Genomic DNA, 144,179 nt, shown 5'->3' on the forward strand with positions numbered 1-144,179 from the left:
TTTCAACCAGGGATTCGCTTCACAGGTTATAGAGATATCTGCATCTGTAGTAACCCACAACCACTGCTAAACCTGGAGGAACCGTGGGAGGAAGTCCAGAAACTAGGGCCATCAGGCAGGGAATGCTTAGCAGGAGCTGGGACAATGGAAGGCGGACACAGAGCCAAAGAGGAAACAAAACCACTGCCAGTGATGCCACAGGAAGCAGGCAGGAAGCTGAGACATGACCTCCAGTCTCCCTTTCTTCCACCCCCAGTATTCCACCAGTGCCTCTTCTGGCATAAATTGCCTGAATGCTGGAGGGCAAGGGAGCCTGGGAAGAGTGGGTGTAGATTAGAGAGCACACTGGCAGCTGGGCAGCCCATCTAGCACATGGCCTCCTCAAGTCCCATTTCTCAATCCTACTCAGACTACATCCTCCTCCTCACGCCTGTCGACCCTCAGCACTTTCCTGCTTCGGAGCCCTCACTACCTTCGAGCTGGTCATCAGGCATCTCTGTGATGCCCTCCTGACCTTGACTTCTGTTGCACCGGCCCTGACCTTGCTACCCTGGTCCTCTCTGCACTGCCTCCTGAGCTGCTGAGCCCTGATGGAAGACAGAGCAGCTGAGCTCACTAAAGCCACCGGGCACAGACTGTCGGACCTCCCCATGGTCACCGCTGCAGGATGGTCCTTTGAATACCCTTTGCTGATTTTCGGCATCTCTCCTCTCGGCACTCCCAAATCTCTCCTCAAGCCCCCAACCAAACCTTCCTCCTTCAGGCTTACCTTCCTCTTGCCTGGGACACCTGAAGCCATTAGGCTGGACCTTTCCTGCCTAATGTCTCTCCTGTCAACTTGCATTCATCCTCCTGTCTCTGAGGAATGAACACTTGTCTTTCTCGTCTTGCGCTCTTGATCCTGTTCCGCCGTCTTCTCCGTGACATTGCTCCAGTCACAGTGCCTTCTTTTTTTCTGTTTTAGAGTTTCCCTCTCTGCTGACTTCGTTCTCTCTGCCTATAAGGGAGTACAGGTGCTTCATTTCTTACAAAACAGTGACAATCTCGAAAAGTCCTTTGACCCCTTTTTATCCCATCAAGCAGGTTTTCTATCTTTCTCTTTACCTTCAAATTTGTTGAAAGAGCAAGGTTAACCCATAATCTGTTTCTCATAACCCAGCCCATTCTAGTGGTGTTCGTCCATCTTTCTTTTCTGTGCCTGCCGCAGCATTGGACTCCATTGACAATATCCCCTCCTCCCCACCTCTTTTTGGAATCTCTTCCCCTTGATCTCTCTGAAGTTACCCACACTTTCCTTTCTTTCTTTCACTCTCTCTGACACTTCTTCCTTCATGGATTCTTTCTGGTTCCTCTTTCTCCATCTATACAAACATGCAGGTGTTTCCCTGATCTCCACCCTCAGTTTTCCTCAGTCTCCCCATTCTCTGTCCTTCTGTCATCTCTTTCTTCCAGTCCCATTGCTCCATGTAGGTCACTCTAGTGCAACAAGCTTATCCCGAATATTCTACCACCTCTGGAAATCTGAATATCTTCTGCTGCCACAAATTCACTATGTCCCAAACTAGACCTTGCTACTAGACCTAGCTCATGGTAGCAATGTCATGGACTTGACACTCTGCCTAACATTTGCCTCAACATTCTAATGAGGTCTTTGACTTCTTGAACTTTCCCACATCTAGTCAGTCACCAAGCCAAGGAAATCCTATACCCCTGTTATGTCTCCATCAGCCTCAGCATTGAACACACCCTTATTGTATCTATCTATCTTCTCTCTATTTAGGTCATGAAACATTTAATACACATGAACATATATGATGGTGTGTTGTGGTTCACAGCCTGTGTGTGAGGCTTCCAGGAGATCACAGTGAAATCATAGGAGCACCAGAGGATATTTCAAATTTTCAAAGAACACCGCACAATCTACTACTTTGAAGTTACTACTACTTAAAAACAAAACTATTAGGTATTTGGGTTTTTTCTCAGGATACTTTAAACAGAGAGAATTTGTGAAACTCTGCTATGTAGGGTTTTAAAGAAGAATATAATGACCACCCAGGTGCCTACAAGACAGCACAAGAAATAGAGCATTTATTACTATTTGAATGGACCAAGATGGTGACTATAGGAGGCTCTTGAACTTCCCTCTACCCACGGATGCACCAAATGTACAGCTACACACAGAACAACTCCCTCTGAGAGAAATTCAGAAACTAACTGAATGACTCCTACACATTAGGCAACTAAGAAAACAGTCACGTTGAAACGGGTAGGAAAGGCTGAGACACACTCTCTCCATAAACCCCAACCCTGGTACAGTGCCATCCAATCTGGAGGGAACGCTTAACTCCCAGCTTCTCTCTGAGGAGAGAGGGGTTTGGGCCCCACAACCAGTACCACAACTTTTAAGGCTCCCACCTGACAGATGGGTCCCCAAAACACCTATCTCTGAAAGCCACTGGGGCTTATGTTCATGAGACCCATAGGACTATAGAAAACAAAGAAGCAATTCTTAACCAGCAAATGAGCGCTCGCTAAGAATATCCACCCAGGGCTTGGCACAGAGGGAGCAGGTAAAAATGCCATCTCTCAGATTGAGTGCATGCTTTACATCCTGCTACCTGAGGGTCCAGCTTCTAATTTTCACACATCTAATGGTTAGCTACAGTTCTCCATGGAACCCAGAGAAAGAGTGGGTACTTACACCACCTCAACCCTCTGGCTCACTCCAACTATAAAGCCAGTCACCAACATTTCTCTGGAAGGAATTTGTACACAGGACTGGTTCTCTATCCTTTGTGGCTGCTGTTCAAGGGATACTGTATTGTATAATTAAAATTTGCTAACAGAGTAGAACTTATATCCTTGCCAAAAAAGTAATTTAAGACAAAGGAAATATGTGAGGTGGTGGATGTGTTAATTAACTTGATGGTGGCAATCCTTTCACACTGTACATACATATCGAACCATCAGATTGTAGTTTAAATATATTGCAACTTTATTTTTAGTTATACCTCAATAAAGGTGAAAAATAAAGTAAAAAATAAATATTGTTTAAGCCCACTGAGACTTTATCCCTAATTGCATCCTCTCCTCCTTTCTATCCACCTTTCCCAGAAGTAATTATTGGCCTGAATTTCCTTGCTTTTCTTTATAGTTTTTATTGCAGATGATTGTGTTCTTAAAACACATATCCATATATGAATACTGTCTAGATTTGCATGTCAACCTTCATCACATTTTCCACCAAATGCCAGTTGATCTCCTGGCTGATATTCCTACCTCTCTATTTATTCTATCTCCATCCCATATACTTCTTTAGTCTCTGATCAAGTCATGTCACTGCTCAACAATCTTCAGGACTGCCCCCCTTCACCACTGAATCAATTTCCTTCACATCCTTACTATTCAGAGCTTCTCCAAATCCCTTAATTTTTCTGAGCCTCAGTTTCTTAATCTGTAAAATGGGAATGAAAATACTCACCTTGCAGGATTGATTTGAGAATCAAATGAGACAATTATGTAAAGTGCATGCCACGGGGCCTGACACACAGTGGGGGCGCAATACATTGGAGTTGAACTTCTTTCCTCGCTGAGCTGTCCTTTTTTTAATGATTATGATTATTCCTCTCTGAACTTTTCCCCAAGCCAACAGGGTCCTGCACATAGTGAGAACTCCGGAAATGTTGGCTGAATGTGAAATAAACCAGTCTCAGTCAACTCACACACAAGTTGATAATGCCCAGGGTGGAGACACCTATTAATTGGTCTTTGAAGAACCCCCAAAGGGAGGTCAATATTTGCCTACTCTGAAAGGAGGGAGGAGGACATTGACAGTTTCTCTTGCTAAGGAGAGTAAATAACTGTTACAGGATCTTGAAAACATTTTCAGTAGCAACGTGTGGGTATGGGCTTGCGCTGGGCTGTTCCTCCAGCTGGCTTTTGTCAAGCCTTCGTTGGCTGCCCTGAAAGCAGAGCTGGCTGCTTAGAAAGACCGCAGGATTAGCCAGGGCCCCAGCTGGAGGGAGGGAACCTATTCCTCTGGTGTGCACAGTTGCCTCTGGGCCTGGAATCCATTCCTTGCTCAGTTGCCAAAGGACTATTTTAGATCCTGGGGAGTTGGCAGGAGTTCCCAGTACGCCCATGTCTCTGTGCATGAACTGCTTGTCACTTGCCTCTTTCTCTGGGCTTTTTCAAAGAGGATGGAAGAAATTAATGGCTGTGAATGACTGAGGCCTTCTTGTTATGGTTTTATTTATGCATAATTTTGACAGGTTGTCTTCTTATTGAGAGATGGCAAGTTTCTTATCTTTTGAGAAAGATTGTTCTCATTAATCCGAGAAGTGGTACTGCGTACTTTGCTAGAGTAAGGCAACGTGTAATCAGTCTTAGCAAAAATACAACCAAAGAGGCCTGTGGTCCCTACAGAACCACTTCATCTTTAATTTGGTTTGTTTCACCAGTAGGTCCTCATCCCGGTCTCTCCATGACCACTGCCTGGTCTTCAGACTTTCAAAAAAAGTCACTATTCATTCTCAGGAGTGCCATGTTTTAGAAAACTATGCACATACTGAAAAACAGAAAAATATACATTCATGTACAACTATTTGAACTTAACTACATGCGTATAGGAATATATTTCTATACATCATCACAAAATAGGATAATGTTCTATGATAAGCAATGCATCTTAACTACTCAAAAAATGATTAAAATTTATCTATCTTCTATCTTGGGCAGCACAGAGTGACTTACCAAATGTCAATGGTTATGCTAACATTTACTTTAGCAGAGTGATAATTACAAGGGTTGAAAAGCCTATCAAACCCATCTGATTGTCCACACATCAGCTGGTTTTCATCCAAAACAGTTTATGACCTAAAACAAGAAACTCCTTACTTTGTATGCAACCAAGGTCATAACCTTTTGTTTCTCTTAAAAAGGTTCCATGGCCTGAGTGACCCCCACCAAGTTTCACGTTTTCTTTGAACTTCTGAATGTGGCTCTGCTGCTAAGAGAAGTGCTGCCCTGCATCAAGCGGCTCGGCTCTCGTAGAGACGCTGCTACCGCCATCCCTGGGCCTATGAACTTTGGGACCTAGATATTAGTTCCCCATTGCTGCTCTAACAGATGGCCACTAATTTAGGAGTTTAAGGCAACCCAAATTTATTCTCGTATAGTTCTGAAAGTCAGAAGTCCAAAATGGGTCTCACTGGGCTGAAATCAAGGTGTCAGCCAGGCTGCATTCCTTTCTAGGAGCTCTTGGAGAGTTGTTTTCTTGGCCTTGTCCAGCTACTAGAGACTGCCTGCATGCCTTGGCTCATGGCCCCTTCCTCTATCTTCAAAGCCAGCAGGGTGACATCTGCAAGTCTCTCTTTCTCTCTGACCGCTGCTTTTGTCATCACATCACCTTCTCTGACTCTGACATTCCTGCCTCCCTCTTATAAAGATTCAACAGATTACATCAGGCCCATCTAGATAATCCAGGATAATCTCCCCAGCTCAAGATCCTGAGCTTGATGACATCTGCCACGTGAGGTCACATATTCTATACAGGTTCTCAAGATTTTGACATGGACATGTGTGGAAGGCCACTTTTCTGCTGACCATAGTAGCTTATCCCACAAATTCTGGGCTTAGGCTCTCCCCAAAGGAGCTCACCACCCTTGCCTATGTAATGCTGGATTCCACCGCATCCACCCTTACCAGAATGGCTTCAGCACAGGTCTTCTTCGTGTCCACAGCTTCCAAATCACAGTTTCACATGGATATATGTAATCAAGGGACTCTGGATCACATGTCCAAAGTCCAGCTTCCAGGGGTCCTTGGAAAGCAAGTTCTGACTTCTTCCTTAGGGACAAGCAGTCTCCCAAGAGGGAATGTTCAAAAGTTGGCGGTGCTCAAAAATACTAAAATATCTGCGAAACCTGGTCAGTCCTCAGGCTGTGGCATGGGCTTTGTTTCCAACACCCAACTGAAGAGGAGTATTTGCAAATTGGAACCAGGACAGCAGGGATGGTGAGGGAGCCTGACACCATGACTCAGGAGTGTTCCTAGATTTGGGGACGTGAGGCCAGTCTTAAAGGCACAGGGCTGAGGTGAAGGAAGGGCTTGCACGTGGAAGAGACTTGGTCGTGTATGTCTCCAAAAGGCAATGAATGCCAGGACTACAGGGAGATACAGTGGCAGCATGCTGTGCCTCTCAATCAGCACGCTCCAAAGACAGATGGCTTGCCCTAACAGGCAATGGCTTTGCTGCCCCTTAAAGTTTTGAGGCAGAAGCAGGGTGACAAGACGTTGGGGCACAGAGAGGGGATTCAAATATCAAATGTGAATTGTACTAGCTGGCTTCTCAGCATTCCTCATTTTGTTCTTACCTAGTAACTCAGTTATCGTGGGAAACACTAAAGGTCAAGTTATAATTGTATATGAAAGTAGTATTTTTAAGGAGAAAATGCTTGAGTTTTTAAATGTTGCCCTTATATTTTATTTTCTGAATCCTGACTCTCTACTTTTTTTTTTTTAACAGTAGTTAAGTAAGTAATACTTTAAGACAGTATAGCTGGTTTCCACTCCGATCTCAAAGTCTAGATTTTATCTCCACCTGCTGCCGTGATGGAGGACTTGACATGCCTTTTGTGTTCTGTAATGTCATCATTTGAACAGCAGGCCTGGAAAGGATGATAGCCCAATGTCAATGCCAAATGTTGACTGGATAGGAGTTGATGAATTTATATAGGAATTAAGTGATTCCAATCTGTTTTCCTTTTCTATGTACGCAATTCCCTGTCTGCATTCCGACCTTGGCAGGGAAGCACTGGTCAGCTGCCCTAGTTGGTCACCTCCAGGCAGCGATGGTGGTGGCAGGCATTGGGGCTGAGAGTGGCGGCCCTGTTGACCTGCTTCTTTCCAAACCACTCAAAGGGTTACACATGTACACACACCCACAAAATGTGTTTGGGAAAGTTGCTTTGCAAAACTGAATCCAGTGCGGGCAATGACACACGTTCCTAAGAGGGAAGTCAAGATGTTTTTGCTTGGGTTTAATCTAACCTTCTTTTGTTCAGATCCAAAGGCCACATGGCTTGATATACGACACAGCTTTCCTGAGTGACCCAGGCACCATCAGTAATAGGCACTTTGGCCTTGGTGTCCTTTTTTTTTGTAAAATGGGAAAAATAACTTCTATTTATCTGCAAAGCACCATATGGATGGATTTGCAGATTAGATGCCATAGTTTCTGAAACTGTCATGGATTCAGAGGGGTGTGTGTGTGTGTGTGTGTGTGGTGATGATGATAGTGAGGATAGGCAATGGGTGTATAAGAAGGAAGCTGCAAAGAAAGCATATTCTTCATGCTTTGTTGACCCTTTTCTACTAACATTCACCCCAAATAACAAAAAGTAATTATGTGGCATATTTATAGGCATTTACCTTTTTTCTTTTATTCTTAGAATGCATTCCTTCTGGGCTGTTTTGTTTTAGTCCTGAGCAGGCCTCTCTGCTGCATGAAAATAGAGGAAATCTTCACTAGCAGGTGTTGCAATCAAATATAATTTACAACAAAAGAAACTCTGACAGATATTCATGATATGGGTGATACTTGCAGTGATTAGCTAGAAACGCTAAGTAGTGATTCCCAGAAATGACTGTAATTAGTCATCTTTTAACACAGCTAAACCAACTCACGGCATCTTTTCCTAGAAGTTCGCTAGAATCTATAAATAGAATAATATGGTAAGCATCCCCCCACATTATGTTCAGTCTAATTCTCCCACAAAAAGTCCACTTCGTTGCTTCTCTTTCTCCAAATTCCGCACTCCCTTTCTCTCTCCTTCTTCCACCTGTCCCTTTCCTGCAAGCAATCCAGCCTAGCGATTACTTTTCACACTCATTTTTTTCTCTTTTTCATTAAAAAAAAAATTGCATCTGACCCTCCCCCCACCACCAAGTGGTCACAATTCTATGTGCCCATAAGCTCTTTTTTAAAAATTTCCTAAAGGGCACTCCAGCTGTCCCTACTCCCCAGCCCTGCAGGGACCAACAGAGCTCAGGAGTCCAGTGGCCAACTGGACACCAGATGTTTCTTTACCATGATGCCTATACTCTAGTGGGGGAAGGGTGACTCAAGAAGGAAGGAGGCTGGGCAGGGCCTGGAGAATAGATCGAGGGCACCAGCTGGCCAGGATGCCTATGTCCCACAGAAGCATTAACCCCATGGCCCTGAGCCCTGCTTAGCACAGTAGTGCTATGTCTGAGGCAAGTGACTCTGCACTCTTTATAAGGCACCTGCTCAACCCATAGCTCATCCAGAGCTGCAGCAGGAGAACCAAGCCAGACATTCCCACCCTTCCAGAGGATGCCTAGCTCCAGCAGGTGAAGGGACTGCGGCTCAGAGAGCTTGGCCATGCCATTTCAGGGCTCCATCCATGCCTCTTCTGGGGGAAGGCCCAGGACTCCAGAAGGTGCTTCACTCCACACAGGGCCGACAGCAGGTGGCCATGCACATGCCCACCCCCTTCCTCTCTGCAAAGAGCCCTTTGTAACTTCTTTAAGGAGACACCGCCATCAAGGGAGGAACTTTATTTGCTCCCTGTCAGAACAGAATTTTATTTAGGATCAAGCGCCATGCCAGCCCCATGCCCACAAGGAGCAGTGAAGGAAAGAGGAAGAAGGGGTACCCTAGATGTGCTTGTGGGAGCTGGTTTAGAAGACAGGCTCTGGAGAGCTTAGAGCACGAGGCAGCTGCATGCCCACAAACCCAGCCTCTCCCAGCTAGAGACTCTCCTCTCTCCTCCACAAGTCTGTCATCTGGAAGGGCCTGAGAAGGGGCAGAAAGGCAGTCAGTCTGGGTGCTTAGTGGGTGGGTTGGCTTAACCCTTAGATGCCTGCCAGCCCTTTCCAGGGAAGATTAAAGCCAATCATTCTTTTGATCTTTGACAGCTCTTTGCTGAGCACCTGCCAGAAATAAATGACCTGTTTCCATGATCCACTATGCTCTGTGCTAGGCTCTGTGCCGGCATAGGGACACAGCAGACTTGTTTCACATCGCCCCTGAGCTTAGAGTCTAGTGGGAGAAATTAAACAACCACACAAACACCTCTATCATCACAAATGGGATGAGGGGATGTTCCCAGGGCCATATGATGATGGCCCTGACAGAGGGAGACTTGGCAGGGATTCCTGCTCGCTGAAGTGATAGAATCTGTAAAAGCAAGAGGGAGGTGGCAGGGGGCAGAAATCTGGCCCCTGTACTTTTAGAAGCCGGCCAGTCACAGTTATGTGATAGTGATGCTTTAGGTGCCCAAAGCCCAGTTCAAATAGTGGATCATGGAAACAGGTCATTTATTTCTGGCAGGAATCTACAAGTGAAATCTGGCACCCTAGGCTGGTGTGAAGGGTGTGTTCTCTGGTGTGGGGGCTCAGCAACCATTGCCATGAGATGCCCAGGGTTCCTGAAGCAGAAATGATAATACCTACCATCTTCAGCAAATATTTGCGAATCTTTTGTTAAAAGAAGAGCAGAGGATCCTACGGTAGTCCTCTTTTTAATTTTTGGAGAAGTCTCCGTACTGTTTTCCGTAGTGGCTACACGAATTTACATTCCCACCAGCAGTGCACCAAGGGTTTTCTTTTCTCCACATTCTCGCCAACACTTGTTATCTTGTCTTTCTGATAATAGCCATCCTGACAGGTGTAAGGCGCTATCTCCTTCTGGTTTTTATTTGCACTTCCCTGGTCATGAGAGATGCTGAGTACCTGATAGCCATTCGAATTTCTCCTTTTGAGAAGTGTCTACTTTTTTATATGTCGGAGATATTTCAATAAAGCTGTTTTTAAAAAGAGTAGAGGGAATGTCTATGCCTCTTGTAAAAGCCAAGGGAGATTCCAGGTAGGCTTCTTTAGCATTATGACCATCCCTGGAGCTCAAGTCTACTTAGCTAGTCTGCTTAGTCTATACCCCACAGACACCCACGGCCCGCTGTCTCCACACCTGGGCACATACACGCCTGCAGAGGAAAGTGGAAACAGTTAAGGGAGTAAAGTATAGGCTACCTCAATTAACTTACATACTTCGGATTCAAATGTTCTTTTATTTAACTTTCTGGGTCACTGAATAATAAGCTAACCATGCCTTTTATGGTGAAAAATATCTTAGTCCCTTTTCTTACACAAATCTAATGCATGGGGGCTCATCAAATTGTTCATAGACAAATGAGGAAATTAAACACTCAAGCCTTTTATTTTGAATTTCAGTTTTCATTGTGTTATGGTTGTATCTATAGGAAGTTGGGTTGAATGTATAGAAAAGATAAATAAAAGCTTATTTGGACCTAAGACATTGTAATTCCCAAGGTATTTATACTACATTATTGTATTTGATCCGGGCAATTGTCCTGGGAATTAGGCAAGAAATATTTCAGTTTTAGAGATGAGGAAACTTATGTCCTGAGACGTTTAAGTAACTTACCTAAAGATCATATAATTAATTTGTTTGTTTTTTTTATCTTGATCATATATATATATATATATATATATATATATATATATATATATATTTCATAGTTGTCTTAATATTCATCTCTTCCTAAAATTGTGGTGCAGAAAATCAAAAGCTGTCTAACAGAGAACTCTAAATTTATTGTTTGTCTGGATAATTAAATTTTACTATATTTTGTTTTAATCCTGTTAATAAAAACTTGCAAATAGCTCAGGAGATATTTTCCCCAGAGTGCCAAATAAAACACACATGGATCATACCACGTTCCAGCTCAATTACATGGCAGTTCCAAAATTTTTAATTTTACCCTTTCTTTGGAATAAAAATCTTTACTCTCTTGTCACCGGTTTTTTGTTTTTGTTTTTGTTTTTGTTTATTTAACAGCTAAGGAGAAGAGTGGGAGGTGGGGTGTGTATTGTCATCTTTGTCTCATTTGGTAATCACCATCGCCATCTACTGTCAAGAAATAAAATCACGAAGGATTGCAACAACTCGTCAATGAAAATTAGGGTTTAATGAGGGAAACACAATTTTATAACCCCAGGACTTAACTGATACAGATTCATATTCATACATTTTTACTTTAGATTATGAATTCCTTAAGCAACTTACAGAAAGCCAGATAAAATGAAAATGTAATTATTTATGTAATGCTTAAGAGGACTAACTTTGGAAGAGGATAAAAACGGGGTGAGTCTCAGCTAAATCACGTTGTAGATATGCGACTTCTCTTACCCTCGGTCTTTTCACCCCTAAATATGAATAATTATACATATAAGGTTATTTTGTTGATTAAACGATATATATAAAATCTACCCCAAAGCTAGCAGAACAAGTGGCTATTGTAGGATATTTACTGAGTACATGCTAAGTACAGACTGTCTAGGAGCTTTCTTCACAGTGATCCTGTGAGACGGGGAGCCTCTGAGACAGCAGGCACTGTGCCCAAGTTTGCACAGCTAAGTGAGAGCCAGATTTAAATCCAACTTTTCTTCATTTTTCAAAGTTGTTACCATTCCTGTTAACTCACAAAACATGGCTCTGAATCCCCTTCTGATAGACTTCTGTGGATGTTCACTTTGGGGCCATCAGTGAGAATCTGCTTTTCATGTATTGATATGTGCCCTGTCCTTTGTGGTCTGATGCATGTATCTCATTGTATGGATGAGCCACATTTGCCTAACCATGCTATACAAATATATTTAAGAAAGTAATTTCAGGAAGACTCGTAGAGAGTATGATATATAGCCTTGACCATAATCAAGAACAAAAATAATTATAAACCTCCAGGTGTATGAGTCAGACAATTAAGTTCGCGAACTTGGTGCAACGATGTTGCTAACCTTTTTTGATATCAGAGGGATTATTCATTATGAACTTGTACCAACTGGACAAACAGTTAACCAAGTTTACTACTTGGAAGTGCTGAAAAGGCTACATGGAAAAGTTAGACTAAAACAACTTTAATGTTTTGCCAACAATTCATGGCTCTTGCATCACAAAAATGCACCAGCTCATACGGCACTGTCTGTGAGGGAGTTTTTAGCCAGTAAACAAATAACTGTATTGGAACACCCTCCCTACTCACCTGATCTGGCCCTCAATGACTTCTTTCTTTACTCAAAGATAAGTTGAAAGAAAGACATTTTGATGACATTCAGGACATCAAGTGTAATACGATGACAGCTCTGATGGCCATCCCAGAAAAGGAGTTCCATAATTGCTTTGAAGGGTGGACTAGGTGCTGGCATTAGTGCGTAGCTTCCCAAGGGGAGCACTTCGAAGGTGACTGTAGTGATATTCAGCAATGAGGTATGTAGCACTTTTTCTAGGATGAATTTGCGAACTTAATTGTCTGACCTCATAGGTACACAGCGCTAGGGACCATCTCATTGACAAAGACCTGGTCCTTGCAGTGTGAAGAGATATAAAGAAAAGTAGCCAAGGTGAAGTTCTCTGTGGTGAGCCCATTCCAGCTTTATGACTACTTGATTTACCATGTTGTAAAGGGTGACTGGGTTTCCAGGCTAGACCACAGGACCCACTTAACGTCTAACATAGATGGAATGTGGGGCATTGGTAATAGAATCCAGTGGAAAACAACTCTTACTCATGTATGGCAAGATGCTCTAAATTCCATCTCAGCTCTGACATTCTATAATTCTATGATATATAAAAGGAGCAAAGGGAAAATTCATTACCTGTACTAGGGGTTGAATGGGCCTTTGTGGGTTGACCTGGAGACCCAAAAACACTCATAACATTCTCTCTACAGAAAAATATGAGTTCTGGGTTTCAAACGCTATGCTTACAGACATTCCGAACACAGACCATTCATGAATTGGAGACTTCCTGTGGTGGGTGAGAGCGTCCCTGGTGGCAATGGGCAGGAAGAGATTAAAGAGCAAAGCCCAGAACTACTGTAACTGGAGCATTATGGGGGAAATGCTAATCATGACAGAGAACCCAGACATAGTGTCCTTAGAGAGCTGCAAGCTGCAGCATTGCACGGCTAGCTGGCCCTGCTAAAACATAAGGCCAGCAAACCACGGTACACTGCAAAGCCTTCTGCAGAAGTCAACTGATGGAGCGCTCTGTAAAGGAAGAGTCTAAAAATGTTAATGTGCTCTTCTCTTTACATTTTGGGTGTACATGCCCTTCTCTGTAGGCAGCCTAAGGCATCGTCTGTCGCAGAAATTAAGATTGTTGCAGCAGGAATCCAAAAATGGGGGGAAAAATATTTTTTAACAATAGCTGTAGTTATTCAAAATAGGATTTTGTAGTAAAACACTAAGCTTAAAAACCAGGCTTCATTCAAAGAATGAGAAATTCTTTTATTTCCTTCTTTGACATATGAAAATCCGCATAGGGCCATAGAAGTCCATACAGGAAATAAAAAAGAGGTGAGAGGAATGTCTTTCTCTTTAGATCCAGGGATGTATAGCAAAGAGAAAGAAGAAGCTGACTAAGTAGGTTAGACAAGCTTCTCATACTCCCTTTGGTATTAAGAAGCTTGTGCCATGAATGTGAATCAACTCACTGCTTTATTCATCAAGAAAAACTTATTTAAAATCTTTAGAAAGTTGGCTGAACTACACACAGGGTGCTTAGTGATACAGTAAAAATGGAATGACTTCAAGGCCAACATGTTCAATTCAAATCATTCTCTTTATTAGGTATGAATCACGATGCTGATCCATAACAATAGCAATTGTTTCTTGATGAGTCATAATGGCTTTTGAGGTGAAAAGTTACGCCAAGTCAAGAATGTTTGTACTATGAAATGAGCTCACAGTGTTTCCGCAAGGTAAGAAAGCAGTTTCGTTCCAGCGCTTGTAGATGTGAACTGGACAGTCAGATTGCTTCTTTGTTTGATGTCTTCAATACTTTTAATGATCATAATACTTCATGCAAGGAAGGAAGGCATACTTCTTCTCCATGGTAGATAAGATCAAAGGGCAAACACAGAGCTTGGAAGCACTGTTGTTATACATTGTGATGACAATAGTTAGCAGTGAGGTAAATGATAACACTGGAGAAAAGTTACCACCAAACACCTTATGCATTTGGTAGAATGTCTTGAATTTTTCCATCAAAAGAAGATTCACACATAGGAAATCCATGGATACGACATTCATTTCTTTCATAAAAGATTATTTAAATATTCCACTACGTATCATGAGGAAAGAAAATACTAAAAATGCTACTCTCATTTTTAGTTAAGTTTCATTAATATTTAATATTCAAGGTAGCAGTAGTTCATAAGTAAATATACATATGCTGGGAATGTGGACTCCAATAGTTTTTGCTGATTGGTGTATACAATCAATAAAGTTTGGAGTCCCCTGGATGAGAAGATAGAACTATAAAGATATTTTAGCTTGGTGCAATTAAAGATCTGATTTCTTTAATTCTCCCTAGTACTGATTCCTTTTAGTTATGTCCTGCCATGTATGTATGTTTATATGGAAAAAGAGTGTTGAGGATACAGACTTTGAATATTTCTAGACCTGTGACCATGATTTCTTATGCTAAAGTAATAACATGGTTTCTGGTGATGATTCAGTTTGCCACGTAGCATAGCTACATGGCAAATCTGTAAATAGCCCATTTTTCTCACTGAGAACCAACTAGTTGACATTTTGCTGTTTACTTCGGTCTTCCTGCAGTTCATCTCTAACCTGAGTTAACCTCTCAGGGTCTGAGGGGTCTGAGACCTTCCCCGTGGGGATCCTGGGATGAGGTGACTAGTGCAGAAGACATCCAGCAGATCTGCCAGCCCCAAAAGCCTTCTTTTCAACCAGGAGTTTCCAAACTGCGCTCCTGGAGCCTTGCATTTCCATGGTGTTCTCCATCCTACCCTACCCCCACTTCACAGGTCGGCTTTAATCCATTTTATATTTTCAGCGTTGGCATAAGAAATATTGGAAAACTATAGCTTTACCTGACTGTCATTTGTATCTGCTCTCAATACTGAGTTCTCTGGGTTCCTCTTATTTTACCTGTAAATCTACAGACATATCTTTTATGGGATGAGCACGTCCTCTTCTTTACCAGGCTGCACCTGTCCGCCTCCATATCAGTCTGGGGACTTCCTGTTGTGTGTGCTCTTGACGGAATACTCCTCCCTCTCTCAGCTCAGCTGTTCAGGAATTACTGGACTCCTTCAGGCAACACCTTTGTCCACTTCTGCCTGTGGCCTCCTTAACGCCAGAGGTTCTCTGGTCCTCTGTACCTCCTGTGGAATCTAACCCCTTCTACACAGTAGCTGCTAAATAAAGTTTTGTTGACATGAATTCCTCATGAAAGAACAGGAAAAAGTGTTAGGAAATCAAATTCAAGGAACCAGTAACAAGACTTTAATTGATGAAATAAAGGCTTGTCCCAGCCTAGCATCTGTTTTATGGTTGTCATAGAAATCAGACTGCTCTTCAGGCCTCATGGTTTAAAGCCCAGATAATTGAGGACAATTGTCTGGAGAGAATGCTGCAAAGAGGCCATTCCTAGTAAAGCGTGACCTTGGCCCAATTACTCAATTTCCTCATTTATGAAGTCAGGAGACAGACTAGTTGGCGTCTCAATGCCTGGGCTGGTATTCAGCATGTGTGTCCCCATAAGTGCTTCCAGGTATTAATATATCGAAATCCTTTCTTACTAATTGGTAAACAGCTACTGGCCCACTTCCCCTAATGGCTCTCCTTCAACCTCCTCCTCCCCACCCTCACTGTCCAGACTGTCTCTGCCTCTGGCCTTTCCCCCTGATCTGATAACTAAAGGGCTAATGCCTGACTCAGCAGGGATCTACCCATCCGGCCCTGTGGCCTTGATAAATCACTAATGTGCCCACCTGGTCTGGCCCCTGCCAAATCCGGCAATCCAGCACCCTTAAGTCCACAAAAGGAACATTGGGGAGACCCTCCATGGAGGATTGGGTTGCACCAGGGAGGTGAATCAGCCAAAATTACTTGACCTGACAGTCTCGATTGCATCTCTATCTATACGCATTAGAATGCTGTCCAGGAAGAAGTAGAAGGCACCATCCACATAGGCTTGGAGCCTGCAGCCCTGGAAAGGCAAACAATCAGTTCTGGACAATTTGTGGCTCAGTGGGACCTTTCGTCATGAGAGTGGAACTTAAGCAGTTTGCTGGGAAATGAATATACATCACTAAGCTTCATTGGGCTACTTCCTACTAAGTCAAACAAAAGAGGGCACTGTCTTTATTCAAAGGACTTTAAGAGACAATATGATGGAATAGGAGATGTTGGACTTAAAGTTTAAAGGCCTGATTCCCAAAGGGGTGTGGGCATCAGGCAGTGGCCAATGCATCCCAAACCCAACCCCACTTTTGGAGATAAAGGAAACTCTTGTATGAAAAATTGAGCTGAAGGAAAGGATTTGAATCTCACATCCACAGAAATGCATCTGAAGCCTCAGAATGAGCTGGATCCACTTTTCCTTCCTTTCACATCCTATTTGGCTTGTATTGATGGCCGACCCTTGAATATCAATATTGTACATGCTTTGCAGCCTGCCCAGAACGATTGTGTTTGATTCTTACACTGCGCCATGCTGGGCTGTAATTATTATTACTCATTTTATATATAAGGAAACCAAAGAAACTCAGAGAAGTTCAATAACCTGCCTGTACCCCGTTGGGAGTCACGCCTTTAAACTTTAAGTCCAACATCTCCTATTACATCATGTTGTCTCTTAAAGTCCTTTGACTAAAGACACTGCCCTTTTTTGTTTGATTTAGTAGGAAGAAGCCCAATGAAGCTTAGTGATATATATTCATTTCTAAATCAAGTAGGTGGCAGCATGTTAAATTAGGTGGAAGTTGAAAAGAAATATATCTTGGGAGCTTACAGCCTTGTCAGTGAAACAACACATATACACATGCAACTCTTAAAGAAAAATATAAGAATCCATCTTGTTTTTGTCATAGGAAGTTACTGATTTCTCTACATAGGAAATATCAGATAAGTAGAGTTCATTGCAACATTGCCTTTCCAACCGCAGGAGAAATAAATACAAAACCCAGCAGGGGAAAGTTTACTTTTTGGATGTGTATCCAAAGGAAAAGGAAGATGACAGATTTAATTGGGAAGAAAGATTTCCCAGGATTAGAAAAGAATGCAGAAGAAAGAAGAGCAATCTACTTTGATTATAGCATTGGAGAGGCATAAAGTTCAGGTGAGGCATTTTGCTGACCTCACTAAGGGAAGGAGTATTAAGGAGAAACCTTAGACGTCTTCTCATTGTCTTCACCTGTTTGAGTTTTTCTGCATGGATTTTCCTCTGTGGAGGAAGAGATTAAATAACTTTTCATGTTTCATGACTTTATGATCTTTTTGTCTGCCACATATGTAAGGAGATGAAGACATTTTTGTTATTTTAATGCCTGGTATGTGAATTGCTCTTCATAGGCATTCCACCTTTGTTGGGAAAGTACTCAATAGGACCACTCGGAGCAGGTTAGTCTCTGCGGGGTGTATGTGGGGATGGGAAGCTGGTGCCAAGGCCATGAGGGAAGGGTGTCCAGTGCAAGGAGATGGGATTGTCTGCTCCCTGTGGCAGAATACAGTTGGACTTAGGAAGTGGGGAGGACAGAGGGGAGAAGAGAGGATACAGGAGATGGCAGCATGTGGAGTATGGTATCACATAACCCCCTAAAACAACTCTATGACATCATTAACTTCTAGAGATGACTGAGGAGAATGACCAGTTACAGAGCCCTCCAAAGGCCTGCATTTCCAGGTGGAGAGGAGGCAAAACACAGAAACATTTGTAAATGCAGGAGTTCAGCCTAGTTATGTTAGAGGATTTCTAAATCCCTGAAGGGCACAGAGGTCTCAAATGAAATCTGGGTTCCATAGTGTCATGCGAGGCGGCCTGCGGGGTCTCAGCTCCCGCTCCCCACCTAAGAATGCAGGACATGGTGAGGCCAAAAAGGAGCACCCACGGAGCCATAAGTAGGGGAGCCACACCACTATAGTCTCTCTGGCAGCTTGGTTGGAGACACAGGAGGCAGGAGCCACACTATCCACAACCCGCCATCCACTTGTCTCTGCCAAACAATCTCACTTGCTAGCAATCTGCTTCTCTGCAATCTGCAATCCACACTTCGCCACTTGCTAGCTCAGCCACCATCTTCTTGCTAGCCCCCATTTTTCTGCTAGCATAGCCACGCAGTTATATTAGTGGCCAATTGGCTAACTGGTTACAGTTGACGGCCAACCAGCCATAGCTGATGGCCATCCAATCACAGTTGATGGCCATTTACTACCTGAGGCAGCACCTTTCCACATGAGGCCAAGAGCCTGGAAACTGCACTTCTGGCTCTGTCCCCACACATAGTTAATCATTTTAAGACATTTTTAAAGTATATATCTGAACCCATAAAAATTGCTGGCTTTCCTAGTTTTTAAACTTGGGGGAAGGCCGTACCAGGTATCTCTTTGGTCCTCAACTCAAGACCCCATGATTCTTTTTATGCTCTAAATTACAGTTTCGGAAAATCTGGTCTTTGAAGGCCCGCCTGGTGGTTGCCCAAATTCAAGGAGAAGGTTTTGTTTGAAGGGTATTTTCTGCTAGAGATTTAAATTCTCCATAAGAGGGTACAGAAATAGATATTTGAAAATTGTAACCAGAAAGTCACATGCTAGGCCAAACACTTCAAATGGTGTGGTGTATATGCGTGTGTGTGTCTGTGTGTTCTGTGGTTGCAACAGAAGCTTTGAAGTAAATGCTCCAAGGGATTCCTTCCGTGTGGTTCACAGTCTAAAATCTCATTTGGGATGAAGTAAAATCAAACACTTATAAGACACTAAGAAATCAAACCACTTTGTTTGAAAATCTTTAAAACAGGTATTTGTAACTGATATTTCAACTGAGAAAATATCTTGACCCTAAACCTTTGCAATTTCATTTCTGACCATAATGGAAGGTTATCTTGGCCATGTTGCCCTCATATCCAATTTTTGTTTCTAGTGGTATAAAGAACTACTCAGCTTTGAAGCTCAGTGCTGAATCCTATTATAGGCGATGGTTTGGGAAGAGATTGGCTAGGAAATCCATTCCCAGAAAGGGTCTTTCAAAAACCTCCATTAATCATTATCATCATAACTATTTTCTTACTTCAATATTTTTAAAATGCTGTTCTATTCATTGTTTCAAAACCATGGCAAGAATGCAGATCATTCAGAGAGCAAGAATTTAGTGGCAGTGTAGTATTATTTAATCTCCCCAAATCATAAAAAATACACATAGCTACTAGGACCATAAAAGAAAAACACTGAGGACATCTTCAACAAAATGAGTTGAAAAGGAATTCCCACAACCCCACAATATGGGTGGGTATGCCAAAACATGAGACAGCAGCAGGGAGTGAGAGAGAAAGCAAAGTCCAAAAAAATCTTATGAGCCAGAGGATCAATAAATTGCCAGCAAAACTCTGTCCTGAAAGGAGAGGACCATACACTGTGTGAGGACCTAGGTGAGCAGACTGAAAAACATCTAGTGAAAATGAGAAAGGCTCCAATTGTATGTGGGTGTGGTGGGGGGCAGGGGGGTAAAGGTGGTGGGCTGTGTTGTGGTGGTGGGCTGAATCACAACCCCCCAAACACGTCTAGGTACCTTCTAATCCCTGGAACCTGTGAATATGTTTCCTTACATGGCAGAGACTCAGCAGATATAATTAAGGATCTTAAATTGCAGACATTATCCTGGATTATCCAGGTGGACCTACTAATATAATCACCCTTCTTATAGGAGGGAGGCAGGAGGATCTAATCAGAAAGGAAACGTGACAGCAGAAGCAGAGGTTAGAGTGATGCACTTTGCAGATGGAGGAAAGGACCATAAGCCAAGAATGCAGGCACCCTCTAGAAGCTGGAAAAGGCAAGAAAATGGATTCTCACCCATCTCCAGAGGGAGTCCGGCACTGCCCATGCTTTGATTTTAGCAAGCGAAACCCATCTTGGACTTCTCACCTCCAGAACTGTAAGCTAATAAATTTGCATTGCTTTAAATTTGTGGTGATTTGTTACAGTAGTAATAGAAAACTAATACAGATGGAAACTACATTTCCCAGAACTCCCTTTCCTGTATATCCTGGTTAGAGTTGGCCAAAAGAAGAACTTGGACAAGATTTTGAGAATCAGGAGTGAGTGAAGCAGGAGCCCTTTCTTCTCTGAGGATCTTTGTGATGAGAGAATGTGCTCTGTAGAGTCCTCACTCTCCTCTGCTCCATGCCCAGCTCTTCTTCCAGACTGCGGGTGCTGCTAACCCATCCGATGCTTGGCTGTGAACCCACAGAGGCCATAGGTGAACTGAGGCAAAAGCTCTGAGAGACCCCTGCACAAACTCCCCTTCATAGCCTCACTTCAGTGCTGGACATTTGGCTCCTCAGATTCCATTGCATTCTTCAACCTGTCCTCTGATACCAGAGTCTAGAGAGGATTAGTTAAGTAATGTCAGTATTTCTCAGAGTAATCATGCCATTTACTTTGCAATGATAGAAGTTTCTATTGTCCCATAGCCCCAACAACACTCCATATTGGCTTATTCTTAAATTTTGACTAGTCTGTAAACTATATGCTGATAGGTATTTTCTTGTGGCTCTAACCTGCATCGCCCTGGTAACTCCTCAGGTTGGGTATCTTTTAACATTTTTAGTGGTTTTCTAGATTTGCTTGTTTGTGAAGTGCATGTGACTTTTGACCATTTTTCTACTAGGTTGTCTGCCTGTTCCTTACTGATTCATGGTTTGTCATATACTCTAGATATCAGTCCTTTATCAATTATATGTACTGCAAATATCTTACCCCAGTGTGTGGCCTACCTTTTCACTGTCTTTAAAAAGTTCCTAATTTTGATGTGATCAAATTTATCAGTTTTTTTATGGCTAGTGCTTATTGTACATAAACATAAACCCAGCAATTCTACTCCCAGATATATGCCCTAGGAGAATTCTTGCAAAATTCTCCAGGTTAAAGAATATTCACAGAAGCAGTGTTCTAATAGAAAAACAAAACAAAACAAAAAAACCCAAAACTTAGAAGTTCCCTAAATGTTCACAAGAGAGGAGATAAATCCATGTAAGCAGGTCCATACAATATAATGAACTAAAACACTTGAGTCCACATGGATCTGTGTCACAAACACACTGTTAACTGGAAAAAAAATGTCCTTTTATTTAAAATTCAAAATCAGCCCCAGTTAAACAATATGTTATTTAGGGATAAAAACAGAGTTGATAAGCTTTAAAGAAAAGGAAAGGGGAAATTGTCATAGACCTTGGGATTGAGGTTACATCTGGGGAGATGGTAGGGATACTCAAGGTGCTTCAAAAGTGCTGGTGACAGTCTACTCTTTAACCTAAGAGGGGTTTGTACACCTTAATTATATTCTTTGCAACAAGCATGTTTTATATACTCGTTGTTACATATCTGTTTTCTCAGTAAGACATTTTAACAGATATTATTCTCCTAACAATTATATTTGTCATCTGGTTGAAGGGAACTGAAAAGAAGATTCTAAATGCTTTAGGGGAGCAGTTCCCAAAAACCAGCTGTGTACCTGTTGTATTAAAATTGTGTGGGCCATTGTGTTAAAACTATAGACTGTGGGACCCCACCCTACAGAATCAGAATGTCCAGAGTGGGGCTGAGGAATCCATGCCATTTTGTCCAGGTAGTTTTCTTTTATTTTTCTTCTTCCTTTTTAAATTAAAGTTTATTGGGGTGACAATTGTTAGTAAAGTTATATGGGCTTCAGGTGTACAATTCTGTGATATATCATCTATATGTCACACTGTGTGTTCACCACCCAGAGTCTGTTCTCTTCCCGTCACCATGTATTTGATCCCTTTTACTCTCATCTACCTAGATATGTTTGTTGGGCCTCTCCTGAGCGACCAGTCCTTTGCAGTGACTCTCCTGAGGGCGTCAGTGGCTCCTTACTGCCCTCTTGTGGTCAGTTTTCCCGCCCAAACTGTGGAGAATAAGCCAGCTAGATGAGCAAGGGAACCGACAGATTCTGTCCTGGGATAAGTGGTTTGTCTGGGTCTGATAGAGGCTCTGAGAACTTGCACAGTTGGGCTAGATGCCAAAACACGGCACCTAGAACCCACTAGCTTGTCCAGTATTTCTATTTCAAGTCCCAAGTTCTCTAGCCCGGCTTACAAGCCTGAAACTTAGCTGTGCTCCGTTAGACAGGGAGGACCTCATGGGCCCAGAGACCCCTTTTATTTGCTGCAGACCCTCCTGTTTCTCCCTTGCCCACAGAGATGCACTGAATCTGGACCCTGTCTCCCCACCTGGACCCATTATCTATTGACGCCTGGTCTCCTTCTCTGCTTGAACAAACATCTGTGGTCTAACTAGACCCCTGGTCCTGGGCTCTTCTGCATGACCCTATCCTGCTCTTTGACTTCCACAAAACCATGGCTGCTAAGAGGGTAAAATTCAAAAGCCTGGGAGAAATGCCATCCTGAGGTAGATGCATGCTCGGAGCCTGCCATGAACATCCTCAGTGCCTCCTGCTTCCCCCCTCAATCCTCCTTTCTCCTCCTTTTTCTTTTTCTCTTTTTCAATTGGTAAGAGTTTCTGATTCTGGACATTGGGCTTGGAATGGGCAGGTTCACTCTGAAAAATCATGGAGTTGGTGTAACCCAAAGGAAGAGCCTAGACCAGACTCCAAGGTCAGATTCCAAGTGTACAGAGTCTGCACTTACTTTGCCCCTTTTCTGTCCCCAGCTAAGACCCCCATGAGAGTCCTGAATTTAGACCCTGTTATTGCACATGACCACTAACCTCTCTTGAATGAATAAGTCCCTGCTTCCTCCTCATGAGGTCATAACCCACCCAGTGAAAGGCAATGTAGTGTAATGATTAAAAATAATGGATTTTGGATAGGAATTGGATTGGGATCCCTGCTTGCTTATACACAGAGTGATCTTGGGACATTATATTAACATCTCTTTACCTCAATTTCCCCATCTTACAGATGGGGATAATAATATTTAACTCAAAGTTTGTTGTGATTATCAAATAAAATAAAGCATAAAAAATGCTTATCATATTTCATACACATGGGAGCACTTAATAAGTATTATTTATTATAAAGTCCAGCCCTTTTAGGGCTTAAAGGGCTGTATCTCAAGAGTGGAGTCATTTGGAGCCCTGGGCAGCATCCATTGCCCAAAAGCTCCTTTCGACACAGCCAGATCACTGGGAACTCTCTAGAGAATGCTCCAGTTTGACTCCACATTCAATGTCTCCTTCAAACTCCATCATGACTCTGGCCCAGCAGCTGGAATCTCACCTTCCAGCCCACACCGCCCTCCCTGTCGGTTGAGTGCACCAAGGGTTATGCTCAGTCAGGAGCATGAACCCTCTTTCTCATCATTTACTTTCCAGCTGGCTTTCTCCCTCTCCGCCCTGTACTTCCTCTCATTTATTACTTTCAGCCTGCCAAGAATGAGGTAGTGTTCCACACACATCCATCCACTGCCACTCAGAGTCTGGGGATTGAGGCTTTCAGGTTCAGAGAACACTGTTTTCTAATGAGATGTCCCATAGTTATATGCTTCAAATGCAATGGTTAAATCCCTCAAAGACACTCTTCAGATCACCCCAGGAAAATAAAACAAAACAATAAATGTGATGTGCTTGATATTGCTCTGTTGAGAAACCCTCCAGACACACACTCAGCACCTACCCTTGAGTCTCTTGTTTACTCAATGTTTTCTGCCTCTTGCACTCACAAGTCAAGTCTCTGTGGTGAGGAGCATATTGTGGCTGAAAATGGCATTCTGCAGAAAGTAACCTTCTCACAGGATGATCTGATCATAAATTCCTAACTGGGCAGGTCATGGTGTATAGTCACGCCCAGATCATATAACTTCTTTACTTAAAAGGCTTATCTTTGCCTTAAGTAAGTCCTGTCCATTGTTCTTGTGCCTCTAGGTTAATACACCTTTGAAATGCCAGGAGTAATACCCCTCGAATGTGTAACCACGCTCAACAAAGCACACAACGTTATTAACTATCCTGTAATCCAAGCCCTGCCTTTCCTTCTCCCACCGTCTCCCAATGTAATCTTCCTTACATTCCCTTCTGAATTTCAAATGCATAAAAGAAACTGTCGTTCTCCAAAGCATTTGAGATCTTGCTTCTTGGCAATTGTTTTGGATCAAGTACGTTTTTATAAAATTTCTTTACAGATTTGGACATTTCTGATGTCGACAATGTCGTACCATTCCTTGGGTCACCTCCGCTAGAAGACGGCAGCCCAGACCTGCTGACATGGCCCCTTCCGAGGGAAGGCGGCATTGACCAGAATTCCCACACAAATCAACTTTTGCCTGACTCACTGGGGACAGTTCCTTAAGTCATCTCTCTGTTCTCTCGGACAGAGAGTCTGGAGTGTTATTGTGAGCACACTCGCCTTGCACTTAACCATAAGGTAAACTCTTTATTCATAACTGACCATTGGGGAAAATGAAAATTTCATGGTAACCATAAGACCTGAGTGATAGACCCAACTCTGTGCTCACTGGCTATGTGACCTTGTTAAGTTAGTTTCTTATCTCTGGGTTCCTCATCTGCAAAGGAAAGGGCTGGGCTGGATGGTCTAAGAGGCCAGTATCAGGTTTACCAGAGCATAAAACAGTCACATCTGCTCTTTCTGCAGTGCTGCCCTTCTGAGAAGCTCTAGACATTCAGACATGTCTGCTTTATTCCTCAGTACAACTTCAAGGCTAGGTCCCTGACTCATCTATGACAAAGATCCTATAAGGTGACTGGCTGGAGGTCACAAAGTAAATTGATTTCAGGGCCCAAAACAGCAACCCAGTTCTCCCTTCCTGCTTTATTCAATCAAGACAGCTTAAAAACAACCCCCCACCATAACCACTCCCAGAAAAATTCTTGATAGATTTACATTCATGTAATACTTCTTTTTAACTTAAATTTGAACTTTCAAAATGGTGTGTATTTATACATGTATACTCTCACTATTCAAAACTCTTCCTTTAACTTGCATGAAACGCTCATGAAAGAACATTTAGGAATTGTGGTGAAACAATATCGACACGTTTTTCTTTCCATGTTTTTTTAAAAACGAGAAACTTCAGTTTCCATGCATAGCCCCTGTACCACTCAGGACCTGGTGGCACTGATTTGGCCAGGGATACTTAATATTCTGCTGTTCTTTGTCTGAGATGCTTCATGCTTTACACACAAAGTTCACTGGCACAGAAACCCACAGTACTGAGTACTGAATCCCCAAAGAGCAGCCAGGCTCCCTAGAGGTTAAATCACTGAAAGCAAACATTGTTTCCCAAGGCAACATTATCTTATCTCTGACTTTGTTCCCTTATCTAAGAAGAAAGAGCATCACATTCTTCCTGCTTTCCCAATGTAGTACTTGTACTGTTGGAAGCAATGCTGACTTCTAATTTTCTTCCATCATAATAACAACTTTTATGCAACTCTATAAAAGGAAATTAGGGATTTTGCAAGATCTCACAGTCAGGAAGTCTCTTTTTCAATATCTGTGCTTAAATGTGTCACCATTGTTTTTATAAAAAGCCCAGTTTGTCTCAGACAGTTCTGTTACACCACCCAGGTAAGAAAGCTGGCAAGAGATGGAGTAGGGAGGAAGGGGAAGCAGAAGTGCTGAGAGCCAGAGACCAGGGAAAGCTTATGGTTCTGCCACAAAAGAAACAAAATGCTAGATCTTGAAACTAAAGGCCATGGAAATGACCACAGAGGCCAGCAGCTGAAGCCATAGCATGAACCCAAAGCATGAACCCAAAGACGGGTGGAGGTAGGGGTTGGGGGGCAGGAGGGAGTGGTCAAACAAACTCACTGTCAAGGGAAGAGAATGGAAATAGAGCATGGCTACCTGGCAGGATACAGGAGCTGCCTCAAGAGTTTAGCTCACCCTCAGGGCAAGTAGAGAGGGCGAACAGAGTGGGGAAGAGTCCCAGATTTAAAATCTGAAAGTAACTGAGTGACCTTGAATAGACAATTTTGATTTCCATTGCATTGCTAGCCAGGATTAAGAGTTCCACCACTAATCTAAATTCAGTCACAGATTGATAAAGAACGTGACATCTTTGCATGTTTGAATCCTACGACTGAAAGACTTACCTGCTATACTAGCAATCTTTTGTAGTATTGTAGGATGTTGTAATGGATCTCTCCAAAATATGTTTACTCCCTAAAAGTTGAAAGGCCGTTGTCAGCATGCCTTATAGCAAATCTAATCCAGAAGCCTAATAGGGTAATTTAGCTTTGATGATATCAAGGGTTTTTGTCTTTTGTTTTTTTTTAGTATTAAATCATAGAATGGATCCATATTCCTAATATGTAATACTCCAGTCAGAGTTTTACATACTTAATATATGAACCTGTTTTAAACAGAAATCAATAGAATCAGTATGTTGACTTATTTCTATTATAATGTTTCTTAAATAGGTACAAAATAAAATAGGTATAAAATCCTTATGTTTGATGTCCTTTTATATTTATAAAGGAAAAAACATAAATATAAACAATACCCATATAATTCAAGGTAGTAATATTGATTTAATAATAATTGATGTTGTTTTGCTGAAATTAAATTGTTGCTTACAGGGTGACTTCAGTGCAGGTTCTTTCCTGTTCAGCATGTTTATCCTACCATATGCCCTGGGACCACTCAAACTTTCTGCTCTGTTTCTTTATTTTGCTAATGCACAAAAAGATACATTAAATTTTGAGGGTCATTGTAGCCCATATGGATTGAGAGACCCACAGGTTCAAGAAGTCCAAAGCCCAGAGTAGCTAGCTTTTCATCATTAAATTGGGGGAAGGACTCCATTGTCACTCAAGGTTTATCCTATTGACATATAAGGAAAATCATGCTGTGTCTCATTCCATCACCAAACCTACAGCATTCTGCCACAGCCCGCCACAGACCTCTCAACAGGAAGTGAATAAAAATGTGTGCTGAGTGCAACTTAGATTTGAAACCAAGTTTATATAATTTAGTAAAAGAAAAAAGTTGATGTTTATACCAGTGTATACTTATTAACTCAGTGGTTTCAATCTAGTATGAATACATTAACCTATTACATCTCTTGGACATTTACAGCTTAACCCTTTTATTTATAAGTATAGACTGAAAAGTCTTGTGTAAAGGTATTTCAGTCGTCAGTAATTTTTTTTCTGGAGGTTGGGGAAGGTGGGGGAGGAGTGGGTTGAGGAGGAGAAAATCGAACTGTGACTCAGAATGGCCCTACAAGTAGATCTGACATTGTTCTTGTGGCATATCTGCATCCAGAAGAGTCTGTTTCAAATCTCTCTCATGGGAGATGCAGCTGGTGTAGTCAGATGCTGGGAGCTTATTCTTAAAAATCTTTAGAGGCTGAGAGGAACTCCTGAGACCTGGAATCGGCCCCACCCTCTAGGCCTTGCTGGCAATTCACCAAGTCTACAACTTTGGTCCATCCCAACTCTGCCCATTGATCTCCTTCCACCAAAGTACTGCTGGAATCCTCTCCTCCATGTACTACATAAACTCTGTTCTTTACCATAAGAATCTGAGGCCTATTCTTGGCCCATCTGACAAACTTTTGGAGCCAGCATAGATCAACCCCATTTTCTGACCTATATTACTTAGGCCCCCGTTAATGATGTTTCTGACAACATAATGTGTTTCTGGAACACATTCTCCTTTTCAGTTCAAGCATTACTCCTTAAAGTACAAAAGCGTGGTAACAGAAGACTAGCTCAGGTTCATGAGCGGCATCCCATTCCCTGAAGTCAGTTATCAGCTAGACTTACTCTCAGGAGATAGGAGTTATCTGGGCCTGAACTATTCTGAACTCATAGCACCATGACAGATCAAATAAGAGACTTACCTATTGTCCTGGATATTCAGATATTGTAAACGTACATGTGGACAGAGTGTACTACTTTTTGTGACCCCTCCGCCTCCACCTAGATGTTCATTCGTTTTTTATTGTTGTTTTTTTCTTTTTTATAGTGAAAAAATTTTGTATTTAGAATTAGCCAGCTGGACTCAGTTTAGATGATCCCCATTTTGTTGGCAACATCCAAAGCATCGTAGTCAGGAGCCAGTGGAACATATGCCTTCTTCTCTCCATCAGGCCTGATCAGGGTGCTGTCCTTGGCCACATCAATGTCATAGAGCGTCTTCCCAGCCTGTTTGATCTGCTGCTTGTTGGCCTTGACACTCACAATGGACACAGGTGTATGTTGTCTTCTATCTCCTTCTGGCTGACTCGGTAGTTAGGGGAACTTGCTGATGGCACAGTGGTCAAGCTTGTTTCTCCTGGGGGTGCTCTTCTGAGGGTACTTGGGCTGCCTTTGGAACCGCGGTGTCTTGGGCCTTCGGAAGGTGGGTGGCGTGCGGATCTTCCTTTGCTGTGGCTGAGGACGCCTTTCAGGACTGCTTTCCTTACCTTCAAAGCCTGTGCTTTGGCTTCGGCTTTGGGAGGGGCAGGGGTTTCCTTCTTCACTTTCAGTGCCATCTTCATGAAAAAGCTAGATTTTCATTCTTTATCTTTTCCCCTTCCTACCACAACTCTTAACAATTTATTCTCCAGTGATTTAATTGATGATCTCAGAAAATCAGTCTAATAAGTGTCTAAAACCACAGTGTTCAGGATAAACAAAAAGTACTAAGGGGCATTTTCCCTTTGAGTTGCAATCTTGAGAATGTTTCTTCAGTGACTCACGTAATGAATGCGGGCCTTCCTTATCTTTGCTGATTATTGCATAGTCCAAATACTGCCGAATTTTATCAATCTTATATTTCTGAGATACACTTCAAGAGGCTGTTATCTTTTTGTGAGAATAGTTGTTTGAAATTGAGCAATACTTTGAAAAATAAATTTCCAGTTGCTCAAGTGCTTTGAACCTGCAAAGTTAAAATTTCTTTGTCAGCTATTCCAAACTTCCACCTGAAAATACAAATGCTTACTCTGTCTGGGTATAAGTGCAACAGATTTTCCCCCAAGCTGTGCTAATAAAGATCCCAGGCACACCTACACGGCCTCTGGCTTTATTTGCAGAACCCTAGAAATACGCCATTAGGTGTCATCTCAAAGTATTTGAAAATCTAAGTGACTTCCTTGAGTCCCTTCTAACTCTATGTTTATGAACTTACAATATGCTACAGAATTGTATAGCAAAGGTATGAATAAACTGTGTTTTCCAGAAAAGCACTGGACTGGAAGTAATCTGAAAGGAACTTGACACCAATGCTTGATGAAGACAATGAACATGCTTTATCATTTTTGAAGACATTTCGCAAAAAACTTGGCATCTCTATAGGCAACTAGCATTTTGTTAGTCACTTATTAATTAAGGGTAGCATTTTTATGCATTAACGTTTTTAAGTTTTCTTCTACTGAGTAAAATAAAACACAAGAGGGAAACTTAAAATGAACTTTTAATTTTGTGTATTAAAAACTACTTAGCACTATCTTACCTTGAGATTTGGAAAGGCAGCAATGGAAGAATTAGGAGAGATCATCAGGAGCAAAGATGTGTCATTAGGAACCAAGGCTAAGATCATCCACACCCTCGTATTCCCAATTACTATGCATGAATGTGAAACTTAAACAGTGAAGAAGGCTGATAGAAAAAAAGAAACTTTTGATGTATTTGAAATACAGTGTTGAAGAAGAGCTCTATGGACCCCCCCCCCCCGGACCACCAGAAAGATGAACAAATGCGTGCTAGAACAAATGAAGCCTGAAACATCACTGAAGGCAAAAATGACAAAACTCCTGCTGTCCTACTTCGGGCACATCATGAGAAGTCAGGGTTCTTTGGAAAAGACAATAAAGCTGGGAAAAATAGAAGGCAGCAGACAAAGAGGAAGACCAACTATGAGATGGAGTGACTGCAGAAAAGAAGCCACAGGCATGAGTCCACAGGAGCTGAGCCGGGCGTTGTGGACGTCACTCATTCACAGGATTGCCAGGAGTCAGACCCCACTCAGCGACATGTAATGCACACATCTTACCTTTCTGTGCACTCATCGTCTGAGCCTAAGCTTTCTATCACTGATCAGCCCACATGCTGCAGAAATGGACACTAGCAACTAGGCTGGATTAGGAAAGGCGAGGAGGGGCTGTCAATTGCAGGTGAAGAGTTCTAAGCTTTCATTTACTATGTGACCTGGATAAGTCACACTCCTCCCTGAGAGGCTGTTTCCTTATCTGCAAAATGGAAATGAAAATATGCGCTCTGCCCATTTCAGAGGCTGGGGTGACAATGGAACACAAACACAGGAAAGTCCTTTGATCGCTACAAAGTGCCCCCTGCAAGCCATGTTCTACGTGTCTGACAAAGGAGGCAGAAAGCGTTCTCACACCTCTTGCATCAAATCTTAGGTTGTGCCCACTGAATATACACAACTTGAGAATTAACTTGTGAGAGAAAAGGAATTTGGCAAGCAGAGAATGACTGTGACAAATCATTTATCTGGATGACAACAATAGATCTGTTGGGCAACTACTACAGAGCAGGTGCTGCTCACAGGAAAGTTGCCTCATTTCAAGCTGTGAAGGCTTTCTAGAACATGTAAGCTCTGAAAGCTGCCAAACAAGACCCAGAGAAGAGAGTGCCCCTGTCAGAAGATATTGGAGAAGCAGGGACAGTTTCTTCTCATGCTGAGAGAAAGGGAACTGTGTTTTAATGTCTCTCTCTCTATCTATCTATCTATCTCAATCTCTCTCTCTTTGGCAGGAGAATTGCAAGGAGAATCCCTAATGAAATATCCAATTTCCAGAAACAGAATATCATTTAGTTTCTTTCAACATGGTCTTTGAACACCTTTTTGGGTAAAAGACCAAAAATAAACAAAGACCAGATTCAACAGTGGTTCCTCTAGAATAAAGCTTCTTGATCTCATTTTTACTTTAGAATTCAGCAGTAGATCGTCACCTACACTACTACATGCATTGTTTTTCAAAGGGTGTTTCATGCATCAATTCAGGATAATATTTTGAAATGCAAATTCCTGTGCCCCATCTCAGAACTAAAAATCTGACAGTTGGGTGATCTGAGAATCTACATAATCAGCAAGCAACTCAGTCGATTTCTATGTATGTATATATGTATCTCAATCTTGCCATTTGCCAACTTAACTACAAATGCTACCAAGAAGATTTAGTGGGCCTTGCAAAGCAGAAACCAGTGACTAAAACATTTTAGAATATACATATATTTATAATAGAAAGAATTCCAAACACTGGATAGTAAAGTTCTGATAAGAGAAGTAGTTTGATAAACAGGGCTGGCTTCAGGCAAAATTTAGATCTCCAACAGGAAGTCAAAGGTTTCCATTTAATTTTGGAAACTTCATTTCTCCTTTCTCAGCTTCCCTACAATTCCATGTTCCATGACCCATGGGCCTTTCTTCCCTGTAAGCTACCTTCCCTGGCATTAGCTAAATAAAAAATATATACATATTAAAAAGCAATTACATAGGCTGATCACATGTGGGCAAACTTGCCAAACCTTCTGGTTGAAAATTGAACAATTGAGATACCTAGATATTTTAATGTATTCATGAATCTACTCATTCATTCAAGATATATATACTACTGAAGGTCAAGTACTGAGGGTAGAAAACTAAGGCACGACCCATGTTTTTAAGAAAAATCATGCAAAATGTAGAAATTAAGAACTTATAGCATATTCTTTCAATGCTGCCCAACAAGCCTCCCCAAGCATTATTTAATTCTCTGGAAAAATGTACTTGTCTTTGTGTTATTTCCATTAACTAAGGGCTGGAATTCTATGAAGTTACATGTTAACTTACAGATCTACCAGCAACTAGTGGGTAGAGGCCTGCGGCGCTGCTAAACATCCTACGACCATAACACCCTGACAATGACAGAGAAGTCTCCCTAGGACAAACAATTATCTAGTCCAAAAAGTCAGTAGCACTGAGGTTGAGAAACTGTTCTAAAGAGATCAAAAGCCACTTTTTGGAGGAAATTGGGAGATCTTTTTCCCCCTTGGTGAGAGCTATTTCAGTGCAATTTTAGTGGTTTCTGCAGTAGACTAATAAAGGGAGGGAAGTCAGGAAAAGAAAAATTTTAAAAGAGAGAAAAATTTTAAAGGTTTTGGTAGTGGGAAATGTGCAAAAAGGTAGTAACATGAGAGGGGGGCAGGGCTGTAGGAAGGAAAATTGGTGGTACCAAAGTATTTTAAAGTATTTGAATCAACTGAAATTTTCATTTTCATTTAGATGTTTGAAAATTTTGAAGCCGCAATCAAGCCACAGTAGCAATACATTATTTTGATCAAAGATCTTTATAGATTCCACATCTTAAAAATACGAGAAAATAATGATGCCTAATTATGGTCGTATCTCCATGATTGCAAACATTTACCAAAGGAAAATGATACAAGTGCCTTTTGTATAAAATTGAATCTCACAATTAAATACTTTATGAAAATCTTGGAAGCTATTGTCACTCTGCAAATAAAGTCTTATTACATTTCTGTATGTAAATATCTAAATTATTCAAGTAGTTTGTAAATAGTCTTTCATTTATTAAATACAGACACGCCTTGAGTTGTGCTTTCTGTACCATGAGTGACTGGCCAGACATTATGTCCAGAAGAAAAATTCCTCTCAGCACCCTTCTGTTTGAGAAATGAGAGGTTTTTATTACTAAGAGAGAGAGCAAAAGTCATTATTGTCAGAATTGCCTTTTTTTTTTTTTTTAAGGAACATTGGAAGAGTTGTTTTGCCTTACGTGAGAAAGTCAGAGTCTTATGGCTGAATGGCTTGTTCTTTTCTTGCTAGCAACCTGACAGTGTGTGGCTGGTGGTAGGAATTTTCTTGTATTAGTTGGTAAGCAGACTCCATAGCTGGAGGGTGGCGTCTCTCTTTTCATTGGATAGTTATTAGTTGCTGCAACTGGCAGGGACAAGTCCACTTTTTATGTTTTTCAAGCGGAAGCAGCCAAGGCCATAGCAACAGATAGATGAATTCCTGACCTCAGCATTTCTGAGTTAGAATCCATCTGACAACCATACGGTATGTGGTCAAATGGATTATGAAGGATTTGATGGGATTAGTTAAGAAAGAAACCACAATTTATAGCATGATTTTCATAATAAGATAGGTTCCCAGTTCTAAACCATCAAACAACAATTATTTTGGATCACAATACAAATGGTTTGGTCACCTGACTTATGAGGCAAGTTTTCTCCTAAAATCATTACAGTGGTGAATTTCAATGTTTATCTTTTTTTAGATTCACTTCTCTGAATAAGAGTCCAAATATGTGTCTTAATTATAAACATAGGAATACAATTTTTATAAAATGGAACAAGTTTTAACAATCGTCGATTAATTACTGTGTCTCTATTGCAGCAGGAGAGTGTGTTATCTCTACAGACTGATTTGCATACCAGGAAAGAGGCTTTCTCCATCTATTAAATAATTTCTTGAAAGAATTATGCTCCTAAAGGGAAAAATAATGTCTTTAAATAGTCTGAGGACAGTGGGTCTGGAAAACAGTTAACCCAAATTTTTCCCAGCAGACCCTCGCCCAGAATTAACTTACCACCCAAGTCCAAAATGAAATCTTTTGTCTGACTTACATACAATTAAAACTATTCATTTAAACTAATTATGTTAACTAATTTGTGCATACATGTATCGTAAAAACATTTTGTCTAACTGATGAACACTCAAGTTTATTTTCACTCTGCCATAAACAATGAAACTGACTTTGCCTCGGGAAGTTGACATATACGATCAAGGATGTCCCTGAGCATTTTCTCTCAAGAGGAAGAAAGAATACAGAAGGGAGGAGCCGAATTATTCTTTGCTCTGAATCTCTTGAGTTCCACTGTAGAGTGTATCTAAGGTTGCACTTTGAACAGGCTGATTATAGAAAATCAGTGTGAGAATGTGACTTACAAAAGTTCCTGCAATTTCTGAAAACACTTCATTCCTATCTTGACGTGTCACGGAAAAGCTGCTGATAATCACTGAGCAAGGTTAGTATGAACTGGGCAAGGAATATACTCGTATGCCTTTCTGAAAATGACTGTTTCTTCGCTCACGGAAAACTTAATTATTTCAACAAAACAGAAAATTTCTAATAAGAATTCTATATTTTAATGAGGTAGTTATGTTTTTAATAAATTGATTCAACATTGAATTGCTAAGTAGTACTATATAAATTTTGTTGATAGCTCTTCTTTCATGAGTATCTTTCTAAAATACTGTTTCTGATTCATTCAGTACAGGCATACTGGATCAACTATTTTCTTGTATTTAAGTGATTGATTTATTACACTAACCACTTAGTCTTATGGAAATATTTCATAAACTTTTCCTCATGTCTTTTTCAAAGAAAGCATTGTTGCCTTGGAAGGCCCAATTTAGTCATAGTTATTTTTCAGAAATTTGGGGGGTAATTTTCTTGTGTTCTAGGGAAAATTAAAAATAAAACAAATAACTGTTTATATTAGACACAGTATTAATTTCACTCTTTTTTCCAAACTGTGTTCTTAGCCTAACCTGAAAATGAGAGACCCACAACAATTTTGTACTCTGTGGCTTAGAGATCACGGTAAAACCCTACAGGAAAGCCTTCCCAGAGGTAAATGCTCTCGTCTGGGGATTCAGTCCCTCCTGTAAGAGGAGCAGTGAAAGCTGAACCCCAAGTCACTGAAGTGGGAGATGCAGACAGAACAATAGCATGTGACAAGTGCTACAATGTGCTTATGAAAGATGTTTGTGAAGAGTTCCCTTCAAATGTGCTATCACAGGCAGGAAAGCGGGGCTCACGGAATGGTTATGAAGGAAGGCTAGGTTTGACTTGCCTCTAAAGCTAACTGTGTGGCCTGCAACAAGTTTCTTCACCTCTTTTTTTTTTTTTTTTTTTTTAACCTCAGTGGACTGTTAGGAAGATGGAATAAGATCATTCATGTAAAGAATGAAGCAGGACGGGTGTTGGGGAGCTGGGTGAAAAAGGTGAAGGGATTAAGAAGTACAAATTGGTAGTTACAAAACAGTCATAGGAATGTAAAATAAAGCACAGAGAATATAGTCAACAATATGGTAATAACTATGTATAGTGCCAGGTGGGTACTAGACTAGTCAGGGGGATCGCTTCTTAAATTATATAAATGTCTAACCACTACGTTGTACATCTGAAATTAATATAATATTGAATATCAACTATAATTGAAAAATAAAAATCAAAAAATAAATTTAAAAAAATGAATGAAGCAGTAACTGAATAGAAGACTCAATACAGTTTTTGCTGTGGCTGTTTTTGCTCTCCATCCAGTTCACAGGAGAACTTGGAGCTTCAGTTATGCCCGGCTGGCTCCTTTCTCCACCACTGCCCTTCGTACAGGCAGACTTGTATCTTTCCTTGCTCTTTCTTGCTCTCTTAAAGTTAATGTGTTCTTAATTTTAAAATAATTTCTTCAGTTATTTAGCAGTAAAATACTTTCTTAAACCCATCTAAAAAAGAAGGTATACTTTGCTGTTTTGTGGTAGGTTTTCTGGATGACATGGTGTTGCTAATTATATTTACAGGTCAGCTCTGAATTTGTCAATGAAGAAATCCAGGCTATAAATTAGAAAATTTGAAGAACAAAAATATAATATAATGTAATGTAATGTAATGTAAATGTTAATATCTGACTATCACCAATTCCTGAGTTTTCAAGTAAAACCCAGATCAAATTTCTAGAACACAAACAAGACTATATCTTCTCAAGGAGATGGAGGCAAAACTCTTGATTGCCTTCTAACCAAACAGTTTGATTTCCTTTAATGGTCTATTGACTAATTTGACAGGTGATAAAAGGATTTGGAAATAAATGCACAAGAAGTATAAGAATAGTTAACTATAGAGTATTTTGATAACGGTCAGAGGGCTAAAACTATCTTTGTCATTTAAAGGCTTCCTAGGAATAAAACCACTCAGATAAAACCCAAGAAATAAAACAAACAAAAACACAAAAACTCTTGATACACATTTCTCATATTACTCTTATATGAAGGACTACAAATTTCTTAATGCCTTTCTCTTGAGTGTACATATTTTTTTCAGAGAAATGTTTTCAAATATTTATCTAATATAGAGTATGTGTACTGTGCCAAGCATTGGGGATATAAAGATAAATGCGTCCTTGCCTTGATAACATTCACCATCTCAGGGCCACCAGTCAGTGACCAATCAACAATATAATAATACAGTGTACACGAAAGAGAAGTGCTGAAGGACAGCAGGGAGAGGTTTTATATTTGTTTAAACTCCTTAGCCTTCCACAGAAGTTTTGATCAGGCATGAAGGATACTACCTTTAGGGAGGAGGAGAATGTGTAAAGTAGCTTCTCAAGCGAAGCAGGCTAGACTGGCTGAATTGGTTTTTGACAGGTGGCAAAGAGCCGGGTATTCCAGGCACAGAGAGCAGCCTGAAAAGGACACAGAGACTAGAAAAAGGGTGGTTTATGGAAAGATGATAAGGTAGTTTGGCTATAGCTGAGGTATGGCACGGTACCTGGTGAAATGGTAAGGGAAAAGCTGGAAAAGTCGGTGGGGACAAATTGTGAAGGGTCTGTATGCCACTGGTACCGTACCAGATGATTGTAAATGATATGCTAGTTGTGATGAATTAGTGTCTTAGCTTGGGCTGCTATAACAAATTACCAGAGACTGGGTGGCTTAAATAACAAACATTTATTTCTCACAATTCTAGATGCTGGAACTCTGAGATCATAGTGACATTATGGTTAGGTTCTGGTGAGGACCCTCTTCTGGGTTGCAGACAGCTGGCTTACTAAATCCTCACGTGGTAGAAAGAGAGTGAGCTCCGCTCTCTTACTCTTCTTGTAAGGGCATTACAGTAATCCCACTCATGAGGGCTTTGACCTCATGACCTAATTATTTCCTACAGGCACCACCTCCACATACCATCACATTGAGGATTAGGGCTTAAATATGAATTTTGGGGGAACATCAACATGGGGACAGATACTTTTGAAATTCCTAGTTTTTTTCTTCTTCAGAAGTTCCTTTAAGACTCTACACTCCTATTACGGGTCAGAGGAGTCATTTCTTCTTTTTCATGTCATCCCTACAACAGTACCTGGCAAAAGTAGCTCCCCTCTTTGCTATTTAGTTTTAACCTTAACAAAACATTAATGGCTACCACTACATGAGTTTGTACTTCCCAGATAATTTTTACTGATCAAGGAACAGAAACAAAGGGCAGGCACAGAACAGGCATTGCATAGGAATACAGCAAGAGTCCAGCTATTTAACCCTACTTCCTGAACTTGAAGAACAAGTCAGTACCAGGTGCCATCTCCCTCTTGGAGCAGAGTAGGTAAGACCTGTTTTTAGCCCACACCCTATATTTTAACTGAAGACGTCTTCTGTGCTGTGTGCTGGGCATGCAGCAGTGAATAACTCAGTGGGCTCCTTCTGGAAAAGCTTAAATCTCAAGATACTTTAAGCTTATTTTCAGTATTGTTGAGGAGACAGTAAAGTTTCTTTAGTCATAAGATCTTGTTAAACTTTGCATAATAGGTTTACACTGTATAGTATTCTGGCTAAATAAAGCAAGTGTTAACATTATATTGTAATATCTTTGCACACCATAATAAAATGGGAGTGAAAGTTCTTAGAAAAGGCAGTGCTTCAGTAGTTTCAAATCTTAGGTTAGTCTGATGTCTTCCAAAATGTAACTTAGTTTTAATAAAACGACTATGGCTAGGCTTTTTCTTGAATGCAGCTTGCTTAAAGCTCAAAAACCATCTTATAGCATTAAAGATCCTATAGAATCTCCATCAGTCAAGAGTATTATATGAACTGTAAAATTAGCCATAATTTTTTAAATAGTTTTGGTAGGCTGTACCCGTTTTTAATTCATTCAGTACATTGGTGGGGAATTTAGCAATCAGATTACCGAGTTTCCACGAAAGTAAGACCTAGCCAGACAATCAGCTCTAATGTATCTTTCGGAGGAAAAATTCTTATTTTCGGGGAAACACGGTAAGTCTGCAAGCCTAAATTTAAAACTCAAAGTGAGGGCACTACGGATGGGAATGAGAGCACAGTTTATTTGGCAGAATTTCATTTTCATTATAGAAACCACAAGAAGTGAAATTGGGTAAAATCTCCTATGTTAAGGATCTGAGAAAACGATGGTTTTCTTCTACAGACTACTTACTAAAATGGTGCGGGGACGAAAATTTGTGGGCGGTGCTCATTAAAAGGGCACACCAGTTCAAGTTAGGAAAACGAGGCTGTGGACATGATCACTAATTAGTTCAAGACACTGTCACGCAGAGGGGATGGTTCAAGGTTGTGCCTAGAAAATGGCACAAAAGAAGGCCAATAATAGGGGAGGAGAGGTGGCTTGGGGCGCGGGAAAGGACCGGGGTGAGGCAGTGGAGAAACGCGCTGGGAGGTGGAAACTTGTGCCAAGGCTCTTGCGGCGCGGGACGCCGGTGGCCCCGAGCCAGGGCGCTGGGGAGGAGGGACGGGCTTCTACGGAAGGCGGCATCCGGGCAACAATGTCCGGTGAGGGTCGAGCGGCCCCGCGGAGCACCGTTTTCTTTTACAAAAGGTGCGCTGGCCGTCCGTCCCAGGTGAGCTAGCACGCGAAGAGGCGGCACCTGCGGGGCGAGGGGCCGCGGACTCCTCCTCCCGCGCTTCCGCTATCTGGGTCAGAACTCGGCGGCCACGGCGCCGCACCTCGGGACCCGCGGACTGCGGAACTACTGTCTGCTCGCCGCTTCCCTCCCACCCTCCCCGCCCGCCGGTTCCCGGCCCTCGGTCCCCAGTCTACGACGGCAGACAAGCCCGAGCGGCGAGCACAGGTGCGTGCAGAGGGAAGTGGGCGGCTCGGCTGGCCCGGAACGGACGCGGCCGGGGCCGTGCGGAGGGTCGAGGCTGCCCTTCCGGTGGCGGTCACTGCACTTCCGGGGCGCGTAGCCCTCGGGCTGCCGTATCCTCATGCCCGCTGGCATTGGGGTTCATTCTTCCCGCGGCTGAGTGGGGTTGCAAGCGGCTTCCCGGGGCGCAGCCGTCGCCGAACCGGTGGCTCAGAAGCCACAGCCCCTCCCATTGTGGGGTGCGTGGGAAGTGGGCGGTGTGCTGCCTCGATCCGGCAGGTCTCTGCAAACCTCGATGAGTTTCTGCCAAAGACTCGCTGCGGCTCTCTGGGTCTTTCCTTTCAGCCTCCCGCAGACGTTTTCCTTTGTTTTGTTTTGCTCAAAACAAACTCGGATTCTCTACCTATTTTACACAAAAGGAACACCCGATTTTCAGTGCGACAAACAGTTGCAAATAAGCCGAACTTCAGAGAGCTCCAAATTAAAAAGAAATTATAAAATTGGAAAAATGAAACCTGATGAAATATGAGAATTAGAATTCGCTTAGAAGTATCAGGTTATCCAGGTTGCTGTAGGGAATCTGATCACTAATTCAAGGTCTCGGAGCGATTCCTTTGGGAAACTTAAACCTCACCTTGTCTGTAACCCATAATGTTCCTGTATTCCTCTTGAAAAACTTTTCCATCCCGAATTATGTATTTTATGTATTTTCCCCAAGAATCTGCTTATGAATTAAGTGAATATGCTAGATTTTGCTGAAAGCATTATAATTAACTTAGTAAAGCATAATTTTTATCTAAAAGTTAATTTAAACTAGAAAACGAAAATTGTTTTAAAATTTTTCATGAGTTTCTACAGAGAAATTTTAATGGAGAAATTAGAGTCAACATTTTGACAATTTATTTCAGAATTCTTGATTCTCTGAATAATCTTTATTACACATTAATTTTGGATACCAATTTATATTAAAATAATGTCGATTATTTCCCATTATTATTACTGGCATCTTACAAATTGAAATTTGTAACAGGAATAACACTTAACATCTAATTAGTCAATAGATTTTTTTTAATTACTGTGTTTTTATACTACAGTGCAAGTATTTACTACTAATTTGATAATTAAATTTATAAAAGTTAAATAAATGATGTAATATAGCCTTTGAAGTCATCCTGCAGGCAAGCAAGTGTTCTAATTTATTCATTTTCTACATTAGTATTTTTAATGAGTGGCATTTTTCAAATTATTTGCTTAGAAGCACATTCATTTTATACTGATGTAAAACTCAAACATAGCTTGAGCTATTAGTCTCTAATTGTGGCTATTTAAAACCACTACCTACTCCAATGATTCTAGTTATTTCCCCAGAACTTTCATAGTTCTGAAGTTGTATTTCAGCTCTGAACATCTCTGCCCAGCCAGCATTCTCCTCCACGTCCTTGTTACTTTCTGAATCTTCATCATGCAGCAGCGCAGCCAGGAGTTATCAAGGGTGACAGTTCTCACTTCCTGGTTGGATGACCCCTGGGTAAATGGCTTGACAACTGTGTGCCTCAGTTTGCTTATCTGTGAAATAAAGATCATAACAGGACCTACCTCAAAGAGATGATTTGGAATAATTCCTAAAGAGATCATCATAGGTAGATTTTGACTTCCATTTACTTACTAAAGTGAGAAAGATTCGAACTAGACTGTTTTTAATGTAATGTTCAAGGAAGGCCCAGTAGGAATGAGCCAAGAAAGCAATCAGAATAGGAATATTGCTTTTAATAGATCTCTACATCAGCATATGAACATCCTGCATTAATCTTTTTACTGACAGAAAACCAAAATGATCAAGCTTAATGAATAATTATTAGATGTTATGCAAATATAAGTCATGGGGATATAATGGCTTTGATATCTATTACTTTTTCACAATAGTCTTTCAAAATAATTTAGTTTTGTGATTTTTTTTTTTGTGGAAATAAAATTGAACAGCTAATAATAATTACCTACAACTTCAGCTGAAGTTACAAATTGATCTGAGTCTACTGCTGGCAAGTATTCTGGATGGGATGGGAGTGGATAGATAGTAGACTTACAGTTCACAATTTTACCAGTTACATGAAAATACTTTTTACTAAAAAAAAAAAAAAAATTAATTCTAGGCAAACTGTATCCTGAGGTCAGGCAGGCCAGATTAAGCACAAGGGCTTGCTACTGAGACCCTTAGCTTCAGAAGAAGGCATTTTTAATTCTCTTGGATATAATATTCACCAACACCTGAGGCTATTTCTGGAAGATTATTATTTTAAAATCATTAGTCCTTCTCTTTTACACTTAGACCTGTAATGTAATAGAGCATCCAAATAGCTCGTTCTCTGCATACCTCACTCATCTTCCCTGTAATGCCACACATATTCTAGGTGTTTCAGTTTCTCTGAGCTCTGATCTCTGTTCACCTCAGTGAGACCACCAGGCTCTATTTGGCTTTCCCCTCCTTTGTGCCCTCCTCCAGAAGTTGCCTCCAATTGTAAACCTGGGGAGATTAAAGAATTTACCTCATTTGTTTCCTTTTTCTCAAGGATCACAGGTAGCAGTGCTGTAATAATCTCCTTGAGAAAGTGTCAGGAAAAACAAACCAAAACATTTATAAATTTGATTGCCTGTAATGAACAGTTTGCCTTTATTTGTAACATTTCTCCCAAGTTGCTAACAAAATTTAATACAGGTGTTCGTTCACCTTTTTACAGAACACGGGAAATTGATGGGAAAACAGTTTGGGGAACTTCAAAGTCTATTAAAAAAAATCTTACTATATTTTACTCTGATTACAAAATTTTATCACAGTTCTAATATAATTATTGCCACTGTAAAGTCTCAGAAGGAAAGGGGGCTTCTGTTATTATTTTTCTTTAATGGTCTCCTGACTTGAAGAACAGAGATAAGCAATAAAATTAGTGAAGATGGGATATACTGTGTTTCCCCAAAAATAAGACCTAGCCAGACCATCAGCTCTAATGCATCTTTTGGAGCAAAAATTAATATAAAACCTTGTCTTATTTTAATATAAGACCCGGTCTTACATAATATATAATATAATATAATATCAAATACTGGGTCTTATATAATATAATAATAATATAATATAATATAACATAATATAATACAATAGTATAATATAAGACCGGGTCTTATATTAATTTTTGCTCTAAAAGATGCATTAGAGATGATGGTCTGGCTAGGTCTTATTTTCGAGGAAACATGGTACTAAAGAAAGATTATGATGCATTTACTCAAAGTAGCTGAGTTTATATGGAGTTAGGTGGGCCAGAGCTTGGGCCCTGAATGCAAAAAGACGAAAGTTCAGAAGGAGAAAGGAGTCAAAGAAATGACTTCGTTGTTACTTTTTTAAAAAGTGAAAATTTGAAAGAAAAGGAAAGCATTAAGTCCTCAGACAGAAATAGAAATGTGAGGAGCAGAGTAATTCTGGGTCAAAGGAAGAAAGGAGATGTTAGCATTTCTGCTTTCCATGTTGAAAAAACCAGAGATGGGGTGAGTTACAAACTTGCCAAAATTCTCTAATATGTTTGGTATCTCAAAGCCATGGGCTTTTAAAATGTTTATTACTCTAAATTTAAGTATAAATGTGAACTAGATGCTAAGGAAGAGCTTTTTGGCCTTCCTTAAAGATGAGACCCAGAAATCAGCACACTAGTTAATTTTATAGAAATAAAAGGTTCAGAAACAGTTAAGCATAATTTGAATTCTTAAATCGTTTTTTCAAAAATTTATAATGATGCTTTTACTTCTCTGTTTATCACACCCTTTAAAAAGATATGGTAAAGAATAAATTTCCGGTCAGTCATGTAAAATACAAATTCTGAATTAAAGCAGTTGATACTTTACACTGGACTTCAGTAATATCCCTTAAAGTATATATTTCCACTGGGCCACGTACATTGTAAAGGTAATATATTTTAGTTTATGATTTATCAAGTATTTTTTGTATTATTTTGTCTTGGGCAAAGACAGAAACACTCTGCATTTACGTTTGTGTTTTTTAATTTTTAGAAACAAAAGCCCAAGAAATGCCTCATTCCACAAACAAAGAACTGATACTTGGCATTATGGTGGGAACTACTGGCATCAGCTTGCTTCTGTTGTGGTACCGCAAGATTTGTAAACCGAGGACAGGAATGAATTTACCTAAATTTCTTTCTCTGGGTAATACATTTGATCCAGTGACTTTGCAAGATGAAATGCATGATGACCAAGGAGCAGCAGCGATCTTTCACGGAAGGCAACTTCAGATACTGGAGAAGTTAAATGAATTACTGTCAAATGTGGAAGAACTGAAATCGGAAATCAGAGTTCTTAAAGAAGCCATTCCAAAACTGGAGGAATATATACATGGTGAACTTGGAGGGAAGACCACTGCTCATAAGATAAGTCCTCAGCACAGAGCTAGAAAAAGAAGGCTTGCCACAGTTCAAAGTTCAGGAACAAGTAATAGTTCAGAGGAAGCGGAAAGTGAAGGAGGGTAAGTTTCTTTAAGATATTTCCCATGTTGAATTGATTATTTATTATGTTTTGCTATTATTTAGGTACTTTCATTATGCATTCCTGGTCATATATTTTGCTACTAACAAGACAGAAAAAGTGATTATTTTGGTTTACAATACATTAAAACCGTATTCAATAGAAGTCAGCATTAAAGCTAGTATAGACTGCATTGACAAAAACAATGTAAGTGACTTACTAGTATTGGATGATATCATGTGCATATTGAATAAGACAATAATTGTTTGCCAAACTTTGTAACCTATTTTTATACATATTTTTATACAGTATTAAATACAGCCTATTTTATACTGCATGACTCCTTGTATAAGAACTATCCAATAAATGCAGTCCAATAGAATCTTCTGTGATGATGGAAATGGCCTGAATTTGTGTTGCCCAATATGGTAGCCCATTGAAGTATAGCTAGTACAACTGAGGGACTGATTTTTAAATTTTATTTAATTGTAATTAATTTAAATAGCCATATGGGACTAGTGGCTCCAGGATTGGGCAGTGCAGACCTAAAAGGATTTGAGAATGTACAAGTGATTCCGTTTCATCCTCACATGGGGTAATACGTTGAATTCTAAAATCAAGAACATAAATAGTATTATTTTAGGGGAAAAACAAATGATTTGTGAATAAAGAAATTGTGCTTGACTAGTGTTTTTGAGAAGTAAAATAGGCAAGTAAATAAAGAAGCACTAGTGAATATGACATAGCCTGAAATCCTTTAGGGCAAGGAACTCTTGTTTTCATCCTTGTATTTCTCACATCTAATGTTGCTGGAACACATCTGTGCTTGTTGACCTAAAATATGTACGTTTTTGTTTGTTTCTGTTGTTTTTAAAACTACTTCCAGTTTGTTATTGGATCAGTTCAAATCCTTCTGTTTCTTTATCTTTACTAGACTGCATTTGGTAACTGCTATTTAGTGAATTAATTAATCTTCTTTCTTTCAAAGGAACTAATAATGGATAAGGCAATTCTAGAGATAGTATATATTAAATTATTTGGTGATCCCAAGCAATGCTTTTCCTAGCTTTCAAGTCACATATAGATAACCATGCTGAGTAGCAAACTACAAATAGCGAACCTATGTGGATAAATTTAATAACGTAATGAACGAAAATATAACAGTTAACCTGGTGCTAATTTAATGATGAACATTATTGTTATTTTGTATAATTAGTTACATCTGGTAAGCCATTTGTACAAATAACTATAATTAATGTAATAGATTGAATAATTTACATTCACTACACTCAGATCAGCTAAAGGTATAACTATACTATAATCGAATTCAGAGTAGTTCACTGTCTCTGTTTTGGGAAAACTTGAATTTGTCAGTCCAAATGAACTCAGTCAATTCTAGTTTAGAGCTGGTCCTTTTGAGTTAAAGACTCAGTCGCATTCAGGGTTCTCCCCTCTTCCCTCCCCAGGTGTATACTAGGTTCCTGAAGGGCCTTGTCCATCTAGGCGCCAAGAGAAGGGTCAGTCAGTCCTGATAGCATTTGTTGTCCTTACTGGACCCCAGCTCGGGCAGGAAACTTCCAGAATGTACCTTAAAAGGTCCTTTTAACCTTCACTATGAGGACTTCTTCATTACCCAGATGTTTTAGAACAGAACTACTCAGAGAGTGGTCTGTGGATCAGGAGCATAAACATCCCATCTGGTCTGGGAGCTTAATGGAAACGCACATTCGCAAGACTCACCCCACAACTCGTAAATCCAAATCTCTGGAAATGCTGCCCAAGAATCTGAATTTTAACATGCTCTCCTAGTGACACTGATGTACTCTAAAATTTGAGAAGCTTTGTTCTGGAAGATTTTCTAAACTTCTGCCGAAATAGCATGATGAAATTGTTTTAATTAGTGGTAGTTATAGTTACAAGTAAGCAAGATGTTCATGGGGCATAGCGAGCTATGTCATGCTGGGGTTTGGGGCTTGGTTGGAATGGATTGGCTAAGGTGAAAAAGGAGGAGGTGTAGGTGATCATAACACATAATGAAGGTGCCTGGCATCGTGGAGTTGATAGAATGAAGAGTCGGGAATGGATTGAAGGAAAAGCATGTTTTAGATGCGTGCCATGATGAGGGTTTACTAGCTTTGGGGGGCTAAGTCTCATTATGGTTTTCTTAAAAATAAGTAGTGAGGGAGCAATTTTAGGACTGGAGATTTAGATAAGTAGTCTATCCAGAAAAATATTAAACATCTTCTATATATTACACAGACTAGTATATGATTTCTGTTCCTTATATCTAGGCATCTTCTTCCCCACCCCCCAAACACATACCCAGACCCTTTAAAAAATTAGTTATCATAGATTTACTTCAATGGGGGGGAGGGTGGAGTGATCTGTCCTCATTTATTACCTCCAATGGGCAGAAATGTTTGTTACCATTGAGATCTAGTTATAACGTCATCATTTCCTTTGGGTTAGCTCAGTGGGCAAGTGCTTTATTTAGAGGCCCTATTTGGGACTGCTGAACAACAAGCTAACCACATTATAGAAACTTTATATGTCTTACATAATCTGTTGTTTCAATATGCAAAAGATGTTCTTTTGGAAAATGTAGTCATTGGTCTCATTGTGACTTAGGAACAATAGAGGACCATTTCATAAGACAGGGGGAAAAAGTAGTAGATTGCTGTAGTGAGAGCCAGCCCTCCTTGGGCTTCTTACTCTCCTACACATCTTCCTAGGTGTCCCAAAAAAGAGGCCCTGAGCACTCTTTTTTGTTTCCTTGATTTTTTTGGAGAAGTTTTAGGTTCACAGCAAAATTGAGGGAAAGGTACAGAGGTTTCCATATAATCCCTCACCCGTGCATAGCCTCCCCATTATCAACATCTGGCCCCGGAGTGGTGCATTTGTTACATTTGATGAGCCTACAATTCACACCTCATCATCACCCAAAGTCCATAGTTTACATTAGGATTTGCTCTCGGCATTGTACATTCAATGAGTTTAGATATAAATCCATTATGGTATCATACAGAGTATTTTCACTGCCCTAAAAATTCTCTGTGCTCTGGCTATTCATCCCTCTCTCTCCCCCAACCCTTGGCAACCACTGATGTTTTCACTGTTTCCATAGTTTCTCCTTTTCCAAAACGTCATATAGTTGGAATCATATAGTATATAGCCTTTTCAGATGGGCTTCTTTTGCTTCAGAATATGCATTTAAGTTTCCTTCATGTCTTTTCATGGCTTAACAGCTCATTTCTTTTTAGTGCTGAATAATATTCCATTGTCTGGATGTACCACAGTTTATTTATCCATTCACCTACTGAAAGACATCTTGGTTGCTCCCAAGTTTGGGCAACTATGAAGACAGATGCTATAAACATCCATGTGCAGATTTTTGAGTGGACATAAGTTTTCATCTCATTTGGGTAAATACCAAGGAGCATGATTGCTGGATTGTATGGTAAGAGTATATTTTATAAGAAACCTCTAAACTGTCTTCCAAAGTGGCTGTACCGTTTTGTATTCCCACCAATAATGAGTGAGACTTCCTGTTGCTCCACATCCTCACCAGCATTTCAGTGTTGTCAGTGTTCTGGATTTTGACCATTCTAATAGGTATGTAGTGGTATCTCATTGTTGTTTTAATTTGCATTTCTCTAATGACATATGCTGTGGGGCATCTTTTCATTTGCTTGACATCTATATATATTCTTTGGTGAGGTGTCTGTTAAGGTCTTTGGCCTATTTTTAAATTGGGTTGTTTGTTTTCTTATTGTTGAATTTTAAGAGTTCTTTATATATTTTGGATAATAGTCCTTTTTTAGATGTGTATTTTGCAAATGTGTTCTCCCAACCTGTGGCTTCTCATTCTCTTAATGTTGTCTTTCGCACAGCAGAAGCTTGTCAATTATTTCTTTCATGAATCGTACCTTTGGTGTTGCATCTAAAAAGTCATTGCCATGCCCAATTTTATCTATATTTTCTCCACTGTTGTCTTCTAGGAGTTTTATGCTTTTGCATTTCATATTTAAGTCTGTGATCCATTTTGAGTCAATTTTTATGAAGGTGGAAAGTCTGAGTAACCACCTTTTATCCTGCCCATTTCTGAGTTGTGGGGAGAAACCATGAGAAATTAGGTAATAGTTTTCTCCAGGAGGAACAGCAAGTTTAGCAGATATGCTTACGGCTTGCTTTAAAAGTGGTGGGTTTCTTAAACTCAGTGTTCCTTTCTTTGTAACACAACTCACTGCCATGCAAGAGTCTCTGGGCCCTCTGCATTGCCCTTGTGGGACCTCGGGTCAAGGAGAACCAATACAAATACGCTGGTGGTCACATTGCTTGATTTGCTGTGAGTAATAAAGTTCTCTGTGTCTGACCCAAGAATGGTATCTTCAGCATCTATGAAACAGTAACAGATTAATTTATCACCTTGTATGTAGGGTGAAATCAAATTATAAACTGGCAATTATATGGTGAGAATTAGAGAGCTTTAGGCCTCTGGAAAGGAATTTCTTCAAAGGTTTCTCAAAGAAGGTTGTTAGGAAGGGAACAAAAACAGGAGGTGGTAGTAGGGTATTCAGGATATTGAACAGTAAAAACAAATAGACTTGGGAGGGTGTTTTATGTTGTAAGTGGCTATACACGTAACACCTATTATGTGAACAGTGCAAGTTGGTTTGGAAAAGGAGAGGATAATATACATATATATATATATATATATATATATATATATATATATATATATATATTTCTAATAACGCTGTTAACCTTGCTTTTAAGTGAGTTTAAGTTGTTTCAAGGGTTATAAACATATCTCCATAGGCTGTGCATGTGGCCCATACAATCAGATGTTACACTATACTGCTAAGGTAGGTGAAGCTTGTTTCATTTGTGGGGCTGTAACATTTGCTATTTAGGTCTTTATACCTTCTCAGCATATCTTCGGACCAAAGTTTGTAACAGTCACTTTTCCATATTACTGGAAGTCGTAAAAACCTGGGGTAAAGCGCGTTTAAGTGAGAGTTCATAGGCCAGGGCTATGTAGGACAGCTAGTGAGAGAAACAGTTCTAAGTAAAGAATTGTGCAGATGTCATATATGTTATTGCCATCATCCAGCTGTTTTCTCATCCCTGGATTTGTTGGCTGACTCCTTGAACATATGAACTTACAATATACACTCCAGGCACGTAAATTGGAGCTTTTCAGAAAGGTGCGTCACAGGACTGTTTTATGCTGAACTGATGTCATTAGATTCTAGAGTCTGCTGTCATCACATTCTGTATTATTGCAATGTTCATTCCACATGCAACTTAAGAGTTCAATCTTGTGATCTCTTCCACCTACACAGGGCATTTTTTGACTTAAGGATTATGGCTTAGAAAGGGAGAGATTTATTTTGGATTAAATTCAATATGGGAAAATGCTTAAGGTAAGCCTTTCAAAAGGAAAAACACTTCTCCATAAGTTTAATGTGCTAAAGAACATTGATATCTTCATAAACCAAGCTTTAATGCGTCGTTTAGTTTCCCACAATAACTGAATATCTGGAATAGCTGGATATTTATCTGAAATATTCTCCAGAGAGGTTCTGCTTCATCCATGGTTAATATTTTTCAGTACGTTAGTCAACAGTATATAAATTTATTCTACTTAACTGCTTTAAATAAAAGTAGTTTAATAGTCTCAAATAGATATCATGGCTTATTATTTTTAAAACAGAAAGGTCTACCTTTTCCTTCAGGGGATCCGTTAGTTCTGGTGCCCTCTCATATGTTTCTTTCTTTCTGTCTGCTCCCCTGGGTCTTTCAAATTATCTTTCCAAGGTTTAATAGGCTGGGCAGGTAATTAGAAACAATCTTTTAGACTTAGGCATTCTTTTGGGTACCTCTATGTGACCATCCACTTCAGTTGCCATAATTTTCTTATTCCCTGTTGTTTCCATATTGATTGTTAAGGTGGATGCAGTTCTTCAGGAGGCTTGGCAGGTTTCCACCTCTGATCCCTAATTTTTTCCCTCATTTGACACTTTCTCACTCTAGCTGCTGTAAAGAGGACCAGAACTTCCAACCAAATTGTCCTGCAGATAAAGTGACTTCAGACCCTCTGCTGCACCATGGAACCTCTTCTGTTATTCAACCAAGCACATCTCTTGGTCTTAAAACAAATGGTCCTACAATGCGTAAAGTCAGTTTCCGTAGAGATGGTTTACCTGGAGGAAGTAAACATTTATCTTCTCAATCAAGTACATCTACTTGCTCATTTTCCTCTGAAAAAAGATTTCCTTTATTGGTTAAATTTCAGAAAAGCAGTGCTTCCTTTCACCGTCAACAAAGTAGAGCTAACTTTGAGTCTCAAGAAAAAATAAGCTTCAGTGATTTAAAATCTTCCTCTGGCCGTTTTAGCTTTAGATTCCAAAGACCTTCTTCTGCCCCTAAACTAAGTATAATTTCCTGTTATGAAAGTTGTACTTTTTTAACTCTTCAATCAAGTAATGAGAACATACTTAATCCAAAAGAAACTGCAATAGTTTTTAAAAAGTCACGTATTACCGATACTGAAAAACATGGAAGCTCTTCTTCTGTCTATAACAAGCATTTTATGGATTTTCAAACAAGAGCTAATTCCTCAGCCCGTGGGAACTCTGTTGATAGAAGCACCTATCAACAACGTACATCAACCTACTTTTCTCTTCCATCTCTTACTTCCTATTCTTATCAACAAAATGGAATTGCCACTGATAGTCAAGAAAGAAGCCAATTAAGCTACGATTCCCTTCATTCTGCTTCTCAAAGTCTCAGTACAGATCATCCTGCAGCTACGACTCAGCTGCATCCCTCTCAAAGTGTATCTTCTCCTAGTCTCCATAATGTTGGATTTTCTTTGTTTTACAAAAATACCAGGAACGTTACCCCATTTCAAAATGAAGTTACCTCAGATTACTTGGAGGATGAAAATATTGCCAACTCATCTCAAGATGAAGACGAATCTTCACCTATTGAAATCCCTAAAATAAGGTCACCTCAGATTTTACGACTCTTAGAAGGGCAGCTCAAATCAGACGTTTTCCTACCAGGCACACGGTAGTCTGTAGAAATCACTGCTGGGTTCTCATAGCAGTCTTCTCTCTTACTAAGCTTCACCACATTCTCTAAAATGTATTTCTATGTTGCAGTCTAAACTTAACTTTCATTGCTATATTTTTTGAAAGGTAGTTTATTAACATTATTAGCATATGGAAGTCAAAGATTATTCATGTATTTCAGGCTTTTAACAGATTTGGGACAGACTGACTAGTCCCAAATTTCTGAGTGACTATTGTAACACATCTATGGTCTGAAAATAACATTAAGCTTTGTTATATAGGTCTTCTACATGTATTACACTCTTTGAAAGTTTAACATCTTATTTCATCCTAGTCTAATCATTAGAGATAGTACCTATGTAGTCTATATTGCTATATTTATCAATTCTCAAATTTTCATTTATGTAAGCTTTGCTAGCTGTATTTCTCGTGCCAGATATCCCACTGACAGATGATATTTTTATTAATACAAAGATCAAATCATAAGTAAAACCATGTTTTCATGGAAATATGTAGAATATATTGAGACCAGCTATTTTAACTAAATACTTTTAATACACATTTATGTATGCATATGTCTGAGAATTCAGAGAACTCTGAAATCAGAGATTTGGAAAAATGTATATATTAAGGTTATTTTTATATTTAAAAGTGAATTTTTTCACATTTTTTCCAAAATTTTTATTTTAAAAAGTGTCTCCAAAAATTTTATTTTTAAGAGCGAATATGTTTCAGATTTTTTCCATTATATTAAACAAAGTTTATAAATGTATTTATCAGAATAACTAATAAGTGAAATATGTATATAGGCATATTCCACTCATTATTAACTCATCATTATTCCACTCATCATATTCCACTCATCATTATTAATATATATATATATAAACTTAAAAATAGTTAAGTTAGAATTTAAGTAATCTTTTTAGAGGAAAGGAATTTGCATTATTCTTGATTATTTGTCATAATAAGATGCCCCCTAAATCTGTATCATTGAACTAAGACGTTATTTTTGTTTTTCTCTTCCTTTTAGCATATATCTTAATTTTTTTTCTATGTTAGTTGTTGTGAAGTACACATAATATTTACCATCTTAACCATTTTTAAGTTCTGTAGCATTAAAGTACGTTCATATTGTTGTACAATTGCCATCCATTTCCAGAAATCTTCATCTTGCAAAATTTAAATTCTGTACCCATTAAACAACAACACCCTATCCTGCATCCACCAGCCTCTGGCAACCACTATTCTTTCTGACTCTATGAATTTGATTTTTCTAGGTACCTTATATAAGTGGAATTACATCGTTCTTGTCTTTTTGGCTTATTTTGTGACTAGCATAATGTCCTCAAGGTTCATCCATGTTGTAGCATGTGTCAGAATTTCCTTTTGTTTTTTAAGCGGAATGGTATTCCTTTATATGTATGTACCATATTTTATTTATCCATTCCTTTGTCAGTGGACACTTTAGTTGCTTCTACCTTTTGGCTATTGTGAATAATGCTGCTACGAAAATGGGTGCACAAATATCTCTTTGAGACCCTGCTTTCAATTCTTTTGATTATATACCCAGAAATAGAATTACTGGATCATATGGTAATTATGTTTTTAAAATTTTTGAAGAACTGCCATGTATTTTTTCCATAGCAGCTGTACCATTTTATATTCCTCCGAGAATACACAAGGATTCCAGTTTCTCTACATCCTAGTCAACACTTGTCTTTATTTTTATTTTTATTGTAACCATCCTAATGGGCGTGAGGTGGTATCTCATTGTGGTTTTGAGTTGCATTTCCCTAATGATTAGTGACATTGAGCATTTTGTCATGTGCTTATTGGCCATTTGTATCATTTGTATATCTTCTTTGGAGAAATATTTGTTCAGGTCCTTTGCCCATTTTATAATCGGGTTGTTTGCTTTTTTTGTAGAGTTTTAGGAGATATTTGACTTACAAATATTTTCTTCCACTTTGTGGGTTGTCTTTCACTCTGTTGATCATCTCTTTTGATGCACAGAAGTTTTTAATTTTGCTGTCTAATTGATCTATTATTTCTTTTGTTGCCCATGCTTTTGGTGTCACATACAAGAAATGATTGCCAAATACAATGTTTTCTTCTAAGACTTCTGTAGTTTTAGGTTGTACACTTGGGTCTTTGATCCATTTTGAGTTAATTTTTGTGTATAATATAAGGTAATGGTCCATTGTAATTCTTTTACATGTCACTATCCAGTTTTCCTGGATATAGATATAGATATAGATATATAGATATATAGATATATAGATATATAGATATGTGTGTGTGTTTGTCCCCAGCATTATTTATTGATAAGACTGTTTCTTCATTGAATGATCTCGGCAATCTTGTAAAAAAATCATTTGACCATATATGTGAGGGTTTACTTCTGGGCTCTCTATTCTGTTCCATTGATGTATATGTCTGACTTTATGCCAGTATATACTGTTCAATATTAAGTCTTCAAACCCATGAGATTTCTGTTTGTGTCTTCTTTAATTTCTTTCAGCAATGTGTTGTAGTTTTCAGTGTACAAATATTTCACTTCCTTAGTTGAGTTTATCCCTAAGTATTTTATTCTTTTTGATGCTATTGGAGAGTTGTTTATTTCCTTTTACACAACTGATTTTTGCAAGTTGATTTTGTATCCTGCAACTTCACTGAATTTATTAATTCTTACTTCTTATGTGAAATCGTTAGGGTTTTCTACATATAAGATCATGTCATCTGCTAAGAAATAATTTTACTTCTTCCTTTCCAATTTAGGTACCTTTTATTTCTTTTCTTGCCTAATTGTTCTGGCTAGGACTTCCAGCACTGTGTTGAAGAGAAATTACAAATCAAGCACTCTTGTCTTGTTCCTGATCTTAGAGGAAAAGCTTTTAATCTCTTGCTATTGAGTACAATATTACCTATGGGCTTTTCGTGTATGACCTTTATATTATGTTGAAGTAGTTTTGTTCTATTGCTAGTTTGTCACACATTTTCATCATGAAAGGGTGTCGAATTTTGTCAAATGCTTTTTTCTGCACCAGTGTCCAGTGTCATTCTTTTGCATATGAATATCCAGTTTTCCCAGCACTATTGGTTTTCCCTTTTTTGTTTTTATACAGTTTTTTTGTTTTTTCCTTTTTTGATGTTGATGTTGACCAATCCTTGCATTCCCAGAATAAATCCCACTTGGTCATGGCACATAATCATTTTAATGTGTTTCCAAATATTTTTAGCTAGTATTTTGTTGAGGGTTTTTACATCAATATTTATCAGGAATATTGGTCTAATTTTCTTAAAGTGTATTTGTAGCTTTGGTATCAGGGTAATGATGACCTCATAGAATGAGTTAGGAAATATTCTTTTTGGAGGAGTTTGAGTAATACTGGTGTTAATTCTTCTTTAAATTGTTTGTGGAATTCACCAGTGAAGCCGTGTGGTTCTGGGCTTTCCCTTGTTGGATTACTGATTTCATCTCTTTACTAGTTACCAATCTATTTAGGTTTTGTATTTCTTCCTAATTTAGACTTGGTAGGTTGCCTGTTTTCGGGAATGTATCCATTTTTATGTAGGTTATCCAGTTTGTTGGCATACTATCCTTTGTAGTACTCTCATAATCCTTTTTATTTCTGTAACGTTGATAGTGAGATCCCATCTTTCATTTCTGATTTTAGTTGATTCTTCTCTCTTTTTTCTTAGTCAATCTAGCTAAACGTTTGTCAATTTTGTTGATCTTTCTGGAGAACCACCTCTTGGTTTTGTTGATTTTTCTCTATTGTTTTTTATTCTCTATTAATGTATATTTCTGTTCTAATCTTTACTCTTTCCTTCCTTCTGATAGCTTTGGGTTTAGTTTGCCTTTTTTTTCTCCCCTAGTTCCTCAAGGTAATTTAGGTTGTTGATTAGAGAACTTCTTTTTTTTTTTAACGTAGACATTTACAGCTATAAATTTCCTCCGCACTGCTTTTATTGCATCCTATAAGTTTTGATATTTTGTGGTTTTGTTTCTTTTGACTCAGGTATTTTCTAGTTTCCTTTGTGATTTTATCTTTTACCCACGGTTGCTTAAGAATATGTTGTTTAATTTTTACATATTTGTGGATTTCCAGTTTTCCTTCTGTTGTTGATTTCTGTTTCATTTCATTATAATACTTTGTATGATTTCAATCTTTTAAAAATCATTAAGACATGTGTTGTGGCATAACATATCTATCCTGGAGAACATTACATGTGCTTTTAAGAAAAATGTGTATTGTACTATTGTTAAGTATTCTGGATATGTCTGTTATGTTAAATTGGTCAATAGTGATGTTCAATTCCTCTGTTTCCTGTCTGGTTGTTCTATCCATTATTGAAAGTGAGGTATTGAAGTCTCCTAGTATTATTTTGCTGTCTGTTTCTCCCTTCAATTCTGTCAGTGTTTGCTTCATGTATGTAGGAGCTCTAATGTTTAGTGAATATGTTTATTGTTACATATTCTTGGCAAATTGAGTTTTTTATAATTATATAATGTCCTTCTTTGTCTCTTGTAAGTTTTGACTTAAAGTCCATTTTGTCTGATATTAATATAGCCAGCACTATTTTCTTCTAGTTATTATTTACATGGAATATCTTTTTTATCCTTCTACTTTCAACCCACATGTGTCCTTAGTTCTAAAGTGAGTCTCTTATAGACAACATATGGTTGATCCTGATTTTTTAAAAATCTATTCTACCGATCTGTGTCTTTGATAGGGGAATTTAATCCATTTATATTTAAAGTAATTAACTAATAGAGAAGGACTTTCTATTGCCATTTTGTTATTTGTTTTCTGTGTATCTTATGTAGCGTTTTCTGTCCTTCATTTCTTCCCTTACTGCCTTCCTTTGCGTTTACTTGATTTTTTGTAGTAAAACACAGATTCCCTTCTCATTTTTTGTGTGTTTATATTCTATAGATATTTTTTTGTGTGTTTGCCCTGGGCATTACATTTAACATCCTAAATTTATAACAATTATTTTAAACTGATAACAACTTAATGTCAATTGTATACAAAAACTCTTCTCCTTTACATATCTCCACCCATTCATTTTATTGATATCATAGATTATATCTTTATACATTGTAATAACCATTAGCATAGATTTATCATTATTTTTATGCTTTTCTCTTTTAAATCTTTTAAATAAGTTAAGTAAATCTTTTATTTCCTTTTGCACATTTATTTTGTTCATTTGAATGGGCCATCTTTCCATATTTCTTTGTATGCTTTGTTAAAAATTGTGCATTTGAAAAAGCCATCTATCCCAGCCTTTATAGACTGTCTTCATGCAGAGGAAGACTCTGATTAGCCCCGTATGAGAGTTTAAGGTTTTCTCAGGTCTCCTAGGCATTTATTTTCCCTGGGCCTGTGTGTATGCTTTTTTCCCAATTGCCCCATACACACAACTGTTATTAAATATCGTAATTTCAATATGAGTCTCACCCTTGTTCTTCTTGGTGCCTTAGTTGTCCTATTGTATTCCTTTCCCCATACTCTTTGCACCCAGGCTACCTGTGAGTCTGCAGTTCTCCTGTTGCTGTCACATGCCACAGTGCCTGCCACCGCTTTTAGTGGCCTCCAATCTGATATCCAAACTATGCCTTCATTTCTGTCTGAGCTCTGAGGCAAGCAAAACTGAAACCAGTCTCCCAGGAAGTTCCGGGACATTCCAGAAAACAAGATCCACTCTTTTTCTTCTGTCCCAGGGGAGAAGACGGGAGTTGGACAGCTTCCCAGCCATGTTGTGCCATGTCAGGGAGAGGTGAGGCAAGGCTGAGCAAAAGCACCCTGAAGTTTACCACCACTTTGAGTATGGCTTTTTCTTGCTTGGATAGTCACTTGTTTACTGCAAATCTTTGACTAGTTTATAAATCTCCCTAAAAGCTATTGTAGTCTGTCTATTGTTATTTATTTAGTGCTTCTGTAGTCTACCATCTTGCTGACACAATTCTTTCTTCACATGTATCTTTTGAAAAACAAAATCATGGGAGTGAGGTTTTGTAAAGCTGAGCACAGGAAACTAAATCAGGATGCTTCCTGTGGGGAGACTACATTACTGTAGCCAGGAATGTTTTGCCTATTCTGATGCAACTTACTACGATATACTTTTATAAATACACTATTTTATTTTCACAGTAAGTAATGTCATTTCCTCTTTAGATAATGCAAGTATGCTTTTAGAGATGCTGTTGTTGCTATTGCAGCAAGTAATTATACAGAAATGATGGGCTAGGGAAAATGGCATAGTTCTTATTCAAATTGGGAGCAGCAAATAGGACCAGAAAAGTATGTGAGGAGACCAGTGTTTGTTGGTAAATTGGACATTTTAGGGTGAACTTCTCCAGGCCTGCTAAAATAGTGTTGGAAAACTGTGTTTGACATCAAATAATCTATGAAATTCCTACCCTCCCCCCCAGTACAAATCTAAGCTCTAACCCGAAGTTAGTACAGTTTCCCAGGCATAATTAGATATGCCTTATTGTTAAAATTTGCTTTCAAAACTTCCTCCTAGTTTTTTATAAATGCCCAGTTATAAGTAAAAGATTCCTGTCTAAAGTAGGAAAACAATTTTCCTACACTTGGGTGTTTCTTAATGTGGGGAAGAGACTAGCCTAGATGTTCTCTTTTGTTTTGTTGGCTATTTTGTTTGTTGTTGTGCCAGTAGCACACTGACTTGCTATAGCTTTGTCTTTTATACTGTAGTTCTGATATCTGTTTTTTAAAATGCTCTTGGCTGTTCTTGCACTTACCCTCCCATATTAATTTTAGTTAGGTAAGTTCCTTAGAAAAACACCATTGTGGTTTTGATTGGAATTGCATTAAAAGTGTAGATTGATTTGATGCCATATGAAATTATTTTAATATTAAGTTTTCCTGTCCATAGATATATCATCTTTTTCCATTTATTTAGGTACTCTTTAATGTCTTCAGATGATATTTTATAATTTTCTGTAGAAAAGTCATAAAAAAAACTTTGTGGAATTTTTTCCTAGGTACCATGTATTTTTCCTGCTATTATAAATGTTATATTTTTATAAAATTACATTTTTCTAACTTGTTTTATAGGTATAAGAATACAATTGATTTTTCAGAAATTGATTATAAATGTTTTTTATTTATCTGTAAATTCTGTTAGGTTTTTTATTCTGTTGAATAATCATTGAGTGGAGAAAAAGGAACCCTCATACACTGTTGGTAGGAATGCAGATTGGTGCGGCCACTATGGAAGGCAGTGTGGAGGTTCCTCAAAAAACTACGAGTAGAATTACCATATGACCCAGCAATGCCTCTCCTGGGTATCTACCCAAAAAATCTGAAAACATCTATCCATAAAGACTAGTGTGCTCCAGTGTTCATTGCAGCTTTATTTATGGTGGCCAAGACATGGAAACAACTAAAATGTCCTTTGATAGATGAATGGATAAAAAGTTGTGGTGTATATATATATGCACAATGGAATACTATTAGGCAGTAAGAAAAGATGATATAGGAATATTTGTGACAACATGGATGGATCTTGAGATTATTATGCTAAGCGAAATAAGTCAGACAGAAAAAGCAGAGAACCATATGATTTCACTGATATGTGGTATGTAAACCAAAAACAACAAAAGAACAAGACAAACAAATGAGAAATAAAACCTCATAGACACAGGCAATAGTTTAGTGGTTACCAGAGGGTAAGGGGGGAGGGAAGTAGTAGATGAGGGTAAAGGGGATCAAATATATGGTGATGGAAGGAGAACTGACTCTGGGTGGTGAACACACAATGGGATTCATACATGATGTAATATAGAATTGTTCACCTGAAATCTATGTAACTTTACTAACAATTGTCACCCCGATAAACTTTAATTTAAAAAAATAACAAACAAAAAAAGGAATAATCGTCAAACAGTAACAGTTCTGTATCTTCTTTCTCAATTCTTATAATTTTTATTTGTGTTTCTTTTAATATTTGTGCTAATAGGACCTGCAGTACAATATTAAATAGAAGCAGCAATATTGTACATCCTTCTCTATTCCTGATTTTAAGGAAAATGCTTCTAATGTTTCATCATTAAGTGTGAAATGTATTATAGTTTCTGGTATATAACCTTTATCAGGTTCAAAAGTCTATTATAGTCCTTGTTTATGGGTTTGATATTTCTTTTGTCCTGAAATAGCATTGAATTTATTGAAAAAAATTTTTGTGGTAACCACTGAAATTATCATACTCATATAGTTTTTATTATTTTATCTGTTGTGCCAGAGAAATTTTGAAATGTTAAACTGTGCTTGTAATTCCTAGAAGAAACTCAATTTGGTTATGATGCTTTCTTTCATGTTCATTGCAGTTTTTTGATTATTTTTGAGGATTTTTACATCTATTTTTATGTATGAATTTGGCCTATGATTTTTATTTCTTATACTATCCTTGTTTGGTTTGGGTATCAGTTTTACTAGTTTCATAAAATGAACTGAGGAGTGTTTCTTCTTTTTTAATTCCTTAGAAGAATTTGAATAAATCTGATTCTTTGGAGATTTGATAGAATTCACCATAAAACTCTGTTATCTCTCTCTCTCTCTCTCTCTCTCTCTCTCTCTCTCTCTCTCTCTCTCTGTCTCTCCATACATGTATTAATTCTGATTTAATTTATTTAATGGCTATAGGAATATTCAAGTTTTTGTTCCTTTTTCTATATAATGTCTTTATTGAGATATTATTCATATACCGTAAAATTCACCCTTTCAAAGTATACTTGGTGGATTTTATTTTATTCACAGAGCTGTATAGCCATCACCACTTTCTAATTTCCAAACACTTTCATTACCCCAAAAAGAAAGCCTGCACCCTGCGCCCACTCATTCTCTATCTCCCCTTATCCCCAGGCCCTATCAACTATTAATCTACTTTCTGTTGCCATGGCTTTGCCTGTCTGGTACATTTCATAAAATGAAATCTTATAATATATGGCCTTTCACGTGGCATAATATGTTCAAGCTTTATTCATGTAGTATCATGCAACAATACTTTAATCCTTTATATTACCAAATAATATTCCATTGTTTACTCATTTTGTTTACCCATTCATCAGCTGACGGGCATTTGAGTTGTTTTCATTTTTTTGGCTGTTATGCATAATGTTTTGATGAACATTCCTGTACATATTTTTATATGGACATATGTTTTCAAGTCTCTCAGATATGTACTTAAGTGTGTAATTGCTGAATCATATGGAAACTCTATGTTTAACATTTTGAGGAACTGCCAAATTGTTTTCCAAACCTGATGGACCATTTTTCAGTCCTATCAGTAATGTAGAAGGGTTCCAATTTTCCCACATCCTTATCAACACTTGTTATTGTCTCTTTTATTTTAGCCATCCTAGAATATGTGAAGTGGTATTTCATTGTGATTTTTGATTTGCATTTTCCACATGACTAATGATATTGAGCATCTTTACATGTATTCATTGGTCATTTGTTATCATCTTTGGGAGAAATATCCAAGTGGTTTTCCCATTTTTAAATAGAGTCATTTGTCTTTTTATTATTAAGTTGGAAGTGTTCTTGATATATTCTATATACAAGTCCCGTGTCATATAAATGATTTGTAAGTATTGTAGTCCCCTTTAGCTATAAGGCACATGTTCCAAGACCCCCAGTGGATGCCTGAAACATTGGTTTGTACCAACCCCTATAGAGACTATGTGGTTTTTTTTTCTATACTAAATAAGAAATATACAGATGAATTGCCACAAACTGAATACAATTGTGAAGTCAGCACCTAGATTTAGAGACAGAATATTATCAGAACCTCAGATATTCCCAACATGCTCTCTTCTAGTCACTCCCTGCCCCCAACCCCAAAAGGATAACCCATCTTGATTTCTAAATGCATAAATTATTTTTCTACTTTATACAAATGAAATAATACACTGTATACTCTTTTGTGTCTAACTTCTCTCAATTGACATTATCTTGTGATATTCATCCACTTTGTTATTTGTAGTTGTAGATCATTCATTCTCATTACTAAATATTCTTCCATTGTATAAATATCCCATAGTATTTAAGGTCTTTCTAATAGGCATTTGGTAGTTTCCCGTTATGGAAAATTATGATTGGATAAACATATCTTTTTGGTATATACCTAAGAGTGAAATTGCTAGATCCACAGAGTACACATATGCCAGCTTTAGGACTTATTGCCAAACATATATCCAAAGTGTTTATACCACTTTATACTCCCATCAGCCATGTATGAGAGCTCCATTTTCTCCACTTCCTCACTAACCCTTAGTATTTTTGTCTTTTGCATATTAGCCATTCTGATAGGCATAGTGTTAGAAGTGTATTTTTAAATTATTTTCAAATACTGGGTTTTTCTCCCCTACTTTTTAGTTGCATTGTCAACAGAGAACGTAGTCTCCGTAATAGGTTGTTATCTTTTGTGGCTTGCTTCATGGCCTTATATACATGTCTATTTTCATAAATATTTCCTATTTGCTGGAGAAGAAAGTGTTCTCCATATGTTTGATGTCTGGTTCTATATATTAGTTGGATTTGAGTTTGTTAATTTTTGTGTTTAAATTGCATCTTTACTATTTTTATATACTTTTTCAATTACTGATAATATTGTTAAAAATCTCCCATTCAGATTAATGGATTTAATTTCTCTTTGTATGTCTTCTAGTTTGTGTTTTTTATATATTCGAAGCTAGTGTTTTTAGATGCGTAGAAGTCTGAACCTGCTCTTTCTTTCTCACAAATTGAATGAACCATTTGTTGTTGTTTCGTGTCTGTCTTTAAACTCAATGCGTTTTGCTCTAAAGAGTGTTATCTCTGATATTAATCTAGTTACTTTCTTTTAATTACCATTTTCTTGTTATTTCTCTGGTGCAAAGACTTGGATTAAAAGCTATTTTAGCTCATGCAAATTCTGATTACTGGTCCATTCATGTGTCACTTTTACTCATTTATTTATTAATAGTTAGTTATAAATAATATAATAAATACCAATGAAAGCACCTCCTAAAATAAATGATAAGACCTGGGCAATAATCCTCATGACACCATTTGGCTCCCCTGCCTCCCCTTACCAGAAGGTAACTATCATCCTGCATCTATATTGTTCATTCCTTGCTTTCCTTTTTATATAATTTTATTACATGTGTGTATTCCTTTAAAAAACATTTATCTTTATTGTATTTATAGAAAGGTGTTCATACTGTATATAATTTTAGGAGTTTATTTTTCCACTTAATATAAGTTTGTTAAGATTCCTCTATATTTTGCACATCACTGTATATCTTTTATTTTGACTGTTGTGTAGTATTCATCCACTCTCTTGATGATCATTTAGGTTGTTTCCTGGTGTTTGCTATTGTGAGAGTACTGCTTTCTCTATTCTTATACAGATCCCCTTTTGTACATGTGTGAGACTTGGGCTACTGGGTCCTAGGGTATGTGAAAGTTCAATATTTAAAAATAATGCCAAAGTGCTTTCTCAATTAGTTTTACCAATTTATATGCGCATTGGACCCTGTGGAGCGACTTCCTCTCCAACATTTGGTATTGTCAGACTTTAAATTTTGTAAATGAAAAGGTGTAAAACAGTGTCTCTTTGTGGTCTTTGTTTTTCTCTGATCACTAGTGAATGTTTAACATCCTTTGTTTATTGGCTGTATGTATTTTCTCACTTGGGAAAGCCTATATATTTTTTAGCATATTTCTCTGGTGTTTAATGTGTTTTTGTTACTGAATTTAGGAAATATTTATGTATTCTTAATATTAATGTTCTTCAGTGAGATGTGTTGCATAAAAGATATTCACCTATATTTTCTACTTAGAGTTTAAAATTATTCTTAACGCTTAATTCTTTATAACATCTAGAGTTATTTTTTTTTATATTATAAGGTAGAGACTGATTTTCATCTTTTTCCATAGAGATCACCATTTTTTCCCCAGCTCAATCCATGATTGAGTTTATCCATGATTAGCCTGAGATCTGACATACCAACTCTGTCATGTACCACATTTCTGCATATGTATGGATCTGTTTCTGAGCCCTGTTCTACTCCATCACTCATCCATTTATCCTTGTACCAATATCACACTGTCTTTAATTATTGTAGCTTTGTAATAGGTCTTAATATCCATTGTGGTAATTCTTCTCTCCCTACTCTCTTTCTTCAGGAGTACTTTGACTATTCTAGGCTCTTTACTTTTCCATATAACTTTTAGAATCATCTTATTAAATTCCATGAAAATTCCTGTTAGGTTTATAAAATTGGGATTCTGTTGAATCTGTGGATTAGAGAGAATTGACATATTAACAATATTGGGTGTTTCTAGCCATGAACATGATCCTTTTTTTTTTTAATGAATTTAGTTCCTTTTAATACATCTTTTATAATATTCTCAATAGAATTTTCATATATTTTTATTAGATTTATTCCTAGGTGTTTGATATTCTCTGAAATCATTGTAAATAAAATATTTTATTGAATTGTGGTTTCTAGGGTTGTTTTGCTGCTAGTATATAGAAATGAAACTATTTTCATACGTCAATCTTGTATGCAGCCAACTTGCTAAACTCTCCTGTTAGTCTCATAATTTGTGGCTTTTTAAATGTTTTCTATAAATAATTTATCATCTGCAATAATAAAAAGGTTACATTTGAACAAGGATGTGAAACAGACAAGGAAGTAAACTGTGTGGCTATCAAGGGAAGATGATACCAGGCAGAAGGAACAGCAAATACAAAGATGTTAAAGCAGGAACATGACTTGTGGGTTCAAGGAATATCAGGGAAGGCAGAGAGTACATGGAGTGCTCTGAGCAAGGAGGAGAGTGGTAGGCGATGAGGTCAGAGGTCCTGGGCTAGATTCTGTAGGTAGGGCCTTGTAGACCACTATAAGGACGTAGATTTTCACTGTGATTTGGACATCCTTTGGAGGGGTTTGAACAAAGGGTGACATGATCTGATTCAGGTTTTTAAAGTACCGGTCTGCCTACTGTGTTGAGAATAAACTATAAGGGTCAAGGACTAAAGCAGGGAGATGTGATAGGAGACCATTGCAGTAATCCAGGTAAGAGGATGGTGGTTTGGACCAGGGAAGTAGTGGGTAGAGGTGGTACAACGTGGTGAGATTCTGGCTCTATTTCAAAGACAGAAGGAATTTCTAACAGACTGGATATTGCCTAGGAGAGAAAAAAGTAGAGTCAAGGATGGTTCTAAGTGTTTTGATTTGGGCAACTGGAAGAATAAAGTTTCCGTTAATATGTTGTTGAAGAAGTTGAATATCATTTCATATAGTGTCTTCTTTATAAGGACTTTGAAATAAATTTATTTTGAGCCTCAGTATTATAAGTAGTTGCACTTCTCTCAAGAACTTGTTTTGTTTGTATCTTTGTTAGTGTCTGCTGGGGACTGTGACTACATTGGCTGCTAGAAGATGTAGAACCACATTTGTGTCCCTTGTAGCAAGTGTATAGATATTTAAAGTATGTGTACTTTTTTATTGACGTCACATTTGACCTTGTTTTTTTTTTTATCTTATCTCACAACTTTTAATTTATTCTATGTTATGCATCCATATATATACTTCTTTAAAAATCTTTTTAGTACAGGACAGCGTTTGAATAAATGAAAACATCGTTTGGGTTGTATGCCACCCAAAAATGAAATGTGGAAGTTAGCATGAATTTTTAAAAACTAAGCTTAGAAAAAAAAGTTTTTTTTAAACTAAGCTAAGAGTTAGAACATCATCTTGAACAATAAATTTATGTATGTGTGTGTGTGTTTGTATTTGAGTACCTGCTGAGTTCCTACCACTTTATCATTCATTCAGCAATATTCAGTATATATTTACTGTGTGTCAGGTGCTATTCTAGGTACTTGATACATCAGTTAATAAAACAAAGAATCCTATTGTCAGGGAGCATGCAGTCTAGTGGGGGTGATAGTGACAAGAATAGCACATGTAGTAGACTGGTAAATTATATAGTATGTTAGAAGATGATACTACAGGGAAAAAATGTCAACGGTAAGGGAGTTTGGATGTGAAGGGAATGTGGGTGGGTTGGAGTATGGAGGTTGCAGTATTCAATAGAGTGGTCTGGATGGGCCACGTTGAGAAGGTGACATTGGAGCTGAGACCTGAAGGATGTGAGGATGTGAATTATGTGCCCTTCTGAGGGAGGAACATTCCATCAGAGGGAAGAGCAAGCGTGGGTCCTGATGTAGGAGTGTGATTGGCATGTTTAAGGAGCAGCTAGGCGGCCAGTGTGGAGTTGAATGAGTGAGAAGAATGGAAGAGCCAAGGTCAGAGAGGTGATGTGGGTGAGGAGACAAATCTCACAGGGCCTTGAAGACTGTGGTGAAGACGTGAGCTTTTTCTCTGAGTGAAGGGGGCGCCATTGCAGGGTTTCAAGCGTAAGAGTGGAATGATTTGACTTGTGTTTTAAAAGGATCACTCTGGCTATTATAGTATAACTTTCAAAGGATTTAATGATTATTTCTGCAATTTTAGGTATATTACAGCTAATACTGACACAGAAGAACAGAGTTTTCCGGTCTCTATAGCACTTAACACACATGTAGAGGAATTAAATTTAGATGCCCTTCTTCAGAAGGTAGATAATTTACGTTCGAACGAGTCTAGCAAGATGGAAAGTTTTGAACTACTTTGTGACTACAAAGAAAAGGTAAGATATGTTTGTATAGTTTTGACATGTTTATATAGTTTTAATTTTTTATTTAATCTATCCCATTCATATTATGACCATAACAATTGTGTCACAGTTTGCACAGGTTAAATGATTGATACAAAATTTTTCTATAACATGATTAAAATTTTAAAAAAGTAAATATGAGAGTTTATTAGGCTCTAAGACCATAAAAATGATAATCAGAGACATAAGTATACATATGTACTTTGATTTTTATTTGTTATATTTAATAAATATTTTTTAACAGATAAAGAACAAGATACATTGCTTCTCGGGAGGGGCGAAGCTACATTTTAAATTTTCTAACTTACAGTTATTAATATAACAGCCATTACTATTTTAATGTATTTCTACCAGTGGTCACTCTTCAGCATTTAACATTGGACTGAATTGGGAAAGCCCATCCCTCCCACCACCACCATCACCACTTCCAAAAAAAGGGAGTTTACAAATACCCCAAGGAGCAATAAATCTCTTTCTTTCCCATGAACAAGTCTAACCATTGAAGATTTAGAGACCCTAAACACATTGTCTAAAAGTTTTTAAATCTCCAGGATTATATTCAGGTCATGTAGGTGAAAAATTGATTGCTCTTTTGAGTATATATGATTTGTAATAACTTATAAATATTATCTGAAATGCTAATTGAAGCATCATATTGATAGTAGATAACTTAGGAAATAAGAAGAGGATACTACAACCCAGAGACAACCCATAGATTCTGGCACCTATCAATTATCTCTTCTATGTAGGTGTGGAGCTAGTGTCTGGATAATATTTATTGGTTTTAAGATCCAAATGTAACACTATATTAAATCATATTTTGTAGCCATGAATATTTCAGTTTAAAATGTTATATGCTCAGGAATAGATTCAGTCATCTTTAAACACCAGTTTACCTGCCTAATAATATAAAGTTGCAATGGAAAACATTTGTAGTCTGGTCAAGTTACTGAGTTAATCTCATGTGTAGTTCTATCTTTTCTTTTCAGTTTAGAGATGAAGTAGAGTTTATTTGGAGGTTTTCTCGTGCTTATGGAGACATGTATGAGTTATCTACAAATACACAAGAAAAGAAACATTATGCTAATATCGGTAAGTATTTTGTAAAGATTGATTATCCTCAAGTGACAGTTATTATGTATAATAAAACATTAGTGAATTTTAATTAAAGCTAAATTATCTTAGTTAAAACCAATATGTTTAATCTATTTCAATATATCCTGGTACTGAAAATTACTCATAGTCTAAGGACAGAAAGGTTTTTTAGAACTAAAATATATGTTCCTTAAAAATATTTGAGCATATTAGAATAGGCAACTAAAAAACTCAAATTGCAGCTTTTAAAGTTTATACAACCACAGAAAGATGAGATACACAGTGGTCATGTTTGGGAAGCAATAATAGGCGGAGAACGGTTGTGTGCCGCAGTAGACTTTCATCACAATTAAAATAGCCCTCCTACTTCCTGTAACGTAGAACTGCAGGTATTACAAAGAAATAACCATTCAGACTTTAATATTTTTTCAACATTTATCTTGATAAAACAAGATTAGCTTTGAGCTGATAATTGTTTTAGCTGACTGATGAGTCCTTGTGGTTCATTATACGGTCCTCTACATTTTTGGGCATGGTTTTGAAATTTTCCATAACAACAACAACAACAAAAGAAAAATAGCCAGAATGTGAAATCGTTTATACATATATATATCTCATCTTGACTCTCACTGCAACTCTTTCTTGCAAAAAGCCCCTTACAGCCAACTAACTCTGTTAGTTTCAGGGTAGTAATTTGGCATCAGGACTTCTTTAATTCTTTTATTCCACAGTCCTCTTTTCCAATTTTTCCTTCTCTAAGGTAGCATGAGGAAGAAACAGCAGGAAGGTAATGATATTTCAGATCTCTTTCAGTCCAGTTCCCTGTCATTTTTATTTCCAAGAAGGAAACTCCTTATAATTACATTTCTTCCACTTGTAGATTTCCTTGCCAAATGACCTCTGCACTATAATTCTTTCTCAGTGGGAGGAGGATGGAGTAATTCCCCTCTTGTTCTTTACATATTCATCAACTTTGCGGGGCACTTTTTCTGTAGCAATCCATCTTGCAGGCCATACACAAAAATCTAGAGAAGAGATTTATTAATTTGATGGTAGATAAAAATTTAACCAAAGAGAACAAAGTGATTTATTTTTATGTCTACTGAGAAAATCAAAGTGTATCTATGTAATTGTTTCAACATTCATCAATATTAAATGCAGTTTTTTTCTTAAGCACCTACCCTACCCTGGGCATTAGGGGTTAGGAGATAGAAATATGATAGCAAAATAAACATGTTCTCAGACTCAGAAGACCTTATGGCTTTGTGGGGAGGCAGTGTTATTCAAATAATCATACATATAAAGAAATACACTGAAATAAATTGTTAGCAAAGAAGAATGCAGGGTGAAGAGAGTATATAACAGGGGGACGTGATGGTGAGGGTGGGCGTTGATGCAGGGAAGTCTTTCGTATGGAAGGAATAGTTCCACATAGGTAAAATTATTTGGGATCTGTATTTTAAAATGGAGTGGGAGTTTAATCGAGTTAACGTATGAGACAGTGAAAATGGAAAAAAAAATTGGCCAGAGGAAATGTGGGGACAAGAATGGACAATAGATTGGAATAGGATATATCCAAAACAGAAAAGTTTATAGTGTCAAAGAAAAAGGAGTGACGTCTCAGATGTGTTCATTCAGATATTGAACTAAATTAAAAAGAATTCCTTTTTTTTTTGTCCATTTAAGAAGTATTTATTCGAAATCATTGTGTCCAGGAACAATGTTAAAGTGAAGGGTGAAGGGAAGGAGAGAAGGAGAGACACAAACATGCTTAAGATGGTGTGACACTGGGAAACTGTCAATAGAAGCACTAGACATACAGATAACATGGAGGCAGCCAATTGTAATTCAGTGTACAGGTCGTAAGGGCCTGATAAAGGTGATGACAACGTGCACTGCCGCTGAGACCAGCCATGGAGGGAGTGAGGAAGATGCTGCCTGTTATTCTTCATAGCAGAACATTTGAAATTGTTATCTGAGCGAAGATGTGATCACTGGAGAGTGCAGAAAAGTGTATTATGCAGTACATCTTTTGAAGTATTATGATTGATTGTAACTTGTATTCCAAATAAAAAACGAATCTTATATCTAAAGGAACATTATAATAATTTCCAGAATCAAATGATCGATACAGATGCCTCAAAGAGATCACCAAATACAATTCGGTAAAGGAAATAGCTTTCCCTTGAGGCTTCAGCTGCATAAATGAGGCTGCAGAGCTAGTCTGTATACTACCCAGCTACCTTTTACTTGAATATTCTCAGAGTGATGGACTCTCCTCTATTTTAGGCTTGGGGTTGTGTGCTTACTAAAAGCTGTTTTTGTTCATTTGGCAATGTAGCTAAAATGTTGATTTGGTTTTTAATGTTTGTGCAAGTATGTTTTTCAATTTTTCATTTAGAAATTACTCTTTTAACTTATGTCCACAATGTAATATCAGTTATTTTAAAATACTTCACTTTTTAATCTTTCCAGTTTACGTAGATTTCTACACAGGGTAGTTTTCCTCATGGATAGAGCTATAAAGTACCACTTTAACAAATTAACAAATAGGATAATGATTTTAGAATAAAAGACTTATTTATAAAGATTATCTCAATGACTCATTTTACAGATCAATGGATATTCTCTCCCCAGCAAGGAGTGGGGGTTGGGGTGGGGGTGAGGGGCGGGGACTGGAGCAGGGGAAAAGGGAGACAGTAGCAAATAAAACAGCCCCTTTTTGAGAAAGATTTTCAGAATGTGGTTCAGTTTTCTTGCAAGCATTCTGATTTTTCAGGCCAATAGACAAACCTCTATCCAAAGTAATGATTGCATTATTAAAAGTTATTCTAAACTAAATAAAAGTGGCTTGGGAGAATTCTTTATGTACTGCGCCTGCTCATTGTGAATGATTAGGCGATATCTTTCCTGGGCAGCTTTCCCTTAGCCTTACAGAGGGAGTTACTCACTCCCTCTTCTGCGCTCTTTTTCACCTTGCTTTTATTTTTTCCATGTAATTTGTTTATATACTTGCTGCCTGCTGAACTGTGAACGCTTGGACGTTAAGAACTGTGTCTTATTTGACTTTTATTCCCAGAAATTCACATAATGTGGCACTTAGGAGGCACTCAGAAAATGTTGGTTGAGTTCATTACAAAAAAACTTCTATTAACGCTTTTAAGTAATGGTTAAATGACTTTTCTTGCACTTGGTTAAATCACTTAGTCCAGTGAGTCTCAAACTTGAGCATGTATCAGAATCGCTAGAGGCTCGTTAAAGCAGATTGCTGAGTCCCCAGAGTTTATGATAAAGTAAGTCTTCTATGTGTCCGAAGATTTGCTGTCTAACAAGTTTTCAGGTGATTCTTTTGGTCTTGGGACAATACTTTGGGAACCACTGATTTAATTCCGTAATCTACCTCCCTCCAACTTACATGAAAGTACTAAGTGTAATTACATTTATCTTTCAGGAAAGACATTAGGTGAAAAAGCTATTACTAGAGCACCCATGAATGGACATTGTCATCTGTGGTAAGTACGTAAAAATGTATGCAGTCTTTTAAAATTCTAATATGCCTCTATAGATTACGATGGATTTTAAAAATATTAACCCATTTAACCTATCTGTCACATTCACTGAAAAATATATTTAGTAGATAACACAGTAACTGTTCTTGTTCTGTTTATTCTCATGTATTTTTCAGTATGTGTATTTTAAATATATTTAAGGTATACTTTCATTGAAGATTTTGTAAGTGAACCCAAGTCCAGTGGCTTTGAACATGATAAATTCTAATTAAAACTAATACAACATTTTGACAACAAATACTAAAATGATGCCATGTTTATAACCAAAATGTAGAAAGAATGTTTCAAAGAATAAAAGCACATTAGCCATTTCTTATACCTTGATGAGTCAAGGCATACAAGTTCCACAGGTCAAAGAGAAGCCATTTATAAAATAAGAAAACTCAAACAAAGGAAATTTAATTAGTTGGATGGGTATAGGTGAATATCTTTGGAGCAAAAAAATTATTCTTAAATATGTTTTGTTTTGAGTCCTTGTATGTATAGAATTATGAAACACAAATAAGAAATGCATTCTTAATTAACACTTCCTTTTATCCATAATTTCATTTTTGCAACATTTTTTAGTTCATTGGTTGTTTTTTTAATCCTAGCAATACAGGTACTTTAGGTGCTAGGAATATACAATAATAATTAATTTATGAGCTTTCTTTCAGAGCTATGTTTCCAGAAATCGACCCCTCTTCGAGATTATTTTATTCTTATGGAGACTCTTAGAGAAAAATCTCTCAAAATGGCTCCCTTTCTTCAGGTCTACATTTGTCCCACAGGAAATTCATTTTTGTCCCACCAACTCTGAAGTGCAAACCATTTCCTTAAAGCAGACCTGTTTCTTTACTCTGCTACCAGCAGGGGGAGCTCCACCCACAAACTCGCATCTTAAAACTTCCCTGGACAGGAGTCAGGTAACATTTTTTAATACCGCTTAAAACTCCAAGGGACACATGCCAAATAAGGAGAATTCTTTTGCAGCTGCACTCACTTGGCTTAAGATGAGATGCAGGCCTACCGCTGCCCTCTCTCATAAAAAGGTGGGAGGTGGAGCCAACAGTACCCTCACAATTCTGTCCATAGAAATCCTCACTCCACATCCTTCCTCCCACAGTGAATTCTTTGTCTTTTCTTATGTATCCTGGAGACAGGTGAAGAGCTAAGCCCAGCAGAACCTGTGAATCATTTCTTTAGAATGTCACCCATGGGCAGTAAAGTGTCTTGTTTAAGAATTGGAGTGTCTAAAATATTGAGTATTTTTCTGTGCCCTTGGTGCCTCTGCCAAAACTCTAAGGGAAAGATAATTTTGCAGTTAACATCCTGGTATATATCTTTAAGAAAATGTCCCCAAGACTCCCCTATAGGAGTCTTGGCTATTATTTCTATAGCCAACTTTATCTTCCCAATCGAATTTGCATAATGCTAACTTAACAAATTAACATATGTACGCATTAAGGCGCATCTGTTCTTCCACTTTTAGTAGTAAGTAATGAATCTATAAGGATCAAGCCATGTTCTCTTCTTCTCCTTTGATATTGGAGGTATTTGGGAGCTGGTTCGCCAGATTTGGATGCAGAAAGAACTCCTAAGAGCTCCTACTCTTAACTCTAAGCTCGTCTCCTCCTCGCCCTCCTTGGTTTCTCTTCCTTTGCTCTCTTCCCTCGTCCATACTGCATTTGCATCCATGAAGAATCACATTAAAAATGTACGTCTGATGTTAATTAGCAATTTGAGGACATTTGTCAGTGTAAGCTTCAAAATTTTCATGGAGGAAAATGTTCAGTCTTCTCTGAGGGCTTCTTCATACGTACCGTGAAATCTTGTGAGGAAAGATTATGCTTCTTTCTTCTTTAGTGGATTGCCCAGTCTCTCTTCCAGTAATCTGGCTACTTCTCTGTTTATCTTTGTTCACTTTTTGTTGTGAATAATTGCAGTCTATATAACCATGGGATTTAACCCCAAGCTCAAATCTTACCAACACATACACACGTAATCATCCAATTGTGTTTCATATGATTTCTTATTCGGCTTTTAATTTTTAAAAAATATTAAAATCTAATCAGTCGATAAAAATTAACAAATTCAAATGTCAATTTTATCTTAATTCTTAAAATATATTATATAATGTATACTATGTTATGTAATATGCTGCATACAAAAGTTCTCGTTCATATAGATAATAGAGGCGATGAAAAAAACAGAAACTAAAACTTTGACTTGAGAAGCAACGGGTAGAATTTAGGTTAATTGATTCCATAATTAATTGTAATAAAATGTAGTGGAAAGGTCTTACTCTGCTGGAATCTTTATCAGTATGTTAAGACATTTTCTCATTCGTTCAGCATAAATGACAAACTGGCCTACAGAACAAAACCAGCTGCCTGCTCTTGTAAGTTAAGTTGTATTGGAGCACGGCCTCACCCCTGCACTTGTGCATAGTGGTGCAGAGGCGCAGTTGCAACAAAGACTCTCTGACCCCAAAGCCTGAATGAAATGTTTGTTAGCTGGCTGTGCAGCAGAAGTTTGCAGACATGTGGTTTACAGAGTTGTGTGATGGTTTATAAGCCTTCAGTTTGAAATAAAAGATGCAGTCTCTAGGAATAATTATCGTCAAGGATTACCTCTGAGGGAATAATTGGAAAACAAATATTATTTTAAAGACTTGTTTTTCATCTTCATCTTTTCCAAAATGAAATTGCTTTGTAACTTTAAGACTACATGAGCTTCCTATAAAATTCTGTTGTTTTTGTTGTACCAGCCTAAAATACTTCTGGAATCAAGAGATTAAAATCGCCAGTGGATTTGCAGTTTGTCAGCCAAATGGGCCTGACCTTAATTATAAATAATGTCTTACATATTTGTTGTGCTCTACTGTTCACAAATTGTATCCACATGCCTTATAGCATGTGATTTGTAGAACAACTTGTTTTCATTTTATAGATAGTGTAAGCAAGGCTGTGTGTGTGTGTGTGTGTGTGTGTGTGTGTGTGTGTGTGTGTGGTGTTGATTAGTAATCAACATTTACACAAGTGGAAAAACAAAAGCAGATCATGTATTCTTATATACTCAGTGCTCTATTACATTAGTCTTCCTCTGCTTTCTCACAGCATAAATGCTGAATCAAAAGTGCTGCAGGGAAACTCATGAAGTTGTTGAAACGCGAATGTTTGTCAGTTGTTCAAGATATGTTCAATATCAATGCAAAGAAAATACAGAATTTGTGTCAAAGCGTTTGTAGTTAGAATGACCTGTAGGTGGAGGTAATAGACCACATTGTGAATTAACTTTCCTCAGAGTTCCTGTTAATCAGAGAGTTTAGGAAATAAAATTTTAAATTACATTTTTAAAGATGAACAATATAAAAAACAACAACACAGAGAGAGAGGTGGAATTGATTGCCAGAAAAGATGTGACGATCCTTTGGAACAAAGTGGCCAGGTGAACTTTGAATTTATGATATTTATGATTTAGGAAGATAAATAATATTTTAAACTTTTAAGAAGATTTCAAAAAAGATTATGAAAAATATAAGACTAGTGACATTATTTGTAAAGGAAAATGTACATATTTTATATAATGGTATTCATAAATCATGGGGGTTTTTTCCTGTTTTTTCTTTACTCAGAGTAACTTGGAGAGCATGTGCTGAGAGCTCAATAAAAGCCTAAAGATACGCATAAGTAGTGCCAATTTTCAGAAAATAGAAGATTAAGTCCAGCACTGATAATTGCCTTTGTTCTGTGAACCTCTGGATAAGAAAATTCAAATAGACCCAACATAGATTTTTTCCTAAAAATCTGACATGAACTGTTTTTTGTTTTGTTTTGTTTTTTATTTCTTTGCTAGCAGATAAAGTAGGGAAATTGAGCCAGTATATCTGGATTTAAGGAGTGAAGGCCTTAAGGCAAGTTCACTCCTAACATTCTTGTGGACAAGGTGTAGAAACTTGCAAACTACCGGTTTCCCCATGCGGACAGAAGGGTTTGAGCCTCTGTTATTCAACAGAGTAACTATTGACAATATCGTTATCAATCTAGACGTGATTCTAGAGTTCCTGGTCTGTATCTTTGATACTAGTGTGTTCAGAAATTTTTGCAGTGGGTGAAGACATAAAAAGCATGCTTATAAAAATTACAAATAACACAAAATTATGAGGAACAGGGTGTATGATGGATAACAATAGTAATTCAAAGGATTTTCACCTGGAGCCATGGCTTTGGTGCTGACATGGCCACGTCAGGAAAATGGCACACAAACAGCATTAAGGAACCCGGATCACAAAGATAGAAATCTCTTAAGGGAGTGGACCCCAAGTACCTTTGGAACATGAGCTTTGCTAAGAAGCACAACAAGAAGGGCCTGAGGAAGATGCAAACCAACAATGCCAAGGCCATGAGTGCATGGGCTGAGGTCATCAAGGCCCTCGGAAAGCCCAAGGAGGTCAAACCCAAGATCCCAAAGGGTGGCAGCTGCAAGCTCAGTCGACTTGCCCACATTGCCCACTCCAAGCTTGGGAACCGTGCTTGTGCCCGCATTGCCAGGGGTCTCAGGCTCTGTGGGCCAAAGTCCAAGGTCAAGGCGCAAACCAAGGCCCAGCCCCAGCGTGGCTACAGCGACAGTTCCACTTCCAGCTCAGGCTCTGGCTCCGCAAGTTTCCCAGGCGTCCACAAAAGCTCCAGAGCACAGGCCTCTGTCTGCCAATGTGAGGATAAAAGGACTGGTGTGACCCCTGGGCTGCTGTCTGCATGGGGCGGGTAACCTTCTGTGCTATTTGTGCAAGTAAACCTGAGGCAGGGCAGGATCTATCAAAAAAAAAAAGATCTTTCACATGTTGAAAAGAAATACCGAGCAAGGTGTGAATTAATAGGGATAAATATGGAAGGGGAGATGGAGAGAAAGTGTCAACATTTAAGGACATTAGGGAAAAACAATGGAAATTTGAATAAAGTGTGGAGTTTGGTTAATAATGTATTGATATTGATTCATTGTGAAAATTATGTATTAATATTGTATTCAGTATTGATACAGTTATGATAAATGTACTATAGTAATGTAGGATGTAAACAATAAACTGGATATTGATATATGGGAACTCTATACTATTTTTGCAACTTTCCTATAAATCTCAAGCTATTTTAAAATAATTTTTTTTTTAAATGGCCTAAGGTTTTCAGTCTGAGTAAGTTATAATGCCCATAACAAAAATAGGGAGTTTGGATATGTAGTTGTGCAGGATTTTGCTCCCCAATCTGGAACTTTTTGGGAGGAATGATAGAATGACAGAGAACATTTCCAAAGAACATGGTGAGGTTGGAGGGGACAGTAGCGGTTTTCACAAGGCAGCTGGAGAGTCTTTTTCCAGCAATTTTAAATTCTGGTGGGTGCGGAAATGTATGTGAAATGCAGTCTGATTTTGCAATTTGGGAGTAGTAGTAGCTCCTCATCTAGTTAAATTCTCAGATCACTTTTATTGGTTGATTCAGTCATCTCTCTTGCTTGTGCTGTAGCAGATTCTATTGATTATGTATCATAGAAACAAAATTTAAGAAATCAAAAAGTCATAACGGAAAAATGGCCATTTGTGCATAAGTTGTGTGAATTATGTGACCTTTTGTGTTCAGGAATAGTCTTACTGTTCCAAATTAAGGAATTGTTCACTTCATATTTGTAGTTGAAAGTTATGCTTATCCACAGAAACAATCAATTTAGCACTCAAAATTACAATTTTCATTTCAGTTATGACAATGCAAGTAAAACTTAACATCTACTCTTGAAACACGTAGGGAAATGAATATTTTCCCTAAGATAGAAATACTCTGAAATACTTTGAAGACTTTTGTACAGGCAGAAACATTCTGATTGTGAAAAGTAATATATCCCCAAATTTTAAAGAAGGCAAATAGCTGAACAAATATTGTACCAATTTATAGCCAAATGGCTACTTCTGTAAGTTTTGCATTCCCATTGGAAAAAAAGGAAATAACCCATGGGATGCGCTATTCTAGTAATTCAGTGTTTCTAAGGAAGGATTGAAGGACATGGGGAATATTTTTGAAAAAGCATGTTCTACACAATGGGATTTATAGATGATGTAATACAGAATTGTACACCTGAAATCTATGTAATTTTATTAACAATTGTCACCCCAATAAATTTAATTAAAAAAAAAAAAAAAAGAAAGAAAAAAAGAAAAAAAAGAAAAAGCATGTTCTAACATTACCTTTGACTTTGTTTGGTTTTAGTCATGATACTATTTTTATTTTCAAATGACATTAAAGGAAGCCACGAAATTTTTATTTTTATTAAAGAGGAATAGGGATTTGCTGATATAATTTTCAATTTAATATTTATGTGACTCTACTTTTTCTGAGAGCCTCTTTGTGACTTTGATGGTGATGATGGCACCCAACATTTCTTGAAACTAGCTATATGCCAGACACTATTCTAACTAAGCAACTACACGTTTCAGATACTTTATCTCACAGCATACGTATGAGACAGATGGCATTAGTATCCCCAGTTATAGATGAGGAAACTGGCTTCATATCAGTGTAAAGTATTTAGTATTTTTAGAGCCCTTGCATTTAACGAATCTTTTGTTAAATATTAATGAATGCTTCAGAAATTTTTGAAAATATTATATTTGATGGTATTTGATTAAAAGTTTACACGATATCTTCTGCTTTTATCCTTTTCAGGTACGCAGTTTTGTGTGGCTATGTATCTGAGTTTGAGGGCTTACAAAACAAAATTAACTATGGACATCGCTTCAAGGTATTTCTTTTTTCTTTTTTTCTTTTTTTTATTAGCTTCAGGTGTACAAAACAATGCACTAGTTAGACATTTCACCCCTCACAAAGTGATAACCTCCCTCCCCCAATCTGTTGCCCCTCTGACATCGTATATATCTATTACAATTCCATTGACTCTATTCCCTATGCTATAAGGGTATTTCTTGATATTAAAAATGTTTTAATGTAGCTATATGTTCCATTAATAGGTACACATCAAATTAGTCAACAATTAGTCTCTAGGAATTTATCTTTTTATTTAAATGAAATATCAGTCTTTAAATAATACTATGCCCAAAGGAATCAAACTATTTTGGATGATTAAAGATTATCATTACTCTAGATCCTGAAGAAGTCACATAGGTGAATGTTATTTCATCAAACATACAGGATTAGCCTCTATCATGAGCTCACCAACATTTTCATGACTGGGACTAATTAGTTAACATTTTCTTCATATTGATTTGATGGGAGGAGTAGAATCCAATCTAGGGCTTAAATTTATCATGATAGATGAATAAAATAAGTAATGCAAATACTTATCATTTATAATGTGCTTCTAGTTATAATAGCTCAATAAATAACCCCTCGAGATCAATAATTGTAGGGATGGGCACAGAGTTCTTGTTTCCTAGCTCCCTATAACCATTTAACAATGTCAGGGGAGGAGAGTCCTCTACCACCTCGTGCTGCTGTTTCCTGCATTATATCCTAATCTGTTGATATTTGTAAGCTTGCCTCTGAATCAAGTATGAGTTGGGCGTGTCATGGGCAAACAATAATGTGACTGGGTGTTGTCTATTTTTATAGTGACATTGTGGCTTTAAATTATATGATTATTAAATCATAGTCACAGTTCTGCTAGTTCTGAGCAATCATTTTTGATCATCAAATCATTGATAAAACTTAACTGTATTAATGATAGAGATTGAGGAGGGGGACGAAACAACATTGTAAAGTTTCTTTGAATTTACTAGGTACAGTTCCATTCAACACTACCCAAAACCTTAGGAGATGATATTTCTTTGGATTTTCTTTCAGGAACATCTAGATAAAGCAATCCAATTTTTACCTGAAGAACCCTTTTTGTATTACCTCACGGGAAGATACTGTTATTCTGTAAGTTGAATACTTTTATCTGTAAATCTTATTTGAATATACTATTATTGTGTGATATATGTTGAGTGACTTATTCATTCCTTTATTGTTTTACCTAATGTCTACTGTAGGGAAAAATGATAAAATCAATACATATTTTATGAATTTCTCATTTACATGTATTATATATAGGATGTTATTTCATATATGTATGTGTATTTCTTTCCTTACTACCTTTCCATTTCCCCTTGAAGCAGTCACACTGTCTCCCTTGGTGCTCTCAGGGGGTCATCAGCCACCTACACATATGCGCCCTGTATTTGGTGCACTGCTCCCTGTTTTGTGGGAGGACTTTTTTTCATCCATTAGAGTGTATTAAGCGTAAATTATGTGCTCATTAGCCAGAAGATAAATAAAACACTGTCCTTGTCTTCAAGAAACTTAATTTAGAAAGGGGACATGGGCTCACCAACATTTTCGTGACTGGGACTAATTAGTTAACATTTTCTGCATATTGATTTGGTGGAAGGAGTGGAATCCAATCTAGGCCTTAAATTTACCATGATAGATGAGTGAAATAAGTAATGCAAATACATATCATTTATAATGTGCCTCTAGTTACAATAGCTCAATAAATAACCCCTCAGGGTCAATAATAAATAAAGGCAGCTGGCAAGTCTAAGACCGAGTGTCTTACAGGACATTAGTTTACAGAAAATTAACAGAATGTAAACATATATCTTAAGAGATGAATGAAAAAATTACCATAAAGAGAAATGATATTTGAATGAGAAAATTAGGGTGAGCAAAAGAGGAAGCTTTTTAATTGATGCTTGAAGAGGATTAGGGATGAAGACGGAAGCATGCTTTTATTGAATACCTGCTATCCATCAATGTGCTTTTATGCCTTACCTTTCTTATCTCATTTAATACTTATAACAGCTCTGTAATCAGTTTTTATTATGCCAGTTTTAAACATTAAGAATCTGATTTTAAAATACTTTTATCAATAAAAATGAAGTAAAAAAAAAAGAGAGAAAATATTTAAGAAGAATCCAAGTCTTCATGAAGATAGGAGATTGATCTAAGATTTAAAATCCATTGACCCAACCTCACATGGGTCTGGAACTTGAATGTACTTTATTTTCCTAGACTTCAAAAACCCAAAAAGGAAATTTTAATTCAAAATGGAAACTGATCTGGTCTGCCAGATGGCTCAGTTGGTTAGAGCGCCAGCTCTGAACAACAGGGTTGCCGGTTCAATTTCCACGTGGGCCAGTTAGGTGCACCCTCCACAACTAGATTGAAGACAATGAGCAGCTGCTGAGCGGCCGGATGGCTCAGTTGGTTAGAGCACGACCTCTCAACGACAAGGTTGCCGGTTCAATTCCCCCATGGAATGGTGGGCTGCGCCCCCTGCAACTGAAGATTGAAAACCGTGACTGGACTTGGAACTAAGCTGCACTCTCCACAGCTAGATTGAAGGACAACGACTTGGAGTTGATGGGTCCTGGAGAAATGCACTGTTCCCTAATATTCCCCAATAAAAAAATAAAAATAAATAAAAAATGGAACCTCATTCATGCCAAAGAAAAATGGCAGAGGCTAAGGTTAATACTCCCTGGAGAAATGTATCCTCACACAGGCTTTATAAAACTCTTGCAGTGTGGCACAACAATGATGATCACGAAAATAATAGGATATACAAAAAACAAGCCATCTGGAATGATAAAACAGAAGAAAAAAAGAACAGAAATACATCTAAAAGGACCTCAGATTTTGGAAACATGGAATACAGAATATTCAACAGCTTTCTATATAATGTGTTTTTTAAAGATAAAAGGAATTAGGGAAAAAATGGTTGAGGAACATAGGACTACAAAAATGACCAGATAAAGATGAAAAATTGAAAAAGAAATAATTTTGATTTTTATAAAAAATATATTATTTGACATGGAAAGAAAAGTCAATGATAAGATTTAGCAGTCGATAGGCCCCCGTAATGAGAAAACCAGTGAAGTTTTAAGATAAATATGAAAAAATTACCTGGAATTCAGCACAGAGAACAAAGAATAGAAAATATGAAGAAGGAGAGATAAAAAGACATGGACAGTAAGTTAAGGACACCAAATAGCGGTAAATTTTCACCCACCTCTTTTGGTAATTAATAGAATAAGAAGACAAGGAAAAAGAAGTATCATTACTTTTATAAACATTGGAGCCTCACTTTTAACAAACTTGCTCTAATAGATATATATGAAAATACATACCTAACCATCAGAAGATACACATTTTGCAAGCATATATAGAAAGTTTACAAAATTGACCACATATGAGGCCTTAATAAATTTCAAATTGGTATCATACAGTTTTTCTGATCATAATGCAATTAAATTAGTGCTTAAAAAACAAAACAACTTTAAAACCATAAATATCAAAGTTAGAAATAATATGAAATTATAATTAAAACCCTAAGAAGATGCCATTTTATTCCTACTTATTTGATAAAATTTAAAAACACCAATATGAGATGTTGCATGAATATGAAGCAACAGGAATTCTTACATTGTTGTGGGAGCATAAATTGGCACAACCACCTTAGAAACAATTGGGTATTATCTTTTAAATTTGATTACTTGTCTACCATGTAACTCGCACAAGTGCCTACCTTAGAGAAACTTGTAGATGTGCTCTAGAAGGCATGTACAAGGATGCCTATAGCAGCCTTGTTCCAAAGAGCAAACAAATGGAAAAGACCTAAACGTCCATTGACAAAAGAGTGGATTGAAAACTATATATTTAAGTGATACAATGTTTCATAGTTATTTAAATGACTGAACTTCAGTTATACTCACCAACCTGGATGAAATCTTAAAACTGTAATGTTAAGTGAAAAAATAAGTCATAAAAGGAGATAAACAACATAACATTTTTCAAATAAGCTTCCTAGACACCTAGAAGATACAATGAAGAAGGAAGGCACTTGATAGGGTTAGGGACAGCATTAACACCCTTTTAAGTATTCATTTCTGAATCCTTTTAATCTTGTATAATAAACATCTAATATTCATATTTGGAAAAAACGAAAAATTTTTAAAAGAAAGAAAAAAATAAATAATAATATGAAATCTAATTTTGGTGGTTATTGGATTAAAAAAATTTCTCCTGGATTGTAAATATGTACAAGATCTGACAATTAAGTTCATGAACTTGTTGCAACCATGTTTCTAACCTTTTTTGATATCAAAGGGATTATTCATTATGATTTTGTACCAACTGGACAAACAGTTAATTAACCAAGCATACTTTGGAAGTGCTGAAAAGGCTGTGTGAACAAATTAGACGACCTGAACTTTTCACCAACAGTTCATGTCTCTTGCATCACAATTCACCAGCTCACATGGCACTGTCTGTGAGGGAGTTTTTAGCCAGTCAACAAATAACTGTATTGGAACACCCTCCCCACTCACCTGATCTGGCCCCCAATGACTTCTTTCTTTCCCCGAAGATAGAAGAAATATTGAAAGGAAGACATTTTGATGACATTCAGGACATCAAGGGTAATATGAGGACAGCTCTGATGGCCATTCCAAAAAAAGTTCCAAAATTGTTTTGAAGGGTGGACTAGGCGCTCGCGTCAGTGCATAGCTTCCCAAGGGGAGTACTTCGAAGGTGACCATAGGGATATTCAGCAATGAGGTATGTAGCACTTTTTCTAGGATGAGTTCGCGAACTTAGTTGTCAGACCTTCATGTGTTGGGCCCTCCATATACTCTCTCTGGGTTGAGGATACTCATTCTATTTACATTTATGAGATGCTGGGCTCTCCGTGTCAGCTTGGTAGCATGGAGTAGGCAGTAAGAGAGCAAAGACAGGGTCTCAGCTACTATATTCTTGTGCAAAGAAATAGTTTCAGTCACCTCAGAATCATGAATCTGATGAACAAGCAAGATCAGCATTATTTCTCTCCCTCACCTCTTTTTCTCTTATTGAACACAAATCTTACTATTTCAAATTGGTTTTGTAACCAGTGCTTTCAGAGATCATAGTTTGTTAGAATTATGGAAAAGGGAAATAAAATATTAATATCATAAAGGTGATATCTCTCATATGTTAGTAATGGATATATATTTATATCTTTATATATTATATGTATACACATATATATGTACACACACATCTAATTCGGGAGAAATTATTCATTCAAAAGGTAAACAACTTTCTAAGAGTGATGTTGCTCTATACTTGCAGGTCTCGAAACTGAGCTGGATTGAGAAAAAAATGGCTGCTACTCTGTTTGGAAAAATACCATCCTCAACGGTACAAGAAGCTTTGCAGAATTTCCTTAAGGTATATTTTATCTATCCATTACTTTAGTGTCAAACTGGTTACTACCTGCACCCGTCCTTTCTACCCTTGTCAAAGAAATCTTTCTCATCTCCATGTGTAGATCTCTAACAGTTTGAATCCCAGTTTTGGCATGTTCTGTTTTAAGCCTGTCATAATGTTTTAAAATTCAAACGACTTCTTGGAGCAGCAAGTTACGCCCTTCCAGGTACAGCAGCCCTTACTTCCAAGTCCAAGAGCAACTCTCCAGGTCATGCCCTGATTATTAAAGCTGATCCCAAATATACCAGATTAGCCTAATATAGAAACAGTTTAATCTTAAAGAACTAAAAGATACCAAAAGGAAGAGTTATTTTAAATGCCACTCCATAGGTTACAGACAGTTCTATGAAATATTCTTGGGACATCACACCAAACCACTATTTTCATTCTTGTCTTAAAATGTATAATGGCTATGCTAATAAAACTCCAAACAGTAATATATGTATGTGCACACATGTAAATGTGTAATAGCCCCCTCCACATAACCAACTTCCTTTTGGGCTAATTTCTCTATCTTTTTCTGGGACCAGTGATAGAATCTTATAGATACTAACATATTTTTTCCCAAACTACAATTTCAGATCTGTAACAATACAGACAAAATCAGGCTCTGAACTGTATTGTCCAACATACTGTCTATGCTGATTTTTTTGTTGTTGTATTTTAAGGATCAATTTTCTAGAACTGAGAGGGAATTTAGAGATCATATAGTCTAAGATGGCAAATATTTTCATCGCACTTTTCATCTCTGAACAATGGCTAAGGCTGCCTAGAATGCTTTGTGAAAAAATAAGTAAATAAGTGAGATCCAGCACGAGCCCAGTGGCGGGAATGGGGCGGCTGGTTGGTTCAGTGGTTAAAGCGCAGTGCTCATAACACCAAGGTCGCCAATTCAGTCCCGACCTGACTTGGAGCTTATAGGTCCTGGAAAAACACATCGTTCCCCAATAAAATTAAAAAAAAAAAATAGTACCAGGAAGAAAGTACAAGGGCCATATATTTCTTATTTTTTATCTAAAGTGATCTTTTTTGTTTCATAAAGAGGGAATTACCTCAGGAACATAATTTTTTCCAGAGTCACACAATGGTTAATCAAAGACATGAGTGAAGTCTAAGGCTGCATCATCCCTATTTGTTCATCTTTTTTCTACCACTGAGAATTAGTTCCTCTATTTTAAATTTCGTAAGAATGTAGATCATGGTATATTTAAGGTAAATGATGTATAAAAGGTGCTGAGTTAATTAGCAAAAAAATGTCATTTGAACTTGAAACTCATTCTTCATAGTATCAAAGTTATAACTGGGGGGTGGGGTCAGGTTCAGGACACTGCACAAAAGTTCTTAAGGTGCTCATGTACCTGAAATATTACACAGAGAAAATCAGAAGTGGTAAGAGGCATAAGAATGCAGGGGTAAAGATTACAAACTCCTGGTTAAATCCCAGTTCTACCACTTACCAGCTGGTTAACACTGGGCAAATTACTTAACTCCTCTCTCACAATTTAGTCAATAACATGGAGATAATAATACCTGCCTCACAGTGTTGTGAAGATTACATAAGTTAATACAAGTAAATTGCTTAGAGAGGGCCCAGCGTATAGTAAGTGCTAATAAAAGCTCACAGAATTTTAACTTCATTAAAATGTAACCATCTTGGGGACCTCACCATTCAATCGTGACTCGGATTCTTACTGAAAATGCATTCCATGGTGTTTGTCAAGAGAGAAATCATCAGAGCTGCTTCTCCCCATATCTACGCTAACAACCAAGGGTACTGAGGAGCCTAGACTGCTGAGGCCTAAGGCTGTGGAGGAAGTAAGAAACCTGGGAGGTGGAGGGAAAGGAAAGGAAACAGCACGGATGTTGGATCTCACACCCTAGGATAGTCTGCACCCCCTGGCCCTGGCAGGAGGTCATGTTGTTAGAGACTAGGACGCCTGTCCCCACCCCCCACTCCATCCCTTCAAAGAGCATTTACCGGGGCCAGGAATGTATCCCCAGAGCCTTCAAGTTCAGTCCTGCAGAGATCAAGAGCACAGGCTTTATAATCAGACAGTTTGAGACTTGAGCCTTTTCCTGTCTGTCTGACCTGGGCATGTTTATTTCTCCTCATCTTAAGTTCTTCCTCTATAAAGTAAGCATAAAAATACATACTTTGTATGGTTTTTGTGAAGATTGCATAAAATAATACATGTAATTTTCTTGGCCCAAGGTCTAGCACATTAAGTGTTCTAACTGAAAATAAATGTTAGTTGCTATTATTTTGCTCTTATAACAAGTGAAATCTTGTCCACCACAACTAAACATCTAGGGAGGTGGTTTTAGATGTGGAGTTATCTGTGAATCCCCTGTTGTTTCTTTCTAACTATAGTATGCCTCCCACCTCAACCAAAATTCTGGCAAGATTCCCTCAGGCAGTGGTTCTCACCCTTGGCTATACGTTAGAATCATCTAGAGAGCTTTAAAAAAATGCCAGCCCAGGCTACAACTCAGTCTAATTGTTTCAGAATCTCTGAATATATTAATGATTAGTTTACATACAATAAAATGCACCCATTTTCAGTGTGCAGTCCAGTGAACTTTGAAAATTTTATATACTCATGTAACTACCACCGTTTCAAAATCTAGAACACAGCCATCACCCTGGAGAGTTATCTTTGCTCACTAGCTGTCAAAGGGATCTTTGACGGCATCCACTGACCTGCTTTCTGTCACTGTAGGTTAGTTTCGCCTATTCTAAAATTGTGTATAAATGGAGTCATAATGCTTGTACTTTTTGTGTGTTTCTGGCTTCTTTTGCTCAGCATAATGTTTTGAGATTCTTGCATTTTATTGAGTGTATCAGTAGTACCTTTCTATTGCCAGGTAATAGTCCATTATGTGGACATGCCACGATTTGCTTACACATTTACCTATTGATGGATGTTTAAGTCATTTCCAATTTGGGGCTATTGTGAATAAAGCTTCATGGATGGGTATGTGCAATAAATGACAGGGATGGCAGTGCTGGGGGACAGGCTCCCCTGATCTCACCCACTGTTTGCAATCATGCAATCCCTGGATCTCCCAGATAATGATGGAAGGCTGCTGCTTGAGGTTATGAGATGTTTGAAAACAAAGCTAATTTATTCAGCAATGTTTGTTAACCACATATCTAGCATCAAACAGTCTCAAATGTAGGAAACACAAGGATGACCAACACCGCCCCTGCCTCCAGGAAACTTGTACAGCCAAGACCAAGTAAACAAGTACACTGTCTTTGCCAGGTGTTATGATAAAGAGTGGTCTAAGAGCTTAGCCAGAAACTGCCCCTTAATTAGAACACTTCACTGAGTAATACTGCCTTCTTTGTTATTCAGCTAAGGCCTGTGTTCCTTTAGGCTTCTTTTTCTTTTTTTTAACTTTAAGAAAAAAAAGAGATGTTCTGATTTATAATCCTTCTGCATAATTAAACATAGTGTTAAGGTATATATACAGAATTAAAATGCCAACATTAAAGAAACAAGAAACTGCTTATTTACATATTTTGGGGCAAGTTATCCAGAGAGAATTTGAACAGAGCTTGCAGAAACTACTGGACATAAAAGAAGTTACAATTGAACAAAGTTCAATCTAGGTCCCTCTATTAGAATAGCTAAAGAAATGTACTTAGTAAACTCAAGGAGTGGAAATGGAAATCTTTGGACAAGACACCAGAAGAACGTAGGAGAACCAGAATCCATCAGCACCGTGGATGGCTCTGTAGGCTGTTCAAAGCTCTGGCTAGGACTGAACTTGACAACTTCCTTCAGTCTGTCGGCAGCCTTGCTGTCTCACGAGCAGGTTCTAGGCCAGATCCACACACTGTTTATCTATTCAGTCTGAAAGAGTTACACTCAGTCTGGCTCCCCGGCCCAAGAGATTTTGGCCTCCTCCTTTGAAGACCCTTCCTTCTGGGATTCTATGGAAAAGAAATGTCCTGCACAAGAGATGTGCTTACTTAAGGTATACTCCTCACACCCCACGGTCTTGGATTCTTCTCCATGAGTACCCATCTGTGAAATGTGTCTATCCTTTGACTCAGCAATTCAACTTCTAGAAATCTTTCCTACAGACATTATCACACATGTACCCAAGGATATAGGAGCAAGTATGTTCATTGATCATTATTAGTAACAATGAAAAATAAGAATAAGTCTAAATAAATGTCTAATGGGGAATGTTTAATTTAATTGTAGTATCTGTATAGTAGGAAATACAGGTCTTAGGGACAAGGTAGACCTGTGTATGGTGACATGAAAAAATGTCTGCAATATGTTGTGGGAAAAAAAGTTTTGGACCAACATGTAGAAAATGGTCCCTTTTTAATTTTTTTCTCAAAAACAAATCATCATTTTGTTTGTTTGGTTTCCCTATGCTTGGTAAAACAGTCTGGTAGGATGCATGTCAGCCTGTTGGTAGTGGTTACCCCTGGGGAATAAGATTGAAATTAAGAATAAAATTAGAACAGAGAAACTCTTACTTTTTAATTTTGGAAATGTCTGGATTGCTTGTATCTTGCATTTTTTTGTAAACTTTTTTTTTAAGTACCCTTTTTTCTCTTGGGCTCTGCATCCCTGTGGGCTGGGAGTGGGGTCCGGTTGGGGGCTTACTTGGATAGGCCTTTATAACAGCAGAAGCTGACTCTATGCCAAGACTGACTTAGGTTCAAAGTAAAGCACTCTAGTAGCAATACCATATACCAGAAAGAGTTCTTATTTACCAGAGATAAAGAAAAGGAACAGGTACATAATAGATAGGTAGATGAAGAGTACATTACCTTCATAATTCCCATTTATGAAACTCTGCAAGTAGGTCTACTACTTGGACTAGTTGTTTCAAGGACCTGTCTTTTCTTTAAATGTACTTGAGGTGATGGACTTCAGATATTATTCAACTCATATAGAATGTGTTAAAATCACAAGACATCAAAATCAAATATTAATGTCCTAGAAGATGTTTGCCATGGGATGCCAGTTATGCTGTACCCTTATTTCCTAAATAGATTGTGAAATGTATACGTAAGACTTGTCCTGGGGAGAGTGTATCACCAGTTGTTTTTGTTCTTGAAAGGAAAAGAGAGGAAGGATAGGGAAGGGGAAGTGAGGAGAGGATTATACAAACGAGTCCAAAACCCTTCAAGTATCCCATTGCTTTGTAAACTTTATGACCATAATAATAATTTCATTTTAAGGGACAAACTCAAAAACTATATTTCCACATAAAAGACACTTCAACTGATAAAATGACTCAGATGTGACACAACCAATCTAAACTCTTAGGATAATTTGGTTAATATTTGATTTATTGACATATATCCTCTTCATTGGTTGTTATTGTTGCTGTTTTAATATCACCCTATTATTCTCTTTTCTGTTTCCTCTTAAAATCAGGTTGAAGAGCTACACCCTGGTTTTTCTAAGTCTAATTACATGTTTCTGGCCAAGGTAATGAAGACTGCTGTTTTAAGATCACTTTAGACCCATTACATAAAAATGTGATTACCTTTAATAGTGATTATTTTTCATTTCTAGTGTTATATGGATCTTCAGCAACTAGATAATGCCAGGAAGTTCTGTAATTTGGCAATGTTGCTTCCTTGTGTTACCAAAGAGGTAAGCCCAAACAGTGCCAGTGAGTGCTATTATTTTATCGGTACTGCGGTATTCCAGTTTCAAATATGAACAATAGCTTATGAACATCTGGAGTTTTCTTCTATGCTAAAACATTTTGACTTTGATTTAATTTGTACTATGAACTTTTTAAAATCGCTGTAGGTAACCTTCAGCAGGCGACCTCTGTATCTTTAAGAGACATGCAAATCATGGGCTAGCAGTTAAAACATGCTGATGCTCATTAGATGATGGACAGCAGGTAGTGGACAAGCCCCACTAGGAAGGATGGAGGACAGCATAATTCTGGGGAGTTGGTGATTAAACTGACAGGCAACAAACAAGCTGGACAGGCTTGCCCGTTTAGAACAAGAGGTGTCCGTGGGGGTGCCATCTTCAGTCCCCAGCTCATAGCACAGTGTGACTAGCCGAGACCATAAAGAAGATTCCGAATGTATATTAATATTTTTTTCTTGGTCTTTGAGCACGTACCATTCATGAAAAAAAAAAATGATCACATTGATTCTTACTCTTTCATTCACTAATTCAGGATTCTGGGTAGCTCTAAGATTTAGGAATTTCACAGAGTTAATATAGCTCACTCCATGTTCCTGATGGGAACAAAAGGAAATAGATAAATGTTTTCCTGCTCCCTTCGCATACCACCAACCATCATCATCTTCTGAATCACAATAGAAAAGAAATGCTTCAGAGATAAGCACTCCTCTTCTCTGTTGGAGCAATTCAAGGCATTTGTTGGAATCTGCGGTATAAACATGTGAGACATGCCCGTTGCCCTGTAGGATCCTATAGCCTAGAAGAGAACATGAGGCAAACAACTAAGCTCAGGGTAGGAAGCATGAAGTGCTAAGAGGGGTACAAATCATTGGTTATGGAAATGCTAAAGGGAGAAATTGTTTTCACTTGGAAGAGATCAGGCAGCATTAGAGGTTGTCTCTGAAAGACATATGTAAGTGAGATGTTGGCGAAGCACATTGCAGGTCATGAACAGAGGTGGAAAAGCAAAGATTTGTCTAAGGAGTGTTCAGGGCGGTCACGGACAATAAGGCTGAAAAGGGGCAATGAGACAAGGCCTGCCCAGGAGCAGCTGCTCGGGCTCCAGCAGGCCTCTTCCCCACCCTCCTGTGCAAGGTCTTGGACTGCTTATATGTGGGATTTCCTGCAGGGCAGATTGTCCTTCTAATGTGAATCCCTCAGTTGTCTCCATTGGTTAATAGTTAGTGCAAAATGGCACAGTCTCAGTAGCAGCACTCCTTCTCCAGAAGACAATTTTTTCAGCAAAAAACAGATTTTTGTCCTGCTGGTTGCTCGCTCCGTATTGGTGATTGGGACCCTACTTTCTTACGTCTCTCCTGAATGATGTCAGTTTGAGTTACATGCAGTTTAAAACTGAGTGCCCGTGCATTCATATTAAAATATGAGATTAGAATATGCTATGATAATGAAATATAATTGCATGGTTTGACATGCAAATATTTATGCATGAAATACAGATCTCTCACAGGAGGAATGTGAGATATTGATGGTCCTTAGGGTTTAATCCTTGGTACCTAAGTCTCTTGTCTCCTCTCCCCTTTCCTCCTCCCTACCCCCCAAACCTATGTCCGTGGCTTCAAATGCTATCTGCTTGCCAGGGGTCCTCAAACTTATATCTCCAGAACTCTCTTCTGAGTTCTAGACCTGATTATCTAATGTCCTACTGGACACCTCCATTTGAATGTCTCACAGACATCTCAAGCTTATCTTGTCATCAGGCCTTTGGATCTGTTCTTCCTCCATCTTTCCCTTTTAGTAAATGGCACCCCCATCTACTCAATCTCTCTCTCTCTCTCTCTCTCTCTCTCTCTCTCTCTCCCCCCCCTCCCTCCCTCCCTCCCTCCCTCCCTCCCTCCCTCTCTCCCCTGCCTCCCTGAGCAGGGGCACCACATCAAGCCACCAAGTTGGTCTCCTCACAGCTTCTCGCTTCCTGCCCAGTCATGCTTGGCTTTCCATAGCAGCCAAAGCAACAGATTGAAGTTCAGAATTTTAGCATGCCCTTCAAGGCTCTGATCTAGCTCCTACAAATCTCTCAAGCTTCATGTGTCTGCCCTTCGGACATGCTGGTGTCTCTTCCTGAAATACTCGCACCCGGATGTTCCATTCCCTTCACCAGCTTTATTCGTACTCATCCTTGAAACCTCACCATACATGTCATTTCTTCAGGAAAGATTTCCTTGACCCCCAGGCAAGAAAGTACTTTGTGCTTTGCCATCATTTAGCACAGTTGTGATTATATAGTTATTTGTGTGACTGTTCCATGAAAGTAGCAACCAGGTGTGTGTCATTCACCACTCTATTCCTAGTGCCAACTATAGTGCCTGGCATGTAATAAGGACTCGGTAAGTATTGGTAGGAAGAATCAAAAGATTAATACCATGCCAAAAAAAAAAAAAGAAAATAGGACTGGTAATAAATGTAACTAAGAAAACTGGACACTGTGGAAATACTTATATAATAAGCAAAATAACATTAGCAAATATTTTCCAGTGATGTGTCCATTTATATTTCTAGCAGGGTTTTTTTTCCCCAAGTAGTAAATATACTATTGGAAATATCTCAATTTCTTTTTCAGTTAGAAAACTGAAAACAGGATGAGATGAGTTATCTGTAGTAATCCCTATCTCTAAAGTTTTTCCAGATTGAAATATACCCAATTAGTGATTTTACTGATCAATTGATTCATTTCCAAAATGTCTAGCAGTGCCACTAATTACAAAGAAGTCAACCCAGCCTTCAGTTTTCTCTCCCTCATGTGAACTCACATAACATATTTGCTTCTTTCTTGTGGCACTTGTAACCCTTCCTGGCCTTGTCCTCATCTGTGAACATGTCTTCTGTCCCTATGTGGGAGCTCATCACACTGCACTGGATAATGCGAGTGTCGGCGCTTGGGCTCTAGAGCCCTGTCGTGCGTATACGCAGCTCTACATTCCCAGACTTGAAGCTACAGTATTTTATTACCCATGTGGACTTTTCTTGACCCTACGAAGGTTATCTCAGGTCCTTTTAACATTTCTTTTAAAATAAAAGGAATTCCTGTGTTTATGGCCATGTGAGAATGATTACTGAGTGAAGTAATGACTATACCAGCAGCAGAGGAAGTATTCCAGTTACTGGCTTGGAGTATACTGAGAAAGCTCAAATATGAAAAGCATTATAATACACACACACACGCACGCACACACGGTGCCAAAAACATGTATACACATTTTAAGAAAGGAAAACTGTATTAAAATTGTAATAATATATACCAATAACAAAAGATGAATACAAGTTGTAATTCATTAAAATTACAACTTAAATTAATAAATAATACAACAATATTAATAAATAATACAACAATTATTAAAATTGTTGTAATATTTTGAAGTGACATTAATCACTCTTCTAAGACAAACTCTTATAGCATAGTAAATAGAATGTTCCAGAGACAACCACAGGAAGAGGTGGACTCTGGGGATGCTGAAAGTAAAGAGTACGTCTTCATATTTAGCAAGTGGCATAGTTGTCTTTGAAGTTACCTGTTCTGTCAAGTTCTGGGCTGCATTTCAGGGGAGAGACTGTGTGCTGTCTCAGGAGAAATGTTTGCATAGTTTGAATCTGGGGAAGAAAGGAATAACCTGAGCTGAAAACCATAACCTGAGTTCTTACAAGAGGACATGTGCATAAATATGGTCACCGTATGAAGGGCTTGAGACATAATGAAGACCTCAAAGTTAATCAGATAAATTTGCGGTTGCCATGCTACAAAGCAGAAAACTTCTGTACGTGCAGGAGAGTAACACACCATGTAAATGTAACTAGTGTGGCAAAGACTTTAGCTAGAGATTACCACTGAACGATCAACACAGAATCCATGTGTAGAAAAATGAATAGATGAATGGATGTGGGCAAACCTTTAACAGCCTCTCATCTCCTCAGTAGCAGAGATTTCATACTGGAGAGAAGTTCTTTGAATATAATGAGAATGGAAATACTCACTCACAGCCCGACACTGACTCAACATGTGTTAATTCACACTAGAGAGAAACCAGACAAATATAACAAACGTGGGAACCACTTCAGCCAGAGGGAGTACCCATTGTTCATAGCCGGGTACTCACACAGGCGAGAAACCATTTGTGATCAGTGTGGAGATGCCTCAGTAACAATATCCTTCAAATGGCATGCATTAATTCACTGCAGAGAAACCATGTGAATGTCATCTCTGTGGTAAAGCCTTTAGTTGGTGCTCTAACCTTGGCTGTCATGAGACATTGCGTACTGGAGAGAAACCCTATAAATGTAATGAATATGGAAGAGCCTCAGCCTCACCTTTATACTGGAGAGCATTCACATGAGGGAGAAACCCTGCAGCCTTCAGCCAAAACTCAAGCCTTGGTGTGCACAGAAAACTCAGAGTAAACCAAGAAGGAAAGCAGCAATCTTTACCAAGTGGAGGAAGCCATATGAGAAATACCAGATAATTCATGTTAGAGAAGCAATTCAGTGAAATAAGCATGGGAATCCATTTACTCATGGAACAACCTTCCAGGACATGTAAAGATTTTCACCGTATAAAATACTCTCAGTGACATGAATGAAGGAAAGTCTTCAATGGTCACACATACCTTAGTCAGCCTTTAAGCTCTCGCAATTGGGAGTTCCTCAGTCCTCAAGCCAGTGTGGAAATGCCTTCATCATGAGTTTATATGAGACACCTCAGACTGAAAAAAACACTATCAAGAACACTTCAGTACACAACTCAACATATAATTTAGACTTTTGCCAAATGACGTATTGCTGTAAATAGTGTAGTGTAAATACACTAAAAAAAAAACTGTGATGCACCTTTGGAAATGTTGAATGCAGAATTTGGCAAGACACAATAAGCAATGAGATAACCTCTCTTCAGTACCTTAATGAAAGCTGATTAAAAATCCAATATCCAATACATTGGTATTTGTCTTTAATACCATGAAAAATCATGAAATATTGTGGTGAGTAATTGGTGCATTTTTCCTTTATTACATCATGATTGATCAGTTGATTAGTTTCTATTTTTCATGCAGCTCTAAACATACTTACAACTTTGTTCAATCAGAAAACAACATTTAATGTAACTGAAAAAATGTAGAACACAAATAATGTGTTCTAATTATATTAGTTTTGAAATATGTTTCTGCATGGCAAGGGTCAATGGAAACATAGACAAATAAGACACGCTTTTTTGATTCAAATATCCCAGGTGATGGTGACAGGGAGTAGGGGGAGGGGTAGCCTTTGTTTGTTGTCTAGTGTTCCAGCATCGAACCGCTGAGTTAGCAGGCATTTATTTAGGGCTTCTAGGTGCTAGGCGCGGAGCTAGCCTTAGGGTTACAAAGACAAACATGAATTATGGTTTTTTATAAGCTTTTTTAAAAATAATACATTAATACTCTAGATTCATTCATCGTATTTTCTCACAACCTTCAAAAAATACTGATTTGATAGAAGTTACACTACTAGTTGACCAGACACTGCTATTGAATTCGTGTGTTCATGTTTATGAAGAACTTCCAGTTTTTTTAAAAAAAAATCTAGCTAGCAGCTGCTTCCAAATATCTACTTTGTCCAGTTTTCCTCATCTGTTTAAATTTGTTACATAACTTAAATTCTGTCTGATAGGTGCTCAGTAAAGGTTTGTTAAACACAGAAATGCATAGGAGAACCTACCATCTGAAGTTATTGTCACTGTTTCTATCATCCACACTTGTTTTAAAGAAATAACAATACATGTGGAGTCCTATAAAACACATTATGTGATTTTTAATCTTAACTATACGCTCCCTGATAGTCAATAATGAAATGTATCTGCCTCTCTACATCTAACAGTGGAGTCTCAGATTTCTTCATATCCTTCTGCCAGGGCCAGGACTTCTTCCACATCTTATAGTTGAAGAAGAAAACAGTGTTATTAACACGCTGGTGGGATCCAGTGTGTCTGCTTACGTGGAAGGCACTGCCTTCCATTGTTTTACCACCCCAGACCCGGTGGAGGATGAACCTGGAAGTAGCTTTCCATTACTCACATTCTCAGAGATCTACGTCATGCCTGCTTCTAAGTAACCCACAGTTTCTCTGTAATCATCTTTCTCAAATTATCCCCACTCAACAAAAGTCTATTTCAAAGTACCTAGAGTATCAGGATGAATGTGTGACTTGTCATTGTACATTTGTGTTTTCCTTACAGGATAAAGATGCACAGAAAGAGGTGAAAACAATGAGCACTTCTTTGAAGAGGTAAATAAAAGAACTTCAACAAATCAGATGTGGTCCACTAAAATTTAAACTAATCAAAGTTGTGTTATTTTATTATCCTTTTTTTTTCTTTTTTGAAGTGAAGGCAGTGTGCTCAGATTTGAAAGTAAAACCATATTTCTGCAGAATGCATTCACTAATAGCATTACAAAACTAATCATGTTATGTGGGCAAGTCCATGTCCTCTAATGTCAGTACAAATGATCTTTAAATATGTATGCTTTGTATTTTTCCTATCAATAATCTATAGTTTTCAGATTATATCTTTAAATATTTCTTTAAATAAAATATTTAAGTCAATCCAATAAAATGAACTCGAATGAGTGTTTTATTGTTGGCTTCAATGGAAACCTTACAAAACAAAATAATTTCATTAATGTGGATGAAAATGGAAAAAAATGATCAAAGGACATGAACAAGTTGTTGGTAACAGAGATAAACAAATGAAGAAATATATTGTAATTAGTAATCAGAAATGTGAATAAAATTACAATAAGATACTGTTTTACCATTAAATTAGCAAGGATTGTTTTGGTTGTTTTTTTTCTTTCAAGAAACATTCAGTGCTGGTGATGCCATGAGGTGGAACATTCTTATGTTCCACTGGTAGGAGGGCGTTTTGACATAAACATTTGGTAAAATATAATCAGAGCCTTAAGAATGTACTAACTCTTTAATCTTGTGATTTCATTTCACAGAAATAAATCTAAAGAGAAAAAGTACAATTGTTTATACACAAATGTTACAGCAAAACACTATGTCCCACAATAAGAAAGTGGTTAACCATATTAGAATATAACTGCAATAGAATTCTTTTTTTAATTTTTATTGGGGAATATTGGGGAACAGTGTGTTTCTCCAGGGCCCATCAGCTCCAAGTCATTGGACTTCAGTCTAGTTCTGGAGGGCGCAGCTCAGCTCCAAGTCCAGTCACCATTTTCGATCTTTAGTTGCAAGGGGTGCAGCCCACCATCCCATTCCGCAACCTTGTTGTTGAGAGCTGGCGCTCTAACCAACTGAGCCATCCGGTGGTCCCTCCAGAGGCTCAGCGGCAGCTCCTTGTCTTCAATCTAGCTGTGGAGGGTGCAGCTCACTGGCCCATGTGGGACTCGAACCGGCAACCCTTTTGTTCAGAGCTTGCGCTCTCACCAACTGAGCCATCAGCCACCTGAATAGAATATTATTTTAACATTAAACATAATTACAAAAATGATATAGATCTTGTGTATATACTATTTTGTCTTGTACTTGCACTTAAGATGCTCCTTGTATTTTCCTCTGTCACTCCTCCAGCTTTGTTCCTTGTCAGATGTGTTTTAGCTATTCTAGTTCTTTGTGTTTCCGTGTGAATTTTAGAAATCAGGTTTGTTTGGGGTTTTTTAAAAATTTCTACCCAAAACATCCAGCTGGGATTTTGATTGTGATTGTGTTGATCAATTTGTCTTCTCAGCTCGAGATTATGGGGCTCCTTTAGGGTCCCCGCTCTGTGCACGATGTCCTGGAAATTCTCTCAAGGACTGTAGCGATCCCATCTCTCAGGGATGACTGTCCTTCCTTTGTTGCTGTCTAGTATCTTGAAAACTATTGATTTATATGTTTTGGATTTTGAAAGACTTTGAGAAGTTGTAACATTGGGAAGTTACAACTCTGCAGCACTATCCAGGCTAATAAATCATTATTTCATATAAGTAGAGCAAACTCACACATATTAAATTTCTTTTTCAAACAGGTTTCTATAATGCGCAAAGGGATCCATTTTGTAAAATAAAGCAAGTTGAGCAATTGTACCATGCAATTAATTATTTAATTGGAGTTTAATTAGAACTCTGAGACAATTTGTGGTTTGTTTCTAGCATTCTTAAGCTTTGGCGAGTAAAGTTTGCCTATGATGAGTTAAATTATGCCTTCCCTCCTTCTTGAATACTTTATACATCCCAACTAAGTTAAAGTTGGGAAACTTGATTGGGAAAATAATCTGCTGAAAATTATGAATGGAAACGGCAGTAGAAATTATTAATGCCAAATGACTGCCTCTAGCAGAGCCCTGACTGGAAAGCCACTTCCTGTTGGCAGACTGGCCCTTCCATGGGCTGGTGTGGAATTCCTCTGGAGCTCAACATTGTCCTAATTTTTAAAAGATCCCAGTCACAAGGATAGTGATCTTCCAACCAAGCTACTAATTCAGTTATTTATTTTGTCTCTTTGTTTGAAATGCATTTTATTTCCTTGGTGTTCTTCAGTCATACGGGTACTTAGCAATTATAATTAATCAAATATTTATTGAGCTAATATGTTGGAATCATCCAAGGGCTGATTCAAGTTTGTGTGGGCTCAAACTTATACAATTTGGGGAATTGTTAAGAAAAATAATACAAAATTTGAAATACAAAATTAGATATGAAAGTAACTTTACTTTGAATGAAAGAGACATCACAATAGACTATGAAATGTAAAAAGCTGACAAATGCCACAAATACTGCAAAATTTAGGAAAATAATGTATCATTGCTTGTACCTGAGGCACGTTTCTAGGATACTGTCTTTCTACATTTTGCCACACACGCTTTCTTCACTCTGTCATATGGCTTTAATTTTTTTTAACATTTTCTGTAGAGAGCATAGAGGAGAGAAAAATTGGTCTTGCCTCTAGGATGATTGATTGACATTTATTTATTTTTTATAACTGGTGGTTTAGAAAAGCTCCTCTCGACCTCACTTCTTGTTAGTAATGCAGGCGGTGACTGAGCCCTGGAGAACTCCAGCACTTTGAGCACCTTTTGAGCTGAGCCTCGATGGCCCTGCGGTAGCTGGTCCAGCTCTGCCCAGTTCTGGCACCTGCCCAGCCTGGAAGCCGGGGTCATCGTGGGCCCTGAGCAGGGAACCATGTAGCACCTTGTTCATATCCTTGTCCCTGGAGCCAGTCAGGGTCTGAAGCTCGATGCAGGCCCCAAAGTGAGCTGTCCCTGGGGCTGGTGGGTACAGAGGTTGGAATTCCCCCACTGAGCATCCCCACCACCAAATCCGCCACAGGGTGTGTAAGGGACCCTGAAGCTGGGCGGCTCCCCAAGCCTTCTTACTGGGGCTAGGGGTGCTCATGGGGCGATGGGACAGGGAGCACAAACCCATGCAAGTGAGGTTCCCTGATCAGTAGATTAATACCAGTATCTCGCCAACTGCCTAAAGCATAAAGGCCAAAGTCTTCGTCCGGGTTTCAAGATACCCCATGCTCCGGTGCACCCACAGGCTGTCTTTCCAGAGGCGCTCCCACTGTCGCCCCAACCACACACACATGCACGCATGCAGGCTGCGTTCCTAACAGGATAGATTGTTGCTTAAAGCCTGCCTCGTGCTCCTCTGCCCTTTAGTGTGGGTTTCCTGGTGCTGTAGGGCCTCCTTCCCTCCCCCATACCTGTTTATGGAAATCTCCCTCTCCACGGGAGGCCTGACTCAGGTGACTGGAAGTTCTGCATAAAACCTTCCTGATCCACATGACTAGATGTGCTCTCTCCGTCCTCAACAGAGCAGGCCCTTCTTAGTGTGTTTTATTTTAGCCTGACCAACCTTCAGATCTTCAGCAAGATGAGGACAAAGGCCGTCTATTGGTCGGTCACCTTTGTATCTCCCGTCTAACAGTATGGACTCAAATAACATGTATTCAATTAAGTGAAACCACTCAACAAAGAGAAACACACTTCACATGTGTCCCTACGGTTCCTAAAAGAGAAAACCAAAAGTCATGTCTCCCCTCAGATGTGATGTGACAGGGAGAGAGCCGAGGGACAGGTGGAGGGCAGGGCAGGAAATAGAGAAGCCCAGCAGGTCAGGGACCAGACAGGAGATAGTCTGAGGCAATGCCAAAACCAGCCCTTAGACTTCAAGGTCATGGCACTGTCTTCCTCTCCTAAAGACAATACAGACCTGGGTACATTCTATTTTATTGTTTTACTGCTGTAGCCTTCATTACATGGCATATAGACCTCATACTAGGGTTAGTCATTGTGGTATTTCTATGACCCAATGGCTTTCTTTTCTCTCTCTCTCTTTGAAGTTTTCATTTTGATGCCATTTCTAGGCTCTGGTTTCCAGTTTCTTGTTTTAGCAATAAAGTAACTCCTCTAATACCCTAGTGTGACACTTAAAACTATTTAGAGCAGTCACATTCCTGACAACCTGGCAACTGTGAGTGTTGCTCTTACAGGATGCTGAACCCCTGTGCTCATTGCGAACAGACTGGAAAAGAAAGAGATGACAGATGATTGCTTTAGAAACCGGGTCCTCCAACATATGCATACACTGAGAACACATATACTATGTTTATGACATTTTAAGTTTTCTTTTAAATGCAAAATAAACCCCACTTTACATTCATAGTAAATTTTTAATTTTTCAGTGTTACACATCCAATATTTCAATGGAAGCTCTTTACCTGCTGACCTAGGTTAGGAAAGGGATAGCACTCTTGTTTGACCAAGGAGGACACTGGACCAGGGTTAGGTTTGCTGGGGGTCACACACCTCGCTAATGAGAGAGGAGGGACTGGACCCAGCTGTCCTAACTCGCAAATGCAGGCCCGTGCAGTGAGCAAAGAAATCATTTTGGAACCCTACAACCAGTCTTAAACCATTACATTTAAGATTTTATGTCCTTAGGAACTAACTCTTCGTTTCCTTTTTATTGCCATTTATCTAAAATGTACTTAAGGCAGCTTAAAAAAAAAAAAAAAAAAAAAAAACTTCTAAAAACAAAGATTTCTTGAAATTTGTATAATTGTTAACTTAGCCAGGAACATACTGGTATCTCACACAGTGGGGGGAAATAGTTCATTGGAAGGGAAAATAATAATTTTAGATGGGCTTTGGATAGGGAGCTTAATGTGTATATGAGATTAATTCATGGGAATCGTCTGGAAAGGTGCCTTATTCTACTTAGGGAACAATTTACTTCCATCTGGTTGTGGTAATTGCCCCACAAGATGTTGCTCATAGTCATACTTTGTTTCCCTTTTCATTTTGGTGTAATTATGTGAATTTTCACTGTTCCATAACTATAATTTACATTTCATAACATACTTAGTGGGGATTATGATCTATCTCACAGTTGCGAATCTCCCCCACTCCCCAATCAGGACTGTACCATGTGGCTCACTGAGTTGGCCACAGAAATTTGGAGGTAAGGGGAGAGTTTGTCTGGATTTTCCCAAACTCAGCTATGCATTCCGAACAGCGGTTTCTTTCCTAAGAGGACCGCTTGCTGGGCTGCACATCTTCTCCTGGCCGCCCACATTGGTCTCAGGCTGGACGTGCTCTCAGAGCAGAGGCTCCTCAGGACGCACAGGGCCCGTGAGGAATGCTCTTCTGAACACGATTAGACCCCAGCTTAAGTCTCTTGTTCAAGGGAGGGAGCCAGTAAATTGAGTCAGGTGTCAAAAGAATTGTCAGACCAAGCAGATGGTACACCACAGGTGCCAGCCTATGACGGCCTCAGTTCTCCTACGGCGGTGTATTAGGGGATCTGGGGATGAGCTGCTCACTGTCCCATCACTTGCAAGGCGCTCTCTCCAAAGTGAATGCTCTCTCTCTCTCTCTCTCTCTCTCTCTCTCTCTCTCTCTCTCTCTCTCTCTCTCTCTCTCTCTGGGTTACTTGTCCCTAAAGCCCATTCATTAGGGTGCCTCCTTTTTTTTTTTTTTTTTTTTTTTGCATCAGCTTTACTGAGATATAAATTGCATACAGCAAAATGCATCCATTGTTAGTGTGCATGTTGATGAGTTTAGACAAATGTATACAGCAGTGTAACCCCTACTACAAGCAGGATATAAAATATGTGCCTCACTCCAGGCAGCACCTTTGTGTCCCTTCTCAGTCAGCTTCCCACCTGCACCAGCAACTTCAGGCAACCACGCATCTGCTTTCTGTCACTATAGTTTAATGTTTTGTTCTGTTTGTTGTTGTTTTTTAATACCACAGTGTCAGGCAATCACAGATCTGTTTTCTTTCACTATAGTTTAATGGGTTGTTGTTTTTTTAATACCGCATAAATGGAATCATTCTCTTACTGAGCACATTTTTGAGATTCCTCTATGTTATTGGATATATCAATAGTTCATTCCATTTTTTTGCTGGGTAATACTGTGCAGCTTACATATACCATGCATTGTTTATCAATTCACCTGTTTCGGGTTGTTTACAGTTTGGGGTTATTATAAATTAAACTGACATGAACATTCACGTGCATGTCTTTCTGAGGACATGGAAAGGGGAAGAAAACACCTAGGTGTGCAATTGTCATGTCACATGTAAGTGTGTGATAGCTTTACAAGAACTGCCCTACTGCGCTTCAGATGGTTGTACTGTTTTGCATTCCCATCAGAAATGTATGCGAGTTCCAGTAGCTCCATCGCCTCACCAACATTCGGCATGGTCGATCACAGTCTTTAAGTTTTATCCCCTCTAATGATTATGGGGTGGTATCACTGTCGTTTTAATTTGCACTTTCTTGACTAGTCATTTGAACATCTTTTCACATGCTCACTGGGGACCTCCTTCCTTGACTCTATTGCTCTGACTAGCCAGATGACACGAAATTCCATAATCCTACAGCCCAAATCATCCTTGTCAGTTGGTGGTCGGTTGTTACCTATTCTTTCTGGCCTTAACACTGGCAGGACACAAAAAAGCTGATAGGAGCTCTGATTTCCCTCACATCCCATGGTGAGAACATCAAAACAGACCTTCTGAAATCCCCTGCATTAAAAGTTGAGCAGGTCTCTTGAACCTGTGGCACCGGTAACATTGCTGGGAGAAGGGAGCTAACAGCCATCTGTCCCACTTCCTCCCTTGCTCTGCTATACTTATAGGAACCCTATCGACACAATCCCAATAAGCAATCATGAGTTCTCTGACCTCTCACAACATGCTCCTAATTTCATTGTTAAATTCTATAAGAATTGTTAAGTGCTCCACATGTACATGTATCCAATCCCCATATAGATTAAAATTCACCACATCCTATCTTGCTTCTGTGTTCTCATGATGCTCAATCAATATTTTTAAAGTTGAATTAAATTTGCAATTTTATACACACAGAGAGAGAGAGAGAGAGAGAGAGAGAGAGAGAGAGAGAGACTGAGATTGAATTTCTAGTCTAGATGTGAATCCAAACTTTTCATCTCCAAACCTGTATGAGATCCAGCTCCCCCCACCCCCAACTCTCTACTCTTGTTGAAAATGTAAAATAAACTGCAGTTAGCATGGAAATTATCTTTATGGCATAAATCAGCATATTGTTTTGAGTTTTTGCACTGCATGTACTAATTTGAAAAGAACACATGTCTTGGTTTAGTAAAATTTGCAAAAAGCCAGACATCCCATAAAAAAAAAAAAAAATTTGTTGGTTGAGATGTTTATCCCTCCAGCTATGTTATCTCTTTTTATGACTAAAAAGGATACCGGTGTTTCTTTACTTTTCAAAATCAGGGAGACTTCTGGCAGTGGCCCCACAGGAAGTCCCACTGTACTGAAGCAGTGGATCTTTATGAGGTTTGGTTCCTTCCCACCCTTTGACTGGTCTGCCCGTAAGTATGTCTGCTCCCACCCTGCCTTTGCCAAAAAGTGCATCTTTCAGCCAGGACAACTCTACTTGTGTGAAGCATGATCCAGAGAGGCCAGATCCAGGCCACACTGGCCCCCCCTCTAAACCTGCCTACGTCATATTGTGGTGACTACACGATGGGGGGTTTGGGGGCTGGGGGAGCCCAGTCTACTGCTGCTTCACTGGAGGTGTCTGATGTAGAGGAAGACATCCAGAGGGCCACAAAAATCAGAGTTTTTCAGAGGAGATCCACGGCCTTCCAATGACTAATCCTCAGTTAACCAATCTTCCGTAATCTGATAAGATAGCCGATATCCATAATGATGTTCCTAAAGCTTTCAAGATCCTGCAGTGCCTTCTACATTCCAAAAGAAAGATTAAAGTGTGTGTGGTAAACATTCATATTTTAATATAACTAATTTTAGTATAATCTTTTAAGCCCATGGGTCTCCTAACATTTTTGATTGCATGCTTGGGTCAGCTGTAAAAAATTGGCATCTCCCAATATATTTACATTAATTTACTTATAAATTATACATATTAATACGCTACTGCAATGTTCGTGATACAACGTACATACATATAGAACATTTTAAAGGGTAAGTTTCCTCCTTTCTTGGTTAAAGAGAAATTCTTAGCAAAGTAGAAATAAAGGAACACTTTTTAACATGTTAAAAGATATGTGTCGTAGCCCATCCTACTTATTAATACTGAATTTATAAGTATGTGTACAGAACTCAGGGACAGGACAAGGATGACATGTTCCCTATGTTGTACTCCATGTCCCGTGACTATATACCTACATATTTAGTTATAGTTAACATTCAATATTATTCTACTTCAGCTTCAGGTGTGTAGGACATTGGTCAGGCATCTACACAGACTGTGATGTGATCCCCCTGCTAAGTCCAGTGCCCATCTGGCACCTTACATGATCTTTACAACATTGTTGACTATATTCCCCATGCTGTATTAAGTACCAGTTTGTATTTCTTAATACCTTCACCTTTTTCACCCTGCTCCCAACCCCATTCCAATCTATCATCCTGATAGATCTAGTACCTATCTGTCACCACACCTAGTTATTACAATATTATATTACTGACTATATTTCTTATGCTATACCCTACATCCCCATGACTACTGTGTAACAACCAATTTGTACTTCTTAATCCCTTCCCTTTCACCCATCCTTAACACCCCTCCCATCTTAAAGAAGTCCCTCTAAGATTCCTTGTAATACTGGTTTGGTGGTGACAAACTCCTTCAGCTTTTTCTTGTCTGAGAAGCTCCTTATCTGTCCGTCAATTCTAAACGACAGCCTTGCTGGGAGGAGCAATCTTGGTTGTATATCGTTGCTTTTCATCACTTGAAATATTTTCTGCCAATCCCTTCTTGTCTGCAAAGTTTCTGTTGAAAAATCAGCTGCCAGTCTTATGGGGGCTCCCTTGTAGGTAACTAACTGCTTTTCTCTTGCTGCTTTTAAGATTCTCTCTGTCTTTAATCTTTGGCATTTTAATTATGATGTGTCTTGGTGTTGGCCTCTTTGGGTTTATTTTGTTTGGGATTATCTATGCTTCCTGGGCTTGCATGGCTATTTCCTTCACCAGGTTAGGGAGGTTTTCTGTGATTATTTCTTCAAATCAGTTTTCAATTCCTTGCTCTCTCTCTTCTCTTTTTGGTACCCTGATAATGTGAATGTTGGTACGCTTGATATTGTCCCAGAGGCCCCTTAAACTCTCCTCAATTTTTTGGATTCTTTTTTCTTTTTGCTGTTGTGGTTGGGTGTTTTCTGCTACCTTATCTTCTACATCACTGGTTGGATCCTCTGCTTCATCTAATCTGCTAATTTCCTATAGTATATTCTTCGTTTCCATTATTGTATCCTTTATTTCTGACTGGTTCTTTTTTATGGTTTCTATCTCCATTTTTATGAGATCATTGAGCATTATTATAACTCTGCATCTGATAGATTGCTTATCTCTGTTTCGTTTAGTTCTTTTTCTGGAGCTTTGTTCTGTTCTTTCATTTGGGACATGTTTCTTTGTCTTCCTATGTTGGCTGCCTCCCTGTGTTTGTTTCCATGTATTAGGTAAGGCTGCTATATCTTCTGGTCTTAGTAGAGTGGCCTTATGTAGTAGGTGTACTGTGGGGTTCAGTGGTGCAGTCTTTCTGGTCACCTGAGCCACACACTCCAAGTGCGTCCCTTGTGTGGGTTGTGTGTGCCCTCCTGTTGTAGTTGAGACTTGGTTGATAATTGCATATCAGTGGGAGGGACTGACCCTTGGGCTCACTGGTTGTGAGGACTGACCTTGACTACAGTGGAAGGGTTGTTGTGCAGGGGCTGACCCTACAGAGCAGGATCTCCCTCAGCAGGACTCTGGTGCCTGTCCAACCCATCCCTTGGGTGTGTCATACTTGGAGATGGCTAGGTGATGCTCCAGCTCATTTTGAAGCTGGTCATTGGGGGCGCCAGCCCCAGGGCTACCTTGGAGGGGGTCCGCTGTAGGTCTATCTCAGCCACAGCCTCTACCCCACCTGAGGCCACCTAGCAGGAGCCAGAAAGAAATCTGCAGATGTCTGCCACCTGTGCTGTGCTTGGAAACACCTTGAGAGGCCAAGCTGTGAACCAAGGCCGGCTGCTGCTAGTGCTGTGCTTAGGGCTGCTCAGCCAGAGGTACAGGACACGCTCAAGCCAGATGCTGCTTGTCTGAGTTCCAAGAACCTTTGAGAGACCATAGGAAAGTGCAGCTTGAGCCAAGGTAAGCGGTCTGCATGAAAAAAAACACTGAAAGAAGCCTGGTGGGCCCGAAAGTTGGGCAGGGCCAGGTCTCAAATTGCTAGGATGTGGCAAACAATCAGCAGAGACTCAGAAATGGCAGCCGCCTGTGTTCACATGCCAGGAAGGGGTCGGGCTCAGCAAAGAAACAATGGCCTCCACCAGTTCCTCCGTCTGAGAGAAAGCTGCCACTCCAGACCCCGTCCCAAGTCAGATAACTCAATTCCGCACTATTTTTCCCTGCTGCCTTTCCAGCTGCTGCCCCAGTGCTGGAGCTCAGAGAGAGTGGTTCCACTGGTGGGTAAATCCTTGTGTGGTCTCTTGAAGAGGAGTGCCTGTGAGTGCAGCTACTCTCAGTCTCAGTCACAGTCTCCACTGTTCTTCAGAACCAAAAATTATGGGGACTTCTCTCCCGGGCACTGGAACGCTGGGCTGGCGTGGGGTTGGTATCTCTTGCTCCTTCAGGGGATGGGGGGGACCCCCTCAGCCGAAATAGCCCTCCCAATCTTTAATGGTCACATGTGGGTGTGGGACCAGCCCGTTCCACATCCCTGCCCTTCCTACCAGTCTGGGGGTGTCTTCTTCTGCAAGTCCTTAGTTGAAAGGCTTCAGTTCAGCTTGATTTTAGGCAATTCTCAATAATGGTTGTTTTGTAGATTAGTTGTAATGTTGATGTGGTTGTGAGAGAAGGTAAGCACAGCGTTTACCTACTGCGCCATCTTGGTTGTCTCCACGATCACTACTATTAGTTAATATTGTTCTGGAAGTACTAGCTAATTAGGAAAAAACAAGTAAATTGCATTATAGCATTTGAAAGTAAAATATATTTGAAAGTAATGCAGAGTAATAAATATTATTTATGAAGCTAAATAAACTTATATGCTTATAGAGTTTCGGTCTCGGGGCTGAGAGAATTAAATTCAAAACTATTGTCAACAGTAAGAGAATTTACTGAGGTAAGGCAGTAAAATATTAATGTGTAGAAATAAAAAACTATCACAAATACAAATAACAGCTAGATAATGTAATAGAAGGTAATAAAATACCCCATTTACTACAAGTACATAACAAAATCAAATATCTAGGAATAAACCTAAGAATCATGCCTGATAGGTCAGCTGAAATCTAAAGACCCCAAAGGTTTGAACAAAGAGAAAGACATATTTTGGCTAAGAAAACAGCATCCTCAAGTTATCAAAGATCCCTCATTAATCTATAAATTTATGCAATTCCAATTAAAATACCAACAAAATTCTTCTGGGGTTCTAAAATTCAAATAGAAAGACAAACAAGAGTGCTTGTGGATATTCTGAAAAAGTTGAGTAAGGGAAGGAAACCATACCTACCAGATATGAAAAACTGTATTAAAAGGCTATAAAAATTAAGCAGTATCGTGAATAAATAGATGAACAGATCAGTGAAACTGAATGGAAAGGCCATAAATACACCCAAATACACATGCAAATTGAATATAATGGACAAAGGTGGTATGTAAAATGGATCATTCAATAAATGAGCCTTCAATACATGGAAGAAAAAGAAGATGGGAACGACGGGGATAGATTGTAAAATGAAATGACAGGTTTAGATTTAGTTTAACCAGCAGGAGGCAGCAGCATCTTGAGATCCGTCCACCCATCGCATCACGATGGTCACAGATCCACTTACGGGCACCGGCAGTGCTGCGTGGACCGTTGTATTCTGAGCATGCCCAACTGTGTGTGGATCTGTATACAGTAACTATTCAGTAGAGTCCACATGCTGTTTAGCCTTGAATACCACAGCAGGGAAAGGTATGCCAACCAGGAAGGAAGTCAAGGCTCAGAATTAAAGAGGACAAGTCAGAAAAAGAGGTAAAAGGAGGGAGAGAATAGCCCAGCTGGACACACACTCAGAGGACCCTTGTTGATGGGCCCAACTTGGAGATAAAGAGGTGCCTATATAAGAACCATGGAGATCCCATCACAGAGAGATCTGATGTGTCATCTGGGAACATCCATCATTTGCAGGCCATCCACACCAGGAGCCCAGAGACATGGATGGCTCTGTGTGACCTTGAGCAAGCCAAGTACCTGTTGTTAGGGACACTTCTTCCTGCTGTGTACAGATCATAAGATTCATATAATAAGGACGTGACATGACAAATATGCGTATACTTTGCAAACTATGATCGGATGTAATTGCTCACTCTAAGTTGAGCCTGGCTTGTAACGTGCACTCACCTCATTGTTGTCACCTTTTATTTCCAAAGGAGCAATGGTTCACATGGACCATGTAAACCAGCAAGAATCCAGACACCTTCCACCAAAGGAAGTTAAAGGTAGGAACCATGGAATAACCAGCATCCTCTTGCTGCTTCCACCTGCGGGTGCCGGGAGGGAGTGATTACCCTTTGAGCCTGCTGCTTCATTTGCTTTTGCACTGCAGGCAGTGAGACGGCTTGTGGAACTTGAGGAAAGACATAGAGCTCAAGACAGAGCCCGGCAGTAGAGAGGGCTTTGCTAGACGTGGAGCTCGCATCAAAGCTCCCTTCTTCTGTGCTAACACATGTAACTCTTTAGCCAGACTGATCACACACACACAGACAGACGCTCGCAAGTTCCTGTGGGAGAAAAAGGGAGCCAGAGAAGTGCTGAACTGAGCTGACCAGTAGTGTTCTTTCTGCAAAGTCTGTTGGGAAAGCAAAAATCCACTGTGCTGACTACAGTGCAAGGATGCCCAAGGCTGCCTCAGGGATTCTGATGGTTTTATTATCTATTTCCAGAGAAAGTGGAGGAAGGGATTGAGAGCAAAGAACCTGGGGAAATATGCTGCTTTATCACTGGAGTTCATTTATTTCCCAGAAATTTAGGCTCCTAGGGAATAGAGGCATAATATAAGAGAAAAAGAGGACTGGATTGAGAACTGGATTCAAATCAAGACCTGGATTTGCTACATGTGTGAACTTGAGCAAGTGACTTACACTCTCTGAGCCTTCATTTCCTCATCTGTAAAATGGTAATAAAAATTCCTACTGTGTAGGATTTTGTAGGAGGATTAAATAAATGCACATAAAATAATTGGTACATAGAAGTGGAAAATATTTTTCAGCTTGCGTCCTAGAGGGTCAGAGATTCTCCTGGCTTTTTATGTCTTCCCTTCCACATTGCTTTTTATCACCAAGCCCCTGCATTGCCATGACAGTTGCTCACATATAAGAATCTGGTTGACTATTCCCCTAGATTCTAGTTGCTTAATAAATATCTGCAGAAACAGGCTTGACAATGAGCTCACTGAACGGTCTCCACGAAGAAGTCCATGGTGGCCTCAAAGGAACTTTGTGCAAATCGTGGGAGAGGAGCTGTGTGTTTCATCCCATCACATGTTGGATTGTCCCAAACACTGAGCTGCACACACACACTAGATGGTGAGTTAGTGCTGGTTTTCTTGGCTTAACTGGGTGTCAAAACCTAGTTCAGAACCCTGGTGAGACTTTCCTGAATTCATGTCTTTTGTCGGATAATGTTTTCAATTTCCCATTGGCTACTGAGAGCTTGAAAGTAACGCAAGGAAGGAAACCCACAAATTGCTCGTAGAAATGAATGTGAGCCTTGCTTCACACACTCGGGCTCCTTTAATCCTCCCTACAGGGCCATTATGCCCACTTGACGGGAGATGACACACAGGTTCCCTGAGGTTCAAGAACTCACACAGTGTGACAGAGCTAGTGCGTGCCTCAGCTGAGAGTCACATCCAGCGTTTTCAGAATGTGACAATGAGAGGATGAGAATTTTAAGAAAAGATTAAAATGCAGCACTTTCAAGTGTTTTGTAAGCCTGTAGAAGCATTTAGAGCCTGGTAGGGATTGACTTTACTGGCAAGCCCGACATCCAGGACTCTTGCTACCTTCCTTCCCTCTCCTCACCTCTGTTCTCCCTGATCCTCTTCTTTTTCCCATTTCCTCCCCCACTTAGACCATAGAAAGGCACTGGCTCTGTTGTAGCCAGCAGACGTCTCCCAAGCCCAGGGGATGGGCCTTTGCCTTGGTCACGGGAGCCCTCCATGGAGACCAGTGCTGCATCCCCAGGCGCCAGGCAGGGCGGACCGCTAATTTCAAGTCTTTCTTTACACAAGACATGCTGTTCTTCCTTCCCTTGGGATGTTTTCGGGTTTTCCCAACAATCAAATGAGCTGTGTTCTGTTACTGGTTCATTTACCTCGGTACATGGGGGAAAGCGTGAAGGAGAAAACTGATACCAGTGTTATGTAAGCTGTTTTCTGGGAAATCTGTCTCCTGTGTGGTAACCGCTGTCTGTATCCCTCTCCCCGGAGCCTTCTGTGCCTTCCATGAATGAGCCTCAGCATTTAGGGGCATAGTCTGTGTCTTCCTTTCATCTTACTGAGCTAGGGTACAGCCAAACAGAAACCACACATCTTCAATCTTTGTATCCACAGCATCTGGAATAAAACCTGCCACATAGCAGGCGCCCAGTAGAAGTCTTTTGGAATCAGAACAAAAGGTGGGTGGATTACACTGGGTGCTTCTCATAATCCCACAGTGTTGGTACTAACAGGTATACTATGAACAGGTAGAGGCAGAGCTACCCTGGCCTCACCAGACCTGATTCTGGAATCCACGTGGTTCCCATTGAGGTATGCCCCCTGGAAACCAAACAGGGCATGGAGCTCCTTTATGTCTAGCTTTGATTTGAATTTTGTAAGTGATGATAAAAATGATATTTTGAGCAATTGTTCAAAAATCAGATGCTATTGGACCTCGTTTTAATCCATGTAGTCACACAACAGCCTAGCCAACTGTCACCCCGTGTCTTTCCTTAAGGAAAGGAGAGTCGGTGAGACTGTGCCTTTCTGGGACTCTGTTCCATCCTTGTGTTTACACCTTATGTCTCTCTGTCTGGTCCCCAAAAGACGGTTTGCAGCCAAAGACGGGTAAGATATCTCACAGGATATACAACCTAAGCCAGGCGGAACCGAGTGGGGACCCCCAAGGAGCTGCCTTAGAAAAATACGGGAAGGAGCCTGGCCTCCCCTTCCCCCTGCCTGGGAAAAGCTGTTGCCGGCTCTGGCTTTTCCCTGGCACCTGTTTGTGGGAGAAGTCATGAGGACAACAAAGATCAGTTATCTCACTTATCTCAACGGAGCTGTTATAATATGAGAGACTTGACCCTGAGAGGGTACATACCTTAAGTAAGACATCATGGGACCTTTTGCTTTGGCTGTTTATAGATAAAGGGTGATTGGAATAAACATTTTTCTGCTATGATGTATGAGTCTCACAGACCGTGTAAGAAACAATGTTACTTTCTTGTATTTGTATACCTATCAATAAAAACCTCCAGTCGGCCTTATTCTGGGCTCCAGTCCTCTGAGACTGAGAGACCCCTGGCCTTCGGAGAGATTTAACTGCATTAAGTCTCTGTTTGTTTCTTTCTTAAAAACTTAACCCAAGCCGCCCCTTCTCGCACCCTCACTGCCCGTGTTGCGCTGGACGCGACAAATCCAGGCTTGTCCTTTTGGACTTTAGTCATTTGGGATTGTCCTCATTGTTAGTACACTCAGACCCGGAAAAAAGCCCCGAGACCGAAACTCTACTTCCATAAGAGGAGGGCAAGGAAAGACTGAAGAAAGAGGCTGGCAACTCCAGACTGGCAATTAACAGTGTATTAAGGAAAATTTACGTAAGAGGTGCATCTTGGGCAGCTGCAAAACGAAGTGGATATACTCCACGCCACTTGACAGGTGCCAAAGAATTATGTAGAGTAAAAGGTGGGAAGAGTCATGGGTATATGAATGCCACCAGGTACAGGAAATTACATACTTGACCAGGTCAGAACAACGGCCTGTTCCAGGAACCAGTGCGTAATGGGAGGCAGCAGAGAGGTACTGATTTACGTCAGAAGAAAACATCCATTGTAATCAGACGATCTCTATGGGGGCTTATGGGAAGCAATCTCCCCCTTCTGACTCGGGTCCAGCTTACTGATCCGGCAGGGGTCACATCGTGGAACAGTTTCTCCTCCATAGTCATTTTACAAATGAGAAAGCTATTGCCCAGAGAGGCTAAGGAACTTGTCTAAGGTCCTGCAAGTGGTGAGTCACAGAAACGGGATTCTAACTCAGACCTGTCTGCTTCCAAAATCCATAGACTGGCCACAGATGGAAGCTGCCATGTAGTCTCTAGAGTGTTGTTTGAGCAGCCCCAGGAACTCCATTTTCCCACCTCTATCGCAGAAACCCCCATTTCCTTTACTGGAGGGGCACCTACACCCTCTGCTCCTCTGACACATCCCTTCTGTTTTGATGAAAACATTCACTCTCCGTTCACACCTATTGTTAACTAACAGGCCCCGCCTCTGCTCAGAGGGGAACTAAGTTGGAGCATAGACTCCTCCCCTCCCTTTCTAGAAAGTCATCCAGTGTCTGAAGAGGAACCATGGGTTCCCTGAGGGATTCCCTAATGTCTTCAGTTTCACCATCTGCCCAAGGACACCGAGGATCAGAACCTCTTGTGAGAATTAAATGAGACAAGGGACGAAAGGTGCCCAGCACAATGTCTGACAAAACACATGGCAACCCCTACTTGCTGCCGCCTCCTGCTTCTTTGCATGTCCTCATCTCTGTTGGGCTATCCAGCCACCCTCAGCTGGGCTACCCTCTCTTCAGTGCAGAATCATGTCCCAGGCAGGTGGAACGCCCCTGCCCTTTGGCGCCCAGTACACAAGCAGGAAAGAGCAGTTTCAAGTTGGGGTAAGGGCGATGTGGGATGAGAGGACAGAGTGCCAGTTCTGAAACCCAGTGATGAGAAGGCAGGCTGTTAGAAAAATTAGGGATCTAATTTTTTTTCACCACATAAGAATTACTCCGTGTGTGTGTGTGTGTGTGAGATGGAAGTGGGAGGAGAAAATGAGAGACAGAGAGAGAGAATAGCTATAATTAATAGCCACCATTTTTTGAGCACCTATAATCTTGATCTGGCCTTGAGTCCTAACCCATTAATAACCACCCATGTGATCTTGAACAAGTAATTTAAATTCGCCAGGTCACTGTGATCTTATGCTTTACTATTGTGAGAAACATATTATTATTCCCATTATTATTGTAAGAAAGGTATTATTATTCTCATTTACTTTACAAATAAACAGACTGGTTCAAGTCACATGGCTAGCATAACTCTTATGATTACATGCTATATCCCAAGCTCCACAGTGAGCATCTTTTACATGCAATCTTATTTAATTTTCACAAGAAATGTTATAGTTTTCTTTCACTGGGTAAAACAGTACAAAGACTTAGCGATATTAAGTAATTTGTCCAAGATCTCCTATCAAATGAGCAGAAGGTTGAAAGTGAAAACTGAACGAAATATAGTCCTTGAGGACAATAATAAAAAAACAATAATAGCATCTGTTATATGCCGTGTGTTCTTGGCCCTGCACTAAGTCCTTTACATGCATTTTTTCATTTTAGCAATTATGAATAAAGCTGCTATCAACATTCATGTGCAGGTTTCTACATAGAAATGTTTTCAACTCATTCGGATAAATACCTAGGAGTGTGATTGCTGGATCACATTGTAAAAGTAAGTTTAGTTTGGTAAAGAACTGCCAAAATGTCTTCCGAAGTGGCTGTGCCATTTTGCATTCCCTGCAGCAATAAATGGGAGATCCTGTTGCTCCACATCCTCACCAGCATTTGGTGTTGTCAGTGTTTTGGATTTTGGCCATTCTCATAGGTGTGTAATGGCATCTCATTGTTTTAATTTGCAATTTCCTAATGACATATGTTGTTGAACAACTTTTCTTATGCTTATTTGTCGTCTGTGTATCTTCTTTGGTGAGGTGTCTCCAGATATTTTGCCCATTTTTTTTACTGGGTTATTTGCCTTCTTATTGTTGAGTTTTAAGAGTCCTTTGTATAATTTGGATACAAGTCCTTTATCAGATATGTGTTTTGCAAATATTTTCTAAATCTGTGTCTTGTCTCTTCAATTTCTTTATAGTGATTTCCACAGAGCAGAACTTTTTAATTTCAGTAAAGTTCAATTTATCAATTTTTTTCATGGATTATGCTTTTGTTGTTGTTTCTAAAACACTTATCACCAAACCCATAGTCACTTTTGGTTTTCTTCTAGAAGTTTTATAGTTTTGCATTTTACATTTATGTCCATAATGCATTTTGAGTTTATTTTTGTGTAACACGTAAGATCTTTGTCTAGATTTCTTTTTCTTTCTTTTCTTTTTTTCTTTCTTTTTTCGCCTATGTCATCCAATTATTCCAGCACCATGTATTGAAAAGACTGTTCTTTCTCCATTGAATTGCCTTTGCTCCGTTGTCAAATATCAATTGACTGTATTTGCATGGCTCTATTTCTGGGCTCCCTCTTCTGTTCTATTGATCTATGTATCTGTTCTTTTATCAGTAACACGCTAGTAAATTATAATTAATCCTGAAGTCAGGTAACGTTAGTCTTCAACTTTGTTCTTCTCAGTATTGTTTCTGCCATTCTGGGTATTTGACTTCCCATAGAAACTTTAGAATCAGCTTGTCATATCTAAAAATAGCTTGATTTTTACTGGCACCACACCAAATATACATATTAAGTAGGGAAGAATTAACTTTTTACATATTTGAGACTTTTGATCCATGAATATGGCTATCTCTCTATTTATTCAGATCTTTTTTTATTTTTTGCATCAGAGTTTTGTAGTTTTCCACATATAGATTATGTACATATTTTGTTAGATTTATGCCTAGGTTTTTCTTTTTTGTGTGTTATTGTAAATGGTATTGTTTTTCATTTCAAATTCCAATTGTTGATTGCATATATATAGGAAAGCAATTGACTTTTTTTATATTAACCTTGTATCCTGCAACCTTGTTCCAATGTCAGGAGTTTTTTATCAGTTCTTTGGGATTTTCTACATAGACGATCATGTCATCTGCAAATAAAGACAGTTTTATTTATAATTTCATAATCCATATACCTGTTATTTTCTTTTATTATTTTTTTAATCACATTATATTAACTGGCCTTCCAGTACAATGTTGAATAGGAGTGGTAAAAGGAGATATGCATGCCTTGTTCCTGATCTTTGGAAGAAAGTATACAGTTTTTTACCATTAACTATAATGTTAATTGTAGGGTTTTTTGGCAAATCTTTTTTATACAGTTGAGAAAATTTTCCTCTTTTCCTACTTTTCTACATGTTTTAAAATCATGAATGGGTGTAGGATTTTTGTCTAATGCTTTTTCTGCATTAATTTATATGATCATATAATTTTTATTCTTTAGCCTGTTGTTGTGCTGGATTACATTAATTGATTTTTAGATGTGAGACCAGCCTTGCAAACCTACAATAAATCCCACTTGTTTGTGGTGTATAGTTCTTTTTATATATTATTAGATTGAAATCTGCTTATCAGACGGGGCTAGTTTCTTCACAGTGTGAGGGATTGTTACTTATTACTCTGTCCTCGGGACTCCAGCAAATCAGACCTGGAAAGTCCACCTGTTTAGGTGCAGCTGCCTTCTCTCTTTGCAGGGAGGAAGGACAGAGAGTGGAGGAAAGGGAGGAGAGTGGGGAGGGAAAGTTAGGGTCATGGGCTAGAGACTGGCCGAGCCACAAAGTCCTAAAAGTGGACTGGACCATCCTGCTGTGAAGGGAGAAAGAGAAAGATCAAATGGACACCTAGGAGCCCAGTCATATCCCCTCAGAAATGACACTCCAGGGTTCTCACTGTCCTCTAAATGCCTGCTGAGGGTGAAATGTAAAGGCTATGAAAGCAATGATTCAATTCTGCTTTGATTTACCATTGTTTACATGTTTCTCTCTCACACTGAATTTTCAACTCGTTATTGACACAGACCATGATTTATACATCTACTTGTCATCTTGCTTCCACAACCTCTGTGCCTAATATTAACAACAACAATACTTATTACGATTGTAGCTAACATTTGGGACATGCTTACTTTATTCCAAGTCCTGTGCTAAGCACGTAGCATGCATTATTTACTAGAATATTCCCAACCATCGTTGCATTTGAGACCTTATTTTCTCCATTTTACACACGAGGGGCCATGTATTGAGGTTAACTTGCACAAATGCACACACTTCTACAAACTGGCAGAGGCAAGACTGGAATCCAAGAATCGAAGAAAGCTCTTAACCCCACATCACATGAGCTCCACGTACCTAACACAGCATCCCCATGTGTCTGTCTGGTATCCCATCCCCTGGTGCCTTCTCAGGGACTTTACTCCTACAACTGGCTCCTTCCTATCCTGCCTCATCCTTTCCTCTCTCCCCGCTGGACCACTGTGGCCAGCATACACATGTGCTTAAGTATCACCTACTTTGAAAAAATACCTTCCTTGACCATATATCTTTTTCCACACATCTCCTCACACAGCCCCAATTTCTCTGATTCTCTTCTCTTGTTCCTGAAAAAAGAAAGCAAGCAAAGTGACCAGCCCATTACATTGTTTTCAGACCTCAGATGTTTTTGTGGAGCCTTCAAAAGTCCATAGGGCCTATGCTCTGTCTGACTAGGACGCAATCTAGTTTTTATTTGGGCAGAAAAGCTGGCCTGGATATCCTACCATGGCTCAATTTCTCAGAATTCCTGGTCACATCATTAAGAACTTGGAATCGAGACAAAACATGATTCTGCATGAACTACATGTATATTTTTAAATGTAAGAACAGAGGAAATTTCACTACATAGCTCTGAGTGATTACTTTTCATTTTGTCTATTGAATTGGTATAATAATCTGTGATATTCTATTGAATTGTTATGACTTACGCTATTATCTATAGGATCTATATAAACAGAAAATTAGGCAATATATATTTTAAAAACCTTAAAAAATTAGGAGCACTCTGTGAAAACAAGATACTACTTAAAAGGTATGAGTTTGAGAAATTGAAATGGGCTGTTATTTAATTTTTGGTAATTAGTTCTATGATTTTTATTTATGGTTTCCTCCCGATGCGCTCTAACAGAATCATCATGATTCAAAATTGAATAGTAGTTCTGACTCTGAATCTAGCTAGCTTCCTGGCTATAAAAGCAATTCTCTGAACTTTAGAACTCAAGTTAGGCAACCTCCGAAATGGTTGATGCTTAAGAATCAGAAGGAAATGAGAGAGAGGTAGCAGCATACGCAGAAGGCTCATGGGTAATCTCTGCTTTTTGTGAACCTTTCACTTGGAAAAATTTACCCAGAAAGTATCATGAAAAGCACATTATTTCTAAGCGCCAGAATCGGAGTTGTAGAGAGAGGAGAACAAGCTGTAGTGTGGCCTCCTGAGGCTGTCTGTGCCCCCAGGAAACGAGCCTCCTCAGAAAAGATATCACAGCACAGTGACAAGAATGAAGACTTACTCTAAGGCATGAAACCTCATTACTAAGGCTCATGAATCTGGAGTTTCTGCAATTAGCCTGGGTCTGGTTGATGTTTATCTTTGATTTGCCAATCCCTTCTTCAGGGTCTGCAAACTCACAGTGAAAACAACATCACAATGGGAGTGTTGAAGATACAGTTGACCCTTCACTTTCACTTGGGACACGTCTAGAGGCATTTGTGAATGGTGATGGAACTCAAAATTCCTTCTGTGCAGTGCAGTCAAGTGGAAATGAAAATTTTGAGTGACCTTCATATTCTTAATGATTCTCCATAAGCGTTTATGAACGAGTCTAAGGATCCTAAGGATCTCCCTTCCTTGAGATTATTTCTCTTTTTTTTTTACTGCCATCACTGGCAGTTGCTGTTTTTTCTGGTGCCATTTTCTACAAATTTTTTTTTTTTTTAAGATTTTATTGGGGAAGGGAGCAGTACTTTATTGGGGAACAGTGTGTACTTCCAGGACTTTTTTCCAAGTCAAGTTGTTGTCCTTTCAATCTTAGTTGCGGAGAGCGCAGCTCAGCTCCAGGTCCAGTTGCCGTTTCTAGTTGGAAGGGGCACAGCCCACTATCCCTTGCGGGAGTCAAAACCAGCAACCTTGTGGTCGAGAGGACGCATTCCAAACAACTGAGCCATCTGGGAGCTCAGCTCAGCTCAGGGTGCCGTGTTCAATTTTAGTTGCAGGGGCCTCTGCCCACCATCACTTGTGGAAGTCGAGGAATCGAACTGGCAACCTTGTGGTTGAGAGCCTGGGCTCCAACCAACTGAGCCATCTGGGAGCTCAGCGGCAGCTCAGCTCAAGGTGCTGTGTTCAATCTTAGTTGCAGGGGGCAGAGCCCACCATTCCTTGAGGGACTCGAGGAATTGAACCGGCAACCTTGTGGTTGAGAGCCCACTGGCCCATGTGGGAATCAAGCCTTTGGAGTTAGGAGCATGGAGCTCTAACCGCCTGAGCCACCAGGCCGGCCCTTTTTTTTGTTTTGTAAATCAGTTCCCAAGAATGACAGGGACTCTACAGTCAAGTGGAAAATGTTAATGCTACTTTGACATGAAGGTGGGCAGTAAACTGGACTCGCTAGCTAATGGATTCACTCCCGTACACTGACCTGGCTGTCCACAGGACTCACATTTGTGCCTCAGCAAAATCACTATGTGGAACGGATCCTGTCCAACTCCGTGACTGCCCAATCTGCAAATGCCACAGCTCGATTGCCATTCAAAGCAGTGGTTCTTAATCCCCAGGTATTATATTGTAATTTATTGTGAAACTGAAAGTAATTTGTCGCTAAAAATAAAGTACCAACAAGTGCAAATAATGTTCCTTAAAAATAAATGAGTGAGAGTGGTTGATTTAAGATTATCCCTATAATAACAACTTTTTCACTTGAATCGTGATCAACTTTTTAGAGTGAGAGAAAAAATAGTTCCTGTCTTACCTAAGACCAGACATTCAACGACAAGTGGTCATTACTGACGTGTCGACAGTTGAGTATCTCAGTACTGTTAGCTTCAATGTCCTGGGAAGTTTTGGGGGTTTCATGGGAATGTCAAATGTACACGTTGTCTACCGTATGTGCCAGGACAGGAGATCGCTTCAGAAATGCTTCTGAAGAAAGAGCATAAGTTCTTTCCAAGGGCTCCAAGAAGTACCATTTATTTGTCCTCAGACACTTGAAATACTAAATTAAAAGTCAGTCTTGTTTGGTCCCTAACATGATTGCAAGTAGCATGTTACTAAGCATACATACACACACTCCGCCAATCCACATGGATTATCACTGCCCCCAAGGGCCTCATATTCATTCATTCAACAGATATTTATTGAGCACATATGAGATGCCAGCACTGTACCATTCACTGGGGACCCAGCAGGAGACACAACAGATGACCATGCTCTTCCATGCCTCGGGGACTTGTCCCAGATCTTCTGATCCCCCTTCCCCAGTACTGTCTCTCTGTCTCTGGTCAACTCCTAAGCATCTTTCTTGGCCCAGCTTACATGGCACCTGCTCTGTGGAGCCTTTCCTAACCTTCATCTCCCCACATTCCCTAGGAGAATTAGATATTTCTTCATCTTTATTCCCATAGCACTTCATACATATCTCTGTTACAGCATCCATCACACTGTGTTAGGAGTGTTTGAGTCTATCTCCTGGAATAGAAAATGAACACCTCTGAATCAAGAAATGTGTTTATTTCTTTTATAACAAGTGTGTTTAGTAACAATATCTAACAGTGCTTAACAATATTTAGAAGCGCAAATTAGAAGCTGAATAAATGATGGCCTGGCTAATTGGAATGTATGTAAAATTACACTCGATTTTACCATGCTCTGCTTGTAAGAACATAGGAGAATTCTTCAAAAACAGATTTCAGAGTGTTCCCTGTGACTATATGAGGAAGAATTTCATTTATTTCATTGTTCCATTACCTTAGGCTATGTTTAATAGTTGTGAAACTGTAGCACACCATCAAATGATATAAAATGATAAAGACCAAATCATTCTGGAAGAAGAAAACAATTGAACAAGGACTTTAAGTCCTGAAGCCATAATCTGGTTTTCAGTTTTGTTTTAGTGATGTTGTTATACTGCATGGGCCTGAATTTTGCCTGAATTCAGCTGCTGTGTTCTCTAGCCTGTGAAAAAATGCCTACATTTTCAAACAATCTGGAATATTGCCTTTGTGAAAGATGACCTGTTTCTGCGGTCTCATTTGGGGTGTTGGCTTTGTGGGTTCATGTCTCTCTGTGAAGCAGCATCAGCCTGCCAGGGCTCTTGCACAGTCTAGGATGATTCAAGGCAGAGGTGGAAATGATGCATGTGGAAGTGCTTTGTTAGCCATGAAATGCTTGAGAAGCATGAGGAAGTTATTATCATTATTAGCTGGTGCCTTGAGAAGTTGGTATAGACCAGGGTTGGTAAACTTTTTCTGTCAAGGGCCAGAGAGTAAATATTTTAAGCTTTCCAGGCACTGTGGTCTCTGTCACAACTACTCAACTTCACCATTGTAGCAGGAAAGCAGTCATAGACAAATAAGTAACTAAGCGAGTGTGGTTGTGTGTCAAGATAACTTTATTTATGGATGCTGAAATTTGTATTTCATAAAATATTCATGTGTCATGAAATATTATTCTTTTTTTAATTTTACCAATCATTAAAAAAATGTAGAAATCATTCATAAATCATAAGTTGTACAAAAATAGGTAGTGGGCCAGGTTTGGCCCATGGACCATAGTTTGCTGACCTCTGGTGTAAACCATAGAAGATTCATCTACCGAGGTGGCTGGTGGCCAGTGGAGCTCACTGAGTTTATCTGAACAGTAGCAGAATAAACCCTTAGGAAATAGTCAACTTGTATTAGTGGCATTAGAGTGCCACTCTAGTGTGTTAACTACTTGGATGTTTAATTATTTTCTTTGGGAATAATCGTGCTCCTCACATGCCTTGTTTGTTTGACCTGAGTTTATTTTCCACTGGGAATATGGGGTTCGTCACATATGGGTGAAGGCCAGGTCAATGTGAGTCAGCCTCTATGGTCTCAGGAGAAGGGATGAATAAGCCCACGAGGGAGAAATAAAAGTAGAACTCTAAAGCCATGCGAACCATAACTGTGAATCTCCATGTTTGGAGTTACATTTCCTACTAGATTATTACTTTATACTTTATATAAGGTCTCTCCTTTAGTTATCAAGGTATTGAGTGTTCGCTGCTTCAGAACTGAGGTAATGGGCAGTTTTCTGTTGCAGACCCACCTCCTCCAAGAAGCCTTCCTTGATTTTCTACCTTGAACTGGAAAATACAAATCTCTCCTTCCTTTGAATTCCTATAGCACTTAATCTGTATCTATCTCAAGGCTCTTGATACATATCTTCATGTTATATTTATCTTCAGACCCACTTGCTGAAAAAGGCAAGGTCTCTGAATCCTTTCTGCACACTCACATTTCTTATTACGGTGCCTTGCTTAAAGTAGACACTAAATATAAAGATACCAATTGAATAAAAGAAAAAAATCCAATAAGCTGACCAAAAAAATTCAATTAGCTGACAGATTGATCCAGTAGAATTTTCTGCTATGATGGAACTGTTTTATTTCTGTGCTGTCCACACAGTAGCCACTGGCCACTGAGCACCTAAAAATGTGGTTAGTATGACTGCAGAACTGAACTTTTAATTTTGTATACTCTTAATTAGTTTACATTTAAATAGCCATGTGAGACTAATGACTACCTTATTGGACAGCACAAGTCTATAGGGCAATAATTAATTCTTTGGTGAGTGGATTGTATTTTTGGGCAGTGATCTCAGATCATGTGAATTTAAAATATCCTGCAAACCAATTGTTGGACATTGTATAGAAAATCCAGCAGGATAATTGGATAGTCTACTTTTCATGCAACAGAAAGATGCCCATACCTGTGGCATTTTCATTCTGGGGAACAGGGTCCAGTAGAGACAGACAATAAACCATGACCAAGATTAAAAGGTTAAATTTATGTGAGACTAACAGGAGACACGTGCAATGAAAAAGAAAACCAGAAAAAGTAGCGCAAGGTAAGGTGAGTTAGAGTGCCTGGGGGCTGGGCAGGCTGAATATTAAACAAAGTGGTCAAGATAGGCTTTATGTGTAAAGTGGGATCTGGCTCAGGCTAGAGGGAGGTGAGTGGGGGATGGGGGCAGGCAAAGAAGAGAAAGGTGCTGAACTCTGCAGAGCCAAGTGGCAGGTTTATAGCATGAATCGAAGTCCCTGACATGTCACAAAGAAATGAGCCTGGTGGGACACTAAGGAAGGAGGACAGTTTTTATTGTTTTTTGTTAACAAAGCCTCAATAAATGTTTCCAGAACCATCTCTTAGAGTTATAAAGTAAAACTACGTGGCAGGCAGGTTCGCTCTGCTTCTTACTGCAATAAGTTTCTGGAAACCACACTGGAAAACACAACAGTAAAAAATTGAATGTGTTCTTCCACTTCTTTGTCTAGCCTATGTTTCCCGAATTTTTCCCTCAGTGGCAATGCCAAGCTCTAGGGAAGCAGAGTGCCAGCGGGATTTGCTTGGTGGCTGTAGAAATTGCAGAAGCAGACTCTTAAATGGTGGTTACTGGGGAGGGCAGTGAGAGAACGAGGTGCCCTTCTTGCCTGAAGCGAGGCAGCAGTGAAATCTGAGCAGGGCGAGTAAATACCAGAGGAGGTGTCAGAAGTGGCAGCACAGACCCTGCCAGACCCAAGGGCACACGAGCAGCTTTCTCGAAGTGTGAGAATATAGCCATGTGGCTCTCAAAGCTGGGTGTGACCTGAGCCCTGGGTGTGTCCCAAGGCCTAGACAATAGCAAGAGCTGCGTGGTGAAACAGTAAAGCAATGCACAGCAAGGAAAGCGTGGCCAGAAGGGCAATACAGGCATGGGGAGTGTGAGATCCTGGAAACGGCAAGCAAGCCCAGGCTGCTCCGTAACCCCACTGAGATAAGAGCGCAAATCCTTTTCAATCAGACATAAGAAAAGTTTCATTCGGGGCCAGAGGTAGAGTCTATGAAATACTCCAGGAGAAGATCCGTTACGTGTTTCAAAGAATCAATCTGAAGTCCTTTGGTGCACATAAAATTAAGCAATCAGAAGACCACTTGAACTTGGGTTTTTCAAAACATCGTCCAGTAACATACGTACATACAGAGCTTGCCCTCTCCTAATTCTTCAGGAATTGTTTCCGTGCTCCCAGGGGAACGTGCTGGGGAACGAACTTGGGAGTCTAAGGCAGGAAATGATCTGGACCATACTGATGCGATTTAGCAAAACCAAAAGCCAAGGCTGATTAAGGGCCTGCCTACAACCTTTGCCAATGGGTGTGCTGAGATTGTTTTATTTTGGGCTATGACTCGTTAGTGACTATAAAATCAATTGAAACCATCTTTTTTCTCTTTAGGTAATTAATTTATTGTCTGATAACTCAGTGCCGGTATTTCCTTCACACAGGGAGGGAGGAAGATGGTGCTTGTCCTTCATCCCACCCCTTCATGTCACCTCTTTCAGAATGTCTTCCCTGACTATTCCTTCTAAAGAGTCCCCTCCAGACACACACACACACACACACACACACACACACACACACACACACACACACACACCTGTCACTCTGTTTTACTGTCTTTATAGCACACTTAAATTAAATCTTATTTCTTTATTCTCTATCCTTCCACCCACCCCACTAGACTACCAGCTCTAAGAGCCGAGGGCCTGGCTGTCTTGTTCATTGTTACATCCCCAGAGCCCAGCACAGTGCCTTCCACCTAGTAGGTGCTCAATTAATACTTACAGCATTGAATTAAAATTGCCCTGAGGGGTAGGTTCCAGCCCACGGCTCCGGCTGCTATAGTTCATTCCAAAGGCTGGTGTCCTACTTTCCTCTTCTGCCCTAAGGACCCAGTACCACCCTTTTCCCTCAGCCTGCAAGGTCTCAACACAGGCTGTGACCCAGGTTCCCATATCTGGGCTTGACCTTCTTTGTTCAGTGTTTCTGTATGTGCCAGCAGCTGCTGTGCCCTCTGGCAACCTCAGTTCAGCTTCATTTAAGCTCATTGGCACCAACTCTCCTTTAAAAATATATTTCAATCTACTTTAATACACAGTTTTATGAATTTTCATGCGTGTCTAGATCCATGCAACCGCCACCACAGTCAGAAAACCCCCCAAAACTCCATCATGCTTTGTAGGCACACTGTCCCTCCACCCCTAACCCTTGGCAACCAGTGAGCTGCTCTCCATCACTTTCATTTTGTCTTTTTGAAACTGCCATATCGCTGCATTCATATAGTATATGCCATCTGAGGCTGGCTTCTTTTACTCAACGTTACTCCCTTGAGATTCATCCAAGCTGTTGCATGGATCAATTGTTTGTTTAATCGCTGAGTGTCATTTCCTTGTATGGCTGTATCACAGTTAGTTTAGCTAATCACCTGTTGAAGGACATTAGGTCGTTTCCAGTTTGGGGTGATGATAAATAACACGCACAAGGATGCTCCTTGCAGCACCAGGGACGCGTGAAGTTGGAGGCCATCTGCATGCCCGTTCCCAGCAGAGCGGACAGAGAGAACGTGGTGGATGAATAGCATGCAATACAAGGCAGCAGTTAGGGGCCGTGGGGTTAGAAAGCAATGGGCCTTCCAAATACTGTGCTAAGAGAAGATTAAGCAACAGGATGAGATATGTACCGCATTTGCACAAATTAAAAACACATGTGTACAAAACAATAATACAAATTTTGCTGGAACACATACAAACAAAAAAAGACACATTAAGCACTATTGGGAGGGACAGAAACAACTGAGAGGGAGAAAGAAACAAAATAGAATTTAAAATTTCCATTTTTAGGACTAGATAAAAACCAGAATTAAAAAATGTAAAAAGAGACTGGAAGATTTTTCTGGGTTGTGGAGAGACTCAGCCCTGACCTGAAGGGATCTCAGTGGTTTAGGTTTGTGCTGTAATACTGTGAAATTTGTGTAATATTGCGTTGTTTATTTAGTACAATATTTATTTAGTTAGTTTATTTGGCCTTTCAATCACCTGAAAGGATCTCAAGTGGTCCAAAGCCAGTTTCAGGCTCTCCATTTATGTTGTTTTCAATGGCAGGCTTCCCGTCACCTTGCCTATCTCATTCATGCCTTGGTTCTGCGTGCTTGCGCGCTCTCTCTCTCTCTCTCTCTCTCTCTCTCTCTCTCTCCTTTCCGGCCGTTGCTGTAAGCGTTTATCCTACTCAAGGTCTCTAAGAGCAGGAAAAGCTCTGATTAGTCACAGGAACCAATGCCCAGTGTAGTACAGCCCGACTGGAGAGACAGTTCTCGAATCATCGAATCAGGCCACTTCACAGGCAATTGGTCCAACCTATGGATGGCCTTTGGCTCAGACAAGGGTCCCAAACAGATGATAGGACAAAGGTTTTAGGGCTGCAAGACAAAACATGGCTTTTCTTCTTTTTCTTTTTTTGCATAAGGACCAGCTTGGGGATGCTTCTCAGAAGAACGTTGTGAATCTTCCCGGCACTTCACACGGTTACTTACTCCCTGACAGTGGTGTGGAATGCACTCTGGACAAAGGAGGTACACTGCTTGTGAAACTCCAAGGATCATAGGGATTAAAATATAGATGGACTAGACTATATACCCAAACACAGGCAGGAAAACAACAGGCTTTGGAGTCAGTTCATCTCTAGGGAAAACCCAGCTCCTGCCACTTCTAAATGTATAATTGTGGCACATTACATTACTGCCCCTCACAGGATCGTTATGAGATCATGTATTCGAGTGCTTAGCATGGTGATTCATTCATAATAAGTGCTGAAGATATTTTCGCTCCATTTCTTCCCCTCATACCCGACATGTATTGAAAAGTGTTGATGAAGCCTGTGTTTGAGTGAATAAGCTACAGAAATAGGCTGTTGTTTGTCTATAGCTTGCCCAGACTTATTGCAAGTAGATTATTTTCCTCCAATTTTTTGCTTTAAAAAAATTGCTTCTGACTGTATTTGAATGTATTCATTTCCTTTCTTTCTCTTCCCTTCTCTGAGAGTTGTAACTCATAAGTCAAAACTGGAGAGCAGAGAGTATGAGAGTCATTGAGTCATAATAAGGGAATGGTAACAGCCAAAACTTTTGTAGCACTCGTGCAGAAAAATTGACTGGCTTTGAGAAATAACCACTATGAGTTTGCAACAACCACCCCTGTCTTACGTCCAAAGTTGCATTCATTTCCCACCCTGAATTCCAGCCTGATATTCTAGTGGGCTGTTTATGTAGAATCCAACTCTGCTTGACATTTTTGTGAACACCTGACCCCAATTATGATTTTGTAAAAGAGATTTTTTTCCTATGAAAATATTTACTTCACTTGTCCTCAACCTTTATGACTATTTCCAAGAGCCTGTATGTAAGTACATCTGGAAAACAAGTGAACATTCTCTTAACGCAATTCATAGCCATACCTTTGGCTGCTAAAGTGATGTTCTCAGGCCAAAGAATCAAAAACATGGTGTGCAATTTTACTTCACAATTTCTTTTCCTGTTTTCACAGTAATGGGAGCTAAAGTCTGAAAGAAATAAGGGCTCCTGGCACTGAATCGCCCTGCCATCTGGGGGGGTGTGGCGGTGAAGGCCTGGAGAGTCACAGCAGCGTTCCTGTGAAGCCACGTCTTTTTACCAGGTAAATAAGTCAGCAGAAAAATATGTCTACATCGTGTATTACAGAATACTCTCATCCATTCTATTTCATTGAACATTAATTGCACTTATTAATTAAGACACATGTACCTTAAAAATGAATGAATGAATGTGTATCAACCAAATTAAAAACAAAGACTTTCATGTAAAAAAAAAAATGAACAAATGAAATACTCAAGGGAAAGGCTTGGTGTGCTGTTGAGGGAGAAAAAAAAGTGTCATGCATTTTTTAGATGAAGCAGAAATACAAGGTCAGAGTCTTAAAGTATCAATCTATTCAATCCTTCAGAATTAAAAATTAATTCCCATTACTTTTGACATTGGTTGCTTGCTTTAAAATTTAACTTCTGTGTTGTTTCTTATAAATTCAAAAATACAGAAATCAGGAATTTGGTAGGAAACTGGATACTGAAAACCTACTTAAAAAAAGAAAGAAAGAAAGAAAGCAGCCTAAAATATAGAATGGCCAAGTAAAATGTTTACAGTGCAATATTTTAATTCAAACACTTATAAAGAGTAGTTGAAATGAATAGATGCATTAGACTATATTTGCTACAATGTAAAATAAAACTCCATGACAATATTATGAAAGTGATTTTTATTATTTTGGTAATGGTGTCCTATTATAGGTAAATCACAGATACAGAATTATTTAATTTGGTATATCAGACAGTAAAAGCTATATATGAATGCCATGTCCCCAAAATCTATTTCAGGTGAAATTATGCATTATATTTGCTATGTACATATTAAAAGCATACATTGTAAAATACAAAAATAAGAAAAGGTTAAATAAGTTTTTCTTGAGTTATAAATGTCTAACAAAGAATACCTTTTTATCACATAGTTGTCTCACAGCTGAAATCACACAAGTTAATATATAATGCTATGCAATTATTTGATCTGATATAGATCTAATGTGAAAAATATTAAGGCTGTAATAACATTTCACAGGTAAAGGCTAAGTTCTGAGACATGAAAGCTTTTAGATAATCCACAAAACAAACTGAGACATTTTTTTTTGTTTTGGAAAAAAGGCAATTTCTTACAAAGTCAAGCTTTGATATATGAATGAGGCATTTAATAAACAATATGCTTTATTGCAACAACCTGGAGTAGATGTTCTGACTATAATGGTGACCGGTAAATTCTTTCTCTGGGAGGAATAAAATGCGGTTTCTCTGATTAAGCTATAGCGTGATTACTGTAGCCTCCAAATTTGGTCATTTTTGTTTTTGGATTTGCTTTCCTTCCTTTAACTGGGTTATAAACATATTAAAGAAATCAGCTAACCTCCAATTGCCCGCCTTCCTTTTTTCTATATAAGCTCAGCTTTCCCATTGCTGAAAGCGCCAGATGAACTGAGCTCACATACATAAAAAGGACATAAAAACAGATTATGTAGCACATCTGGATCTGGTTGACTTAATGAGGCATCCAGATTGGTATATGATTACTTTTGCTGCCACACACCTCTCAGAATAAGTAGGCTGTTAGCAGCCCAAAATCACTACCACAGCCCTGCTGGGGGGAGGGAGGATAATAATATTTTGGAATTGCCAGTGCCAAAAACATATAAATGTATTCCGTAAGTCCGATTTCTATAATTGACTTTAGTGCCTTTAAAAGCACTGTCACAGTTTTTCATATCAAAGAGGTACAGCTATGATATACTATTAAAAGTATGTGAAATTTTAACTAATAAAAAATTCAAATTACAACATAGATCTGCTACATGTGGACTTTTTCTAAGTCTATTTGGGATGTAACACTGGCACCCAAACCATCTTTTTTTCTAAATATTCATACTTCAAATTAATAAATTTGGAATGGGTGGGGAAATGTTTAACCATCTTTCTTCCTTTTCACTTTTTCATTCTTTTCTCTTCCCACCCCACCCACACACAATCATTATACACTCCTTCCTTTATAATTATGATAAAAAGATTCCAAAAGCTTAATAAAATGTAACAAGTTGTAAGCTTTTAGGACACTGCACAGCTTCCTTTGGACATTAATATGCAATGAAAGTTAAAACTTCAAACTTCACTTGAAACTTTCACAATCTGCCAACATTTTAAGGTTTTCAGGTTATTGACATAAACTGAACATATACGTTTTATTCAAGCCTTATGTCTTCACAGTTACAAAAGCTACCTCTCACTGCGTTGCCAATTTTAAATAGTACAACTGATCTGATCATCTCTACTGGTATATGACGCAACTCTCAAAACAGCCACCCAAGACTACCTTCTGGTTCGGACTTTCCAAAACACTGACATTAATGCTATTTCCAAAAATCATTTAAAAGAAAAGAGAACATCTGGATAATTTGTTGCATTTTTCACTATTCATCAGGCAAACATGGGTTAAATTTCTCTGCTTCCCCCAGGCTAACAGTCAGATTTCCAGTAACTTCAACTGGAACTCAATAATCAGAATGTCTTTAAAATTAAATTAAAATTTAAGCATGCCAAAGCTTGGAATTATATTAACTAGATCAATTTTCAAAAACAGATTCTGTATTATGAATATAATCATAATAAATATGCTGTAAATAAGGAACACATCTTACAGATCCAATTTTTATATTTTTTCATTTGTGTACAAGTTTTGGATGAGAAAAAGATTTTGCTTCAACTTGATTTTCATGATGTCAAAAAATAAAAAAATAGGTAGTTGATTCAATCAAGCTCATTTCATGTATCTGGGCCAAAATTAGTTGAATTGATTGTACTATTCAATTTGCTATGACATTATAAAAGACATACATTATTCAACCTTTTCTTGATCAAACTAATTAATACTATTTAATAATAAAATAACTAATACAATATGAGTAATTATATATGTATACATATTTAATATTATCTGGTGACTTTTTTTTTTTTAAGATTTTATTGGGGAAGGGGAACAGGACTTTATTGGGGAACAGTGTGTACTTCCAGGACTTTTTTCCAAGTCAAGTTGTTGTCCTTTCAGTCTTAGTTGTGGAGGGCGCAGCTCATCTCCAGGTCCAGTTGCCGTTGCTAGTCGCCCACCCACCATCCCTTGGTGGGAGTTGAACCGGCAACCTTGTGGCTGAGAGCCCACTGGCCCATGTGGGAATCAAACCGGCAGCCTTCGGAGTCAGGAGCACAGAGCTCCAACTGCCTGAGCCACCGGGCTGGCCTCCCCTGGTGACCTTTTTTAACCTACGAGACATACTGAAAGCTGTATCGCGATCACATAATTTAAAGCTTAGCTGGGCTGGTAAATCTTGTTCTTTTTTGTCTTTGGGTTTTGTCTTTTTTTTTTTCTCATAATTGAAATTCTGTACTTCGGCAACCAACACGGTTCGAAATTTCTTACAATTTAGCAAACTTACACTTTAAAATTCACGATAAGTCACTGAAACGTACTATAATGACTAAACCAACTACTATCAATTTATTTTTGAACAAATGACTTTATGAGTCATCCAATAAAGTAAGAGAAAGCACATCAGTAGGCAAAAAGATAAATCCATCCATAGATACCAGAGCCTGCCTAAGCTACTTTATGGAAAAGATGAAAAGGGAATTTCTGATCTTACCTTTTCTTTCTCACCCACAATCACATGACTTACACTGTAATTATTTGCCTTTGCATATTCAACAATATATTCTGAAACTTTGCTTAATACAATTTTCTATGGAGATTTCAGCACAAAGAACAGCATTCTTGGATGCCACCCACAAAGGCATGGTATTAAAAGTACCTCTCCATCAGCGTTTTGCATGTGTAGCATGGTGTTTTAATTCCAAAGAGTGCTCTCTCAAGAAATTGTTACTAGTATTCTATATATGTATAAAAATTCTTTGAGCCCTTTAACTCTGACGCAAAAAATCTTTCCAGAGCTCCTGCATAGCAGAGCCCTGTACTGATCTGAGGAGTCGCATATAAAACGCAGTATCTACAGGTCCATTGGTTTATGCTCACAGAGGAGCTAGAACTTTTTACTCCCCACCCCCCAAAACTTGAGTACTTCTAAGATTCCAGCTCACTTCTGGCTTCTCACTGGCAGTCTTGCTCAGCTTGTAACTTTTGGACAGTGCTATCAAGGAGCTCCATGGACTCTCTGAGAGTGACATTGATTTTAAATGACTTGGGTTTAACGGTCAGGCCATAAGTGAAATCCATTTTTGAGGGCTCATCTGGATTGGCCTTGAAATTGCATTGGTGAACCAGGATGGAAATGAAGAGAAACAGCTGTATCTTGGAAAGCTCTTCCCCGATGCAGCGTCTTTTGCCCACTGAAAAAATCATCACGCTGCTGGCCAGGTCCTTGTTGAGGAAGCCGTCCTTGTCCAAGAACCGAGCAGGATCAAAATCCTCCGGGTTAGGCCACTTCACTGGGTCATGATTCACTGACCACTGGTTAACAAAAACCACTGTGTCCTTGGGAATATGGTAGCCCAAGACAGAGGTGTTGACGGTGGTGGCATGAGGAATGGTGATGGGCACAAAGCTGGAGAAGCGCATGGCTTCATAAAGAAAGGCCATGACATAAGGCAAGTTGGGCTGGTCGTCCAGGCAGGGCAGACGGTCTCGACCCACGACTTGATCCAATTCTGCCTGTACCCGAGCCTGCACTTCTGGGTACCTGTTTGGGTTTTAATGGAGAAGGAGGAAATGAGTGAGGAAAATGCATTCTTCTTTCATCTAGAAAGCACATTACAATTTATTTTCATCCCACTTTTATTTATCTGAATCAGTGACTGAATTTCTGGCCCAACAAAATTAAAACAATCTTCTAATTTCTCACGAAATTACAAGATGGGTAAATGGATAGTTATATTTCCTCTAATACGCCTCATGTGGCTAATGCTCTCTTTCCCAACGTAAGTAAAAAAAAAAAGTCTAAGTTTTCTCAGCCTGAAGAAGCACAATAACGGACAAGGCCAACTTTCCCGTTAGACACAGGAGGCGCAGTGCCTGCAACCCACAATACCCACGAAAATGGTTTTATTACTTTTAAAATCAGAGGGAAAAATGAACTTTTAGGTCAAAGAAAATGTTTTAATATGTAATTTAAATATGTTTATACCAATGTAGTCATAAAAATACAATTTTTATTTTTATTTTATTTTTTTATGGAGTAAGGAGTCCACAAAGACAGAAGAGCTCAGGGCCCACCAAAGTTAAAATGCAGCCCTGAAAAGAGATCTTTTTTCCCTCATCTCCCTACTGTTCTCATTTTATATAAAGATAGTTGGTATCCTGATGGATAAACCTACATATCTTCTAGATATAAAAGCAAGTTCTCAATGTTCATGAGATTATGGTACAAATTATAATACTTATTCACTGTTGGTGATATAAACTAGCACAATCCGTTTGGAAAACAAAATCTTAGTACAAAGCAAGATCCATAAGGGTAATCCCTCCCCCACTCTTTTTAATTTTTAAAATGTAATCAAAATATTAAAACTCAAAAAATGATTATATATAATGATATCTTATTATGGCAAAAGAATATGTAACCATCAAAAATTACCAAGGTGGACACTTATGCAATCTATCAATAAAATGAAATAAATTTTTTTAATTACTAAAATGAAGTTTAAAAGATGGGGAAATGTCCATTACAATAAGTGGAAATGTCAGAAGTAAAAAAGAAACGTAAATAATTATTGTAACTCTGAAAAATATTTAAACGTGTGTGATGAAATTATGGGTGATTCAAAAGCTTCCTTCATTAGCATCACTCTACAGAGGTCTGCAAACTTCTTCGAAAACGGCCAGATAGTAAATATTTTAGGTTTTGCAGACCAAACCCTCTCTGTTGCAACTATTCAGCTCTGCCTTGTGCTATAGTATGAAAACAGCTGTGAACAATACATGAGTATTTTATAAATTTTGATAAAACATATATACAAAAGGAGTTAGTGTAATCTGCCAATCCCTGTCATAGTGTCTTTTCACTAAAAATAAGAAAAATGTACTCACCAACTATATTAAATTGAAAGTGACCCTAAAATTGTTTTATTTCCTTTCGCTGCCCAATCTGTGTCTAAAGACTAGGAAAGTCTGTTTCAAAAGATAACATGCTTATCTGGGGATACTAAGGACCCATTGATCCCATTTTGGGATGGCTTCGTCCTGCTCTATTACTGACTTCTCTTTATTCGATTTCTGCCCCCTCCCCCAGGTGTTTCTAAGATCATAATACTGAAAAGCGATTTTAAATAAACAAAAAATTCAATTTGTGAAAGTAGCCGTACAGTATCTAAGGGTTGCAGTGTTGCAGTGGATTCCAGTAAGAAACGAAGCTGTCTTTGCCTTTCAGTTTCTGAGGTGCCAGCAAATTCAGCTTTCCCCACCGCTACCTTGTGCGCCAAGAAATAGCACAGCCAGGATTTCTGGTCTCTCCAGGCAATCAAGATTTGCTTGAGCGAGACATGTGCCCCTGGGGTAAGGTTGCCAGATAAAATACAGGCCGTGCAGTTAAATCTGAAGTTCCGATAAACAATGGCTAGTCTTTTCGTATAAGTAGTCCCGTGTAAAACTTATTTGCTAAACCTGGCAACAGCTGATAGTGGGAATCTGTTTGAGTGCGTGCACAGCACTTCGTAGAGGGCCGCGACCTTAATCAACGTGGGCACTGGGGACCAGCCAACCAACCGAGCCCGGCCCCTGGGGCCAGAGACGTAGGTATGCAGCGGTCCCCTGGATACCCTGTTTGCCTTTCTGGATGCTGCTCTGCGCTCGGTAAAAGTGACTGCTTCTCTGGTTTTTTACCCGACACTTCTCTTAACTCCTAGCGCGGCGGTTTGATAAACCCAGCACAACCCGCGGATTTCTCGCTGCTCTCCTAACGCTTCCATGCGGGTTAACCGTCTGCGTGTCCAGGTCTGCGGGCCTCCGGGCTACCCTCCGAGCGCTTACTGTGCGGGAAAACAAAGCCCAGACGTGCGCTGGGTTCTAGCGCAGGGCTGGGCGACCTCGAATACGCGCAGCAGAATGGCCGAGCCGACTAGGGTGCTTTGTTTATTTAACATGTATTTTCTACGTTACCCTCTCTTTCGGAACCGTTCCAATTTTGCTTCTCCTATGCCAGGGAGGAAGAGATCCGGGCTGATCTGCGGACACTTTAAAAATCTTGTTTTTCCAAGGGGTTTCCCACAAATTCGTCTCCACTCGAACAGATAGCAACAAGATCAGAGGCGGAGCGGTCCGGGCCCCGCTGGGTGGGGTGTGCACACGTATCTCAGCCCGCGTTGTGCCTTCCTGAGCTGCGCTTTTGGGACGTGATCTGATTTGAGAGGTGGGGACCTACTGCGAAACCCTCCCGGCGCTGGTCGCGGCCTCAGCCTATTCTAGTCCCACACCGCCTTTTATTGGAAGGCCTGACCAATGCCTCCTGGAGGCTTTACCTGGTGAAAAGGATGAGCAGCCACTGCAGCGCGGTGGAGAGAGTGTCCTGGCTGGCGCCGAAGATGTCAGTGACTGTGGGCGACACATACTCCATGTCCAGCCGCGCGCCGCGGTCTCCCGAGCCCTCGGCCGCCTCCTTTCCCACGGAAAGGATGAAGGCGTCCATCATGTCGCGGGGGTCTGCCCCGGGCCGAAGGTTTTCGCGGTGCCTCAGAAACTTGTCGAGGACGAAGTTGCTGAAGTTGCGGTTGAGCTGCTCGAATTTGCGGAAGGCGGTGCGCATGGGGTTGGGGAAGTGCTGCAGCCAGGGCAGCAGGTCTACCAGGCTGCCGGCGCCCACCGTGCTCCCGAACTCCTCGTTGTGGCTGAGCAGCTCGCGGAACTCGGCGTCGTCGTGTCTATAGCGACAGCCGAAGCACACGGCGCACATGATGTTGGCCACGGCCACCACGGTCAGCGGCCGCGGGTCGAGGAAGTCACCGCCGGCGCTGCCGCGTACCAGCAGCTCCACCAGCTCACGCGCTTCACCTAGCAAGTGGCACTCGAGGATGCGGCGGCTGCGCGGCTGGCCCGTGGAGAAGGCGCGCATCGTGCTGTGCGCTGCGCGCCGCTGCACCTTCCAGCGCTCCGAGTATTGGCCAAAAGCCAGGCTGCGGCCGCCAGACACCAGGCGGTAAGAGGCGAAGCGTGGCCGGTCGGCGAAGGCGGCGCCGTGCTGCACCAGGGCCTGGCGGATGGCGCGCTCGCTGTTCAGCACCACCACGGGGCAGCTGCCCAGTCGGATCTGGAAGACGTCGCCGTAGCGTCGCGCCAGGCGCGCGAAACAGAGGTGCGGCGCCGAGCCCAGGGATGCAGCGTTTCCGATTAGCGGCCACGCAAAGGGGCCAGGGGGCGCGGACCCCGGCTGCCGCCGCCGCTGCCTCAGCAGCCACTGGCCCACGTGCACAGCAGCCAGCACCGAGAAGAGCAGCAGGAGCGTCGTCTGCTGGGCGGACAGCGAGATCGGCAGCAGAGGATCGTCCAGGCTGAGGCTAATGGCCATGCTGGAGAGAGGAGGGCAAAGGCGTGACACTCAGGTGTGCAGAAAAAGGAGCGGGCGCCCCATGCCCCTACCTCCGGCCTCAGGCTACTATGCGCTGTTGGGTATGGAGGTCACGTCTGGGATGCCTCACTGGAGAAGCAGCTAAGGACGTCCCTTCCCATCTCAAACCCACTCCCCAAAGGAGAGGGGCGTGTTGCTGCTTCTCTGTGACTCAGCCTCCAGCCCCCATCCCCAGCCGCGTAACGGTTCCTGCAATTCTGGGACAACACGGCGGGCATCGAGGCAGTGGCGCTCAGCTCCCTCTAAGTGCCTATCATCCCAGCCCCGGCGCCCCACCCCACCCAGATCTGCGAGAACCCAAGAAAAGAGGCCGCGCGGGAAGGTGGCTCCGCAGACAGACTAACCTGCGAGGAGGTGTAGTTTCCAGCGGCACGCGACCGCCTGCTCCAAGAGCAAATGTCAACCTGAGTGTCTCCAAGAAGTTGGAGGCCCGCCCCGGACACCTGCTGCCAGCTCTGGGAGCTTTAGCACCCACTCTAGAGTCTCGAGGCGTCGTCAAAGCCAGGGGCACTTGGATTGGGTTGGGGACGGAGAAAGGTGCCTCCTCTGCCGAGACCCGCTGCACCCGGGGCCTCGGTAAAGTCTGGGTTTTTTCACAGCGGGGGTTTGAGGGTGGGGGTCGAGGAGTGGAGTCTATCTCCAGCCCTCACGCCCCTCTCGCAGCTCTGACAGCTGGAGTTGCAGAGGCGTGGCCCGTTTGCACACAGTCACTCCAGAGTCAAAACGCGCCATCCCGTTTTTAAAGTCTGTTTAAGAGGGAGGAGGCAGACGGACCTGGCGGGGGCGGGGATTGCGGGGGGCGGGGCGCGTCTGGACTGTCCAGGCGGTAGTCACGCAAGGCGGCCCCCAACGTTCCCGGACTGCATTGGAGAAATAGCCACTCGCTTTACTAGAAGCTGCGGTCTGGCCTTTTCGGTTGTCCCCAAATCGCTTTTAATCACTGTCAATCCCAATTGTGGCCGCACGGTTTCCCCGGAAGCGCGCTCGGGACAGAAGCTGCCCATCCCTCTGTGCTCTCCGTGGGAGTGCTCCCCGAAACTCCTTTCCCGCCCAATTACTTGAACTTCATTCCCCCAAGAGAACACTGCTCTGTATCCTTGGGCGCCGGAGCTAGAAAAAGAAACCTGTCAATTTGGAAACGAGGATAGTTCGGTTTGTGGTGGCGGTTTGCCTTACAGCCTCCGTAGTTATTTTATCTTAACGTTCTCGAAAACAAATGGCCCTCAAATGAAGCCCTTCGGCGCACAAAGTTCTCGTTCCACCTCGTGCAGCGAGATCAAGAATCTCTGGAAGACGCCTCTCCCCCCGTCGCGGGGACCCATCTGTGCTTGGCACGCAAAGACCAGTTCTGGCCGGACCCAGCTGTCCCTGACTGAGGTTTCCCCGCGTAGAAACTCCTCCAGGTGGCGCCATCCACTGGAGAACCCGGGATGGCGCTGGCCGCGTCCAAGGTCCTTGGCGCTGGGCCCGGAGCCAAGCTAACGCAAACACCAAGGGACTGGAGGGGACGAAGGGCTCTCCGAGGCTTCCCGGAGGGAGGAGGGAAAAGGGTGGGGGGTAAGAGGGAAGCAAAGGGCCGCGTGCCTGCTAACTTTTATCGGGTTGAAGTTTGCTTTGCTGTCGCCTCCCCCTTGCGTGCGGAGCTGTGCCTTGCGTGCGCGGCTTCTGGAAAGTCGGCTCCAGTCATATCCCTCGGCGCTTCTCACGGCACCTGACACGCTGGGCGGCGGCCGCGGGCGGGGTGTGGGCAGCCACCACCCTCCGAAGCGCACGCACAGCTGTGCCCATGGATCTAGCGAGGCAGACGTTCCTGCCCGCGGGCCATATCTGGGCGTGCGTGCGCTAGAGATGGGGACGCTTCTTTCACAGGGGAAGCCGGAGGCGTCCGGGCCAGCGGTGGCCTGGCTGGCTGTACCCTTTCCTACTGGCTAGTACAAAGTATTTTCCAGAGAACAGGTCGTCTCAGCGAGACTGGGGAAAGGGCGAGCCCGTGGGAAGGGTGGGGTGTATCTTAGTTAACAAGGTAAGAATTGTACCTCCCGATCTCCGGAGTCATCTAATGTGAATGTAAAAGTTGTGCGTTTACCATGTAACAACTCTGTAGTTTGAGCTTTCCTAGCAGTGCGAATATCTGTTGTTTCTCGGTTTACGGAGGAGAAAAAGGAGTTCAGAGAGGTTATGTGACTTACCCACACTACCAACCAAGAGGTAGAGCGAGGATTTGAACCCACAAAGTCCCACTCCAGATCCATCATACAAGTTTATGCGAAAGGAAAGCCTCAGATAAAAGGCACAAATGCCTTCTTTCCTGTCTTCCCTCCCCATCTCTATGCCTTTAAGCAAAAAGTCAGCTGGAAGAATTTTTTAAATTTCATTTTTTCAATTACAGTTGACATACAATATTATATTAGTTTCAGGTGCATGACATAGTGATTAGACATTTATACGCCGTAGGAAGTGATCACCCTGGAATAATTTTTTTAATAGTTGTTTACAGAATTCAGGATTCTGAGGATCACATAGAAGAAGTAGTGTGCTCATCTTTTGCAATTAAATTGGTTTTGAATGAGAGAGACTTGTGGACTGTGCCTCACTGCTGATGCTTGAATATGGTTAAATTTAAAAGAAAAACAAAGGGGTGTCTGAAAAAGGGTCTGACTTCTTGAGACACTGAAACCAACAATAAGATATCTGACCTGACAGGAAAATGCCTTTTTGTAAAAGTTCCTTCGGTAGCTTTTGAGAGGTCCCCTGGAAATTATTTCACACATCATGATGGAATACTCACATCCATGATGAACTTAGTTTTTGAGCAACTAGTGAAATAAGCACTGGTTTCCCAGAGCTGTGTTGACCTACATATCCTTTGAAATGAATTTCATAACCACCTTACAAGGTCCAGCTTTAGCAAGACCCTTGCCTAATAATTCAAGACTTATGCATGCATCAATCTCTCATTGAACTTTAATTTGGTGGACAGAAATTGTCTGTGGGTTAATGCTAATTCTGAGCTATCAACATTCCTGAAAGCCTTTATCACAGTATCTCCTCCAGAATCAGAGCATATGCAGGTTCCCTTTTACTAAGTAAATTCCTATCTTAAAAAGTATAAAGCAAGGTTGTTCTTAAGACCTCCTGTTTGATTCCTGAATAATGTCATAGTTTTTAGATAAACTCAGTGCTTGCCTTCCTGCCATAGCAAATAGTTTAAGCATGTCCTCCGGGCTATTGATGCCTTGAGCTTAGCTCTTGTTCTTGAATATGCCTTAAAAAGGCAGAGGAACCAGATGAGCAAATGCTGTCAGAAAGGTAAGCTCTTATCAATTTTGACAAACCAAAATGACTGGCTATGGTAACACCTTCAGAATCTGCCAGCCTCAGGCTCCTCCAGGCTTTGTGGTGCAGGCCTCTGTTGCAGGGCCCATCTGGTACCTAATGAAGATATAAGGTAAATCCAAAGTAGTCTGTGGGTACTCCGATCCAACTCAAGGTGAGGCCCTCCCTCAAGTGAGAATTCACACTAGGCTCTTTAATTATCATCACAACTTCTCAACCAGTCAGTCTCTAAGGCCCAGGGATCTCATTTCAGGCAACAGCACAGAATATGGGGGATTTCACCTTTCCAAATCTGAAACTTGAATTGTTCACTGCAAATAACTTTCAAAAGAACAGCTAAGCTAAAGACTTTAAAGTAGAGGCTTAAAATACTTTGTATTGTATTGATTCCAAAGAACAGAAATCCGGCTTAAGCTTGTTTAAGCAGGACAGGAATGCTCTGGCTCCTGTGCTGGGGAGGATAACTGTGGTACCTCACAGGATGGAGGGCCCTGGGCTGCTCCCCACCCCATCTCTATCTGTGCTGGTCTTTCCTAGAGCTTTGTTCGCAACCTCTCCATGTGATGAGAAAGCTGGCCATAGGCAGCGTGAAAAGAAACACTCCAAGAAGAAGAGGACATCTCTCTTCCAAGGTCATTTATTACAGAGCCCCCTGCAAGGTCTCCAACATGCCAGGTGGGCATCAAGCCGCTGCTGTGGTCAAGGGGCTAGGATTGTTATCAGAAAAAGAGACACGGGGGAGGGGGGACATTAAGGAAGCCAAAGATAACAGCTCCATCTGTCTGCATGTATCCACTTCTGCTCATTGCTCTCTTTTGTGTTGGAGGATAGCCCAAAGCTACTATTATTATTATTATTATTATTATTATTATTATTATTATGTTTAAATCAGCAAGTGAGATAGATACATTGCTCCTAGAGTCAATAGCCCACAAAGCTCAGCCCTTATGTCACCAAGCTAAAAGTTAGTGTTCTTTCTGGGCTTTTTCTCTAGAATAATCTCTGTACTGATTTTTATGAGTAAACACCACTCTTCCAACCTCCTCCAAACACACATACACATGTGCACTGAGAAGAGACTGGAGTAGAAGAAGCACAATCTCTGGCCAGTCCTTGATGTGTGGGGTGGGCAGCAATCAGGAATTAGACACATGCTGGAAGGTGGGAAAAACAGGAATAAGACAACACACCAAGTGTCCAAGGTGACAGTATGACAGAGGGAGATGCTCACTGTAGAGTACTGCACATCATGTGCTGGGATGGAGAGGACCCTTAAGAGTCCCTATCCGACTTGCTTCTGTGTCCTTCCTCCTGATAATAAACAGGCTGAGAACCACAGAGGTAAAAATCTATGAAGCTGTCATCTGTAGGATACACCATTATTTTATGTACTAATTAATAAAACAGCAGGGGGCAGCCCACATTAATTAGACCATGGATTGTAAGACATATTCTGATTTCAGAGATGTTACGATGTTATTTTTAAAAGCGTGTTTTAGAGTCGATGACATACTATGCATGCTACCAAAGATCCTCTGCACCTCTACCTTTGTATTAGGCAGTGCTAGTCCTCAGGTTTCTTGGATGGCGCAAGTGGGGCCAGGAACATTACTTCCCAAACCATCCCCCTTCCATTACCGTTACTTGATGTGGACAATTGGTGTTTTTCTAGTCCTATGTAAAGTGTGTATAGAAACTGCTTTGGAAGATTTTGCTAATTTTATCACCTAAATAAATCTAATAAAAAGACAGTTACTTACTAAATCAGTGCTGCTTAAGACAAGTTTCTTACTCCTCCTTCCCTTTCAACTTGATTGCCCCATCAAGCTTGCCCTACCAAGCCCTTTCCGTGGAGTCTGGTAATAGTGGAAGCCACAGAGCTACACTGCATTGTTCTAGTTTCCCACCAAAATATTTTCATACATGTTTAGAAGTAAAGGGATATCAGTGTCTGAAACTTACTCTCAAATGGTTCAAAGAAAAAAGACAGAGAGAGGGAGTGAGAGAGAGGAAAATGGTAAAGCAAACGTGGTAACATAATTCAGAATTGGAGAATTGGAGTAAATGAAAATTCTTTGTGATGTTCTTGCAACTTGTCTGTAAGATTGAAATGATATCAAAATTAAAAGTTACTAAAAATAAAAAAATAGCATAAGAAAGCAATATTTTCATAACATTTTGAATTTACATTGTCCTCTCAACTTTTATTGGGTGTCTTATAAGAAAGGACAGTAAAAAGCACCTGGATTGAAGGATTGATATGTTGTTCAATGTCCTCCATGGGACACATCTTTCTATGAGTTCAGAGCTAAGAAAAAGTTTGTGCTCAGTTGCAGTAGTTTTCCCCAGCATGATCTAATATGACTTTTACTTTCTTGGCTGTCTTGGTTTTTTGATTGGTTTGAATGTATCTATGAGGTGTAACAATTATATTCAAGAACTCATCCTAGAAAAGGAGCTACATACCTCATTGTTGAATATCACTATGGTCACCTTCAAAGTACTCCCCTTGGGAAGCTATGCACCGACGCCAGTGCCTAGTCCACCCTTCAAAGCAATTTTGGAACTCTTTTTCTGGAATGGCCATCAGAGTTATTGTTGTATCAACCTGGATATCCTGAATGTCATCAAAATGTCTTCCTTTCAATATTTCCTTTATCTTCAGGTAAAGAAAGAAGTCATTGGGGGTCAGATCAGGTGAATAGGGAGGGTGTTCCAATACAGTTATTTGTTTACTGGCTAAAAACTCCCTCACAGCCTGTGAGCTGGTACATTGTCGTGATGCAAGAGCCAGGAATTGCTTGTGAAAAGTTCAGGTCGTCAACTTTTTAATGGATCCTTTTCAGCACTTGCAAATAGTAAACTTGGTTAACTGTTTGTTTAGTTCAGGGGTGTCCAAACTTTTTTCAAAGTTTTTTACCAGGGGGCCATATGCAGTAAAATACACAAACAGCCGGGCTACTCACTCGAGGTGAAGTACCTATTGCTTCACCTGGTTTATTTAAGTAAACTAAATATATTTTTGGAATTTGCTGCGGGCCAATTAACAATGGATTGCAGGCCGCAGTTTGAACACCCCTGGTCTAGTTGGTACAAATTCGTAATGAATAATCCCTCTGATATCAAAAAAGGTTAGCAACATTGTTGTAACAAGTTGTCAAACTTAATTGTCCAACCTCGTATGTCTTTTATTGAAAGCTTCCTTTAGTTCCTTTTGAAAATAGAAGAAATATAATATGTAAAAAGTACCTGCTCTTACTTTCGCTGTATCCTTCTTTTAAGGAGATAATCCACTTGAACTTTCCTGTGCTTCATAAAACATAGCGAGTGGTACAGTTCTCCAATTGCTTCTTTCTGCTTCCTTTCGTTTCCTTCCCTCTCTACCTTCTTTCTTCCCCTGGCTCTTCCTTTTCCCTTCTTTCTTCTCTCTCATTCTCTCTCACCCTTCCTTTCTTTGGATCAATTCTTATCTCTTCCTTACCTTTGGAGACCTCCATTCTTTCCTCAAGCTGCCGCCATCTCTGCTAGCCTTTCTCTCTACCTTCTCCTCATTACCTTTTCTCTCTCAAGGAAGAGTAAAGAGTAGGAGCTCAGGAGGAAGGAGAAGTGGGAGTGAAGAAAGTAAGAAAAAGGGTCAGGGAGATAGAACAACTAAGAAAAGAAAAAGGGGCAAAATATCAAAGACGGGGCTAAAAGATAAGCTTAGTGATCATTAAGTCTAGTCTCCCAGCCGTTCCATGAGGGCCTCCTGCTCAGTATTTGTGGGGGGAAGCTCTCACTCACTCACGACAGTGATGATTCCATAACAAGCAAAGGTCTGTGGTTGCTTCCGCACATTTGTTCCTGGAGCTTCAACTATCACCCCATCCAATTCTGAAATTTACCTTTCTAAGAGTGGAAGTAGGAGTCTACTGTCTACTGCTTTAATCAACAGAGAAAAACTTCACTTTCTTAATTCTTTGATCAAGCACAGAAAATCTTTAGGCAGACGAAGGAAATTGTTTTTCATCTTTATTCCTAAAAATAAATACTTACCAGTTTACAAAAAAAAAAAAAAAAAAAAAGCAGCTTAAAGTAACAACAAGTAAAGTACAAAAAAAAAAAAAAGCTTAAAGCAACAACAAGTAAAGTACAAAAAAAAAAAAAAAAAAAGACAGCATATACATTTGGATTCAGCTAAATCACAGCATCTAGACATGAGCATGTTGACGGGTACAGCTTCCAGGTTTGGGGTGGATTCTTGGTTGAGGATCTAGAGTTCAGTCTTCTTTTTCTCTATTAACGTCTTAGTTTTTAGGATTACATCTGTATTCCCTCACAGGTTTTCTCCTTTTTGCAGAAAAAAACAAAAATTAAGGTAAAAAACTATAGTGACATCCAGGGCTTGAGAAAATAATTGGTAGTATAATAACTTAATTGGTTATTTCCTCCCCTACACATTCCCAAAAGAGAACATGAGGGCTGGATGATTATACATTGGCTTTTTGTCCATCAGCCCGCAATAGGATTTTTCCAGTCTACGGTGGAAGCGTTCATTTCTCAGCTGTGGCCTGTCCTATGATTGGACTGCTCTGGTTAGGAAGCTTTAGATGTTAGAAGGTTCCCAACATTAAGAAAGAATCTGGAGTGATTGTCTTTTGATGAACTTAGAGCTACCCTTTGGAAGTCACATAAACCAAGACCAATTTCTCTCTCATGTAACAGCCCTTCACATGTTTAAAGATGACTACTGTGTGTTGCTGAGCCAATCTTCTATTAACTAAGAAATGCCCCAGTTCCTTCAATCATTCCTTGAATAACTTGGTTTCTAGAATTTTGTCCAGCTTATCTGTGCTTTCTAGACAATGCAGTTTTTCAATATGCCTATGTACCTATAACTGAATACAAAGTAGGGTTTCCAGGTGGGAAGTTCTTGGGAATTTTTTTCGCTTTCCCATTCCATATCCCGAGAAAAGTTGGTCGGGAAATCAGGAAAATCGGCTCCTTGAACCCAGTAAATACCCACAATGGGAAATAAATGTACCACTCACAATATGTCTCTTAGACATTTCTCCTATTTATCACTATCTAAAGTGATTGTGTTAAAATGTTACATGCCACCAGACATGCAGGCGCTACACCAGAATCATATATCACATGACCAGCTCATTTTAGCTCTTGTAAATCAAGCACATTTGATCATGGAGAACAAAAAACAGTTTGTATTTACACAGAGAGACATATTTATTTCCACAACCCAGGATTTGACTACAAAGTCATCTTCAGGTGAACTAACTAAGGAAATCTAAGGTAGTTTACCTTAATATGACATTGTAGTCAAATCCTGGGTTATGAAAATAAAGATTTCTCTGTGTAAATACAAACTCTTTTCTGTTCTTCACGATGAATTGTTTCCACAAAGTGACGGCCAATACTACCAACCACATTCAATCAGTTTGTTTGTGGCTGAGGATTGTGATGTGTGTGAGTGTTCTTGGCTCTCTCAGCTATGGTGGGTAAGTCAGTCTCTTTAAAAACAACTCGCACTGCTAATATTTTATTCCAATATTGCAATAATTTCCCATCTAATATCATAATGTTTTGTGGCACTTTTTAGCTATAAATATTCATTGCACAATATAGGTCTTTCTTAATTTTTTCTTAATGCTTTTAAAGAAAATAAAATTTGAATTTGTTAAACATAGAAAAAATCTTGTGTCTCTCACAAAGTACTTGAGCAATGTTAGTTGTCTATGTGAGATGGAAGAGGATGAATTTTTTGCCTTGTCAAGTAAGAATGAAATTGCACGATTGGCGAAGTCATTAATGGAAAGACTTTTTATAGGAACATTTACAGCAGAAGAAGTTCCAAGAGAAGAAACAAAGGATGTCCTTAGAGAGAGTTCTGACGTTAAATCAGAATCTGATCTGAAGTGTGAATTGACTAAAGCAATATCAATTTTGACATCAAAGCTTAGCCCTATGCATGCAGACAAAATATTTGCTTCTCTAAGGAAGGAAATGAGCTTTTATGAAGCAACGCATTCTCTCACTCCCAACTTAAAGATGATTTTAGACGCACTCATAACAATTCGACCAACGTCAATGTCAACAGAAAATAAAAGAAATTTTTCCATATCAAGTATATTTATTACAAAGCAAAGATCATGATTGTTTGATCGGGCAATTAAATGATCTATGTTTCTTAAAGTTTCATTTTAAAAATGACAAATAAAAACTATTTGGAGTGTTTTTTAAATTTTCAAAGGAATGATATTTGCTTTTGTTTTCTATTAATGTTTAATTTAATAAATGAAATATTTAAATGAGATTGGGAATGTTAATACATTGTCTGATATATATAAAAACTCACTGTATACTATAAGGTTTGGTTAAATAAAGTTTGTATTAATTACATTGTTTACATTTTGAGAAAACCTGAAATATAACAGAAACCTAGCCAAAATGATACCTTAGTGACCCCTGTTTAAGCACTCAGGGCAAGAGATGCACTAGTCATGAAATTCCAGTCGACCTCCAGTTAGGAAATTTTATTTACTCAAGTTTTGCATTGATCTTTTACATATAGGACTATCTGGAAACCTCTGAAAAACTGTGCCGGGGCCACAAACTCTGGTTGCCCCACCTGCTCTATGGCTTTTCTGTTTATTAACATTTACTGTTACAGCCATTATTACAGATGATCAACGAAAATTAAATTTAAAAGATTATTTTGGGAGAATTCTTGGGAAATACAATTTCCCATTCTCAATTCCCGAAGGTTCCAAAATGTTGGGAATTGGGACATGTTGAAACTCTTGCTGGCTCTGAGCGACAGATACCAAAACAGGAGTAGGAAAATAGTATGGGGAGAGCATGTCTAGTGGCTGGGTGACCACTGGCCCACTGTGGACTACTTGTATGCCCCAATTTTTGGACTGCAGCTTATATCATATATCCACAAATATAAAATATTGTGGATATTTTATATTTTATATATATATATATTATACATATATTTATATATAAAATATGGATATATGATATATAAATATATGTCTACATATATTTATATATACATATAAGTTTTATTTATATGTAATTTAAATTATATATATTATATATATATAATTTTTCTGATTGTGCCAGATATAAATTCTTAAAACACACAAACATAGTACATAGACTCTTGTTGAAAAAGAGTCACTT

General features: G+C 39.4%; 3 protein-coding genes and 1 pseudogene across 6 annotated transcripts; 2 read left to right on the forward strand and 2 right to left on the reverse strand.

Annotated features, from left to right (window-relative positions):
- Nucleotides 1-28,080: 28,080 nt before the first annotated feature.
- Nucleotides 28,081-28,553, reverse strand: LOC141571817 (large ribosomal subunit protein uL23 pseudogene; annotated as a pseudogene).
- A 5,362-nt stretch (nt 28,554-33,915) lies between these two features.
- LOC109452892 (regulator of microtubule dynamics protein 2) lies at nt 33,916-102,517 on the forward strand. 4 transcript variants are annotated; one of them, XM_019742177.2, is made up of 12 exons: nt 33,916-34,053; nt 42,976-43,444; nt 65,071-65,245; nt 66,262-66,364; nt 69,819-69,879; nt 76,626-76,701; nt 77,760-77,837; nt 82,068-82,166; nt 87,617-87,670; nt 87,758-87,838; nt 94,107-94,156; nt 101,647-102,515. In XM_019742177.2, the coding sequence occupies exons 2-12, from the start codon at nt 42,993-42,995 to the stop codon at nt 101,822-101,824; spliced, it is 1,407 nt and encodes a 468-aa protein (XP_019597736.2). In that variant the 5' UTR covers nt 33,916-34,053; nt 42,976-42,992; the 3' UTR covers nt 101,825-102,515. The 4 variants fall into 4 exon arrangements, with proteins under 4 accessions (XP_019597736.2, XP_019597766.2, XP_074188003.1 ...); XM_019742207.2 differs by lacking the exon at nt 33,916-34,053 and adding an exon at nt 38,610-38,904 and having other exon boundaries at nt 101,647-102,514; XM_074331901.1 differs by lacking the exon at nt 33,916-34,053 and adding an exon at nt 39,007-40,559.
- On the forward strand, nt 48,853-50,689 carry LOC141571750 (uncharacterized). The gene is made up of 2 exons (XM_074333897.1): nt 48,853-48,869; nt 49,480-50,689. The coding sequence occupies exons 1-2, from the start codon at nt 48,853-48,855 to the stop codon at nt 50,522-50,524; spliced, it is 1,062 nt and encodes a 353-aa protein (XP_074189998.1). The 3' UTR covers nt 50,525-50,689.
- A 25,517-nt stretch (nt 102,518-128,034) lies between the features above and the next one.
- On the reverse strand, nt 128,035-134,369 carry CYP1B1 (cytochrome P450 family 1 subfamily B member 1). The gene is made up of 3 exons (XM_019742220.2): nt 134,000-134,369; nt 132,553-133,596; nt 128,035-129,779 (listed from the first exon to the last, which is right to left on the reverse strand). Exons 2-3 carry the CDS (start codon nt 133,593-133,595, stop codon nt 129,191-129,193), a joined length of 1,632 nt encoding a protein of 543 aa, XP_019597779.1. The 5' UTR covers nt 133,596; nt 134,000-134,369; the 3' UTR covers nt 128,035-129,190.
- Between the last annotated feature and the right edge of the window lie 9,810 nt (nt 134,370-144,179).

Source organism: Rhinolophus sinicus, linkage group LG05 (genome assembly GCF_036562045.2).
Source record: "Rhinolophus sinicus isolate RSC01 linkage group LG05, ASM3656204v1, whole genome shotgun sequence".
In the NCBI taxonomy this organism is placed as follows: Eukaryota; Metazoa; Chordata; class Mammalia; order Chiroptera; family Rhinolophidae; genus Rhinolophus; species Rhinolophus sinicus.

Coding starts and splice junctions, on each gene's coding strand:
- LOC109452892 (XM_019742177.2), top strand. CDS start 42,993: ATGCCTCATTCCACAAACAAAGAACTGATACTTGGCATTATGGTGGGA. Junction 69,880..76,625: donor AATGGACATTGTCATCTGTG/GTAAGTACGTAA, acceptor TATCCTTTTCAG/GTACGCAGTTTTGTGTGGCT. Junction 82,167..87,616: donor CTTTGCAGAATTTCCTTAAG/GTATATTTTATC, acceptor TCTTAAAATCAG/GTTGAAGAGCTACACCCTGG.
- CYP1B1 (XM_019742220.2), bottom strand. CDS start 133,595: ATGGCCATTAGCCTCAGCCTGGACGATCCTCTGCTGCCGATCTCGCTG. Junction 129,780..132,552: donor CTGCTCATCCTTTTCACCAG/GTAAAGCCTCCA, acceptor AAACCCAAACAG/GTACCCAGAAGTGCAGGCTC.